Source organism: Vigna umbellata, chromosome 5, assembly GCF_029865625.1.
Source record: "Vigna umbellata cultivar VRB3 chromosome 5, Vumbellata_1.0, whole genome shotgun sequence".
Lineage (NCBI taxonomy): Eukaryota > Viridiplantae > Streptophyta > Magnoliopsida > Fabales > Fabaceae > Vigna > Vigna umbellata.
The window spans coordinates 64,517,640-64,629,570 of record NC_142169.1 but is presented as its reverse complement, the minus strand read 5'-3'; the positions used below and the strand labels follow the sequence as shown (position 1 = coordinate 64,629,570).

The 111,931-nt window shown below is 30.0% G+C and overlaps 12 protein-coding genes and 1 pseudogene across 12 annotated transcripts; 5 read left to right on the top strand and 8 right to left on the bottom strand.

Moving 5' to 3' along the window:
* Positions 1 to 18,631: 18,631 nt before the first annotated feature.
* LOC124832971 (serine/threonine/tyrosine-protein kinase HT1-like) lies at positions 18,632 to 23,701 on the top strand. The gene is made up of 3 exons (XM_047307324.2): positions 18,632 to 19,734; positions 20,509 to 20,964; positions 23,277 to 23,701. Exons 1-3 carry the CDS (start codon positions 19,246 to 19,248, stop codon positions 23,523 to 23,525), a joined length of 1,194 nt encoding a protein of 397 aa, XP_047163280.1. The 5' UTR covers positions 18,632 to 19,245; the 3' UTR covers positions 23,526 to 23,701.
* A 14,733-nt stretch (positions 23,702 to 38,434) lies between these two features.
* On the bottom strand, positions 38,435 to 39,514 carry LOC124832987 (uncharacterized). Its single transcript, XM_047307342.2, has one exon. It carries the CDS (start codon positions 39,368 to 39,370, stop codon positions 38,735 to 38,737), a length of 636 nt encoding a protein of 211 aa, XP_047163298.1. The 5' UTR covers positions 39,371 to 39,514; the 3' UTR covers positions 38,435 to 38,734.
* A 7,807-nt stretch (positions 39,515 to 47,321) lies between these two features.
* Positions 47,322 to 50,290, top strand: LOC124832988 (mitochondrial pyruvate carrier 4). The gene is made up of 5 exons (XM_047307343.2): positions 47,322 to 47,507; positions 48,350 to 48,448; positions 48,720 to 48,772; positions 49,666 to 49,739; positions 50,023 to 50,290. Exons 1-5 carry the CDS (start codon positions 47,333 to 47,335, stop codon positions 50,060 to 50,062), a joined length of 441 nt encoding a protein of 146 aa, XP_047163299.2. The 5' UTR covers positions 47,322 to 47,332; the 3' UTR covers positions 50,063 to 50,290.
* A 2,780-nt stretch (positions 50,291 to 53,070) lies between these two features.
* On the bottom strand, positions 53,071 to 56,962 carry LOC124832984 (golgin family A protein). Its single transcript, XM_047307339.2, has 3 exons — positions 56,420 to 56,962; positions 53,916 to 54,086; positions 53,071 to 53,522 (listed from the first exon to the last, which is right to left on the bottom strand). The coding sequence occupies exons 1-3, from the start codon at positions 56,744 to 56,746 to the stop codon at positions 53,385 to 53,387; spliced, it is 636 nt and encodes a 211-aa protein (XP_047163295.1). The 5' UTR covers positions 56,747 to 56,962; the 3' UTR covers positions 53,071 to 53,384.
* Positions 56,963 to 60,159: 3,197 nt separating this feature from the next.
* LOC124832985 (phosphoenolpyruvate carboxylase, putative (DUF506)) lies at positions 60,160 to 61,711 on the bottom strand. Its single transcript, XM_047307340.2, has 2 exons — positions 61,151 to 61,711; positions 60,160 to 60,986 (listed from the first exon to the last, which is right to left on the bottom strand). Exons 1-2 carry the CDS (start codon positions 61,569 to 61,571, stop codon positions 60,469 to 60,471), a joined length of 939 nt encoding a protein of 312 aa, XP_047163296.1. The 5' UTR covers positions 61,572 to 61,711; the 3' UTR covers positions 60,160 to 60,468.
* Positions 61,712 to 69,172: 7,461 nt separating this feature from the next.
* LOC124832975 (umecyanin-like) lies at positions 69,173 to 71,123 on the top strand. Its single transcript, XM_047307329.2, has 2 exons — positions 69,173 to 69,563; positions 70,568 to 71,123. The coding sequence occupies exons 1-2, from the start codon at positions 69,389 to 69,391 to the stop codon at positions 70,924 to 70,926; spliced, it is 534 nt and encodes a 177-aa protein (XP_047163285.1). The 5' UTR covers positions 69,173 to 69,388; the 3' UTR covers positions 70,927 to 71,123.
* Positions 71,124 to 71,390: 267 nt separating this feature from the next.
* LOC124832974 (transcription initiation factor IIF subunit alpha-like) lies at positions 71,391 to 77,896 on the bottom strand. Its single transcript, XM_047307328.2, has 9 exons — positions 77,524 to 77,896; positions 77,253 to 77,411; positions 76,568 to 76,713; positions 76,124 to 76,491; positions 74,792 to 74,907; positions 74,111 to 74,248; positions 73,195 to 73,407; positions 72,572 to 72,787; positions 71,391 to 71,840 (listed from the first exon to the last, which is right to left on the bottom strand). The coding sequence occupies exons 1-9, from the start codon at positions 77,692 to 77,694 to the stop codon at positions 71,748 to 71,750; spliced, it is 1,620 nt and encodes a 539-aa protein (XP_047163284.1). The 5' UTR covers positions 77,695 to 77,896; the 3' UTR covers positions 71,391 to 71,747.
* Positions 77,897 to 82,243: 4,347 nt separating this feature from the next.
* On the top strand, positions 82,244 to 89,576 carry LOC124832976 (fumarylacetoacetase). Its single transcript, XM_047307330.2, has 14 exons — positions 82,244 to 82,544; positions 83,121 to 83,199; positions 83,625 to 83,683; positions 83,771 to 83,895; positions 83,973 to 84,047; positions 84,399 to 84,474; positions 84,661 to 84,760; positions 84,838 to 84,897; positions 84,960 to 85,030; positions 85,145 to 85,207; positions 85,563 to 85,627; positions 85,961 to 86,057; positions 86,179 to 86,304; positions 89,336 to 89,576. The coding sequence occupies exons 1-14, from the start codon at positions 82,338 to 82,340 to the stop codon at positions 89,396 to 89,398; spliced, it is 1,266 nt and encodes a 421-aa protein (XP_047163286.1). The 5' UTR covers positions 82,244 to 82,337; the 3' UTR covers positions 89,399 to 89,576.
* Positions 89,577 to 90,696: 1,120 nt separating this feature from the next.
* BAG5 (BCL-2-associated athanogene 5) lies at positions 90,697 to 91,691 on the top strand. The gene has a single exon (XM_047307344.2). The coding sequence runs from the start codon at positions 90,810 to 90,812 to the stop codon at positions 91,401 to 91,403; it is 594 nt and encodes a 197-aa protein (XP_047163300.1). The 5' UTR covers positions 90,697 to 90,809; the 3' UTR covers positions 91,404 to 91,691.
* A 247-nt stretch (positions 91,692 to 91,938) lies between these two features.
* LOC124832991 (uncharacterized) lies at positions 91,939 to 92,792 on the bottom strand. Its single transcript, XM_047307345.2, has one exon. The coding sequence runs from the start codon at positions 92,544 to 92,546 to the stop codon at positions 92,241 to 92,243; it is 306 nt and encodes a 101-aa protein (XP_047163301.1). The 5' UTR covers positions 92,547 to 92,792; the 3' UTR covers positions 91,939 to 92,240.
* A 3,384-nt stretch (positions 92,793 to 96,176) lies between these two features.
* On the bottom strand, positions 96,177 to 97,440 carry LOC124832980 (acyl-CoA--sterol O-acyltransferase 1 pseudogene; annotated as a pseudogene).
* A 3,119-nt stretch (positions 97,441 to 100,559) lies between these two features.
* Positions 100,560 to 103,224, bottom strand: LOC124832996 (Immunoglobulin E-set superfamily protein). The gene is made up of 5 exons (XM_047307351.2): positions 102,541 to 103,224; positions 102,360 to 102,426; positions 101,699 to 101,917; positions 101,500 to 101,624; positions 100,560 to 100,911 (listed from the first exon to the last, which is right to left on the bottom strand). Exons 1-5 carry the CDS (start codon positions 102,802 to 102,804, stop codon positions 100,840 to 100,842), a joined length of 747 nt encoding a protein of 248 aa, XP_047163307.1. The 5' UTR covers positions 102,805 to 103,224; the 3' UTR covers positions 100,560 to 100,839.
* Positions 103,225 to 104,664: 1,440 nt separating this feature from the next.
* On the bottom strand, positions 104,665 to 105,939 carry LOC124832986 (uncharacterized). Its single transcript, XM_047307341.2, has 5 exons — positions 105,534 to 105,939; positions 105,270 to 105,381; positions 105,116 to 105,197; positions 104,961 to 105,012; positions 104,665 to 104,890 (listed from the first exon to the last, which is right to left on the bottom strand). The coding sequence occupies exons 1-5, from the start codon at positions 105,924 to 105,926 to the stop codon at positions 104,741 to 104,743; spliced, it is 789 nt and encodes a 262-aa protein (XP_047163297.1). The 5' UTR covers positions 105,927 to 105,939; the 3' UTR covers positions 104,665 to 104,740.
* Between the last annotated feature and the right edge of the window lie 5,992 nt (positions 105,940 to 111,931).

Sequence of the window (111,931 nt, the reverse complement as noted above, 5' to 3'; positions counted from 1 at the left end):
TTATAATATTTAATAATAATTTTTTTTTAACTAAGTATGAACACGCATCTCTTATCATCATGTGTTTTCAATGATATTAATTAAAGAGATTTATAGAAAGAATTAAATGTTGTTTTTAGATATACACTTGAAATCTCGATAGTCAACTTTGTGTGACTAGCAGAAAGCACATTTCTTAATCACTGTACCTATCCGTTAACGTTACTATTCCCATAAGGTGACTGTTCTACAATTAGAATCATCAAATTTTATTGGTTATGCCCGAACATTTTCTATTTTTATCAACTCGGTTTTTTATTTTACTTTTATAACTTTCATTTTATTTTCTCAGCTTCCAAAATCAGAAGTATTATTATTATTTTTAAGACGAATAAATAACATTTATTTTACATATACTTTGATTATTAGCATGATTTACTTACTATTTTATTGAATATTCAAATAACGAGTTAAATATCTTCTTTTTACTAATTATTATAAAACTTATATTTTAATTTTAAATTAAATTATAAAATATTTTGTTTTAATTGAAATTTATTCTTTTTCTTTAATTTTTATGTATCTTAATTCAAATTTTAAAAATAATTAATATAGTCATTTTTATTTAATAATTTTATTTTATCAAATAATGTTTTAATTTTACATTTAAAAGTTAAAACGTATCAAAATAATGAAAGCAACTTAAACTTTAATCTAAACACATTTGATACATAAAAAAATATGCAATTGGATTATAAATGCTATTTATTTATTTTTAATGTTTTGATATCAAAATTTAAGATATAAACGAGTTTTAATTTTATTTTAAAATTTATTAATTACAAATCTATTTAATTCTTTATAATTTGATTTAAAATTAAAAATGGATATTTGGAAAAAAATATTCTTTAAAAAAACAAATAGCAATCGTAAAACCACATAAACTAATAAAAATCTCTAATATAAAAATGAAACAAATTCTGTTATAAAAAGACCAAGTTAAAAACTTATTAGGTAAAAAGCATATGTAATTGTAGATATTATGATTAAGAAGAGGTGAATTTGAATTTGTTTCAAAGAGATTTTGGTGTCATTTTCTGTGACATAAAGAAGTAGGACATGAAAAATGAGTAATAGTGGGTAGGGTCCTACTAGATGGATTCTCCGTGGGAGAGGATTTTGTGGCCTTGTGTCTATCATATAAACATATGAATGTGGATTCAACGGCAAGATGTAACTTGCTTAGGCCCATCACCGTCAAAAAATAATGATGCTATTAATTTGAAGGTGTGGGACTAATCACACATACGCAGTGGCAATAGAAGCAGTAGATCCACCATCCTTATCATGTGCCCACATGTGGAAGCTCCCTCCTTCCTTCTTCTCTTATCTGCACCATGCCTAACTCCATTAATGGACCCCTCCTCCCAAATTCAATGGTCCCCACTCTTTTATTATAAAATCACATGAATTTTTCTAATCTAATCATATATATATATATATATTTCTTCTAATTCTCAACTAATCACTCTCCAAGATCTTCGGGAATATTTTCTTTTTCCTTTTAAGATTAAGCTTCTCTTATTAAAATATTATTTCGAATTCTATCACTCAAAATTTATCACACTCGCATTTCGTCTATATATACATTTTGAAAATAAAATAAGACTCTAATAAAAATAATTACTTAAATATTTGCTAGAGATTTATTATAATAACAGTGAACTATATTCATTTATTTGTAAGAACTAATTAAGTTGTTGTAACTTATTAGTATTGAATTTGTAAGTATAAATTATATATTTACAATTGTTTCGGATGTGTAGGGCTTTGTCGTCCAATATCTCCACGTCCTCCTCTACTCGTATTTGGTTCGTCCGGTCTTCCGTACTCACTCCTCAATTTCTTCTCCAGTCCGTGGGTGGGAGACCTGCGAAAGATTTGCGTTTTTCTATTGAATAGTAATAAATGTGCAGTAAATACAACCTATCTACCCCTCATCCTGGATCTGTATTTATAGTTTTCGCTATGGGCTTGAGATTAGTGAAAAGTTAATCACGGCCCAAATTCAGCCCAATAGCTTTTAACCCCCCACTTACCTCAAACCAGACTAATTAGCAGTATGGCCGCCCGGCCTCCTAAGTTCGGCTCTCGGATCGGCTGACCATATGGGCGTCATGTGTAACAAACGACATGTCCGGCCGACCTTCATAGTGTATCCGACTGATAAGATAAAATCACGGCCGGCCCTTATGGGCGTCATGTGTAACACATGGCATGTCCGGCCGGCCTTTGCAGTGTAGCCGGATGATGAGGTAAAATCGCGTGATCTCGATCGTTTGGGTGTCCAGTTTGTTGCATCGATTCTTGGATGACGAACCAGAATAGCGCGTTTGGTCTAATGTAGACGTCCGACCTATCTGACGTCCGGTCCCTACCGGTACAACAATAATTTTTTATATATAAAAAAAAAACTGTCTGTAATAACTATGGTAACGTTATTACAGGACGAAGAGGGATTGGCGCAAAAATAATAAAGATTATTAGTGACAGTTATTAGTTAGTGCGATTCCCGCTAACCAAATGAGGCATGCGAAGGTTAATATAGTAAATTCGCATACTCATCGTAGTCGGTGCGCGGATATATGCTGGTCCAAGGTTCTGAAATGACTAAAATACCCTTTACTATTAAAAGATGCTCATTGCTAAGTTTCCTATATTGCTAGTACTATTTTTACGAGTGTAATAAAAGACGCCTAATAGTAAAATAATCTGATAACTATTATTCGTGTATTTTTCTTACTTTTATATATATATATATATATATATATATATAGTATTAACTTAACTAAAATATGATGTCATTTATATCATAAGAACAACTGTTTTATTTTTCACAAAAAGAGAACTATAAAAGTAAGATATTGTTTTCACGATTTTAAGAAACTGTGTGTATTACGAGTAAAATTTAAACATGTGGTGAAATTATTCAAAACATGTTTTCCAAAAGTTAAACCTAATTGTCCATATACCGAATTACACTTCAAATTTTAAGAGTGAAGGTATGTTGACATTATTAAAGAAAAAAAATTATATTACAATTCAAGATAATAATATTTTAATTTTTTAATTTAAATTTCAAATATTTATTATATTATTAAAGGAGATTGTCGATTAGTTGTTTCTATAGAGGAAAGCTCGCAACCACCTAGTAAAACCAAGTTTTAATTCAAATAAAAGATTTGGGTTGAATCATAAATTAAGCATTTGTTTTTATTCATTATAGACACATAAATGATTTTGACTCCAATTCCAATTAATGCATTAGGTTAGCTAACAAGTTAAAACATTTTAATGCATTAATATGCTATTAGTACATTTAATTAAATATAGCACATGTCATGAAGAAAGATACCGATATACTTTTCTACGTTTAAAACAACTATTTTAATCGAAACACACCGTAAACATAAGATTTATATACTTCAAAATAATCATGGGTTATTTCACGATTAATTGCTATTATTTTTCGTGATAAGTACTTTGAAAATATAAGGTTATTTTGTATACTAAAAACATACCAAAATTAAATTAAAAGGTTAATAACACTAAATATGAAAAAGTTGTAGTATAATTAGTAGTGTTTACAATAATAAAAATTGATACAACTTCCACAACAATGAATGATAGTAATAGCAAATAAAGTGTAAGTTTTTTTTTTACCCTATACAGATATGATTAAATTAATAAACCAACATTGAATTAAAAATATAATTTAAAAAAAATGAGTTTTTCAATCGCAAAATTGGAGGTTGCTAAAACAATACACTAATAAGTACTGTAGGCATCACACGGCTATTTTTTCGGTAGTGAAATATAATATATAGATAAACAAAAATAATTAATTTCAATACGTGATTATATATAGGGTTAAATATGTTTTTAGTCCCTAAACATTGTTCGTTTCTGGTTTTCGTCCCTCTTCCAAACTAAGGTACAATTTGGTCCTCATTCTTTAGAAAAACGTTCGTTTTAGTCCTCAAAATTTTGTTTTTAGTCCTCAAAACGTTCGTTTTTTCGACTAAAACGAACGTTTTTTAAAGATTGAGGACCAAATTGTACCTTAGTTTGGAAGAGGGACGAAAACCAGAAACGGTCAATAGTTTAGGGACTAAAAACATATTTAATCCTTATATATATATATATATATATATATATATATATATATATATATATATATATATATATATATATATCATCTTTTAGTCTTTTTTTTACTTGAATGAATTTGGGAGAGCATTGAATGGATTTGAGAGGATTTGAAAGTAAATTTTTGTTGTTTATTTGAGTGGATTTTGGAGTTAAGTGAGAGTGGGTTTGGAAGTAAATTTTTTTAATGTGTCATATCAATCAAATTCTACATTAATTTTCACAAACTTTATTTCTAAATTCACTCTCACTTGCCTCCAAAATCCACTCAAATAAACGAAAAATTTATCCTGAAATCTTCTCAAATTTATTCAATCACTCTCCCTCAAATCCATTCAAGTGAACAAAGCCTTAGAGAATAATTGAGCTGAAAATTTTCGTCATCACAAAAATTATTATATATAATAATTTGTAACTGAATTACGGTATGAAAATGTTTCTTAAACTACTCAAATTTAATTACTTTATTTATATATTTAGTACTATATTAATTTAATTAATCCGTATTACTCAAATGTTTAATTATATCGAGCAGAACAAAAAAACTTGCAATTATCTTTTGTCTGCAGCGCATGTGTCACTAGCAATATCTACTACCTAAATTTGTCTTTGTATGTATTTAAATTAAAGAGGGGACATCAGAAAGTGGAAAAAAGAAGAAATATAAAAGAAGAGAAAGTGAACACTAATATTATTTGGATTGAGAAAAAAAAAAGACTTAGATGAAAGTTTATAATAAATTTAATTGATGTGATTGAACAAATTTAGTTAAATATTAATATATTCAAAAAATAATTTATAAAAATTATATTTCAAAATAAAAGTATCAAAATCTAAATAGATTGATTTAATTTAATTATTATTTATATCTATGTATTTTAATCATTTATTATATTATAATAAAGAAATACGTATTTTATTTAATTTTAACTAACTTTTTTTATTATAAAATTATTTTCATTGTAAATTGTTATAAAATTTACAAATGCAGATTTTCTTCGAATTTTCTCATATTTTTTTTATTGAATGCATCGTTTTTTTTTCTTTTTTTATTTACACCTTTTACAGAGAAGATTAAGATTTTGATTTAAAGCAATATTTTGGAAAGAAAAAATAAATTTGTGCAAAATAATTAATAAAAGAAAGAAAGTGTGACATATTAGGCTAGTTGAGTTTGTGTGTAGGAGATGTTGGATTGAAATAAGGAAACAGCTGCGACTTTAGTTTGTGATTAGTGAGTTGGAGAGAAAAAGATATTTGTAAAGTTGCCATTTGAAAAAGCTTTTGAATATTTAAACGAATAAGGAAGGTAGCTCATCTTTTGCTTTCTTAAGCTAAATCACACGTACTCCCAATCTTAGCTTCTGCATAAACTATTCTAAAACCACTTTTATTACTTGAGAAGAAACCATGCTTGCAAAATGAAAGAAGAAGAAGAAGAAGAAGATTTAACCTCATACATATTTTTTTTGGCCATACTTGTAGATTCAAACTTCGTTTTCAAATGATTGAAATTGAAGTTACTTTATGCGAAGATCAATAATGCATGAACTTGGTTGACCCTATATTGGTCCATCCTTTGCATGCCATCAAAATCTTTCATCATAATTTCCATTTTTTTTAATTTCTCTTTAATTACAAAGATCTTCTTGTTTCCCATCTGTCACTACCAATCTTCGCAAATTGACTCTTCCTTTCTATGCCAAACTTACTAAAAATAATAACAATAATGCAACTAACCAATAATATTATTGTTTCTTAACCACTTATTGCTAAAAGTAACTATTTTAATTCTACTCTCATCAATCAATGTTTTCATTTACTTAAATTTATTACTTTTATAATAATTGTTTCAAACTTTATATTAATCATAAATTTTAATTTATAACGTAATTACTTCACATTATAAAGATAATGACAATAGTTGGATTCAAATATGAATAATGTCTATTTGCAACCTGACTCACTAATGAAAACTCAACCTGTAATTTATTCGTTATTTATGTGAATATTCATTTTTAAAAAAATTCATAAATAATTTAAATGTCACATATATCCGTGAATATCCACAAATGTTAAAAAATATATATTTTATACATTTTTAAAATAAATTAAAAATATATATGATATAACAAAAATTAAAATAAATGTAAATTAAATTTAAGCTAATAATTTAATTAAATTTAAGCTAATAAAATTAAAATTTAATTTTAATTAAATTTAAACTAATAAAATATAAACTAATTTTATTTTAAAGTTAATTTAATTTAATAAAATATAAATTAATTTTTTATTTTTAATTTTTGTGGATTATATTATATATATATTCTACTCGTTTATAAATAAATATTAAAATATACGGTGCAAATAATAAATATTCATATATTAATTATTTTTAATGAATTTTACAAGCGGACCCGGTTTTTTTTTCAACTGATGTCACATTTCAATTGAAAATTTCGGAAGCATTTGTTTCTTCTTTATATTTTTAGGAATATGAAAATGAGAATGTTTATTCATATATGTTTATTAGAACTAGGGATGGATTAGTTAGATTCCTATGGGAACAAGGATGGTTTTTCTTTTTCTAAGTTATATTTTAACAGCCATTATTCAAATTAATTTATAATTAAAGATATTCCCATGAATATGAAAAGTTAACGAAACATGTTTTAAAATATGCTTACGAATAACTTTTCAATCGTAATATTCCTGTGAATTGCATTCTTGGAATATAAAACCAGAACTTAAACTGGACAAGTTATAAGTAAACTACTCGTTGAAACGCCCCTACACATCGTTAGGGAATTGTAAATTTTGCCATCCTATGAAATAATATTACGCAATAATGCTAGCTTTCACAAAACAGTTCCATGAAAAATATACAGAAAACTTTATTTAATAAAGAATTGAGTTTATCTCGTTTTGAAGTGGTGTAAGGTGATGACTTAGATGCTGCAAGGGATTGGACCCAAATGTTTAAGCATCAAACATAGTTAGGCTTTCTAATTTATTTCTTTTTTAAATTAAATAATTCAAAATTTACTTCTTTCTAATTATATATTTCGAAAATTATTTTAATTTTCAAATTTAAAAATAAAAATAATTTTGATATTATACAATAAAAAGAATAAAATAATTTTTTTATATAGAGTACAGTAAGATAATCACGGAGGCCCGGCAAGAAGCTGTCTCAATTCCTTTCCTGTAGCCTGTTACGAGCTTTACAGCATAACAATTAAAGTTGCGTTGGGCTTCTGTTGCTTTCTAGGAATTGGGCCCATGGTTCATGGCTTTGCATTTAACATTTAGGGAGTTACTTCCTCCATCACCACACACGACTTCCTGCATCTTCTCATTTCTTTTTTGTCCTTCATTTTAAATGGATGACTGATGTGAATATGTGTTTGTTTCTTAAACTCCATACACAGATATAAATATGCGTTTGTTTCTTAAACCGTAATTGAATACAAGAGTTTTACTCTTTTGTTGTGTAAGACCTTTTCTCCCATATAGATAAATCTACACTCAGTTGAGATGAGAGTTTCATGATGCAGTCAACTCAATCAAGCTATTCAAACCTTTTTTATTTATGGATTTTGTGATTAAGAGCTTCGGGAGTCTGACAACTTCTCAATTTTCATTATCTTTTCTAATTATTTGATAACATTTTCTAGACCATTTTATGGCTAATAGCAAATTTGTAAGTTTTGACTAGGAAATAAAGTATTTGGCTAACTGAAAAATCTTGTGAATTGATGATTTCTTCGACAGGGTGGGAACTGTTGTGTTACTAGTGCAGTTCTCTTTGCAAATATGTTGTTTGATGTTCTTCAGCGTGTGGTTCTGTAGAGTTTCCATATGAATGCTCCATCAATACGGAGAAAGAAAGAGAGAAATTGTCGAAGAAAAATGGAAGTACTCCATAAATGTCTATGCACGTTGCAATAAGATAGTGGGGGAAGTGTAGGATATTTTTGGAATAAAAAAATAAAAAGAAAGTGTAGGGAGCATTTGGAGTGGTGGAGGAAACAACAAATTAAAAACATTTATCATTGTCATATCAAAAGTTTATTACAGTAAGAAAAGAATTGTATAGTTATTTATTTAGAACATCTTCATTAAAAAGATTATACACAAAGTAAAAAGATTAAAATATGAAGAAAAATTATTAAAAAATGTTTATATAACCTAAAACTTAAGTCTCAAGTAAGATTATAAATCATAAAAAAGAAAAAATATTTTGTTATCTTAAAAACATATTCTTCTATCAATATATATTTAAAAATATATATACAGTAAAACTTGAAAAAATTTAAATTACAATATTATAAGGTGATCAAATGGTTTCTGTTAAATAAAGTCACTTAAAATTACAAGATAATTATTGTAGTGGAAATTCATAATTAAAAGTATTAAGTTTCCAAACAAACTAAATAATTCATAGTTTTTGTCATGACATATTTAAAATATAAGATATTTTTTTCACATATAAAATAAATCCAATAACCAAATTATCACAATATTAATGCTTTTCTCATACCCAAATTCCTGCCAAAACTAAGCTATGCAGAATCAGCTAATATTGGCTACAAAATCAGGAGGGTTACTCCTACACCACCTGCTCCCTACACCACCCCCCGCTTACTTCTTACACCACCATATTTTTTAAAAATTTCAAAACTAATTTATATTTTTTTTAAAAATTTACATCCCATTTTTTTCTTCAACGGATGTTAACATCGGTTGAAGAAAATATTCTTCAACAGATATGCCACATCTGTTAAGGGATGTATCTACATCTGTTTAAGCTTTATGTTTTTTTTAGTTTTTAGTTTATTAATTTATTTTATTAATAATAATTATTTGATTAATTAAAATAAAATTAATTTATGTAATATATTATAATAATCTATAAATTAATTAAAATATAATATTTAAATAAACTAAAAATTAAAAAAAAAAAAAACTTAAACGGATGTGACCACATCCATTGATTATAATTAATTAAAAAAATTATAATTTAATTAAATAAAATAAATTAATTTATTACATAATTATATATAAATTAATTTTATTTAATAAAATAATTATTATTAATTTAATTTATATATTATTATTTAATTAATTATTTAAATATTTTTTTATATAATTACTTAAACGGATGTGCCACATCCATTGAGATTTTTCTTATTTTTTTTAGTTTTTAGTTTATTGTATTTTAAATTAATATATAAATATTATTTAATTTTTTTTAAAATTTATTACGTAATTATTTATAAATTAATTTTATTTTATTTAATAAAATAATTATTATTAATTTAATTTATGTATTATTATTTAATTAATTATTTAAATATTTTTTATATAATTACTTAAACGGACGTGTCACATCCGTTCATTAAGGTTTCTTTTTTTCTTTTTAGTTTATTAATTTAATATATTTTAAATTAATATATAAATATTATTTAACTTTTTTTTGTATTTTAAATTAATTTATAAAATATTTAATTTTTTTATTTTTTATAATATATTATGTAAATAAAAATATTATTAAAATAAAATCTAAAATAAAAACAATAAACTAAAATATAAAAAAAAAAGTTAAAATATGTAAACGGATGCGTTGAAAGTGAAACGGATATTGACATCCATTTTATAGTGAAACGGATATTGACATCCATTTTATAGTAAGGGTAAATTGGGTATGAGTGGTAGAGGAAGTATTTTGGTGGTGATGGAGGGAGGAACACTCCAAAATCAGTATATTAATTAAAAAACCAGGAAAGATGCTCCCTCCACCACCACTACCTTCTTCCAGCACCTCCTCAATTTACTTTTTTTCCAAAATTATCCTTAAGTTAATTTTTCTTTTTACTTTTAAATTAACTTTTTATATTTTTAATTAAAAATCCTAATTCTATACCCTCATTCCAGCACACACCACCTCCCCCCTCTCTTCTCTTTCTCTTTTCCATTTCCGTCACCCACCACCCCCCCTCCCCTCTTCTCCTTCTCTTTTCCATTTTCATCACCCACCCTCACACCCATGCCCCCCTCCCTCTTCTCCTTTTCTTTTCCATTTTCCTCACTCACCTTCACACCCACCACCTCCCATTTCTTCTCTTTCTCATTTCCGTCACCCACCTTCACACCCACCACCCTCCCCCTTCTTCTTCTCTTTCCCTTATATATACATATAATGTGTGTGCTGGTATGTGAAAAAAAATGAAAAAGATTCATTAACTACTAAAACCTTATTAAGAAAAAGTTGTGTGTTTTACTGCATAAAAAACAAAAAAAATTGGCTATGGAGGTCTAAACGGATATTCATATCCGTTTGGTTGTGCCTACGGATGTTGATCTTTCATTTCCGTTTTCTTTAACGTTTTAATTACGGTAATTTAATTTTCAGGGTAATTGTGGAATGGGGTGGTGCAGGAAGATATTTGTGTTGGTGTAGGGAGGAACACCCAAAAACCAGACTACAATTGGCCCAACTTCCCTTACTGCTTCGGCCCATGCTTCCTGCACTCCCTTGTTTTCTCATAGCATCTCCATATGAAATTATCATTTTATCTTTATTTTTTTCTTCCTCTTCTTTTTCCTTCTTCGTCGACAGCTATTTCTGGATCAACATCCAGTTCAGTGATTACGATATAATCTAAAATATAAATATAATATTTTAAATTATATAATTCAAAATATATTTTAAATTTTATACGTATAATCTGAAATACATATAAATAAAGCACTTTTGTGTTTCAAATTGTACAATTTCACAAATATCCGAATTGACGTACTTCTTGTGTTTCAATGAAACTAAAATGGTAAAACGTTGAACATAAACCTCTGCCGTTTCTTAATCAACCAAAAATCCTCATTCTATTCCATAAACCATCTAGCCATGAGTTTATTTCTCCAAAGCTTTTTACAACAAACAAACCCGATTATTCAATATAAATTAACTACAATATGAATAGAATGGTTTGTCCTGCTGCATCGAAAATTACAAATATAATTTCTCTATTATCACATATAAATTAACAATCTAATAAGCTTTGTCTTTCGGTAAGATTTTACGGGACCGAGAGACGAACCTTTGCTGACGTGTCTTCTTTCCTTCTGAAGGCTGGAATCGCCTGATCTGCTTGCCTTTATTCTGTCGGAGTCGTTCGGTTACACCGATCTTGGCCGATCGGTTGCCTTCGTGCTCCAGGAGGGGGGAGGCACCTGCAAAAGATACTCCGACGCTCAAATTAGGAGTGTGGTTTGAAGAGCCTCGGCTCTTGGTTGAATATTTAGTGAATGATTATCACTATTGAGTATTTAGAAGTGTGAGTTGAAGCAGCTGTTTGTGAAGAACATGAACATTGAAGAGGCAATTGTTTTGGGTTCTGAACACTGTCCACGCTCCTACACTTGGAGTGTTACTCCCACCACCACACACTACTCCATACACTTCCCTATTCCTATTTTTTCCTTGTAAAATATTTAATTTGTGGTGGTTAAAACGTATTTACCTTCACCAACATCTACCCATTGTATCAATGCACCCCCATACCCAAGCACTCCCACAGAAATCATATTTCTCTTGCTTCTTCTCCCCTCTAACTATGCTATTGTGGTGGTCGAAGGTAGTCCAATAGTGGTGCAAAACAGAAGGTTTTCAGGTGTGAATACAGAGTTCAGTACCCTTAAACGGATATGGGAATCCGTCGACGGATATCGACATCCATTGAAGGGAAAACAGATGTCAATATCCGTGAAAGGATTTCGAGATCCGTTTACGTGTTTTACGGATATCCCATATTCGTTGTCGCCTTCTGCGTTTCTCTTCTTCTTCATTTAACACGGAACAGAGGCACATAGTAGCACCCAACACACACACAACACATGTTCACAAAGAACCTTGACGAAAATGGGAAATTGGGAAAAGAAGAAGATGAGAAATTGGGGGAAAGAAGAAGATGAGAAATTGGGAAAAGAGGAAGAGAGAAAGTAAGAGTGTCGGGATGACGGTATGGTGTACGACTGAGTGAATAAGAGAGTAAAAAATTAGGATTTTAAGAAAAAATTAAAAAAGGTAAAAGGTGTGGGGTGGAGGTGTGGTGTGCTGCTGAGTGAATAAGAGAGTAAAACTTAGGGTTTTAAAAAAAAGTTAAAAAAGATAAAGGGGTGGAGATGATGTGTAGTGTGTGACTGAGTGAATAAAAAAATAAAAAATAAAGATTTTAAGAAAAAATTAAAAAAGGTAAAGAGCAAAAGTAAAAATGATATTTTTGGAATGAAAAAAAAAATTAAAGAGTGTAGGGATCAGTGTGGTGGTGGATAGAATAATTCTCCTACACTTGTGTTTGGTTGCTTGGGCCTATATGATTCCTCTTATTTTGGCTCATGTTGCATTTCTTGCTCTAACTTTGTAAAATGCAATTAAGTATCTGAATAAAGAAATATTCAGGTGTTTGTAAGTTTTATCGTTAGAAATAGTTTTATTTTGATAATTTGGTGACAAGCATTTATATTAAATGCTATTAAATGTCGTTATAGGTTGTTATCTTGGAGTGGGTTCCATCTCACATAAGATTTGACATGAGAATGAAGAAGATAGACATAAGTTTAATTTTCAATCGTTGTGTTTACAAAAGGGTTACACAAACTTAAACAATATTAACACAAGTTTAATTTAAGGGTATCCACTCAAACTCACCCTTAAAAAAAATCGATGTAAACCGAGTTTGAATAGGAGTTAATGTAAATATTATCCTATTTGTTTTAAAATTGGAAATCAATGCATTCTCACATTAATTACTACATATATACACATGATATATATATATATATATATATATATATATATATATATATATATATATATATATATATATATATATATATATATATATATATATATATATATATATATATATATATATATATATATATATATATATATATATATATATATATATATATATATATATGGGTTTGCTAACATTTTAGCAATGTGTACCGGATTTTAGTAGACAAAAATACCTTTATATATCATGGATTCTAAGTTTTAAGGTTAAGGGTATTTTAATAATTTTCATTCTCAAAACTTAAAAAAAAAAAAAAAAAACCCCCCAAACCCTTACTGACCTCTCTCATTCCTCTCAATCCTTTCTCTTTCATCTCTCTCACTCCAATCTCTCTCACTCCAACCTTTTCTCTGTCATCCCTACTGTAGCCCCAATTGAAAAAATCAGAAACACTTGCCTTCAAACAATTTGTCTTTCTAAAGAGTTGAGTCATTGACATATTCATCTTGAGGCAAAGGTTCATTCAAGATCTCTTCAATTTCACCATCTTCACTAATTTCTCTAATTTCATCATCTGCATATGTTGAATCATCATCTCTAAAAAAACCCTCCAGGCCAATTACCAATTCTTTCGGATGTCATTATGCTTGTGAAAATTAGATAAGACAAAAATTATAAAATAAAAACTCATTATAAAGTCATTTTTTATAAGAAATTGTTTAACAACAAGTATTTCTGATTTTTTCCAGGTCAATTACTAATTCCTTTATGCTTGTGAAAATTGGATAAAATTAGATAAGACAAAAATTATAAGATCAAAACTCATTATAAAATCATTTTTTTGTAAGATTGTTTAAATTGGGGCTACAGTAGGGTGTTTGTGATTTTTTTCAATTGGGGCTAGATGACAGAGAAAAGATTGGAGTGAGAAAGATGAAAGAGAAAGGGTTTACAGGAATGAGAGAGGTGAGTAAGGGTTTGGGGTTTCTTTTTTTTTTTTAGTTTTGAGAATGAAAATTATTTATTAAAATACCCTTAACCTTAGAACTTAGAATCCATGGTATATAAGGATATTTTTGTCTACTAAAACCCGGTACACATTGCTAAAATGTACCAACTGAAAAACAGGCGTACGCGCGTTAGCAAACCCCATATATATATATATATATATATATATATATATATATATATATATATATATATATATATATATATATATATGAATTTACTATTATGTTTTTGTAATATTTAAAATTAAATAATATTTTTCCAAACAGTATAAATTAACTATAGGTTATGGTAACAATTTAAAATCATCACAATGATTTATAACAAACTTAAATTTAGATATTAACTAAGAATATGATTTAATTCTTAGATTTTTATTTATTATTTATTTAATTGACTTTTTTAATTTTGTTATAAATTATTTAGATGAAAAATATAAAAAGCAATAAAACAATCAGATATCGATTTAATAATTCTTTTTAAGAAAAAATGACTATAACTTTAGTCAATTTTTATGTATGTTAAATGACTAACTTTAATTTTAAAAAATATATAAAAGAAACTAATAAAAAATTTAAGTAAAATTAATTAAAGATACGTGACTTTTTAAAAAAAGAGTCACTGGATATGTTCTCAAAACAATCCAAACTATCTCATTGTCAGTTCAAGATTAGGTTTATGACTACCACATATGAAAATGAAATTTCGTTCAATTCAGGTAAAGTTATTGAATATGGAAAACTTATGAAAAAGTCATTTCACATTTCAAATTTTTTAATTTGATTATATATTTTTAAATATATCCTAAGTTAATTTATCAATTATTTTTTAATTTATGTAATACGTAAGAATTAATAAGTTACAAGAATTTAAAATATTAGTTAACTTATTATTTAATTATTGTAATTTAAATTAATTAAATATTAAAATAATTATGATTTTTAAAGATAAATTTGTTTTTATTTCTTAAAATATAGCTGTATTTTACTTTTTCTTAATAAACATATTTTGCTTGACTTTTGGTCTTCTTATCTTTTGTCAATGTTTGTTATTTTACTCTAGTCCTTATAATATATCTATGTATTGTTGTATTTTTTAAATTATTAATTAGTTAATATCTTAAAATAATATTTAAGAGTAACTAAAAGCACTTCTTTAAGCCGGTCACCAATATGAATCATAGGAAAGACACAATACGAATGACATATGAGTCTAACCAATAAGAGATCGACATCACTCTTTATTCAAAACCTTAATATAATGTATTAATAGGTATTTTACTTTTATATAGTGTATTACTTTCTCATTTCTATCCAATATGAGACTTGAACTCACTTGCAATCCCAACATTTTTTTTCATAGAAATCAAAAGTTAAGAAAAATACTTTTAGATACATAAATAAATAAATAAATACAACTACAGACCAAATTTGCTTCTAATTATTAAAATTGTTCACAAATATTTGGAACGATTGTAGTGAAAATGGAAATCAAAATAATATTGATCAAATTTTCATAGTTTATACGAGAAAGAGGTTTCAAATTTAATTTATTCCAACACAACTTATTTATAAGATAAAAATGATCTTCGTTTGATTTTATTTTCAGTTGATGTAAAATCTTTAATCCACTCTATTTAAATTTTTCTAAGATAAATTCTAATATTTAAAACTCACAAAATATCATATTCAAATACAACAAAAAGAAATATACATAATAATAATACTATTTTGAATATTATTATTCATCGACATAATATTATAACATTAGTTAGAGATTATATACATAAATTAATTACAACATACTAACTAAATTATAATACAATTTATTTTAACTAAAAACACAATTAATGCAGAACTTAAGTAATTTACAATAAGATTTATTTTAACTATAAATAATACTGAACAAGGTTTAAGATCGTTCTCTACTTTGTGTGTACTATTTTTCCCTAAAAATCTCTTTATATATTAAAAGATGCGTCATCACTCGAGAAACATAATACAATCTCAATAATCTCATCTCGTTTACAGATCTAATTCTCTCACACACCATGCATTCTATGTATGGAGTTAGTGATATTTCTGCACCAATATAAATGGAAGTAGATATCTACCTCACACTTAGAAATTGAGAAGAAGATCTTATAATATTTAACGTTAAACCTTGAATTACAGTACTGTGATGATGTAAAGATTTAACGTTTGAGGTGTATAATTTATGTTTTATAGGGAAAGGAGGGACAAAGGAGCAACAGAAGATCTGAGTGTATATGGTTGTTAGCGGTAGATGAGGGCATTATGACAGAGTGAACTTCCCCACTCTACTCCATGACCAGTCGATGAAGGAACGATCTAGAACCTTACACCAGTTGGAGATGAAGCGTCCAAGCTCGGACCCACCTCCAACTTTAATCAGAAAACAAAACCAAAAGAAATAAATTGTATAGAGTTTTGTCCTCATATGAAACCCTCTTCGAAACAGTACAATGCACCTAACTAGCTTCGCATGGGAATTCATTTCAAAAACAATAACTGAGGTGTCTCCTTTTGTGGTTACACGGAAAAGAAAAGCAACGAAAATAAAAGGGTAAGCACCCCTGGCGGAGGAACACGGTACCTGAGCAGCAGGTGATGAAGACCCAACATGGTCATTGCATACATGCAAAGTCTCATCACAATTTCGCCAAAGAAAGACAGTGAACAAGGTGCCTTCTCTTACAACGTGAGGACAGTGCATTCGACTTAGCGCCAGGATGTCTGCAATAACACCATTTACGTCGAACTTTAGACACGTGTTGTTGTGGACAACTCTCTAAACTATACGCACCCAGAGTCATAACCTCTCACTAGTACCTACCATGACGTGTTCTTGAAAACTACTATTGAGTATCCATGTTTTCACCACTCTTTATTATTATTGTTCGCCTTTTCAATATAATATTCTTCACCTTTCTCAGATCTTATTTCTTCCTCTGTTGCATATAATTTTTTATCACTATTTCGTCCACACCTAAGATGGTAAATTTTTCACATCACTTGTTTACTTTCTTCTGACTTCACAATGAAAAAAAATAAACATCGATTCCTCCCTACCACCCTTTCAAGATTTTTTTTTTCTTCCTCTAAACGTAATCCTCAATTATTTTAACATATTCTCTTTTATTTTTCCGTATCTTTATTATATACAATACTTTTTCAAGTGCAATCCCAGTGGTTACGCATGACTCCACGATACAAGAAAAAAAGGTTAAATATGTTTTAAGTTATTAGAAATAGAATTAATAATTATTTTTGCTTCAAACTTTAAAAATAAATATGTGTAATCCTCTTAACTTAACTCAAATTATTTTCTTTTACCTATAAACAACATTTCAAACTTTAAACTGTTTATATTATTAACATGTTTCAACTCAAATATTGATTTATAATAAATTGTTGGATTAACATATCCATTCATTCATCAAATATATTAAAATTTAACGCAAAAAGAATTAGAATTTTACATCAAACTCTAGAAATTAAAAACATATTTAAAAAAAAGTGAAACAGCAAGATCTTCCTACAATGCACATAAGAGTGCATGACTGGGGCAACTCGTTCGACAGTTTATGCATTAATATTTTATGTTTATATCGTTTTTTTATTGAAATGTTTGTTTATCACATTTTATATTTTTATTTCACCTATATCTTAAATGTAAACCTATTATTTTTCATTTTTCTAATTAAGGGGAGAGGGTATACTAAATGGCAAAAGAAGAGAATGGTAATATAGATGAATGAGAAAAAAAAAAGAGAGAAAAATTATGATAGTACTTGATACGGAATGTCGAAATTTGTTTTTTGGGCCCTGAGCTAGATCCCCTACATGTTCCTTGTGATAAGCCCATGCCACAAAAACCACACTACGGCGGATACCTAACAATTTGCGGTCCATATCATGTGACCTGGAACCGAATATTGAATGGCTTAGATAGTTTTGGGACGAAACTCTTATGTCTCCTTAACTTTTCTTTCTACCTTTTAATTTCTCCCTCAGACCATTTCTTTCTTTTTTCACAATCTAATTTTATAAACATTTAGATATGCATTTTTCTCCCTACATCTTTCAATTAATCATCTCAGTTTCTTCCATCCGAGTTTACTTATGGTCAAATCGGTAGTCATCAAATGTAATAAATTACAAAACATACATTGGATTGGATCATCTTTAAATTATTATTAATAAATAGAATCGTATACGTATCTTGTAATAAACAGTTGAATAAACACAATCTGTGCAGAGATTGTATATGAACCTAAAAATATTTTTCCATCACCAACTTAAATGCCTTTTTTGGGTTGAACCTTGCTTGATTTTTATTGGTTGTGTTGTGATGAACTTGAATTTCATTGGTAGCAGCAACCCAACACAAAGACGCACTTAGGAGTCAGAGAGTGGCATAGCATATATGTATTGGAATGAGGCAATGTTTTTGACAGCTGAAGGAAAAACAGTAATACGTAGAAATCAGTCACATGTTTGGTATAAACCGAGAGAGGTCTATCTCTTGCAGTTGGCACTTGTCTATTGTTTCTTCTTTTGTTATGGTAGATGCCACTTGTACTCTCAAACTTTTCATGGCCCCAACAAGGATGGGGATATATCCAAAGTCTGAGAAGACTGCAAAGGCAAACACCAATAGTTGGATGTACCAATCGCCAAGCTCAAGTCACCTCGCTCTGCATTGTGTCCACTTACCATTGCATTCATTCATCATAATCCCATCACCAACGAACCTCAATTATAAATTCTTCCAAAAACTCTATCTCTCGCTCTCTATAACAAGCTACTCCACTTTTTACCCAACCACTCACCAGACACCCTTCAAACTTTTCTTCCTCTCAATTCCTCCTCATGCTGCAAAACAACCTAATCTTACTATGAAAAACCCTGAAAACACCTTCTCTTTTTCTTCTTCCTCTCACTAGCATTTGGCTGCAACCATTGAAATCCCCACTTCCTCCTTTTTTTCTACTCGACTCTTGAATGCTGTGAGATAGTTCCTACCCTTCACAATTCTTACACACCAAGTATTAATATTCATACTCAAATAAACCGTGGTCTTGCTGCTTACGTGGATTGATTATCAAAGGTGCAGTTGCTATATACAGCAAGCTCATCAAAATGGTTTTAAAAAACTTATACTCGTTCTTCATTCTTCGTTGGAGCTCGTGTTTGGAATTCAACACTCGGGAGGAAGATTTGTCATGACTGTATGCTCTGACACTCTTCATATCATTGCTGTAAAATACACTTGTTTTCTAGGTTCAATGGCGGGGTCATGTTTCCACGGACTTAGGCTAAGGATGTCTAAGAGTAAACCTTTACCAGAGCCTTCGTCTTCCTCCAAGTTAAGGTTGGAGAGTGAGACGGAGAACATGGAAAGGAAGAGATTTAATAGCACGGAATCGTGGTCCATGATATTGGACTCGATGGATACATGGGAGGCTTCAAAGGAGGACCAGGAGGGGGAGCAAGGGGAATGGACTGCAGACCTATCACAGCTTTTTATTGGTAACAGGTTTGCTTCTGGAGCTCACAGTCGAATTTACCGTGGAGTCTACAAGCAGAGAGCTGTTGCTGTGAAAATGGTGAAGATGCCATCCCAGGATGAGGAGAAAAAAGAATTACTAGAGGAGCAATTTAACTCTGAAGTGGCTTTGCTTTCACGTCTCTTCCATTTTAACATTGTGCAGGTACGTTGTTTTAATGAACGGATATCTCTTCAACCTTGTTTCGACACTCAATCTTCTTGTCTGCATGGTAGTTTTTTTGTTTATGTATCCATTACGATCGTTTTGTCTGTGAGGATCTGAAACTCAGAGGGTGTAAGCAAGAGAGGAGCTAATAGATAAGTTTTGGTTGTTCCCACTAAGAGACACTGTCACTTGCCACTTCCGGAAAGTCTTAGCTTTTCTAGGTAAAACTGTTTCAGAAACCACAAAAAGGGAAACAGGGACCATTTAATAAGTATATTGGCTGAACTCGGTAGCATATACAATACACCTATCGCTGCCAACTATTGACTTTTCTATTTTGTTCTAGTTTTTGCCTTTTTTAGATGAGTAATGCAGTGATTAATCTTCTTTCTTTCTAGTCCATGGGGTTTTGGAAAGACCATGAAGAATCCTAGCATTTAGTGAGTTAGATTATTTGATTTGGCTCTACTTTTGAATGTCGACAACCACCAAATAGTTTTTATATTGGGGCAATCTAAAGAGACAGTTTTAATTAAAGTTGAGTTACATTAAATTCTGAATTTTGTTGAGTCAATTGGTTGATCAATTATTGAGTTATTCTGAACTACTTGCAAATTGGGGTTCTAAAACCCAAATTCTAAGAAAATTTTAACGTTCATTCATATGTGATGATTGATACTGTAAATGTAACCTTTAGCTGCAGAAGTGTTTGTAATCCCTTCTAGTAACGACTGCATAAACTCCGATAATAAAATGACTCTTATTTTACAGTTCATTGCAGCATGTAAAAAACCGCCGGTGTACTGTATCATAACAGAATACATGTCACAAGGGAATCTAAGGATGTATCTGAACAAGAAAGAGCCATACTCACTCTCGATAGAAACAATACTAAGGATGGCTCTAGATATATCAAGGGGCATGGAGTACCTTCATTCACAAGGTGTTATTCACAGAGACTTGAAGTCAAGTAATTTGCTCCTCGACGATGATTTGAGGGTTAAGGTGGCGGATTTTGGCACATCTTGTCTTGAAACAAGATGCCGAAAAAGCAAAGGGAACTCGGGAACATATCGTTGGATGGCACCAGAGATGGTTAAGGAAAAACCTTATACTCGAAAAGTTGATGTCTACAGTTTTGGTATTGTGCTTTGGGAGCTCACTACTTCTCTACTTCCTTTCCAAGTAATGACCCCGGTGCAAGCTGCTTTTGCTGTGGCCGAGAAGGTAATGGCTATATTTCTAAAGGAAAATGATACTTGAACAACCATTTTTGACAACATTTAGACACGCGCACACGTGTCTAAATTTGAGTGGTCCAGTTGGAAAAATTAAATGAAAATGGACCACTCAAATTTAGACACGTGTGCGCGTGTCTAAATGTTGTCAAAAATGGTTGTTCAAGTGTCATTTTCCATTTCTAAACTCTAAATATCTTCTGTGTTATGTTAATTGCTTTTTGTTTTAGCTCATCCTGCTACACCAGTTTTAATTGCTCTTAGAGAGACAATTGCATCACTTCTCTGCTTACCAATTCTGATAGCTTTATTGATAGAATCTTTCTCTTAATCCCTTCTTGACTTTTTCTAGTCTGACCAAATTCCTTCTTTGTACTCCAACTTCTTGGTCGTGTCTAATGGTGGACGAATAATTCTTGTCTAATTTGACAAATGGCATATTTTTGGATTCTTCGGGTCTCCATGGTTTGGTTTCACAGAACTAAATGTGAGCTGGACTTCGAAATAAACCATTTATCTTTCTCAACGTGTTTAATCAAAGTAGCTTTAACTTGTTTTAAATCGACTGATGAATAAAATATGATTTGGTTTAAAAGGGATTTCTAATTTAAAATCTGTTCTAGAACTGGTTTCTGAACCAAAATTTATTCTGAAATGAATAAAAATTGGTCTGGAAATGATTTTTTTTTTATACATAAAAAGAAGAATTCAGAACTGAAAACAGTTGTTGCATTGTCAAGATGATTGATTGGACAAGTTATTGTAATAAGAATGATTGGTTGGACAAGTTCTCTGTGATAAGAAATATACTCAATAATATGGGAATCTCTGCCTTGGAACAGTTTGATTGCTATAAAGCATGAAGGAAGTTGTCTTTCACACTGTTTGTTCCCTAAATGGGACTGAAGAAATCTGATATCTACCACACTTCAATTTTATAGAAAAAGTTCCAAACATACTAACTAGAGACTTTTGCCCTTTTAGTAACAGTGTAGAAACAACCGTAGCTATGTCACTCAAGTATCTAAAATACCCAAACGGGAAGCTTGGTTTTGATCTCTCCCAATATCCAATCTTTTAAAACCTTATACCACATGCAACAACAACAGTATTTCTAAAACTTTTATCTACCTTCTAATAGTTACTTCGTAGAAAATCTTCTCTAAGGCATAGTTACTCAGAGAATCCTTATCGTGTGGCTGTTATCCATAAGTGCATTCACTATTCTCACGGCTCATGACTTGTGAACATTTTTTTACTATTTACTCATTCACTGTTCTAAATGGCAATGTGTTTCCTTTCCTTCAATGGGATGGGTCAATCAATATATACTTTCACTTTTCAATTTAGTTTAAGTGCCACAAACACCTTTATGCAGAGTTTCAGGGATTCTGCATTTCAGAGATTCTAACCTTCTACTCTCTCTTCTCTTAGCCAGTCTGACAAGATGTAAGTGTTCCTCAAAGAATAAGAGGTGAAGACAAAAATATTGTAACCTCTAATAGTTTTATGCAAGATAATTTCGTTGTCACCACATGGTTTACTTAGTCATAGCACTTTCTTCAGAAAAAGCAAACTACATACCACAGACTACATATAACAAAAAATGTGTCCCTAATTTTCATTTTCATACATAGATAGTTTACCAGTAGTGACTAGTCAGAGTAATTAAAGTACACTAATAACAAATGACTCTGCTTGTTCGTGTTGCTTCTATAGTCAAGCCTCGGGTTAATACCTGACAGAATGCCAGCAATGATCATGGATTATTTTAACTAGAGAGTGCTTTAACAGAGTGAGCTTTTTTATGAAAAGTATAACATTCTAGTCCTAATAATGGGAAACACTGATGCATGGGCCTTGGACATGTTCCCTCCCTAGTCCCAACACGCATCCTTGATATCGCTAAACCTGATAAAAAAATTTGAGGCTAACACAAAAACAGTTGTTACATTTTGGTGTATACATTTTGTCAAAAGTAGTCCTCGAACTTTGCACAAAAGGCTAGCCGCAATATTGTTGTCTCCATTAGTGCCTTCCCATGAGGCACACTCATCCCTTGGACCCCACAAAAAGGCACAGATAAATAGCCATTTGAGTCTAAAATTGTGGAAAACAAATAATAATCAACCTCTAAAATCATAGTACATTAGAAGGTGAGTGATGATTCTAAAGAATGCATTTTGTGCTTGGTTAATTCCTTATAATAGTTTTTGAAGTGTTAAGAATGTATGGTGAAAAGGGTTGATCCTGTGGGAAGTGAAAAGTTTTGATTTGAAAAGTGATTTTGTGTTTGATCAGAATGAAAGGCCTCCTCTGCCAGCAAGTTGTGAACCAGGACTAGCACATCTGATAAAGCGTTGTTGGTCAGCAAACCCGTCGAAACGGCCAGATTTCACTGACATTGTGTGTACGTTGGAGAAGTACGATGAGTGTATGAAGGAAGGCGTACCAATGAGCCATCATTCAGGGCTACTCAGCAGAAATGTAATTGTCGAACGCCTCAAAGGCTGTGTATCAATGACCTCCTCCATACCTGTCTATGCATGATTCTCCCTAAGAACATATGCAATAGATGTTACACCAAATCCATCAAAACAATAATCCATATCAATTTCGTAAAATAAAACCCCCATTAAATTTACTCTTTTTCTAAATTAAATTGTTTTAGGAACGAAATGGAAAAATTATATTGAATTCCGATACAAATATTTCACATGTTTTAACATATCTCAAGATAATTTCTCATATAATCATTTATATATAGTTTAGGTGATGCTTCACTTTAAACTCTTCCAAGAGCTTTCATTAACTTTATATCATCAGTAAAAAATTTAAATACCTCTTAAATATATTTTATAATTCAATAATTATATTATACCTGAAAAACTCTCTCACTAACTTCCTCTCACACAATTCATATTTATAATTACTTTGTAAAGTATTTATATATCAAATCAATAAGTCTTGTCTCGTTCGAAAAAACCAAATATTATTTTTAAACATAAAAAAAATTTCACTAAGCCACATAAGTAATTGAAGTTAAATAAATTATTATAAATGTAAAACAGAAAAGATACTTATGATTATACAACATTTAAACTATTTAAATAAAAATTAAACATGTTATATAAAAAAAATATCGACTAGGTGATATTTTTTAGTAATTTTTCATTTTTTTTTAGTAATGACCTTATTTGAGAAAAGAGTTTTAAATAATATTTTTTTCAGATCAATTTATTACTTCAACGATATATATACATATTTCATCATATATAAAAAACTTCGAAAATATCAACTTATTAAATCACAATTCAACATTTAACCTTATATTGTAATTAACTCTCAAAATGTAAAATCAATATGATCACCAAATAGTTATCACTATTTATCAAATATAAAAACAAAATAACAATGCATGACTATGATTATACAAAGAAACGTTATATAATTCTTGATATTACAAGTTTCACACCCAATTTATTAATTAATTGTTCAAACATTCTCGCAAGCAAAGTTATCAAGATAACATAAAATCAACATTTTCCCTACCTTAATCTTCCCTCTACTCCAAAGAAACTACAACTAGGAAGAAAAGATGAGTTGGAAAAACCAAATGTACCCCTTGATTATATATGTTAATCCAATTAACCAACCCAAAAATAATCTAAACTCTAAAAATTTTCATACATTTATAAAAAAAACAATATATGCATAATTCTCTTCTGAAAAGGAGTAAGAAAAAAAAAAGGAAGCCTACTAGCTTGCACGCGTAGATCATCACAAGAATGGAGTAAAACTAGAGAGAATGAAGAAAAATAAAGAAAAGTGAAAAATAAATAAATGAAGATGAATATGGTTTGGTGTAATTATAAAGGAGTTTTTTTTTCATCTAATTACTAAATGCACCCCCTTCATCTGCCAAGTTTATCACTCCCTTTTTATTTCCAAAATCAAAGACTCATGCTAGTTCACCATCCATAATATCCCAAAATTCTATTCTCACCCTGTTCCTTTAACACGTTATTCTTCCCAAATAAAATTATTAATTAACTCACAATTATCAAATAAATCCATAAACACGATTAATTAACTGAGGTATTAAGCATACAGTAAACTAAATAATCGCTTTTAAATTTATTTACCAACAATTATTTAATTACATATAAAATATCCTTACAATATCGATATCATTGTTGCCGATCCAACATTTATCATCTCTAAAATTACAAAACTATTTAGTTATTTCACAAAAAAAAATTCACTTTGAAATTTCAAGTCATTATTAAAAATTCAAATCCCATTAAAGTATCAATAGAATATAAAAATAGTATATAAAAGGATAGTTTTTGCTTTATAAATGATTTTAGGCTTAAATGCTTACTTCGTCTCCATGTTAAGAGATGAATTTTTGTTTAGTACCCGGTTTTAAGAATGAAGACATTGGGTCCCTATGTTATGAAAATTATTGTGAATAACGTCTACAAAGAAAGAACAAGTTCAACAAATCATTAAAGAAAAAGCTGAACAAAAGAGAGAAAAAGCTGGACAGCAAAAGAGAGAAGAGAAAAAGTACAGTCATATCAACATGGACTTAACATTGTTGTTGTCAACTTAACGGACAACACCTTATTCATACACTTTTCATAACATAGGAACCCAATATCTTCATTTTTAAAACCGAGTACTAAACAGAAATTCACCTCTTAATATGAGGATCGAGTAAGCATTTAAGCCATGATTTTATAACTTGATTTTATAACTTGATTTTATAGGATTAAGTTATACTCAAACTCAAATTATATGGAGATATTATCTATCATATTTATCTAAGTTTTATTCAAACGCAATTTAAGAAAAGCTAAGTATGATATTGACTAAAATAATATCTAATTAAAAGACATCTTGTACATTTATTTTGAATAATTAAATTAGACATGCCTAGGTATTGTAATAACTTTGTATGTATAACAACACAGCATAAATGAATCTGAAGCAGCTGACCAACTACCAACTACCAACAACCACAGGATAATCGAACTCAGCAACAACATCCACCAAACAAGCTGAGAGCAAAGTATGATCAGCAACTACTACTATATTCCACCTAACACCAACATTCACATCACTCTTATTACTACACTTTGTTCCAACCTTATACTCCCTATCATGTCATATTCAAACCCTCTTCTTCTTCATTTTAACTGTCTCCTCCCTATAAGTGTAAGCAATTGCCATTATTAACTTCAAATTCCTTTTCTGGCAGTTACACTGCTCAAGGATTAAATCAAAGAGTTTTTAGATTAAGTCCAGATCAATAAATACATATAATGAAACTGTATATCTACTAAAAGAAAAGTTGTTAATACACCTTCATGAGATGAAACTATAAACCTTTATTAACTTAATCAAAAGTTTCAATTACATTAACTTTGTTGTTATTAAATAATAATTTCCATTATTCAAAACTTTTTAATTTATATCTGCACTTATTATAAACCTAAATCCTATTAAGGCATGGTACTTTAAGTAAAATAAATACCAAACATACAATTGAAAACTTAATTTGCGAATGTAACGTTGAAAAATATAATGTACAAAATTCAAATTAATGTTGTTAGACAATATTTCTTATTTGAGTTGAAAAATATTAAACTTGATTTAGAAATAAATTTGTGACACATTTTTTGTTATTTAATTAACATAATGTGTGTGTATTTTAATTTATTTATACTATAAATCATTTAATTTGTATGCAACTAGTATATTGCATCATTACTATTTTCGATCAATAGAATGCATCACAATAAAATATAAATATTAGTAAACGTTTTAAAGAAATAATATGTTATATAGATTTAGTTTTTCAGTCTTTTTAAAATATAATAAATCATTTTCTCCGTCAACTTTAAGAAAGGACTTTTGAGTTAGACGAATGATATTATGAAAAAAGTATTACCTATAGGTACTTAAATAAAATTATAAATAAGTATGAATATATTTTTTAATAAATAAAATTTTAAGATTGAAAATTTATTTACATATTAGTTAGGTTTGTCGTTCCTTGTAAATTTGGGTATTTTCAACTTAATCTTTATTAAAAATTTATGATTTATTGTTTACATAAAAAAAATTATATTTTTTAATTAAATCATTGTAATATAATTTTTCGTAATTGAATAACGTAACTGTTAGTTTTATTTATCATTTGATTTATTTGTCCACGTGTTAATAAATGTGTTATGTTATGGTTAATCTAAAACATGATAAAGGATGTACTATGTTATAATTAATATTTATGTTAAGAAATATTTGTCATTTTATATTAACATGATAAGTAATGTGACACATTTCTTATGAGACAAATAAGTAATATTATGCAATACATCACTCAATTAACTAAAAAATTAAATTATATAAATTCAATTAAAAAACATAAATTTTTTGAGTAATTGGTCAGAAAAAAATTAATAGATATTTAAATTGAAAATACTAAAAACTTAAAACTTAATTAAGTCTACATTTTATATCAAATTTAACATAATATGTAATTTTTAAATATTAACATATAATTGATTTAATTATTTTAATATTTAATTTAATTTTAATAATTTAAATTTTATCCGTGTTAATTTAATTAATTTAGTTTTTCATTCAACGAAAAGACGAGTTACAGAAGAACTCTTATAACATATTTGGAAAACTATCTGACTCTGACTTTTGAAAGAAAAAAAAACATAGATAGATATTATGTTCGACGTAATGTATGTTGAAGCATCCTATCGTATAGAGTTTCCATAAGTTATGGCTACCAACAAACATCCAATGTACTTGTAATCTAAGTAATCTTATCCCATTCAAACAAATTAGACCTTCGGTATTGTATTTCTTTTATTTAACAAAGATGCTTAAATTCAATAAACCATATTTTTTATTGCTTCAAAAAGAATACAAACCTTTGGTCATAAAGGAAGATACACAGATTAGAGACTTTATCACCCCAAATTGGTTTTAAATTGACTACCATCATTAATGAAAACGCAGAAAATTTTTGACCATTTCTTTTTAAATATACGATCAAGATACGATAACTTAAATTAACATGCATAATACTCTTGTAAAAGACTTTTTAAGTTTACTTTTTCTATAATGTTTTATTTCATCATCCCGCATTTATTGAGTTTAACTATTAATTATGTAACAAACCATAATCACGTGAGGTCAATGTAACTAAATTATATATATCCACTCATAATAAACTAGACTACTTTTTTTCTCTCAAGCCATTAATAGACCATGTTCCCTAACATGTGTACAGGATAAAGTAGAACACTGTTAAATCTATCTTCTAACTTATGTTGTTTTTGGCTAACATTATTCAAGAGAATTTCAATAAATAAATAAATAAGTTCAATATTTTGTTGCAATTCTGTACTAAATATGCAATAAATTATTTATTTTAATTAAAGTTTGTCCTTTTAAACTTTTAGAACGTTTCCTTCCTATTATTTATTATTTTTTTATTAAAAAATAATCAACTTAAAAATGAGAAAATACTAAAAAATTTATAACCTCCATAGGAATTTTAAATCTACAGTAACTGAACGATATTTCTCGTTAGGTTGAGAAAATTCTTTGTTTTTTCATTCGTTGAGTGAAGAGTTTCCTCACTCGATAAGAGATAATTTTTGTTGGGTGTCAGGACCCAGGTGTTAGATGTCTTGTTTTAGGTCATGAATGAATTTTTCTTTCAATCTTGTTAACTTGGAGCTGCCTAAATATTTTATTGCTTGTTTTGTATAATTTATTAATTTGTATTTTGGGTATTAATATGCATAGGTTTTTGCTTGATTTGATAGTGCAAATTGTTATGTGTTGATTTTGAAATTATATCTATTTTGTAATATTAGCTTACTCTTCTATTTTTGTTTGTTTTCTTTTTTGCAATGATCATCTGATTGGTGTGAATAAAAGACGATATTACAATAAAATAAGTTTTGGATGTGAGAATGTAGAAGTGTAAATAATTAAGCTAGATCGATTATCTTTGTCCTTTTGAAAAAGTCATTGTCTAGATATACATGTTGTTGATCTTAAATTTTTATATATAAAGTTTGAGTTATAGTTATATTTTAAATAATAGGAAAGATAATTTATATGTTTCTTTTTATGTTAATTTTATTATTTTATTAAATGTGTGATATTTTTTTAAATATTTAAAATTATTAAAACTGAATATCACAATTGACGTAAATAATATATATACTTATTATCTTTAGATAAAACAAAATTTCACATTCATTAAAAAATAAAAATAAAGCAAATTTTTAATTAAAAAGTCATAAAGAACGCTTAAAATCTACACACTCCTCACCCTCTTTTCATCTCTCTCTAGTGAAAATCTTGAAATACTCTCCAAATCTTTCTTACTCCTCCCCTTACTTTCTCATTTAAGGTCAATTAAAAAAATTGAAAAAAAAAAACTATTTTGACTTCTATTTGCCTATTTCTATTAACCGCACCACTATCATAAATCATATTTTCTCATAATTACAAAAAATAATGTGGCAAATATACAATTAAAAATTACATTACATATACAATCATTCACACATAAAATCTAGAGCTTTTAAAAAGCTTAATTCCGTACCTCACACGCTATCTTCAACTAACAGAACTATGTTCTTTACATCTCATAACTTAATTTTTTAGAATGTCATTAATTGTGTATTTATTTGGGACGAAGAACAAATAGAAATCCCGTATCAATTTAGAAAACGAGGAAATCAAATATTAAAATTGTGGAAAGTAAAAGTCGTTATGAGAAATATACTTTTATATGAATCGTTTCATTAAAAAGAAGAAGAAGAAGTCTTTATTAATATAATTATAATTATGTTTTTATTATAATAAAATAAAAGTTATTATTCTAAGAGATAAGAGTTGAAGGGGCTTTTGAATGAATGGTTTTAAAAGTTGTGCATTAGAGAGGAATAGAATCAAATAATGATTTTGTGCCATGTGGTTTTCCCAATAATCAAAGACACATTTTACTTATTGTGGCTTTACGAATCACCACACACAATGATGTAAGAGAAGACACTAAATCAGCAATGCAGGCCAAAACATATACCTAACTCCACTACTTCCAGTTTTTCTTTTTTTTCATCACCCACAAATTCCTCCGATAAAAAATGCTCTAATATCATCTTAATTCATTTAATTCAAATATCTATTTTTACAATTTCTTATTTGTGTTAAAAATACATTAGATGAGTTGAGTTCATTTTATATTGATTTATTTTGTCATTCTTATTTAAAATAAGTTCAATAACTTAAAAATCAACTCTGAGAAAAAAGAATTACATCAAGTGCAGGTCTTTATTTGTTCACATTCAAAATTAAATATCTGCTTTCAAATATTACTCTTCACGTCGCTTTATGCTGGTCCTAGATAATTATGTTAATTTTCTTTGCATTGAATTGGTAAGAGGGTTTTATAATATTTTAAAATACGAGTGGCTTTAGGGTTGGAAATTAAGATAAGGAAGTTGCTGATGGAAGTGTCAAGTACTTAATGAATCTAAATGGAGAAGAAATTTGACCTAAGAATACATGAATGACCTTTTAATTTAGAGGATTTTGAGAAAATAAAATACATAAAACTGAGTCAAAGTTTCTTCCAGTGCCTTTCGAACAGTCAACTCAAACTTAACTACCGAGTAATGCTTTCCTTCCTCATTAATTACTCACTCTTTCTTGTTTCTAAATTATTTATCCGTTCAATTAAAAGAAAGTATAAATTATTATTCAAATATTAATATTGAAAAAAAGTCTAATATTTAAAAAAGGTTACACTTTAATCTATTGATAATTCTTCATTTGTAATATTAAAGTAATATATGTTGATAAAAACAATTAAAAGAGGACTGAAATATTAATATTAAAGAAATATATTGAAAACTAGTATGCCAGTCCTGCTAGTCGTGATTTGGTATGTTAGTTTGTCAAAATTTGACAGGTTAAATTAAAGTTTTTGAATTATTTGCTCGGTTTAATCCATATTTGCTAAAGAAAAATAATATAGAGTGAATTGGTTTGCTAACCCGTTTTTTAAATTAAAAAATAACTTAAAAATTATGTATTATATTACTTAAATTATACAAATATATAATAATATTTTAATGTAAATCATTTTAAATTATTTATTACGTAAAATTCTAATTATTATTTACAAACATCACATAATCTAAGGGCACTGCAGCCTGGCCCAAGAAGTTAAGGGCACTAGGACCTCCGAAGAGGTTTCATTTTTCCAGTTTCCCTTTCTCTCTCTAAACTCATCTCCATTTTCTCCTTCTTGCTCTGCCTTCTCTCTACCCTTGCACTCATTTAAATCGTTGAAATTTCAAATAGGTGGTGTTCTTTCGCTCACGGACTTGAGAGATTCCCTTCTATCCGATTAGATTTCTATTTGGACGGGTAAGTCAGTTTCTCCACTTTTTCTTGAACTTAGGGCATGCAACTTTACTGGTTGCATGGTGTTCCTTTTGATTCTCTGTCTATTCTAGCTCTAAGAGCTATGTCCATCACCATTTAGGTGGTTGTAGGACATTGTTTGGGTTGTCTCTGTGAAGGCACGGTTAGGGCACTCTAGTTGACTATATTGCTCAACTTCAAGGTAAGGAGAGCTAATTATTTTTGTATGAATTTATTTTATAAAAATATATGCATATGAATGTTGAACTGGTGTGCTCTTGTGAAACTATTTTATGACTTTTATTGTATTGGGTGTTATAACTGAAACTGTGAAATTGTGCATGTTGTGATGTGATGAATTTAATCTGTTTTGAATGAGTTTGTTGGCTGAAATTGATCTTGTTGGAAGGTCTGGAGTAGGGGTTTTGTAATAGCATGTATATGGGTATTAAATAGATGTACAGGTACTGTTTCAGGTTGCTGTGAGAGAAAGTGAAAATATTAAAATTAGGCATTTCAGATTTAGAGCATAAGAGAACAGGGTAGATAATTTAAATAAATTAATTGTTAATTATTGAGAGCCTTTCTTTGTTGGTAGGATAGAGGAACTTTAAAAACCTAAATTGGCACATCCTGATCATAGAGCAGCCCTGGCTTGGTCCAGTCAGTTGTGATTAGTCATATGTGCTGGCGTCGAAGGTGAGTTTGATGGGTTCAGACATCTGGGTCCTCTCCGGTGACCAATTGGGGTAAAGAAAGATCTCTACTAGGATGAAAATAAAATAAAACAAGTTGATTGTAGATGCATAAAGTTATCATGTGTTAATTTTTAGTCAATTATAATTTTAGGAAATCAGTCACTCTGTGTTTGGAATTTAAAGTAAAGATCCATATATAAATATATATATTTATAAGATAAAATACATAATATATATATATATATATATATATATATATATATATATATATATTAGTTTAATGGTACTTTGGTATTTCCAAACAATAACTCCAATATCCATTTTGCACTCTATGATTTATAGGGTGGGCAGTTAGTTATGATTAATTTAGAATCCAGAGTAACCTTGATTGCAGCAAAACAAGTGCCTGAAAAGAGAGTTTGATGTGCTTCTTATATTAAAACGTGAGTGTTAATTAATAATTATATTACTTGTTAGTATGTATAAATTGATGCATTTTATGAGCTGTTATGGGTTAGTTGGAGTTGTTTGGTTCTTGGTATTGATTAACTTAGATTCAATTGTAGAGATGTTATTTTTATAATTTGTGAGTGGTGAGTAATGTATATTGTTGAGATTGTGTATATGTTGATTGTGGCAGAAAGTATATGATTACAAAGTGATGAAAGTATGATCCAAGTTGTAAATCAAGTTCCATCTGTGTAGGATCTCTTGGTGAGATCCTTAGTGTAGAATGATTGCATGGTAGCTCAATCTTGGGGGTTTTCCTGACGCTCCAATGGTCTTTCATTCTCAAGTAGAGAGGATTGATCCATGTGGTGAGGAGTAGCAGGAGGTCCTAGTCTTGGAGGCTTCCAGTATGCTCCAGGGCGCTGAACAGATTAACTTCGTGAGTGTGGTAGGGTGGAACCCATTGGCAATGACTTTGCAAAGCAGTAGAGGCCACCACGAGTGCATAACCCGCCATAGCTCGGCAATCATTCTGGTCCGGACGAGTCGGTCTATAAAACAATGAGTCTTATGATGTCAATGTATCATGTTTGAGTGGCTTTTACATGTTGTGTGGGATTGAATAACATGATTTTTATATCTAGCTCACCCTTACTTATTTGTATTGCTTGTGTATGTTTATTCTTGCGATGATCATCCATTGGATGGGAGCAGATGGCGAGGAGGTTCCATTGGAGACGGCTTTGGATGTTGAGGACAATGCTGTTGCCTAGTCTTCGGTGATGTTATTAGTTATTCCTGAAATTTGGGATACCGTTTTTCCTTCCAGCTTATATTTAGATCTCTTTGGAGTTTAACTTTAAATTCTGAAGCTATTTTGAGGATGACTGTAATCCTATTTGTTCTCAATTGCTTTCCTATATTATGCATGATAACGTCCTTATTATATATTAGAATCTCACATAATCAAACTTCTTCCCCGCATTAGAGAGTTATTTACACGTATATGGTTGACATAAAATGATAGCCTTAAAAAGTCAATCTTGATGTATCTACATGAAGAAGAGGACAGTAAGATTTAAGAGTAATATTTATTATTCATCTATTTTTATTAATTATTTATTTATTTTTAAAGAACATATGTGAATAAGAATAAAAATTATTTTTTAAATTTATATATTAATTGTATTACATGTAATACTTTTTGAAACAGATAAAATCACAATGAATAAAATTTCAAAAAACCAATAATCCAAAATATAAGTTGATTGATCTAATAATAATTTAAAGGGTTAAATATGTTTTTGGTCTCTTAACTTTTAGTAAAAATTGGAATTAGTCCCTCTTCAAAACTTTGGTCTAATTTAGTCCCCAAACATTAAAATTGTGTGAATTTAGTCCTTTTAACTAAATTTTGTTTGGTTTATTTGATGTTTCAAGTGCGTTTCATGATAGCATTTGAGTTGTTTATACCGTTTGACACATTTTTGCTTCAATGTTAACTGAGAAATGTGTTTGAAACATAAAATAAAATTAACAAAATTTGGTTAAAAGGACTAAATTCACACATTTCTAAAGTTTGAGGACTAAATTAGTCCAAAATTTTGAAGAGGAACTAATTCTAATTTTCACTGAAAGTTATAGGATCAAAATATATTTAACCCTAATCGAAACATGTATCTATTAGAAAATATTCTAATTAATACTATTTTGTAATTTTCTTGCACATTAATTTTGTCGTGCTGTCTCGTGTCATACTAGAGATATATTGTGTTTTTGTTTTGGGGAGCATTAATTTGAAAGAAGAGTGTGAAAAATAAAAAAATGAAAAAGGTGTGGAGAAGGAGACCAATATTTGGAGTGAAGTGTCCATTTTCATTAAATCAAAGCCTCTCTCTACTTTTGCCGACCTCGTTCTTCGCTACGTCTAGTAAACTACCCTCTTCTCATGTCTATCCTATGTTACCATCAATGATAAGCAACTGAGTTAAAAAAAATCTCGTAAAATATGTTCATCTTTAAATTCTAAAAATATATTTATTTATCTTTTATATTGTGTTAGACTACGAATGCTAGTTGACAAGTAAAATAACAACTGAATTTATTGGTAGCAAAAATATAAAAATCTAAATTATGAGAGTAGGTTTATTATTTATTTTAAAAATAATCTAGACAATTAAAATTGTTTTTCAAGAGGGAACAAAACTACAATTAATGCGAGGGAAATGAAAATTTTGCTTAAATAACAATTTGATCTAAAAAACTTAGTGCATGCATGAAAAAATATTATATTTTTATGATTATTTTATAAATGACATTTTTTTTTCCAAATGAAAGAATAAAACGGAAAAATGTATGATCCCACAATTTTTTTATTTATTTTTAGAAATTACTCGAAATATAGAAATGAATGAATGTAAGGAAATCATAGAGTAAGAAATTTACATAAACATTAATTCATGTAAAAGAAATAGGAATGCTCCTTTTGTGTACTAAATTGATTTTTCCTTAAAATAAACAGTATAACTCCGAACCGATGGCGTATTAGCCTCATAATTTGTTAGGAGATTTTTTTTTTTTACAAAACTTAGTCTCGTTCATAAAGTATTATTATTTTTTACGTTTAAACTAGTTAAATGTGTTAAATTTAGATTATATTAAAAATGTTTATTTTAACTTTAAAACAAAATTAAGAATATTTCTGTATTTTTTATTATTGTTTTCTCGATATGTTATGCTTTTATGTTGTGTCTGCCTACATATAACTATTTTGGTAAAAAAGTATTAGTTAGTTGATAAATTTTAGATATTTTTGAGTAAAAATACGAAAAAGGGGACATAGATTTTGTTTTTTAGAAGGTAAAGAATCCCGTTTTTAGTCGTTCTCCAAAAGCAAAGTTCTTGCAATACACAAATGAAAAAGCGATTTTAAATAATGATGACTAAGAACTCTTTTTTATCATTTTTTTATGGACATAAATTATGGAAATATCTGTTGAGAAGATTATTGCAATAATTAAATGGATTTTTTTCGAAAAGGTTACTAGTGACCTATATTTTTCATAAAACATTTATTGTTAAAAGTATTCAAAGTAGAAAAAATCCAAAATATTTATTGATAATATTTTAGCAATACATTCAAAGATTATTGATAACAATCTACTAACCTAACAAAAATTAGATTCACAGTGTTTATAAATAACTACCGCTATCCTTGTTCAGAAATTATTTGAATTGACAAACTGTGAAAAAAAAAGTAAAAAAAGGAATATTATGTCTCATAAGTTTTTACATTTTAGCAAATATTAATTATGACAAAAAAATTTAACAGTGAAATATATTAAACTAGTTATGCAATTGAAAAGTTATTTTTAACATGTTTTTATCTCCTGTTAAATAAACTGAATTATAATAAAATTTAATTAAAATATTTTATTAAAGTACAAAAATCAATTAAGAATTCAATATTAAAAACTAAACAAAGATACAAATATGAACTTATCAGTAGGACATCCATTTTAAATTAGAAACAAGTTCCTGAAGTGTTCTTAAGGTCTAGGACATCATATGAATCATTTGAATAGGTATGGAGTCATCCAAAACTAGAAAAGAAGGGTTGGAAGTGATCATGTGTGGTGCTCAGTTCTTAGTGGGACCTGAGCGCGAGTTTTGCGAGAGGTTTGGCGTTGAGTTGCAGGGAAGTGACACTCAAGCACTAGGGATGCGAGAAGAATGACGCTCAGCGGCACGAGGGTGCCGCTTAACGCTACTCTACAAAGTGTTTTTCCTTTGTTTTCCAATATTGTGTTTTTTGTGGTTACTTTTGATTATTGAGGTGTATCTTGTGACATGTTTAATATGTTTTTTGATTTGTTATGAGTAGTATGAACATGTTTGATGTGTGTTACAAAATGTGATGGATTAAGAATTTTTAAGGAGAAATTCTAAGTGTCGTTTCAAAGTGTTGTTAATATAAATGTAGGGAGCTCTTAGTCTAGGTGCTTTTAGTAAAGCCTAAAATGCGATAGAGACAAACCTTATGAGTGTGGTAGGGTGAAACCTATTGACAATAGCTCTACAAAATAGTATAGGGCCACCACCACAAGTGCATGACTCGTCATAGCTCAACATTCATACTATAATAGTCCAGTCTAGATTTTTTGCATGATTAACATGTTTGATTATGTATGCGTAAATTATTATTATATTATGTTTAGTTTTGTATCACTAGCTTACTCTGTTTTGTGTATTTTTTGTTTAGCTATTGGTATATTTTGTATAATGATGATCCTCTCATGAATGTGAACAAAAGTGATAATATGATGGTAAAACAATTAGTGTAATAACTTTAATGTTTTATGTTTATTAGTTATGTTTTAACTTTAATGGTTTGGAATAATTATTATTGTGTATAGTTTTAATCTTAATATTTTTATATATAAAGTTTGTTTTATAGTAACTATAAATTAATTTTATATTCTTGTTTATAATTTTTTAATTAAATTTAATGTATGATATTTTATATTCTTGTTTATAATTTTTAATTAAATTTAATGTATGATATTAATATTTGTGTGGTTTATCTTTTTCAGTATTAATTAAAAAATAAGTCAAATACATAAAAAGTTAACATAATTAAATTAAATACTTATAATAATTTATTTTTTAAATTTAAACATTAAAATAGATCAAAATTTAAAACAAATTTCAATTTAATATCAATCTTACCGATCTAAAATATAATTAACCTTTATTAAATATACCATAGTTATGAATGCTTATTTATAGTCACCAAGAAGGCTATTATTGCAAATTTTATTTTTTAATAACCAAATATCAGATATCATCGAAATTTTCAATTTAATAATCAAACCACGATTTGTTTGAGAAATGGCACACCTAGATATTCCGACTAAATAGACTGTACATATAAGTTATTAAGGCTGGGATGAAATTAAATAAAGTCCATGCCAATGTTTTTTTATGTAATTTTTTATCATCTAAACACGAGTTGGAATTATGTACATAACTAAATTAACTAAATGAAGCCCCAATAACCAAAAGGCAAAATATACCTTAAAAAACCGAAAGGGGACCATTAAATAACATTTTGATAAAGTTTTATCCTTCACCAAAAAAACAGCACTACATGTCTGCGACTCTGCTCTCATTCCAGCTTCAGAAGCAACTATACGTTGCCCCAGAAAATGCAGGTTTTCTCAGACAGCAGAATCCTTTACCAAAAAACCAATATATATAAAAGAACATTATGTTTATTTTCAGTATAAAATACTTTTGTATTAATCAAGAAGAAATCTGTTTTACCCAGAAGACAATACATCCAACAAAGTTTCAAAAGTTTAAGAAATGAAATTGTTTTTTTACTTCTTTGGGTTTTTTAAAATAATTAATATACAAAGGATTGATTTTCCATGACATTGTCTAGTATTCACTGGTAAGTTTCACGAGGAAAAAGAGATAAAGATAAAGACCACAAAAAGAAGAAAACTTCTTGGAAGACACGAATTGGTCAAATTCAAATTCTACACATTAATTAAGAAAAAGAAAAATCTAAAAAAAAAATAGTCATTTTTGACTTACGAATGTACCAATTTGCAGCCTGTAGAAACAAACAGGGCATCATCATCACTGAGTTGAACGCCGAAATTGATCAATGAATAATACACTGGAAGGAGAAACAGCTTTTTCCTATATTTAATTTTCAGCTCAACTAAAACGAATTCAGAACCAAAACTTGTATTCAAAATAACATCTTAAGAGAAGGCACTAATCAGTTCCCCAGAAAATGGAAACAACAGAAAGAGATACAAATGAAAAAAAGAAAAAAATTGGATTGATAATTTTGATATATATGATTTGATTGAGAGATTATATATAACAAAACTCTAAACCCTGAATCACAGAAGAACATTCATTTCGTGTTAAAACATTGCAGGGCAGTGGTGATTGATTAATGTACAAAAGCAAAAATAAAAAGGAACAAGATAAAGTAAGGGAGGTGGTGTAAATATTAAAATCTAGACCTACCTTTCCTCTTCTTTTCTCTTCCTTTCTTCATTATCTAATTTTCTTCTTCATTATTATCTCTTCCAAATTCATACATTCATTCACTCACTGTCCCCACCCGCCCCAAATCCTTTCACCGATGAAACTCACAAACCTTCTCACCGATCCTTTCTCCTCAACCGCAACCCCTTCACAACCTTCATCACCGCCACCGTTACCTTCCACCACCGCTTCCAACTCGGCCGAGTCGTGAGTCGCCAGACTCGCCAGACTCACCAACTCGGACCGCTTCAACTCGCTCGAATGCGCATGCTTACTACTGCTGCTACTGCTGCTCCCCGCTTTCCTCTGGTTCCTCTTCTCCTTCTTCCCCTTCCCGTTCTTCTTACCCTTGTTTCCAATTTGAGCCAACGAATCCTCGTACGCGTCGATGATCTCGTGTATGAGCTGGCGATTCGGCGACTCGTCCCACCTGACCCAGTAGCTCGTGTAGCAGCCGAAGCAGCTGCAGTTGAAGGCAGGTGAATGGGCGGTTTCCGCGGCGCTTTTACGGCGGGGGTTGGCGGAGAAGGTGGAGGAGGCGGCGGCGGATGAGCAGGAGATGAGATAAGAGAGAACCTCCCGGTCGTCAGGAGAAAGGGCGGTTGCCAGAGTGAGTATGGCGGCGGGGAGGAAAGCGAGGTGGTCGGAGATGATCGGCGGTGACGGGTGAACCGTCCCTTTATGGTAGAGCTTCTTCATGAGGAGGGAGAAAATGGCGATTGCGTTGGTTAGTCTTTGTTGTTGTTTTTCTTATCTAACGCTGAACAGAAAGAGAGAGAAAATGGGAGAGGGGTTTGGACTTTGAAGGGTTGGGAGGGTTCTTAATCAGGGTTTTCTTTTTCTGCCTTTTTCCCTTTCTTTTTAAATAAATAAATGAATTAGGAGCAGAGAGAGAGAGAGAGAGAGAGATAACTAGGTATTGGTATTGGAGGAGTTGGTGACGTAGATTCTGGGTTAGGGAAATGTTCCCCTGCGACGCGGCACTGCCCTATCTTATCACTCACTGTGTGTAGACTTGGTATTAGGGCACTCTTGTCCTGGGACCACGTCCCTCTTTTGTCTCTTCCTTCTCAATTTGCTCGCTTGTAGGGTTCTCTTTGTGATCATTACACTGTTCTTACTCTCAATTAACCCTACTCTCACCATCGCTTTAGCTTTTTTAATTAAGCTCCACTTTCCCTCAAATCACATCATCATTTGTGTCTCAGACTTACTTTTTCTTTTCCTAATACAATTTTCATAATACATTTCCTTATCAATTTATGTTCATCTTTCACAAATATATTTAATTATTTTTTCCCAACTACTAAATCAAACATCACTATACTTTTAAACTTCCTTTATTTTTGTATTAGTCTGTGGTTGAAAATTACACTTCCATTACCTATATAATGATTTATCAATCAAATACTTTATTTATTTAGACAAAAAATTAGCATGCTTATCGTATATATTTTATCACTTTTTCTCTACAATATTCGTGATAAAACTGAACTTATTCAATTCAAAAATTCAAATCAATTAAAAGTATACACTTCAATGATTTTTTAAGGAAAATAATGGAGGATTGATTAAAAAAACATTGGGTTACTTTCTTCTTTCGCTTACATCAATTTTATTCAATTCATAAACACTGATATTTTCTCCTAGAAATATGCTCGTCTCTAAAATATCTTAAGTTTCTATCTGTCTATTTGTTTCTGCAAACTGATTTGCAGTGATATAATGTAACAGACGAGGAAAATAAATACTGAAGGCGAAAAATAACACTCATCTTCATTTTAATGCAATTATAATTATATTTTCTGTTTTAATTAAATAAATAATTAAAATAAAATAAAATATTAAAATGATATTTATTCATTTTATAATTTCATCTATTAAAATTATATTTTTATCATTCCCATTCTTCAAATCATTCATAATTTTTTATCCCTGTTCTACTTTTCTTAATCTAAACCGTCTCAGTGCTTTCATCTAAGCACAAAGTAAAGTGATGGTCTCTGAAAAAGATAGATGTAAGAAAATTAAATTAGTCTTACTAATAGGGTCTCTTTCCTGCTTATTTAAGAAAAGTTTTTAGTTTCGTGGAATGATTTTTATTTATGTATCTCACATAAAAAAAGTAAGAGTATAGATTATAGAAATTTGAAGATACTTTATAAAAAATGCATTATTTAGATAAGTAAATTTAAAAGAATTAAAAATAAATAAATTTTGTGAGAGAAAATTGACGTGCTTCTCTCTTATAGATATAATCTGCCATTCTAAGTTATGTTATGATAACAATGGCAGCAACTTCCGGAAGTACGTGAAATGATGAATTAGGGTTTTGTTTGGTGGGATTGGTTTGGCCTATATAAAATCTATGACGGCCTTTTTACTCCCTCACATGAACTTGTCACCTCAATTATTATTATATGGATTATAAATCGTTATCGGCGTAATGCTTTATCACGAGCACGGATTATTTATCTTCTCACGTGTTTCCATGAAACCAAAATTTATATTTATCTTATTTCAGCTGGTAACAAGTAATGCAGAAAACCTATATAAGTATGTGGAAATATTTTTAAAAGTAGTGAATTATATATTATATATGTTTGAGTTTTAATTTAATTTCGTATTCAAAGTTAGGGGTGAAAAATAATAACTTTTAGTGGGGGTTGTATTAAAGGAATTTGGACTAGTACAACAAGTTGTAATGAAAGAAAAATAGAACAAGGAGATAAATTTAACAAACAAAAGCGTTGTCGATAGAAATTGCAGAAATTACTTTAGGTAATTTGAAACATCTTTTTCAACTCTTTTCTCTCTCCTTCAACTAATTATAATTTCATTTTTCATACAGTGAGTATTCGTTATAGAAGCTAGTTAAAAGAGATTTTAAAATATCAATTTTAAGTTTTATTTTCTTCAAATTTCATCTTAGAAAATGCATGTATGTCTTGGGTTTAGGCTGATCTTAAAATGTTACGGGGTTTTAACAGAGTTTTGCAATTTGAGCTAAAAGTTTGGATGATTGTTGAGTTCAGTTAGGATCTTTTAAGTATTCAAGGAATTTTATTGAGATTTTTGCTTCATTCTCGTCTTCGACACTCACATAATTTATTGTACCAAAAATTAAAGTAATAACATCTAACTTTATCGTAAATGTTAAGTAAAATTAATGATGGTGATGATTTATAACTTATGCGAGGTACCAAGTGGGTGAATTAGAGAAAATGTAAAATAAAATTATATATGAGTGTTTTTTTTTTTAGAATTTTGATTCGATTTTTTTATATAATATTATTAAATAAATTAAATTTAGTTAACATAATTTATTATTGAAAATATGTTTTTCGATTTATTTTAAAGTGTTAGAGTATTTATGTAGTTACTGTTAGAATTAATTTAATAAATAATTTGCTTATATTATGAATTAAAGTCTTACAAATCTTTAAATAATTGGATTTTTTTTATATGGGCTTCAATAACAATTTATATTTTTTTTTCTTGTTGTATTTTTGTTACTTTTTCAACAGATGAAGATGATGGATGAAAAAAAATGAAAAAGGAAGAATTTGCATAAATATAAACTCCATGAAAATAAACTACTAACGGTAGAATAAAATAGATAAGCTTTATTAATAGTATAAAACTTATAAATTAATATATCAAGTAATAAAAAGTCAATGAACGTATCAATAGTTACTCTTACATTAGTCGAAAAATGAAATAAACAAGTATATATATATATATATATATATAGGGGTTTGCTAACGCGCAGTACGCCTGTTTTTCAGTTGGTACATTTTAGCAATGTGTACCGGATTTTCATCTCTCTCATTCCTCTCAATCATTTCTCTTTCATCTCTCTCACTCTAACCTTTTCTCTGTCATCCTACTGTAGCCCCAATTGAAAAAATCAGAAACACTTGTCTTTAAACAATTTGTCTTTCTAAAGAGTTGAGTCATTGACATATTCACCTTGAGGCAAAGGTTCATTCAAGATTTCCTCAATTTCACCATCTTCACTAATTTCACTAATTTCTCTAATTTCATCATTTGCATATGTTGAATCATCATCTCTAAAAAAACCCTCCAGGCCAATTACCAATTCTTTCGGATGTCATTATGCTTGTGAAAATTAGATAAAATTAGATAAGACAAAAATTATAAAATAAAAACTCATTATAAAGTCATTTTTTGTAAGAAATTGTTTAACAACAAGTATTTCTGATTTTTTCCAGGTCAATTACCAATTCCTTTATGCTTGTGAAAATTGGATAAAATTAGATAAGACAAAAATTATAAGATCAAAACTCATTATAAAATCATTTTTTTGTAAGATTGTTTAACTTTCAATTGGGGCTACAGTAGGGTGTTTCTGATTTTTTCAATTGGGGCTACAGTAGGGATGACAGAGAAAAGATTGGAGTGAGAAAGATGAAAGAGAAAGGGTTTAGAGGAATGAGAGAGGTGAATAAGGGTTTGGGGGTTTCTTTTTTTTTTTACCAACTGAAAAACAGGCGTACGCGCGTTAGCAAACCCCATATATATATATATATATATATATATAATACTATAATGATATTATTTTAATATAGAAAAAATGGTAGTATGGGTATTGAATTAAAGACCTATAAATATGTGTTCCATCAAAGTGTAATGAAAATACGGTATTATTAACTTTTCGATGGTTACACACGATTTTATAAGTACACACAGATGTGTGTCTTTTAAGTATACACATGTGTGTCTTTTATTTAATAATAGTTCTTACAATACAAAAGTTTAAATTATATAATGACAACCTCATTAATAAATAATCTTACTTAGCAAATCTTAAGTTCAAAACAATAAAAGTTTACTTTTTATTTTGAGAAATGCCTCTCATCACATCAATTGTCAAGGCAACCATGACTTGTAGTTATAAAAAAACCAACATAATTATCACACCACGAAGATTATCGTTTTTATGTTGGAAATACTTTATGTAGGATGAATTATCTTTTTCAATTATTTGTCAACATAATATTTTTGTTCGGCAATAGTGTGTGTGATAAAATGAACATGTACTAACGATAACAAGATAAATAATTATTCAAAATCTTTATAACTTATTTAAGTTATAAAAATGCAAAATAACGATAATCATAATTAAAAAATAAATTATTAAAAATATTATATATATGTACTTTTTTCTTCATCAATATTTTTAAAATTATATTAATCATTGAATTTGACGAAGTATTTATTTTAAATTAAATATTAAACCAGACTCTTTTTAATATTAATAAAGTACTATACAACAACTATAAAAATAATAAAATGTTCCAACATATCAATGTGAATATAAAATAACTAAAAAGTAAAGAAAAAAAATGTATTACATATGAATATTTCTTAACCTATTATCAATATGTGTGAGAAAAAATGATTGAAAGAAACAGAAGTTACTTCAGTATCTTCACTAAGAAGTAAACAGTTTGCAACGAAAAAGTAATAGGTAAGATTTTGCCTCCAATAATAAATATAAATGCAAAAAACATGGGAAATCAATATTCTTACCTATGGTCAAACACTCAGACTGTGGTCGTTTGCACGTTTTTACTATTACAGGAAGGAATTCTTGGTGATTAACATGTTTTTATCTCAGAATTTGCGGGTGAAGATACGTGGAATTGGTAGAATATACATTTTTTCTACATGAAAAGGATTTGAGTGAAGTCTGTCCATAGTAGATTTTTTTTATGAAAATATCTATATAGAGTTTCATATTCTAGAGACTACTTTTTACTGTGTATTGAAATAATTAATTTTATAAGTTGAGAGAATCGATTCTATAGTTTGGAGAATGGATTCCATGACTGGTTTTGGGATGGACTGAGACCGATTCTATTACTTGGAAAACCGATCCTCTCATATAACTGTTTTTTGAAGGCTGAATGAAATAGTGGCAATTTAGCAGTACTTACACCTTTTATAACAGTTTTATGAAGTACCTCAATTCAAACAAAATTTTACTTGTAACAATATTATGTCATCTTCTAGCTTTTCTATATTAATATTAAAATTTGCTTGTAACAGTTATTTGTGCTTTTTCATTACATTCGCTAAAATTAAAGAATAGCGTGTGTGCCATGCATTTTTTAACCTAATTTAAACAATCAAATCTATATTATATATATATATATATATATATATATATATATATATATATATATATATAATATTAATTTTAATTATAGAAATAAAATAATAATATTATATCTATATTTATTTATTTTTAATTTATAAAATAAATTAAATTAATCACGAACTTTACTTTTAAATTCATTTATTTTCTTTTAAATTGTTGAAAAGAATGTAAATTTTATTCTCAAATTTATTTAAATTCATTAACTCACTTTGTCTCAATTCAATATTCACGTATAAATACATCCTTATTAATAAATCTTAATACCCAATAATATAAATAAACTTTTGACCACAAATTTTATTGCATAATACTGCCAAAAAAACGCAACATTACAATAAAAAGGTTACTCTGTATTAATTTTAAGGGATTAAGACATTTAGTTCATTTTATTTTAATTTTATTCAATGTAATTGTATCAATAATTACAAATTGCAATTTTTTATATTTCAATGTAATGTAATTTTTATAAATTGCAATAAAAAATTATGCAAAGAGGCCACGTTTTATTTACGACGCAATTTGGTTGATGAACTAGCATTATGCGTTATACATATTTATTTTATATTTTTGAAAGTCATAATAAACATTTATATGTAAAAAATATTTTTTTAATTCACAAATAAAAAACAAAGTGTATATATATATATATATGTGTGTATATATATATATATATATGTATATATATTTATTTATTTAAAGAGAATATGGATGATTTTTTTTTTCAATTGCAAATAAGTGTATAGGAAATTCAAAATTTTACTGTTCCTCAAGAAATGTTGCAATTCATTGCTAATTAGTTTACTGTGTCTCAAAACGAGGATTTAATTTATTAAAAAGTATTTATGGGTGAGGTTATCCATAACTTAATTTGAAAAAAATTCAACTTAATTACATTGATTTACTTTTATTTATAGGTGTATTAAACTTTTCATATCAAGAATAATTCATTCTTATATAAATAGTATAGATCGAGTGAGGAATTTATTATAAATGATGCAAAACTCAAATTAAGAATCACTTTTGTATTATGAATAGAATGTTTTGAATTTTTCTTTTTAGGTTTAATTAAGTTTCAAGTTTTTATTAAATTTGTGTATTTAAATTGAATATTTATTAATTTTTGTTTCTTACGTGCTTAAAATTTATATATTTCTCAATTAAATATTTACTGTTTAATTTTTTGGTTAGTTTGATGATTTGGATTTTACTATTATCTTTATCTTGTCATATTTCCTGTGAGAAATATAAAGTTTTGTTATTGATGTAAAATAATATTGAAACAATCATTTCACATATTAACTACAATATTCTCTTAATATTGATCACAAAACATCATATACTTTAACATGTAAAAGCAAAAAATATAATGAAATAAAATAATAATCACGTAATCTAAATGAAATAACAAAATTAAAATATATAAATTTTTTGAATACCTAACAAATTAAAAAAATTAACAAAGACTCAATTAAAAAAACACAAATTTATAAGAGATTTAAATTTTAATCCAGCTTTCTTTTTATATTTTGAATTAGTTTAAATAAACTTATTTTAGCACGATTTATTGAATTATTTAAACACTTTAACTAATTTTTGTGATACTTGGAAATGTTAGTATTTAACATTTTTATCTTCAAAATATTAACCAAATTATTCGACCTAATAAAATCAACACTTATTATAGGCTCAAAGCTCTTTTCTTTTACAATTTAAAATTATTTAAGAAATCATTGATTACCAAAAACATGAAATATAAATTAAAGAAGTCAATAATTAGATTACTTCTGAAAACTTATCTTACAGACATGTGAAAGTAAAAAATGTCATGTATGAAAGTATATTTTGTCATCGAGATAATCCTAACATGTAACTTGTAAAACCTTACTTAACCTTATTGTTTTCTTCTCCATTTCTTTATTCTTTCTTTCTTTTTCTGCATTCTTCCTTCCTTCTCTCTCGCTGCTTCATCTTTCTCTCTTCAATCATAATTTCAACTCTCGCATATTTTGTTTGAATTACTAGTTTAACTTATTTATACCTTTTTTTAATCTTATCATTTAAGTTTGAATTAAAAAACTTCAAACTAATTTTTGTTTAATTTAATTTGTAAATGATTGGTTATGATGTATTTCAATAAATATACATTATCTAATAATCTTAGCTCTTGAAAAATGATAATATTTTTTGTTTCAAAAGGGGTATAGCACATTCACCTAGAGTATACTAGTGATTAATAAATAATAAAATTTTAATATAGGTTAAGAGAATATTAATATACATTAATATGAGTAGATATTGTTTTGACTTATTTATAAATTTTTTTAAAATTCTTTATAAACTATTTATTTATTTTAAAATTTTGGTTTACTCTTGCAAACCAACATAGGTCAACAAAAGAAAAATGTTGACCGAGTCTAAGCCACGCGTCACATTGTGATTGGCTCCAGTTGCGTAGTGGATCTCCAACGTCGTAGATGATTACGGTAAATAATAATACTGTTTTGTGTATAAACATTTTGTTCTCTCTCTTTGTCACAGTGATAGAAGCTCAACCGTTTCGCTTTCAATCAAAGGGAAGAACAAAGATTCAATTCATGGCGGCTGCAAAGCTTCAAGCTTTATGGAATCATCCGGCTGGGCCAAAAACCAGTGCGTTTTTTTGCATTTCGTTTTGTGGGATCCTTTTATGTTTTGTTCTGTATATGTTGTTCTCTGGTGGTTCCGATGTTCATTGTTCTGCGGTTGATTTTTTTAATTAATCAGCGATAGGGTTGGCTTAGATTACGAATTTTGATTCAGTGATTTGATTAAAGGTGACGTGCATTGTTTGGTTTATAACCTTATATTATATATTTTTTTAAAATAACCTAATTTGCTCTGGGTTGCGTCTTGAAAAAAAGGGATTTTTGGGGTGTGAAGGATTACACAAACGTTTGCAAGATGTTTGGATTGTTGGGAAGTTGGAATTCGTCTAATAATTATATCTCTGAACACTAGGGGAGTGTTGGGTAGATAAACTTGATATGAATGGATTGCAAAACTTGATTGCTCTTATTTTGTCATCTGAGAAAAGTAGATATCAGCAATCAAACTTGTGCATGAAAATGAGATGTTGTTTTGAAGGATAAAGTCATCTCCAAATATCAACATTTTGTGAGCATAATTTTTGCTGGATTCTTTCAGTTAGCTAGAAATGTGATGCTTTTGTTACCTTATGATATGAACCTAAGGAATACAGTGGAACCTAAATTGATCATCTAAATGAAGGTAATTAGCTTTGGAGTTGCATTTGAAAAGATGAAAATTGTTGAGTGCAGTCCTGTCAATTATATGTATAGATTTCCTTGTGTTACATACAACCTTCCGTCATTATTTTCCCCTAATTCAAATTGTTGTCACTTTTTATGTCTCGTGACCATGTTATTATTAAGCATTAGCATTGTCATTGTCAACCTAAGTAAATGCATGAATTAACCACTTACTTTGTGCAGTTCACTTCTGGGCACCTACCTTTAAGTGGGGCATCAGCATAGCTAACATTGCTGATTTCTCTAAACCACCTGAGAAACTTTCTTATCCTCAGCAGATAGGTAAGCATGTACATAAACAACTGCATTTACTTCATAGCCCTCTGACTCTGACTGTTCCTCTCCTTCTCACACACACACACAACACTCGCACTCCCCCGTGCTTTTGTTTTTGGCTTGTATTTGATTCTTATGTACATACGCAAATGTGCATGTTTGGGTTCCTCAAAAGGTGCGGATAACACTTTGTATTCAAGTTGCTAGCAGTTTAAACCTCGTGCATTGAGTTTCATTTACATCTATACTTTACTAAATGGTTTTTGGTCTTATGCAGCGGTCACAGCTACCGGAATTATCTGGTCTCGTTACAGCACAGTTATCACTCCAGTAAGTTTGGTTTTTCTAGAGACGGATTCTTTTGACTAATGCAGTAAATGATGATGTGGTTGCACAATTATCTTTTAAAGTATTGCAAAAGTATGACACCAATGAGGCTATAACATGCAATTTGGATTCTTGCCTTAAATTATCGGCTTCGTGGTGAAATTGAATCATTAGATGATTATGTAGCTTGTTTAGACATTTTTTTTCTTCATAAACTTTTGCGTCTCTTGGTCTTTTAACCTTACTTTTGTTCTGAAAATTTTCTGTATATAGAGCAGCTCTTCTCTCTCTCCCCCCACCCCCACCCCCTCATGCGCTTGTGGTGCACGCAAACCATTTCTAGCTTAAAAAAGATTTTATTTATCAGGCTTTGTGTAAAACCTGGAGCAGACAAGAATTCTATTGTAGATGATGGAGCGGAATGGAAAGATATCATCCGTCATTGTTTGAATTGTTTAAAGAGTACATTTGCATGGAGCCTGATGAAATATGTTTCATTCCGTTCCATACATCTATTTTCACCCCTCAATCTGATGAAATATGTTTCATTGCATTGCAATGCTATGGAATCAATATATTGTTCACTAGCTTTTAAAATATCTAGTAAAAGAATGATAATTTTGTTATATTTCGTTCCCTCAATTTCCATCTCATTCCACCTATCATAGATATCCATCTAGTCATTTATACTCAAGTTAATTCTGTGACATGTAGGCACTATTTTTATTGCATGGCTGTTACTTTATGAACTTTTGTTTACTGATACTAATCTGCTGAAGAGAACAGTGAAAAAATGGAAAATACTTAAATAGTGTTTGTTTTTGGTGCTGGGAAGGGGGTGTACAGTGCAGTTTTTGCATACTCCAGAAAACTTATCAGAATTATTTGTGTTGCAGAAAAATTGGAACCTGTTTAGTGTAAACATTGCAATGGCAGGGACAGGCTTATACCAACTCTCACGAAAATTGCGGTACGGGGTATTTTTTTTGTTTTAGTTTTGGATGATTTTTCCTCCCCAAGACCTAGAGTCAGAGGGAGGAAAAGTTGCATACACAAAACTTGCCCCGTTCAGTTGGAACCTCATACACCAAGCCATTAATTTGATCAACAATAATAAAGTGTAGTATTGGGTATGATTTATCGAAAAACAAAAGGCAATAGGGAGGGAAGAGACTCAATTACATTTTCAAATGAAACTCTGTTTTGTGATAATCTCTATGACACATCATATATTAACTTATGCTACTTTCCAGGCATGATTATCCCTCTGAGGCGGCTGTGACGAAAGAATGATGCTAAATATTTCATCTTTTTGTGTACTTGGAAGCTGATGCCCGGGCTGTAATTTCAGTTGTTCCACATATAATTGTATTTATACTTTTGGACGTGCAGTTCATTTTTAGTTTTAAAAGTTTCAAACTGTTGAAAAGTATTCTCACTTGTGTGCTACTGTATTTGACTGTGGTAAAATAAGGGAATCAAGATTAGCGGGCAACTGAATACAATTTGTTGTTATAATTATCCATAGGCCTTTTACCGATCACCCTTGCAGTCAATCTGTCACTTGAACACGCTACAACGAATTTGCTTTTGAGAATGGCTGCAAGGGTCAAATTTCTGCTCTGGTTATTTCTATAAATTCTGCTCTGGTTAACAAGGCTCTGATTTATAGATCACTATGTAATTTTCTTATATATTTTTTGCTGTGTCCTCGAGTTTTTAAAACACAGTTTCAAAAACTTTCATGTTATTAGTACTAATATATATTTTGAAGGTAGTTTGTCATATGTGTGTGTGTGTGTGTGTGTATATATATATATATATATATATATATTGCTGTGTCATGAAGTGCTAACGTAATTAGCGTAAGATGATATACCGTGTAACGCTGTATAAAAATTATGCGTACATCTTATTTTCAAGATTTCATGTTATTAGTACTGATGTTATATAATTTTTATTTTCCTAATTTCCTTTATATTAAATAAAAGTAAATATTACAGAGAATTATTTGCATAAACAAACAACATAGTGATCTTTGTAGGGTTGAAAACGTATTTTATGATTTGAATTCGATATTAGTAAGATATTCATGATTCACATCACTGGTGACGGGTCAAACATGATCAGTTGGAAAACTTCAATTTGAAATAGGTTTATAGATCACGTTGAACAATTAAAAATATTAGCACGAGTTAAAAAATGAACAAAGTTAGCATGTTCGGTTTACAATAAAGTAATATATAATGAATTTTCTATCACCTTTGCATAGTCTGACATACTTTGCATTCTTATCACCTTCCAAATTCAAAGGGTTTATTTAGCCTTGTGACCTTATATAAATAAAGCGTGTGTTTGTTTTTCACTTTTAATTTGTCGGAAGTGTTACATCGACTAAAAATAAAATCAATTTATAGTATATAAGTGTGTGAAAACTTCATTTTATAAATCGGTTTTGTGGGGTTGAGTTAGACTTAAAGTTTACTTCTCAATATTGATATTAGAGTCATGATTAGAGTCTATCATAACTATATTTATTGTTTGTTAGACATATTATCTTGCATGTTATTGGATTATCTAATGTTTAGTATACTTCGATGTGAGAAGGTGTGCTGTGTGAAATTTTAGATAAATTTGATATTTTGGTAGTTTAAATGAAAGAAAGTAAGTGGATAATTTTCAAAGCCAGAAGTTTGCATAAGCTAATCAATATTGGGTGTGTGAGAATATTAAGTATGCCAAGACTAACAGGTTATTATTTTATTACGTGATATAATCCATAAGCTGCCTGGACAGTTAACGACAAGGACCTAAAATTTCGGACCAACATAACATGTTCGATATAACATAAATGTTTTTATGAAATGAAAAGTGAGAACATGATGGCGATAAAATGATATTTAATGCTAGTAGTAATAGAATCCTGTGTTGGCATGAAGTGATTTGACTGGCAATGCCAATAAAATAGAATCAGTGAAATGAAAATGATAGAGAATTACCAAAAGAGACTAAAGAAGAGTACTTGAGCATATAATTATTCTCTATTTTACATATTCACTGTCAAACAAATAAATAAAGAGTATGTTTTAAACTCTTTAGACAAAAGTGCCAACTTTTTTCAAAAGCGTTTGTTATGGATGTTTAGTTATGAGTGGATGGAATTAAAAGTCTTTTTATTCTTAAAAGGACAACAAATTCTCTTTCCTTTTACAATGAAGAATGCACATTACAGAGCATAATCTGTTATGGATCTAAATATGATTACTAATTTACTTTGCATAAAAAATACATAATTAATTATATGATCTAAAATTAGAAACCAATTTGTTTATTTTTTTTAGAATATAATACTCTAAATCAATACGCATTTAATTGGTAGCTATGATATGATAGGATGTGATAACTATCATATTATTTTCTAATCAATAGTTTGGTGTAGTGATAGGATACAGTTTTCTTAACCTGTTGTCTATTATATCTTCTGAATAGTATTAATTATTTATCTTCATGGAAAGGAGTTAGGTTAGAAGATAATAATAGGATAGGATAATTGACTTTCTTCTTAATCTTTTATCACTCACCTCTAATATAATCATTATCATTACCATTAGTACCATTGTTAGGCTCATCTTCTATCACCGTAATTGCTATTTCTCCTATATTATTGTTATACACAGTCTCATTACCTTATATACATGGTCTTAACTATCATTATCATCATTATTATACTAACTACCATTCTAACAACTAACACTACCCCGTCATTTATATTTATTAATAACATTACCACTTATATTTTCTATTATTGTATTCATCATTATTATGCTTATCATCACTAATATATTTCTTTTATCACTTTTAGTGTTATTGTTATTTTGGTTAATGTTTTTCATATTCTTATTCACAATGCTCCCACTTTTATCTTATATGAAATGAAAAAGATTCATAAATTTAGGGATAAGAAAAAAAAATTATTTATTTGATCTTTTTTAAACCAAATAACTTTAACTTATTCAAGCCGATTGATTTCTATTCTTCACATATTTTCAGTCTTACAAATGGCATATGCTTTTAAATTTGGTGGATCAAAATAATACTCTACTGTATTCGAGCACAAAAAATCAATTAATCTAGTAAGAAAAAAGATAAAATAAACTCAAACCTTATCTAGGAAGCCTAAGTAATATTATTTCAATTCAAAAGACAAAACTATTCAATTCCAGACAGCAGGACCACAGAAACAGATTGTTTTTTTATGAGGAATCTTAATTTCTAAAAAAATCCAATGTAGCTCCACACGATTGTAGGTTCAAAGTCCAGAATATCCTATTTGAATAAATATCTGAACAAAAATATGTCCAATGATTGAGAAAATGGGTACAATATCCGTTCCTCCAATACAAATTACGGTCAGCGCAGCAAGGACAGAGTAAAAAAAATCCACATTAAAGCCATATGCCGTTACAATAATCCAACCTACAATAACCATTGGTTGAACATAAAGCCAGGGGTCAATTCCATTCCATCAGACGAATGTATAGACTGAACCTTTTACGTTCTTACCAACCGGAGAATCATGAGACCCCTGTTCATGTTTCATTACCACTCACGTTAACTAGCGTTGCTGGCCATCTCTTGTTTGATTAGGTTTTGAATCAGAATCATGTTCATCTTCGTGTGATGTCAAGCCCAAACTTAAATCCAACGTGCTTTCGTTCAGATCTTGGCGCACCACCTGATTTTTGTACTGAGACTGAAAAAGACGAGACCAAAGTCACTAGTTTTACATATCATTATTAAAACGAAATGGCATCAAGTCCATCAGTTGTGAACTTTAAATTTAGTAACAGAAAACATATTTGAGACATGCAGACCACTGAATTGCATGATAGTAATGCCCGATCCTTAATTTTTCAAATTGCCTAATGCTTGTTTGAAGCATAAAAAATGTCCAAAATTTAAAAAGACAGATGAGAACCATCAATCGTCATTGTCAAATTTTAACTGCATAAATAATTCCCATTCATCAATTTATGTGGTGTAGAATGCTTGTGGGCTGCAATTATTACTTTGTAGCCAATACTTTATAGAAATGGACGAAATGTGGAGAAGCATTACATAAACAAAGAAACACGCAATGGTTTACCTGACTTTCTTCCATTGGAACATCATTTATGTCAGGTTTTTCATCCAAAGTTTCACTCTTGCGAGCTGACTCTGCTGCACCCGAATCAGTATCAGTTGGTTTAGACTCATCAAGCTTCTCAGCACCCTCATTTTCAGCAGCCTCATTTCTCTGCTCCTCTAGTAAAGCAACCTGTACCATCAGACCACCCAGGTTATCACCCCTTGTCAACTTCAGTGCCATTGGACAGAATAGTATCAATTCATTATCAACACTAAATGCATGAAAATTTGAACAATTCATCAATAGTGCCAAGTGTGACTACAAGTACACCATTGAAGAAAAGCTCTGGCTAGTACAGCATAGTTATTTTATAATGTCGAGCATGATTAGTTCTGTGATAATTATACACAACTCAAAAAGACAATATTGATTTCAAAGCAAAATCACTGGTGGGTCTTGTTCTGCTAATGCATTCATAGGAAACAAGAATCATGTTGCACACACCATTTCCAACATTAGAGTAAACTGTAAAACGCCCCATGCAACATTATAATAAACCTACGGCAATACACCACAGAATCATGTCCGAGAATACTTAATGAGAAGAAACAGCTAACTCTTTGGACAAAATGTAGCTAAACTGCATCAAGACCACCAATTTGAAATCATACCATTAATGCATCGCAAAACACATACTTTAGATTTAACAAACTACAAATGCATCTAGATAATTAAAAGAGTGAACCTCCATTTTAGCCCTCATGCCTTTTGGAACATCAAGTTGGCTATTGAAAGATTATTAAATCAATTTGGTTTTGACATCAAATCTATTCCATAAGTAACTGTTTATGAGAACCAGAAAAATTTATGCCATTGCAAAATTGATTTGATAATATTTTGAGGAAAATATTGGGGCTTTATGATTAATAATATTGTTATGTTATGCTGGTTGTCTGGCCATTGTAATGCAATACTAAAATAGAAAAAAAAACAATTATAAATAAATGATCAACTAAAAATCCTACAAATGTTAATCAAGAAATGATATTATATTACAATTGTTCAGAAAATAAGGGCAACTATCCACCTGTAGGTGTATGCATGTTTGCTTCAGTTAACTCCTCACAAATAATCACTTACTTTTTTCAATTTTCTGAGAAAATTCTTTGAAAGAAAAAGATTTCTCAGAAAAATGTTGTTTCCAATCACATGCAAGTTCAGCTAAAAACCATCTTCCAACAAGGGAGGTTGATACCCCTGTCCCAAACAAGAATATAGAAACAAATTATTGAAAACCAATTTGGCCGTGTGCATAGTCCTCACAAAATGGATCCCCTTTTCCATTAAACTCTATCTAGGGCTACAGATAACTATGAAAATATATCCTTCCTTTCGTTCACCATAAAATCATTCCTGCTGTCCAACACTTTGGTTCTCACTCCCCTTTTTCTTATTCATAGAACTAAAGTTCAGATATTTGAGTGATTGAGAAACGTTATCTTGTGCACTAGTGTTGTTATTTTCATCTATCATATAAATTGCACACTTGCAGTTATCATTTATTTCTAAATCCCTGCCTTGGACAAAACAAACCCTCTTTTCTGAGTTTTCTCATTGATTACCTTCATTGTATCATTTCTAATCACCTCCAGTTTAAAGGTAAATTCCCATCTTCAATTACCATACTTAACACTCCATCTTTGGCACATTAAAAAAATAGTGAAATTCACTTCTAAAACAAAGAACTTGGACACTTGGGATGGTAGTAGAAAGGTGGGGTGGGGGATAAAAAATCATTATTCTTATCCTTGGTTCTAGTTTCCTCAGTTTTTACCAACTGATAGTTCATGCAGTATTGCATAGCGGTCAGTTTCATTTGACAACATTTTGGAATAGAATGATGGCCAGCTAATTTAACCTCCCTCCCCAAGAAATTATTTTTGTAAGAGTTAGAAAACTAACTTGTTATATCTAATATTTTTCTCATACAAAAAACCAACATAATAAAAATGCATCTTCTTGATCGGCTGATTGGTAATCCCACTTAAAACTTTACCATGAAAATTCAAATCCTCAGATACACGTACATTTATACGGAGCAACCACATTCGGCTCAATCTCAATTTAAATTAAATCCCACCAATTTGATTGAGTTTCTCAACATCCCAACAGGCGAAACTTAACCCGTAAAAAAAGAAGAAGAAGAAAAAGCTACTTTTAGAATCAGTTGTTTGTTAATCTCATTGTTCCCGCATTTCCTATCATTCACAACCTTTATAAATAAAATTAATTAAAAAAATTAATATCAGGAAACAAGTTTCAACCCTGCTCCATGAAGAGGGGACAATAAGGAAACAAGATAATCCGAATAAGACACAAATTATCAGGACATTGTAGTCACTACTGCAAGCAATCCATTCTGTCCAATGTAAAAACACACTTTGCCAACATATCAGTGATGTATGCATTAAACCCTAAAGCAAAATAATTAAAAAGCTAGGGGAACAGTGTAATTTGAATACCGGAACATATTTGAACTTTCTCCGAGGCGGTTCTTCAAGTTGTTCCGGCTGTGCATCCTTGGTGTTACCATTGGCGGTGGCGGTGTTGGAGTTGTTGGTGGTGGTGTTGTGGCTTTGGGTGATAGGGGTCCACTTGTAGAGGAGAAGATGAGAGGCGTTGGAAGAATGAGTGTGGTTGTGATTGTGATTGGTGTTAGAATTAGAGGAAGCAGAAGAGGGTGATACATGGACCCATTTCTTCTTCCACTTCCGCACCGGTCCAGTGAACACCGTGGCCGGTCCATATCGGGTCGAGGACCGCCCTAATCGGGCCCCAACTCCCTCCATCTATACCAGATCTGTCTCCGATACGCCTCCACGCCTCCACCAAAACAAACACCCGCCTTTTTTCAGTTTCTTTTTTCTTCAGATAAATATTTTGATTTTTGTTCTAATTTTTCTTCCCTACAAAACCCTCTTCTTCTTTCTCTTTCTCTCTCTACATAAATACAAAACACTGTCTTTTCCTTACCGTCTGGGTCAGAGATCACCTCTCCTGGTTTATGCTGTGGCCAATCAGGGCCGTCCGTAGTGCCTATTGATGATACTGCAGCGGGTCGGGTTAGGTTTATCCACCTTTCCTAATTCTTCTGTTCTCGTATAATTTTTAAAATTTAATTATATTTTAATATATTCAGCAGTTTTAACATTATTATTATTATTATTTTAAAACTTCAAACTGACATACGAACTCAGCAAGAATGATAATTTTAACCGTTTTATATAAATATTTTATTCTAAAACTAACAACTTTGAATCTTAAAGCAAACATATATGAAGTATTTATCTAATGAACTATCTAATAATAGTTAAAAAATATTGTTGATAGAAAGAAAAGCATGCACACACAAAATCTGATACTCCTTTTGAGGTATGCTAGTACAAAGATATAAATCATAGAAAAGAAATAAGAAAGAAAAGACATATGATTGTTTGGTTGATTTGTCTTACCCACTGAAAAATATACCATTTTTGGGTTTTCATCCATATTTTACTAGAAAATATTAGCGAAAAAGAATCATCTGCACATAATTCTTTACACTTGTCTCTCTAAACAATTCTAATGTTTTTTATATAAATATTGTCAAGCTTTATTCATTTACTAATATTTTGCAAAATAATTAAAGACTGTCATTTTGTTTTAAAAAATATATAGTATATAAATAATTTCAAAAATAAAATCTTTAATATTTGTGGTTAGAGTTAATTTTTTTTCAACCAACAATAATAATATATATTAATAAGATGACATAAGGGATGTGAAAAACAACTTACAGAACATTTAGTTATGTTATGTTTAGAATATAAACCTACCTAGAAATAAAGCAATCAAAGAGGCTAAAAAAGTTGGAAAATTATTCTTTGATCCAACTTTTACTTTTACATTTATTTTACACAACAATTTTAGGATAAAATATTATATTAATAAATATTATAATAAATAACAATTTATAAGAAGTAAAAGCTCTCGTGTTTATTTATGAATTTCAAGTACTCTCCTTTTAAATAATCTCAATTTAATATTTAATTTAAAAAATATGATACAATTTAGTATTTTCTGTTAATACCATATTAATTTGATATTGCATGTTAGTCTTTTATTATTCATTTTTATATTTTTTTTATATTTTTATTTATATTTTAAAAAACTTTTGTGTCATATGTCAATGACCATCATACCGCCTAACAGAAATAGTGTAACATTGCAGTGTGACAGTAACATGTCATATTAAGAAAATATTCAATTTAGCATTTTATATGAATTTGATTTCACTTTAGTTTTTTTTAATTTAAAAATTTTAATCCATCTTCATATTAACATCAAATTTAACTTTTATATACATGTAAAATAATATTTTTATTACAATTAATATTTTTATTAAATATTTTTAATAAAATTATACGATAGACTCAGCAAGTTGATTAATTTTTTTAAAATGATAAAAACTAAAAACTATATTACGTATTCAATTATACATTTGTGTTTTTTTGTATTTATTATATTTACGTATACATTTGTGTTTTTTTGAATTTATTATATATATATATATATATATATATATATATACTTTATTCAATATTTTTTAAATATGAAATTTTACGGACGAATAAATTATATAAATAAACAAATGTATGTATTAAACTGTCCATTCATAAAATATTTCAAAACTAAATCACATATATTTTGTAGCATAAAATATGTAAAAACTCCTATGATTTTCCAAATTTAATTAGTTTTATTTTTTTATCATGATTTTATATATATATATATATATATTTATAGAGAGTGCCCTTTAGATTATATATAACTCTGCTTAGTTTGTTAATTCCGTGTTTAGATGGCCTTCCAAATTAAGTTGTGGTCTTTAAAATCGATGTCAACAAATTTGGACATTTGAGAGTGATATTCGTAAACTAAATATTTATAATTTACAGTATTCAATCTATATTTCTTAGACGGGTTTTTCTTTTGTTTGGACACGTTTTCTTTTTAACATTGTTTTTTAGCTCAGGTAGTTTTATAAATGATATATGTTACCCTTTTAACATTTATATTTATACTTTAAATACGATATTTGGTATTTATTTCAATAAACATTTTTCAGATTTTACGGTAAAATATTATAATCACAACGATATGTATTTTTTTTTTCGAAAACTAAACGCTTTTAAGGTTAGAAATCAGATGATATAAAAAGTATCCTGCTGCCATTTTATTCTTTCACCTATCTGCATGTTCAATGACAACTAGAATGGTAAAACTAATATAAAAACCATTGATGAATAGTTTTCGTTAAATATATATGAATGGATTATTTAGTAAATTTCCCTCTTTCAACCCTATTCTGTCGTGGTTCTAAAATCTTTAGAGAATTTGATCCAATATCACTTAAATAAACAAATATGCCATGTTAATAGACTTTTTATTTTTATAATATATAATAGTGATTTGTATGTATATTGTACGGAGGTTTGATACACCAGTGAGATATTGTCTGTTTTAGATTAAGTTTTCACGAATTTATTTTTTTTATCATGTCTATTTTTTGTTTTATTTATTTATACTTAACGTAAATTTCATACACGAGCTTTTATTCATTTAAGAAAAGGCTTTAGAAATAAACTGATCACAATGTTGAGAAAAGAAAAACAAAAGGTTATTTTTTTCAAAAAATAGTCTTTTTGCCTTTGGTTCTTGTGAAATTTGAGTCGATTTTGGTTAACTTGTTATGAGATTATTTAGCTTTTAACTAGTATTTTGTCGTTCGAATTTTAAATTGTCTACATTAACAACTTCACTGTATTTTCTAGTTGAAGACACGTATCAACTTCAATTTTTATATAATAAAAACAATGTTCACCATAGTGTTTTAGTGGTAAAAGATTTCATCAATAATTGGCGTCATTAGCTGGAGACTGTAATTGAAAAGTGGTACACACTGTATATGGTTCACTCAAACAGTTGCTTCGAGTGAGACTTTTTAACTTATTTACTGTAATTGGTAAAATGAATATGAAGAGAATTGAATAAATTGTAATATACCTTGTGAATATTTTATCCACATTGTCAGATGATGTGCTACTGAGTTATTGAATTCATTTTGGTGGACCACTAGGCATAGGGAATTGGAGGCAAACCAATAAATGTCTCTGAAAATAATGTGCTAAATGAAAATTGAATTCGGAGGCTGCACAGAAAATTGATAATTTGCCATTTGCCAAGAAATTGATTCTTTACATTTACTGCATAATGTGTTTTTAACATTATCTTCTCGAATACATAGAAGAAATGCTAGAACACAGCAATGATAAACTTTGGCAGAGCCGTGCTAGTTGCCACATCTATGATACCTAAAAGACAAAAAAATGGCAGAGCCGTGCACCAGAGAAATTGTTCTCAAGCACTTTTCTGGTTAAAGACACTTCACATAATCATTCATCAGCTCTCAAGTTCATCCACCAATAAAAGAACAACTTCTATACAACGAATACTATGAATGTGACTTCAATCACAAACCAAGGTTATCGGAATTAAAGACGGCTGTCAAATGGCTGATTCTGAAACCAGCATTAGTGGCATAATCACCATCCCTGCAATTCAGCGTTTTCAGAGGTAGCACTTCAAATCCAATAGACCTATTAAGAAACAAGGACTCAGAAGACAAAGGTGGCGATGCCCTTTTAGTCGCAACTGCATTAGTTGTTCGCTTATAAGCACTGAACCACTTGGCTTGCATGTACACGTTTCTCCTCCATGGTGGTATGTGCAGCTTCATTCTTTTCATGGAGTCCTTAATAGCAGTGCACATCAGTCTCACAACCTGTTTAAGCTCATCCACTTTACCCACAAATATCAACGGGAAAACATCTAGCAAGGCAGAATATTGATCTGTGGGACGAGCTATTTCGAATTCCAAACCAAGGCAAATTTCAACCACATAGCGTTTTCCCTTCAAATTCACATCAATGTACTCATAATTACCGGCTGTTAATCTTCCATTTTTCTCCCACTTCGATTTGCAGAGCCCTGCAATTAATTCATCAAACCAAGTTCCTTACCACTAACTTCATACAATTAAAACCATAAAAATAAAATTCTTAATTCAAATTTGACGATAACATCACAAAAATTTTGGGTGGATGCTATAACCTAATAATTTAAGGACCAAAACTGTTTGCTATAATACTAACCAGCATCGAAACCTTTTTCCCTCAACCGAGACATCAAATGGCGTTTGGAATTGTTACCAACAACTCCACATGCAACTTCAACCTCTCTCCTAATTCTTTCTTTTGCGTCCCTTTCATCCTCGTCGTCCTCTTCGTTTCCAGAAAACAAACTCCGCAACATTTCCATCTTCTCCGAATGAGAGCACTCGGTTTCCTCAAGCTGTTCCTCGCCGCGATCTTCCTCAAAGTGAATAACGCCAGCCAGTTCTTCTTTCTCTCCCGTTGTCTCGTTCTTCTCCATGAAAGACTTGACGAGATCAGACAAATCGGTTAAACTCTCCGGCGAGTGCTCGCTCCCGCTGCTCTCGCAGAGCCTCACACGTGCCACGTCAGCATCAAACGCGGCTGCCACTCTCTGAAACCTCACGGGAATCCTTGCCATGTCTGAGAAAATATGATGCACCCCTTTCTCTGGTCTTCACAAGGAGCATATAAAGATAGGAAAAAGAAAGCAATGGTGGGGGTTACACTGTGTTATTGTTACATGTGACGTTGAAATGTCGATATTGTGTCCACATGAAAGAAGAGGGAAATGGCATCATTATTTATACATAAATGCTCAGCTGAAACAATGGAGTTTTTTTTTTTAAAAAAAAAAATAAAACTAATGAATGTAGGCCAATTATTGAACTGGTTTGGTGAACATGATCTTAAAAAGCGTCCCGGTTCAGTGGTAACTGTTTTAAAGGAATGAACATTGGCACACCGCTTCTTATCAAAGAAGATTAAGCAGAGTCAAAACTCAGTTTATTTGCATAATTACATGAAAAAAATACACAATCTAGAACTTGAATACCTTACTTATAACATTTTAATTTAAAAATTGATGTTGAAAAATCTATTTTTGAATTAAGTACAAGAAGCTGCTAAATTTTGATTGAAAGTTTTTATTAATTAGTTTATGCAGAATTACTTCGGAACAATATTAAATCGAACATTAATAAAATATAGTTCGGTCAATATAAGCAAATAATTAAATGTTATATATCTTGCGTGTAAGATTTATCCGTTATTCATTTTCATTTTTTAATTGCGGGAACTTATTATTCTTTATCGTCCAAAAAAAGTTTTAATTTCGGGGCAATAGCTATATTTCAGTAAGTTTTATTTTTTTATATCATAAATTTGTTTATAAAGTTAATTTTAATAAGACTGGTGCCAACAATGCAAAATAAATATTCATAAATCTGTACAAATACACTGTAAGGGTTTGATTCTACAAATAAAAAATAATGAATATCAAAAACCATTTTAACTCAATTCATTGTGATGGTTCAGGTTAGTTGAACGTAAAGTTTTGTTCGGTCTACTTTCACATCCTTACCCAAGTTAAAAAAAAAGGATAACCATGATAAAAAAATGAACTAACCATTATATTTATGTTATAAAAAATATTTCATAGGAAAATAGATAATTTACTAAATTATAAACTATATGGTATAAAAATATTCTAAAATAGTTCTACACTATATATAGCACATTTATTAATGTTACAATAATTACTTCAAAAACATCATATTTATGGGGATTTTTATTTAGTAAATGTGTAAAATTATGTTTTACTATCGTTGTATTACCATTAAAATATTGTTCATATGACTAATAATTTTTTATTACTTTTATAATCGATATTATTTATATTAGTAACATTTGATAGGCTATTCAGTATACTCTGTAAGACTTTTCGTGTACCCAAACAAATGTACTAATTCCAAGTTCTTTAAAATATATAGTATTTCTATGATCCATCAAGACATTAAATATATTATTGGAGCTTCGCCACTTTATCAGGATTTTGTCTTTTTTGAGGATCTGTATTAAATCCGATTGAGTAGAATTTTTATTGCAAACTAGTCTCAACTTTTTATTTTTGAATATTCTAGGAAAATATTCTAAGAATATACCGACGAAGTAAATATTTTTAATTATGTTTTCTTATTTATTTATAAGAGATTCAAATATAATCTTAACAATATTTTTCTAGTTAATGTTTTAATAGAGTATACATATTAAACTATTGAATACTAATTTACCGTGTTCATTTCTTATTATATCATCTTATACTAAAATATTTAATACTTTTAAGATATTCAATTTTGACTATATCATTTTATATTAAAATATTTTAAAGTATTTTATAATTTTACATCATATTTAACCAATATAAGTATAAAATTATTTCAATAAAAAATTAAAATATGACACTTTTACATTTTTTATATTTTCCTTAACTTGATTCAAATTAAAATATTGATTTTTTTCAAAACAAAGTATATATCTTTTCAACTCTAAAATTTTGTATGATGGATAATTTAGTTTTTCATTTAAGAAAATCACCATTCCATTTAGATCTCTTTCAATGCAAAAAAAAAAGTATTTTAAAATAAGATACTCACAGATGCATCTCCACCAACAAAGCCTATTAAAATGAACAAAATAAGAAAAAAAAATGGCAGAAGAATTAAAAAATGCATTATGAAAATAGAAAAATAATAAAGTGGACAAAATAATTAATAAAAGAGAATATATGAGAAATGCAAACATAAATAACAGAGTATATAATAATAACAATGATAATGATAGCCCATATAAATTTATCTTTAATCACATAATACTAATTATTTGATATTCTTTCATTACAATTGTTAGCTTTAAAAAGTAAGTATATAAGTGTATTTTTTTTAGTAAAAAATGTATCATTAATTAATAAATATAAACAAAAGAAACCACGTAGATGAATTCTGACCCTTAGCGGTTCGGATGGACGGGCCTTCGAAGTGAGGAAAAAAAGGTGGGCCCATTATCTACACTCAGCAATAATATTTTGCAATCGTTTTATTCTTGTTTTCTGTTTTATACGTCTCTGGGTCTGAATTAAGCTGCGACGTGGAAATTTGGCGCCGTTATGCATGCAGGTGCCTCTTTGATTTTGTTTTTTTTTTTTCTTTCCTTTTATTTTGATGTAAGTGAGAGTGTTGTTTTAGAGCATGAAAATGTTATGTGTTGTGTTGAAATGAGACCAGGTTCACTGAACCTCAACTAAACGTCCATATTCATTGAATGAGACCATTTTAATGTTATATTGTATTAGACATGATGAAGATAAATTAGGATATGTCCAACAGAGTCATATTACTGAAAATTTGATGATTTAAGTTTAGTTAATTTATATTCAGTTAAATTTAATTAAAAGTTTGATTTTGGTTCATTAAAATTCATCAAGCTTTATCATTTAATTAAATCTATTTCTATGAAAAATGTTAAACTTTTTTTCAATTTAAGCAATACAGTATTTAATAAAATTATTAAGTTTTAATAGTTTTGAAAAAATTATAAATATATGTCATTGGGGCTTCCTTCCGGAACCCACTTTTTCTTTCTGCATCCCAAATTTTCATTTTGATGTTCATTATAATCCTATGGATTTCAAATTTCAGTTTCGCAAATTTTTGGATTTTTTTTAAATATACTTCTGGATTTTTTTTTTCAGAAAATCCATTTTTGAGTTTTTTTCGGATTATGAAATTTGGTTCTAAATTTATAGATTTTGAAATCCGATTACAGATTTTTCGATTTCAAAATCTGATTCTGGATTTTTTTTAATTTTGAAATCTAGTTTTTGATTTTCTTAAACTTTGAAATTCTGTTTTGAAATTTCTTAGATTTGAAATCTTTTATTGGATTTTGATAAACCAGATGTCAAAATCCGGTCCTGGACTTTCACACTCCAAAATTTGGTTTTGAAATTTATCATATTTTAAAATTCGATTATGGATTTTATTTTGATTTTGAAATTAGGTTCAAAATTTCCCCCAATTTTGAATTTAGTTATGGATTTTCACAGATTTTGAAATTTAATTATGAATTTTTCTTAATTGAAATTTGGTTATAGATTTTCCCGAAGTTTTAAATCGAGTTATGAATTTTCTTTGATTTTGAAATCCAGTTTTAAATTTTCAAAATCAAGATTTTAAAATCCAATTTTGGATTTCGAAATCAAGTTTTATATTTTCATAAATCGTATTTTGAAATTTTTCATCGAATTTTGAAATATAACGATGTCTCAACTTTTTTGTTTACAAAATTTCGAAATTTATGTATTAGATTTTTTGGTTTATTGAATTTCAAAATTTAAATTTTATGAGTACAAATGGGACACAGAGCATACGAAGAATGAGGTGCAATGGGATGTTGAAGTAGCACTCAAGGGTCTCAAATAGGGTTTTAAACCCTAGTCAAAGTCAAAGCCTAAAACTCTACGGTTAATTTAGAATATGGCAAAGTTTGGGGGTGTAGGAAGAAATTTGTAGGGTGCATAAAGAAGTCCCCATGTCATTGTCATTACTTTATTCTGGACTTAGCTGCATAACAATTCTGGTATTTCCAACATGTTTTCTTTCTCTACAGTTGAAGTTCTTGGATGGAGATTTTAATGTGAAAAACTTGCAGATTCTGGTGTAGCAAATCCTGAAAAGTCAAATAGATGGTGGGTTGATATAAGAATAAAACTGAAGCTCTGCAACATTTATTGGTAATGTATTTCAAGGATTCAGGTTAGTAGCTGCAGCATCTTACCGGTAAGTGTTTGTGTTCTTTTCTTACGTTAATTATAACTCAATGACATATTCAATACATTAGCATTATGGTTGATCCATGATTTGGTTAACTATTCATAATTAACTAATCTTAATTCATTAACTTTAGTCATGGTTAGTTAATCATAATTAAATAACTATAATTAATTAATCATAGTTAACTACGATTAACTAATTATTTAACAAATATATCATTTAAAAATGTCAATAAAATGATAAATAAAATTATGAAAACCAAAATGAAATGTAAAAATTTATTAACCGCCAAAGATTAATAATAAAACCTGAAATTAAAATTCAATTAAGAACTACAACAGGAAAAAAAAATATTAATGATTATATACAATACTAAAACGAGGACTAAAGTTAGTTCTTATGAGCCTAATTATATTATAAATGTAGGAAAAATAATTTTACATTAACGGAAGCACATCACAGATCACCAGTAGTTAACAAAACAAAAAAGTTATTTATAATTTTGATTACTAGTAAACAAAATACAAATTGTATATATTATTAAAATATAATTATTAGAGTTTAAAAATAATTCTAAAAATATTAACTAATAAAAATATTAATATATAACATTTATATAAAAATTAATTTTAATCTTAACTTAAAAATGGATAAAATTTTTTAAAAAGAAAAATTGAGATTGAATTAAACAAAAATAATAAATATAAGAATTAAATTAAAAAATTAAAAAAATTAAAACTTAAAAAAAATCGTAAACTAGTATATTACATACATCATTAAGGTGCTATTAACTATTTAAAAATAATGATAAAAAAGACTTAATTAAACAAAATTAATAAAAATTACGACTTAATTAAATAAAAAATAAATTCACATTAAAAGAATTTGGACGACAGGATCAAACCTTTATTATAAGAATACATTATTGTTTTCTCTTCCTTTATTTTTTTCAGTTCTCATTCCCTTTTTTATTAATCTGACAAAACTTTAGAATGAAAACAATAAGCCTTCTTTCGTTTCTTTATAGATATTTCTACATTATTTCGTTTTATCTTTTTCTTTTGTATACTTTCTCTCCTTATTATCTTGCATGCAAGGAATGTTGAGGTTTCAGGAGAAAAGATCTCGGGATAAATTTAATCTTAGATAAAGGAAGTTACTTGGATTGTGTAGTTCCATTTTTATAAATACAATAATGTAATTTGAAACACAATTTTTTTATATTTTTTATTTTTGTGTTTATTTTATTTAAAAGTAATCAATGTAGTATTTTGTATAAAATTAATATTGATATTGTTTGAAACATGACTAAGTGTTAGGGTTTTTGGAGTACCATGGAAGTGCGATGAGTAAAAAGAAATTAAAGAAACCTAAATTAAAAGTGATTATTTTTCGAACGAGTTAAATTCGTTAATTTCTTTTAACTAAAAAAGAAGCTGAATTAAAAAATAAATGAAACTCGTATTAAATAAATCCTTTCAATATATAAACAAAAATTGAAGATTAAATAAGTCCATTCAATATATCAACTCTTAATATTTGTTGAACTGTAAACTTTGAAGATTAAATTTGAATTTTATGATAACTAGTTTGAACGAAAAAACCCACCAATACAATAATTAATTTGAATTTAACACCACGCTGGCCAACGTGGTGACCTTCATGGCCACACACGTGCACATCAATTACCGGTTTGTTTTCTAAATAATGCATTTTATAAAGATTAATTTTTTTCTGACTGATCATTCATCTCATTTTTATTTTTGTAATCTTAATCTTTAATTATTTTACTGTCTGATATTATCTTTTAGATTATAGTCTAGTAAGGAATATTTGTATTTGATTGGATTCTAAAACAACCATTTATTTATCATAGATGATTTGTTATCTGATATTATTTTACTATCTGATATAGCAAAAGATATACTTATATATCATAGATGATTTGTTATCTTATTTTTTTTATTGTTCAACCAATTATTATGTTTGAAGTTCACTGAGAATGAAAAAAATAATATTTGATCATTATTGTGAATATGATGTCAAAATAGTATCGATGTATTGTGTTATAAAACATTTAAATATTTTTTACATAATCCGCTCATTAAATCCTAAAATCGTCCAACAATTTTGAGGCAATATTTTAATTAATCAAGCTTTCACTAAATTTGAATAATGATTTCGTGTTCAAAATTCGTCATAAGCTCCAATATTCTCATCGTAATATTTTCTTAAATCAAACAACTGTACCGAAGCTCTTTATAAATAATTATCTTAAAAAAAAAGGTATTCATCAAATTATAAAGTCATTTGGGATACATGTTATCTTTAGGATAATTATTTCTCAAGATTGAAAAAATGTTTTTATCCTAAATTACAAATTCTCGGAACCCCTCAGTTTTTAGTACGGTAATGCACCCAATAGGCCATTAGTTATATTCCCCCTTCCTTGTTACCTTGTTGCTTGCATAATACTTCATTTTATCACCTTTTATTGTACACATAAAGGTTAAATTTCAATACCGTGGGGTCTGGGAAATACATTTTAAATTAATTTGATTTTGCATTAGTTACACATTTTAGTTTTTAACATTTCAATTTCAAAATTTTTTAAACTAATTTGCATGGAATTGTAGTGTTCAGAAAGAAAGATTTCAATAAATTTATACTAGCAGTAGCATCAACTTATGTTTTTTTTTTCTGATCTAATGATTTAAGAATTAAATTTTGGAAAGATTACTTTCGATATAAAATAAAGTACAGTGTATTTTCGGTAATGCAGTGTCGATATTATATTTGTAAAAAAAAAATCCAAAGACATTTATCCTGTATATCTTTAAATAATAGAATTGTACGAAGTGAGATATTATGGGAATTGACAATTTAGAGTCTGATATAAACTTTAATAATATTTTCTTTTACCTTGATATCCTAAGATATTACTATTTGTTTATCGATTGAATTATCTAATTTATCAGATTAAATAAAGCAATTAAATTAGTAAATAAGAATAAACGTAGCTTTTTTCTGAAAATTATTCTTAGTTATTGCTATTTAGACTAAAAGCAGTTAATATACAAACATTATAAATTGAATTTCATAAAAAAACATTAGTTTCAATTAAGTATTATAAATAGAAATGAAAACAATGGTATTTTTGAAAAACATATTCACATAAATGTATTATTAATTACTAAAAAATTTCTTACAAGACAAAAAAAAGAATAAAAAAGGCAAAAATGAATGTGAGAAAGAGAGTACAATGGTCCATCAAAGGTGAAAATTTATGGAAGTGTTTCACTTTATTTATTATTTTATTACCAAAGAGGCCTTTCACTTTATTGTGGTGAAGAGATAAAAAGAAGGATAAATGAGTATATAAAGCGGTAGATTATTACATATACAAAACACACACACACACACTGAGCAATTGACAATTGGTTGCAGAGAGTGCGGGAGGAGAGTCACAACTACCAGTCCTTGCTCTGCGTCCTGTGAATTTGGAAGAGTAAGGAAGCTACCTGGAAACTCATTCCTTACCCTGCAAAACACATTTCTTTATAACCACAAACCACTTTCTATTTTCGCCACCGTCGATCCATCACTCTCTTCCGACTAATTTTGGAAAATGAAAATGGGTAAAGGGATCATTTTTACCGTTGCAATGGTGGTCATTTGCCTTGGTGGAAAAGGGGTGGCAGGACACGAGCATCATGTGGTCGGAGCAGACCGTGGCTGGGATCCAACCTCAGACCTTGTTTCCTGGTCTTCTGGCAGGATCTTCAGGGTTGGAGACCAAATTTGTAAGTCTCGGATTCTCTCTCTTTTTCTTTACCAAATAGGTAAATCCATTATTTTGTCATGTTTTTTTTCTTCTTTATATTGTATGTTCCCTACCCATTTAGTTTCAGTGCTTTCTTGGTTGTCATGAACATGAAGAATGATGAAACGTGCCCTGTTTTTATTTTGTTTTTTACTTTTCATTACACGATCTGGATCTTGGAGTTGATTGTGATGACATTTATGTTATAGAAAAATAAGGAAAAATAAAAGAAGAGAATTGCACGTCAGCTTTCAAAGATTGCGTTTCCGTCTGTTCTGTGCGTTCGTTTAACAGGAGGAGCTGAGTGACGGCAGTTCATTCATTGCGTATCTTTTAGGTTTATTTTTAATACTGGTAGGGTCAGTAAGTGGGAGTATAGACTTAGCTCAGTGGTGTGTTTCAGCATTTTTTTTTTTGTGAAGTAAAACCTAATGGTTCTTGAAGAGATAATAAATTAAAGATAGAGATTAAGTTAAAATTGCATATATTATTATTCATGTGATTAGTTTAGTAGCATGTAAACCTTTAAGTTGAGTCTTGGGAATAGTTGGTATAGAATTTGTGGATCAATTTGTTGCTTTTATTATATATACTACATATAAAGTAGGTAGCATTTTTTCTTTTTTTAATTTAACGCGATACCTTGTTCTATTAAAAATTTATATATTAGTGATTAGTAGCATGCAAGGATGAAACGATTAATCGCACGGTGACTTCAAAGGTTAAGTGTATTATGAAAAGAAATAATAATTTTCTTTTCATCTTATCATGTAATTTTCTCTTATCTTTTATTTGTCTATTTTAGAGGAAGAAAAATGCTAACAAGAAGTTTGTATGTATTGTATTGTAGCATGCCTTGTAAAAAGAAATGTTGTTAGGTATGAGGAGACATTGAATTTGTTGTCATTATGCCGTGTTTGTCTATTTTAATATGAGTATGAAAAGGAATAACGATGTGGGGATGTGGACGTGTAAAACGAGCAGGGCTGGCATACTCAGTGGCACAGGGACTGGTGGCTGAGCTGAAAAGCAAAGAGGAATATGAGGCGTGTGATGTGAGAAATCCCATCAAAATGTACAGAGAGGGTCTGCATGCTATCCCACTTGAGAGTGAAGGAATGAGGTACTTTGTGAGCACCCAACCTCAGAACTGCAAAAATGGTCTGAAGCTCCACATTGAGGTTCTGCCACAGGGCCAAGGCATCACAGATAATAAGTATTCCACCCTATCTGATTTTCAGGCTGCTGCGCCCACTACTCCTTCTGCTTCAACCCGTTATGGTCAGAGCACTATGTTGTTGCTCACTGTTTTATTTTTCCTCATCATATACCTTGCTTATTGACTGACATCTGTCACTAGCCTATATGTAAGAACCACTGGTTTTATGTATTATTTAGATACTGTTTTGGGACTTGGGACCCTCGGATGTTATATTTCTTTTAATGCCAGTATATGTCTAGCAATCTAGTTTAAGAAAGATATTTGTTTTCTAGTCTTGTTTCATGAATTTATGTTATATGGAATCTTCTTCAAATGCGATTTTTTAGTGTCCATATTGATGAAATTGTTCTGTGTATTTTGCAATTCACGAAATGTAAAGTAATCATCAAATTTACTCAAAGATTACTATTTCTAAACAGTTCTTAAAATAATGAATTATATGAATGATATTTTCATCATTTTAGTCCCTGCAACGCAGCGATGCACTTGACTAATTTGAGATTAATTTAAAAGTATTTTCAGTACATTCGACTGTACTCAATAATTACTAATGCTTGTGAAAGTATTTAAAAAGCTACAAAAAAGGATAAAATTGACAGTTTATATAAAATAATTTGCACGTACACGAAAAATACAGATAAACGTACATAAGATTTATAAGTTGTACCATTTGCTTCTTTCTATAATGTTAATAAGAGGTAGATCCTGTTTATTCAATGCGCCAGGGTAATCTCCATATACCCTGTACTCGCATTTGTAACCCGATGAGGCGACTTTCACGATTTCAAAAACAAAAAAAAAGTCTCTTATACTCGATGGGCATTAACTTAGCAATATAATCTCGACGACGGTGCCCAAAATGTGAAGAATATACATGGAATATCATCGTATTCTCATTTTTTATGCAGCATCTTTTCCGAACCAATCATTGGGGTCTACACGTCACTTATCTCTCAGGATAACATAACTGGATCCATTTGCAGTCTTCTGTATTTTAGAGATTCTCTTCAGGATCTCAGCAAATGCTTGCTTATCCTGCATGTACCAAAGAAGCACAAGATTCAGTTTCAACCAAAGATTTAAAAATTGAACCAATGATGCTGCATGTCAAACTTAGACTAGTTTAGCCATCGATCCAAATGGATCACACGAAAATTGCAACTAAATAAAGTATACGAAAAGGTACAAATTAGTATCAGATAAGCATTCTTATCCTCACGCATTACATACTTCAGACCTCCGATCACCGCCTAGAACAAAGTTATGAATAAATCATTTTTATCATTATTTTTTTTTTTTAATTTTGAGACATTTTTTAAAGATGCTTAAAGCAATTAATACTAAAAAGAAAAATTTTAGGCCTTTTTTTTGGAGGCCCAAAACAATTAATATTAAAAAAAATTGAGACATTTTTTTCTTGAAAATCTAAAGCAATTAATACTAAAAAAAAATTGATGCCTTTTTTTCTTGGAGACATAAAAAGTGTTTTACCTGCTTGGATCCTAAATCACAATTCATTATGAAGATTATTAAAATGGCAGCTCCACAAAAATTAGATGCATTACATATTATCCAAAGTCCCGGAGCCAATTTGTAAGCATTTATTAAGAATTAGCCAGCGGCTTGGGCGAGCATGGAGAAGTGAAAAACACACTTTAATTATAAAACATGAAACGTACTGTGCACATGGCATACACAATTTGATTAAAGAACAATAAAGCAAACATGTCAAGTTCAATCGAGGATAGAGCAAATTTATCACTTACCTCTGAAGATCTCAATCTTGCCTTAAATTTAGCTACAAGATCCTGAGTGGTCACTGGAGTCTTTTGCCTTAAAACAGCCCTAATTTCTTCCTCACTCACAGGTCCAGTAGCTGTTCCGGAAGACCCAGGCTTTGATGATGACGGAGGTGTACCTTTGGGAGGTGCATTGCTTTTAGATGCAGACCCATTTACATCTTTGGTAGACGATTTTGGTTCCTAATTTAATAAAACAACAAATAATTTCAATGGTAGTTAAAGGGAAACTGTTGGATTAGCATTTAAAAATAAGTTATTTTGTAACAGAACAAAATTTACTTGATAAAAGATTCTTCTAAAATCTCATCCTATATACAAATCTACAAAAGCCATATGGTGTTTGAATCCGTCATTGAAAAATTGCTTCTAGGATAAATTAAGAGCACTTTTGTCCAAATCTTCGAAAGAAAAGTTTCCCAACAAAGCAGTATCAGCTTTTGCAAAAAAATTGGCCCTCTAAAGTAAGTCAAACACCACAGTAATTGATCGATGTTGAACTTGTAGAAGTTATCCAAGCACCTAACACTTCTATGAAAAGGTAAAGCAATAAGTGTAATCCAGTAATCTCACGAAAATCAGTGACTTACATTTTCCTGTTTCACCTTCTTTGGTGTTGCAGTATTTGCTGGTTTTACTTCTTCATTTGATTTTCTCTTTCCCTTTGAAGACTTAGAAGATGGTGTTCCACGAGCAGGTCCTGTTGCTGCTGGCTTTGAAGGGCTAATGTCAACAGGTTCTTCCTTAGGGGCATCCTTCTGCTTCGTAGCAATCACAGGAGGATTGCCAACCTCGTCATCCATCTAGGCGAAGAAATGTGACTCGTTAATCCATGAAAATGAAAGTTATCCAGGATTCCAGTGAAGTACATTGAACGAGAGAGAAATAGAAGTAAAAGATGCTGAAAACTGTGTATGGACTACACAACATTTTATGTAGGTTGATTGCAATAAATACAAATAATTCTACGAGATTTTAATCCTACATACATGATATGATATGCCTATAGATAGTATTCAAATATATATGATTCCGAAAAGATATCCCCGTAACGATAAATATTGTAATTAAACAAGAAAACAAGTCAAAATATAAAAGAAGAATACATGTTTTAAGAGTTCATTTAATATGCTCTAAAATATTCAATGATAATATTATCAAATATTTCTAACATTATAAAATGGGTTTAAGTCTAACTTAAATTCATAAAAATCAACTTGTAAAATAAGGTTTGCAGCCAATTATATACCATACTTTGACTATATTTCTAGTTAATGTGAGATTTCCTACAAAATATGAAGCAAATTACTCACTTGCCCTTGTAGAGAAGTAAAGGGTGTAAATGCTATATTTAGGCCACCACAAAAGAAATTGCAGTTTGTATCAAGTTATGTTAATCCTTTGCATCTTATTAGTGTGACAAACGGAACAATTGGCAATTAAAGAACTTCTATAAAAAGTTAAAGAAAATGGCAAACTGAAAAGATAAAAGAACAAAAGTCATACATCGTCATCGTCATCATCTTCATCCTCTGCATCAGATTCATTCAGACCACTAGCTTTCCCAAGCAGCTTCTTCAGCTCTTTCCCAGATTTACTCAGACCTCCCCCTTCTTCATTATCTTCATCCTCCTCCTCCTCATCCTGCAATTGCAATTGTAGCTATGATTTAGGAATGCCACAGTAACATAGAAACCAAATATGAAATTGTCTTTATCAACTCCAATTTATTCCATGTGTAGAACATAATATAATACATCAAGCATCCCTGTAACCAAAATGACAATACCAGAAAATGTCTGAAAGCATAGCATACTTCCATGTGAAAAGGAAACCAAGGCACTCATGCAAATGAGCAATGAGCAAGGTAAATCCATTAATAAATGCATTTTAATAAAGTATTAAGGTCTTCATCCTGGAATCACAAAACAGGTGATTCTGTGAGGGTTACTTCAGAAATTTTTTTCTTAAAAACTTATCTTTACGTAACCACTAATTCCACTACCTGGTTTTGAGCTATTCTTCCTCTCATAACAAAGATTAATTAAATATATTGAAAATATAGCATCTAAAGTGACATGAGAAAAGGGGCAGTTAACAATATCTGTTTTCTCACAATAATTTTGACCTCCATAAATACATCCATACCAAATACATCAACTATCAAATATTTGAGTTCAAACTAACCTGTTTTATTTCAGGAGGAGCAGGAACTTCAGGAGCTAACTCCTCCCTTTCCTCAGGGTCATTTCCAACAGCTTCATCGTCATCAGTGAAAATTTCTTCATGCTCCCAGTCATCACCTGTAAAAAATGTACGAGTCAAAAGCAAGAACTAGCATCTATATTCGTTGAAGTGTCCTGTGAGTTTTCAACAAAAAACAAGCTGGTTAGTCTATGCATGCATAACAAGGAAACCATCTACCGATGCTTTCAAGTTTCAGTTCATGCCAGTTTAAGATTAAATAATCAGATTGTAATCACTTGAAATGATTGAGACAACATTCAAGTAAATAGATCAATCGACTCAATAGTCAAACTAATTAATCATGCAGTAACATCAGTGCAGTGTTACTGACCTTAGAAAACAACTCATGGGTTACCCAAAGCAGTTCAGCCCGTCAATTCAATATTTGGTTTTTAAGATCAAAAATTGGGAAAAATTCGTGCACAAACATATAATTCATGAGTTCACATTTACAGTTTAGTGTGCATGCTTGACTGATCATCTTAGAAGTTTTATATGGGAAAAGTTGCAGAGCTTCTGCAACATGGAAATTGACGTTTTCTCAACAGGAGACAGACAAGTCTTGCGTGTCTACTAGTCTATTACTGGTTTTGCGCTCTGTCAAGTCCATCAACATTCAAACAAGATGTTCTCATGAACTAATATTCATAATCTTTTTTTCTGACAGCATTTTCTAATAGACTGCTAGAAAAGTCATAACGCTATAACATAAATAAACTCCACTAAACACACTGAATGCACCTGCCCTATAACATATTTTGGGATTCAAAACTCTCAATAAATCATGCACATACAGCAAATTTAGGGTAACGAGTATTGAAAAGATATATGAATTCTATAATCCTAGTTATATCCAAGGCCAAAATAAATACTTAGAAAACTTATTTATATGAAGCCTATATTTGATTCATGGAAGCATTCGGTTTCGTTTTTTACTATCTAAGCAATATGCTCCATCGTGTAAGAAGATGAACGAAGTCACAACAATGAAGCAATCAAGGTAGATACTAGAAAAGATGGACATTATATAAGAACTCCAATAAAACTGAACCAGATTTAACAGAGACATAACAGTTTCCTCACATCTCCAACATTTAATGATGCACACCCCTCTCAGCTGTTGCCTATGCAATGTCTATTCTGATTAATTATGGCATGCAATTGCATACCAGATAGGTCATCACTTCATAAAACTAATCAGAAATAAAACGACAATATACGCCACCTTTTTCATCAAAAAACATAATGAACAAAGAATGCAGAGATACTGACCCTTCTCAACGTCGTCATCATCTAGATCATGGTCCCCTCCCCTTGGACCTTCTTCATCATCATCACCAGCTCTTTTATTAAGTCCAAGTCTGCTCTTCCTGTCGGATTCCTCGTCTTCATCCTCCTCTCCCTTATCAGAAACATGACCTTCATCATCCTCACCAGTTTTTTTACGGCTTCTCCCTCCACCTGTGTTGCTTTCCTTGTCCTCAAATTTTCCATGTTCACCAAATGCAGCTGGGCCATTATTTGCTGCTTTCATCATCCATCTCTGATATCCATCTGCAGTTTTCTTTCTATTCTTCATCTTCTCTTCTGCTTCCTCCAATGTCAATTGCTTATATTGAGCAACCTTGTTAAAGTTGTACCTAAAAGAACATACAACAAATTGCATAAGAGCATTCTTCTGGCCATCAAACAGAACCCTTAACACAACAAGCGTACCAAGAACCAGCAGGAATGGCAACAAATTCCTTCCTTTCTTTCATTAGCAGGTAATATGTAGCCGATTGTGAACCTTCTAGATGACCATGGTACTGGGACTGACCTGTTTCGTCCTCCAAGAGCCAAGGCTTATTCTTGTACTTCTCCTATGTAATGCAACAAGAAAGATTTCATTTAAAAAAAAAGAACGTGATCTATTACAATTCCCAAGTAATTATTCACTTCCTTCCTTTTTGACTATTATAGATATAGGTATAGATTCGTAGAACCCTTCTCCCCGACAACCATCTATTTAGCAATTCAAGCCTTGGAACCCAAATCCATATTTTCTCCTGTATCGAATATAAACAAAAATAATTGATTCACACTACTTAAATAAAATTTTCAAGTAGCCTATAATCGTAATGATTTCATTTAAAAATAACACTTTCACAGAATACCCTCTTTTGAAACTTGATATCAGGAATGAAAGATAGTAATGGAATAAAACCTCAATTGATTGAAGAAATTTTGGAGACAATCGCATACGGTCAACTGGTTGAGATTTGCTTGCATTCGAAACTGAAGAGCTTCTAATTTTTCAGCGACCATTTATTTTTGAGAAATGAGATGCTTTAAATCACTCCTTGAACTAAATACCATGAAAGGAAGAAAATAACTATGAAGTAATGGTAGATTTCAATACCCGCAAAGAATCAGTAATTTGGCGACCGTGCAGTCCTTCCTTCTGCAGAGCCCACTTGTTCTCAGCACTTTTCTTCTTCGAAAAATCTGGTAAACCGGTCATGAACCTTCCAATAAAGTAGTTCTTGTCATTGGTAGAACTTGCACGAACATTGTATTCCTATCACAAAGAACCAGGTGAAATATTTCACCACGTCATGATCAAATGCACCGAGTAAAGTAAGGTCAGAATACGCGAATTCTATAACAGCGAAAGGGAGAACAACACGCACTCGAATCAGGCGAGTAAGGGTGACACCACAATCGACGCATTTGGAGCGATTCTCGGCCATGGTTTTGCCGCAACTCAAGCACAGAGTCATGTGCTTGCAATTGCTTCCGTAGAGATCCGTCGTTGATCCGCATCCGCTACAACTCGATTTCAATTGCAGGTCCGTCGACATTCTCCGCGCCTCAATAACAAACTCCAGTGGAAACGTTCACCGATTCCAAGAAACGCACAAATCCTAGGGTTCTTCTCCTAGGGTTCTATACTTAGGATTTCTGTTCAAAATTTCTGTCTCAGCTTCAAATGGCAGAATTCCATCGTAATTCACTCGCGCAGTATAAATCGAACGTTCGATTTTGTTTATGTTTTACTTTTTCTTTTCTTTTCCCTTTTAACCCACGGATATATATATATATATATTCCTCAAAATTTTAATATAATTTAATCCTCAAAATTTAAAACGAATAAATATCCAAATATAAATATGTGACACAACCAATGAAATTCCAACATAATCATGACTATCATAATAGTAACTTCTAATCATTTTAACACATGCAATTAATTCAAACATGTAAAAAAACATAACAACGTTTATTCTTTGAGCAAAATTAATATACAAATTATCTTAATTGCTCTTTGGTTTATTTTTGTTTGGCGAATTCGAAATCATTAAGTGAATTATCACAATCCGTTATGTGATCATGAATTAGTTAGGTGAATTAAATCTACAGATCTTCAATTTGTTTCAGTTGAAAATTTTTGAATTCATTGAGTTGCTTTTCTTTTTTGAGTTTCACTTGGCAAATCGCATATGGGAGAAATGTTGACTCTCAAATTCATATATTCATCAAGTGAATAACAATCTACTGAACAAATTAATAATTTTACAATTTTTTTCATAATTAGTTACAAATACAACTTAATATACATCAACATAAGTTTAACAAGTATAAACTAACACATATAACACACGCAATTAATGCAATGACTAATATTATTATGATTGATATTTACAACCTAAATTCAATTAAATCCAATAATTTGGTATAAAATACAATTCAACCAAAGCAAAATCCATTTAAATAACAAATTCTAACTCTTGTAGTTATTTTTAAACTTCAACATTAACATGTTATTAAAAAAAATTGGGTATGAGTTTAATTCAAAAAGGGACTATTCAACACTTAAATGTCTTTTTCAAAACCTAATTTTCAAAGTTTCTAAAATAATATGGATATACTTAATTATATAATTATAACATGTTATAAGTTTTTATAATTATAACTCTAAAACCACTTAATCATCTTAAAGTTTGTAAGACTACCAAAAACTAAGGCTATGTTTGCATGAAGGGATTTACTTGTCAAGAAGAAAGGCAAACGTATATTCAAGGATCAAATATGTTCGTTTTAATAGATAAGCGAAGAATGAATTGAGCTGATATACGAAATCCATAATTTTTTCATCACTCGTGAAACTGCTCAGATTTGGAATGATTGTGTTTAAAAAGTCACATTTGCCCTTGACACACTTTTACATTCATTTGACACAATATATAAGGGTAGAATGGTCTAAAAAGTATAAAGTTTTGTATTTTTTCAAGAAAGAAGAGAGTAAAAAGTAAGTAATGATAATGTCAAATAAATGTTAAAAATTTAGATGTATCAAAAAATCATTTTCCTTTATCTTTTGGCAAAGTTTTTCTTGTTTTAGAGCTTGTAAGGATGTTCGTTGGAGATGAAGACCAAGAATGAGACTGATCTATGGTTCGTCGAGGTTGATGGCCATATTAAAGATGAAGATGAACAACAGAGTGCTTGAAAATGAAGAGGAGTGGTTAAAGATAAAAAAAACACAACTCGAAGGAATTGAGTTTTTCATATGTGTATTCGATTTCCACATGAACCATATTCGGTTTCAACACTACGAACAAATATAAAAGAACTTGTATTCGATTCTTCTGTGTTGTATTCGGTTCCTCATGAGTGAAACCATGTTATATCCAATTCCATTATTGTGTATTCGGTTCCTTAGAATATTCACTCACATTTGAGTTGCAAGTTTGGAATATTGACTCACATTTAGCTTTTACCTCCTTTAATTTTTTTTGTCACTTCATATGAAACATACAGACCCTTTCTCCCTTCTTTACTTATCAAAAACTGCTAATTTTAACTTCAATTTTTAAGATTTTTTACACTGAGCCATTACTGTCAAAGCAAGGGAAAAAATTATTGCTGTAATATGTCAACCAGACTTCTCTCCTTCTCTCTAATACCCTTTACCTACCTACATAGTCTTTTTAGTTTGCTAGCTTTTTGGCTAATTTACTTTTCCTGAAATACATATACAAGCAGAAAATGATAATTTCTCCAAAGTTTTGAGTCGCCAAAAGTATAGATGTATAGTTATATTATTCATCATTTTACGTAAATCTATTTTATTTTTTTATTTGATTACGTCATATATTTTATTAATTTATATCTTTTTATTATAAGTATTATAAATTTACAATTTCTTTTAATAATCTTGATTTGAACTCTTAAATGAGCATTGAGTTTCACGAATCAGAATATCACAAGTTTATGACCAGTGGGGGATTTCACGGTTAAACAAATTAAATAATATTTTGTATCATGAATAAGAGATTTTTTTTTCAAATATCAGCATTTTCTTTCTTGCTTGTCTCAGTTTCTACTATTTTTAAAAGAAATGTGGTTAATTCTTTTCATAGGTGATTAAGTAAAAGTGAACTTCATGACTCAGAATATTATATTCACTTTAATAATAAAAAAATCATACTACTTGCTAAGAAATTATATTAAAAATTATTATATTTTAAAAATAATTATTTCACTTAGTTACTATTTTGTTACATTTTAAAAATTATTTTTTTTATAAACATTTTTACAATTATATATAACATTAATAATTATCATTTTATATTACTTTTATAATTAAAGATATTTTTGGTAATCTTAAATTTCTAATAATTAAATAAATTTTTTATATAAACATTAATTTTTATAAACTTTACTTTTAAATTCATTGTGACTCATTTTCAAATTCTATTAAAATAACAATAATTATCTAATTTTTAAAATTTTTCAAATCTATCCACTCACCCTCTACAAATCAATATTTTAAAGTCAATACAATCTAAAACACAATTAAAAAGATTACTTAATATTTGCATGGTGAGAGAACCAAAATTCTAAAATTAAAAAAACAATGAAACAATTACATACATAGATTTCAAAATTGTTTTTACCTCCACTTCATGTTATCTTTTGCTTTATTTTATTTATTTATATATATATATATATATATATATATATATATATATATATATATATTTACAAAGATAAAAAAGAAAGAGAGTGAGAATTTTTTTTAAAGACAAGAGTACAAATGATTTATTTTAGAACTCAACCTAACTACCCTCATTTGATTGTGAGAGAGAAGAAAGTCGGTTAATTAAGAAAATACAAGGAATAGCTGTAAAAGAAAATAATTGCAAACTGTTGCATGTTTTACGAAAAAAAAAGAAATATTAAAGTTCGGAGACCTAAATCTTACACTCGAGGCTTATTCAATTAAGTGGATACAGTCTCACTCTCTCGTCCAAACAGACTAAAAAAATATTCCCTTCTAATAAATAAGAAAACGAATGAGATTAAATTTCAGAAAAACAAAATGCATGATCAAATGCGGGTAGTAATACAATAATTTAATATTGTTATTAAATTTGTAAATAAACAAAAATTGGAACCAAAAATATTATAACAGTTTTCACCTCCATAAATGCGTTTCATTTCAATTTCTATTATTTCATTTTCATTTCTCTGAAGTTAAAAGCTATTACTTTTAATATTTGTAAATTTTCTATTTTTTAATTTCATTTCGTTGAAGTTAAAATTTATTATTTTTAATATTTATAAAATTATGAATTTTTATTTTAGTTTCTACAAAATAAGCTTATTTATTTTCTATACATTCAAATCTAATAATCACTTAAAAAACATATATTTTTAATGTCTGAAATTTTTAAAATAGCATGATTTGTTAATATTATATTACATAATATTAGAAATCACCATAAAAAAAAGGTTATTTTTCGTTTATTATTATAAAAATATCACGTAATACTAAAATAAAATAAATAAAATTTAATTTTAAAAGAACTATAAGAAAAAAAAAACATATTAAAATACTATTGTTTTAGAGAAATTAGAAATATAATGTATGCAAGGTGCGGAAAATCGGAGTTGGAGGTAGTTGGAGGACTCTGCACGGATCTAACCCCTCCTTTTCCAACAACCACCCCAAATCATCGTCCAATAAACAAGTCCATTAGGTCAAAAAGTTAAGTGAACCAAATAATTAAATCTCTAAAACAAACTAGACAAAAAAGAATTAATTGTTTTAAATAGTTATTAGACTAAATCAAAATTTTAAAAGGAAAATTACTCAATAACCTACCATAAATATTAAATCTCTCGTATTTTTATATTTTTGTAACTACATAATTAATAGCTCATAATATATATATAAACCAATTCAATCCTAAAACTTCATAAAAATCCCTAAATGAATTTATAAAATATCAAGCAAAATAAATAAAAATATTTTTACGATTATAATGGAAGTAGGTGTTCTTGTAAATTAATAATTATTACTGTGACATCTCCATCTCTCCACCTATAAAAGAAAACACGCTCTTGTTCCCCGTGGAGCGTCTATTTGAAGGTGTTGTATATTGACATAAGCTGGAGCAGTGCAGTGGCGTAGCATCATCATCACCACTTCCGTACAATGGCTGAGCTAAAATCTTTCGTTGAGGTTCATCCAGATTCTCACTTCCCAATACAGAACCTTCCTTACGGAGTCTTCAAGCCCCAACCCTCTTCGTCTCCTCGCCCCGGCGTCGCCATCGGCGACTACGTCCTCGACCTCTCTGAAATCGCTTCCGCCGGCCTCTTCGACGGTCCTCTCCTCCGAAACTCCGATTCCTTCCTCCAGGTAGCTTTCTCAACTTCAATCTGCCTTTCACTTGTTCCACCGACATGTTTAGATTAAAGTTTAGGAAGTGTTTTTCTTTGAATTTAAATGCAGTTTAATGAATTATGGTATACCGGGTAAAAAAAGAGGAAAAACAGTTGCTTCCATGAACTTTAATCCAAACATGAAGTGATTGCTATGCAAGTTGGGAACCCCTTTCGGATGCATATTTCTGCATTTATATAGTGTAGTTTGGCCATGTGGTATCTCCAACAACACGAAAGAAAAAATTGCTGTTTTAGTAGTAAAGTTGCTTTGGAAGAGTGTACCTTAATTTCAGCCTATGATGTCGTAGTTTATAGACTTGTCACAATCTTTTTGTTTCCCTGTGAAACCAAAAGAACGGGAAAAATGTACCTTAATATTTGGATGAACGTTTTTACTCTCTCTCTCTCTCTCTTACATCTTTTTGTGAAACATGCAACATTGCATTTATTTATATTAATATAAGATTTTACGATATCGTATCGTGGGTATGATTTATGAGAATTGGTTGGGAAATGAGAACCTTTGGTCTAACTGATTATTTGTGGACAGCCCAATCTAAATAAGTTTGTATCCCTTGGAAGGCCGGCCTGGAAGGAAGCTCGTGCCACTCTTCAAAAGCTTTTATCAGGTACATGCAACCCCGCTTTTTCCTGTCTAATTGTTTAAGGGCTTTTTTGACACTTCTTGCTCTTTTGTTTTGAAAACTGTTTCCAAATCAAGGATTTTAAAAACTGAAAGGCTAAAAAACAGAAGAAACTGGAGATTTTTTTGTCATTCTCTAGCTCAAGTGGGTTCTATTCAAGTGCTCGAAGGAGAAATTTTTGGAAAACATAAACGTGTTCATGAGACGAACACTTTCAAATGTCTTGAAGGGACAAACAATATTATAGAAAACATTGTTAAAACTGTAAACAAACAAGGCCTAGTTGTTCGCTGTTCTTTGCTTCTTTTTTTCTTTACACTGCACTGCTTATTAATGTGTACATGCATGCTAAAGTTTGTATGAGCTGCAAAGGTTGGTTCTTATGCGAAGTGGGTTGTTTTTTAATGCAGCAACGGAGCCAACCTTGAGGGACAACAAGGAATTGAGGCAGAAGGCACTTGTGCCTTTGGTACTGTTCATTGGCGTTCATGATTTATTTTAAAATGGTTGTTTGAGTTTGTCTTTTCTTTAATACTTGTAGCGTCTGGATTTTCAGAGTAGCGCGGAGTTGCTTCTCCCTGTTGTTGTTGGGGACTATACTGATTTCTTTACATCTCTGCATCACACTAAAAACTGTGGGCTCATATTTCGTGGGCCGCAGACTCCTGTTCTAGATAATTGGTGTGTTGATTTAAAATGATTTACAAATGCACTTAAGTATTTAATCCTGTAAATAAAAAGTTAAACACGTTTCACAGGTACCGACTGCCTATTGCATACCATGGACGGGCATCTTCTGTTGTTATTTCCGGAACAGATATTGTTCGACCAAGGTGATAAGTTTTGACACTAATAGCACATTGTTTAGGAGTTTGCGTGCTTGCTTAAGTAGCTTTTTGAATCTTTTGGTTTTCGCAAGTCTTGGGTTACGAACATGAGAAGAAATATGGCACCAATGTTTATTGCTTAACATGAGAGCCTTTGTAATGCATAGCTATGGCTCTAGCATATACAGTCAACTGTGGAAGGGATATGGTTTCTATTGTCAATCTTCATGTGCCGTGTATTCATGAAAACAGAAATATTTTATGACAGCACTGGGCTTTAGCTCCTTTTGTATATATTATGTATGTATTTAGCTCTGCATTCTATCTGACAATGTCATGCTGCTTTGTGCTTTCCAGAGGTCAAGCTCATCCATCTGGTGGTTCTACACCCTACTTTGGCCCTTCGTTAAAGCTAGACTTTGAGTTGGAAATGGTTAGCTTATTGCTTACACATATTTTTGTGGCTATTTGCCAACTAAAATGCAATTTAAAGTTCTATTTTCAAACTATACAACTCAAGATGAAAACATAGTTCCATTTTCTTCTTTGTATATAGTTTTTCTAAATGGGTTACCATGGTACTGCATTATTTTACGTTTTAGATTAATCTTTTTTTCAGGCTACTATTGTTGGACCTGGAAATGAATTGGGAAAACCAGTGGATATTAACAACGCTGAAGATCACATCTTTGGACTTGTTCTAATGAATGACTGGAGTGGTAGTTTTCCAATTCAATATTTTTGTGTTACCATGCCCTGCCCAATTATTGATGCTTTAATGAACTATATTTGGCAGCTCGAGATATTCAGGCATGGGAATATATTCCTCTTGGTCCTTTTCTTGGAAAGAGTTTTGGTAAGATGTTACAAATAATTACTTAATATCCTTCCTTTATGGTTCTAACTAAAATTATACAGGTACCACAATATCTCCTTGGATTGTGACCCTGGAGGCATTAGAACCTTTTGCTTCCCAAGCCCCTAAACAGGTAACTAGTTTTTTTCTTTTAAGATTGACACTGTAGGAACTTTATAATTTGGTTGTTCATGTCTGATGTTCAAATTGACCATGACATGCTATTTAATCTATCCATTAAATGCAGGATCCTCCTCCACTTCCATATTTGACAGAAAAAGCGTCCAAAAGCTATGATATTTCCCTAGAGGTATTTCAAAGCTCCGATATTATATGCATGCGTGTACTTAGTATTACACCCTCTTGTTCTCTGATTAATTGTATTTCTTCATGGTCCTTGTGTTTTACTGTAGTTGAAGTAGGAACTATTTGTCTTTATGGTTCTTTTTCCAAGACCATACCCGAAAAGAACTTTAGGACAAACCATTCCCAAACTAGCAAAAAAGCTAGCAGCTGTAGTTGGAGAGTCCAAAACCTTATCAACCCCATACTAGAATCCATACTTGCAATGTGGGACTCAAATTTCACCGTGCAGTTGAATCTAACAACATTCAGTTATTTTTTTGGATTATTACGCTAATCATACAATTGTTTTTTGCTTCAAGGCTCACATAAAACCTGCTGGACATGAAGATTCAGGTGTGGTGACACGAACTAATCTAAATCACTTGTGAGGAATTTCTCTTCAACTAATATTGATAATTCAGTTATTTAATTATTTCTCTCTCTCTCTCTCTCTCTCTCTCTCTCTATTTACACACGCACACACCATAGCTAGGAAGGGAATTGCAATAGAACTGTTGATTTAAAAGGTGGTGAATTACATGGAATATGCAGAACTTTACGTATGTTTAGTGATATATCTCCTTGGTACACTGCACAAATAAACTCGCACATCTTCTCATTTCGTCTGATAGTTGCTTGCCTCTTGCTTATTAGAAAAAGTTATACTTTTTGAAACTGTTATACACAATACATATTCACATATTGTATCGCTTTGTAGATATTGGACATTGACCCAGCAACTTGCTCACCATACAATCAATGGTTGCAACCTTAGGCCAGGCGATCTCCTTGGAACTGGGACAGTTAGTGGTCCTGTAAGATTCTATACTTCACACAGTTTAACTTTTTTGTTCCAGTTTTTTCTTTCTCTTTGAGAGAATTGTTCCTTTTCAACTGATCAACTAATTCAGTTAAAATATATGCTTTTCACTGTAGGAGCCGGAGTCCCGTGGATGCTTGTTAGAGTTAACCTGGAATGGACAAAATGCAGTGTCTGTAAATGGGTTAAACCGGAAATTTCTTGAAGATGGAGATGAAGTCATCATAACCGGATATTGCAAGGTTACAATCAATCATGATTTTGAGCACCTGTTTTGCGGAATGCTATTATCTTTTCAATTTTTAATGACAAAATTTCTTAGTCTTCAATTCCTTAACTGTTCAAATTAGATACAAACAAGGTTTAATACAGTTGGTTGATAGTTTGAATTCTTTAAGCATGGTAACAGTGGCTCAATTCCCTGACTTTGTGTGTGGAGAAGACTTTGTGAGGTAAAAGGCACTTTAGTGATCTCTGCACTTGGGGGACAAGTCTCATGACTTCTGGCTGTGGAAATACCTTAGGCAAAAAACAAAAATAATTTCCAACCTAGGACTATGCTGGTTTTGTTAGTTTCTGTCAGTATTTGTTAGTTGTTAATATTAGTGAGGGTATTATTTAGTTGGTTGTTGATATCTGTTAGTGTTTTGGGTGGGGATAGAGAAAAGAATCAGGGCAGATTGCATATAAATTTGAGGGTAGGTTCAGATATAGGTCATCTTGTCATTTATAGGAAGAATTGAGACCTTTAGGCATTGGGAGGTGCAGTCCCTTGAAGAAGTTCTACAGTGCTGTAGTTAGGCAAGACTTTCCTTTCACCAGATTTTTATGAACTGGTATGTTAGAGTTGTGGGTATCCAATCTTGATGTTTCCAGAATTAGGTGGAGAGCTGGCGTATTGTACATGATGGTCAATCCAGGTTGAGCAATATTTTGAAGCCATCGAACCTGTTCCCGAATAAGCTAGTAAGATTTTGTCCCAGGAGAAGTTATTCGCCTGGAAATCTGAGAACTGACGCTTTAATTGGTTGCTAACTAGGAAATGACGCCCACCCAAATGCTGCATGGTGAACCTTTTTGAAGGCTCTGCTCAAACGATTAGAAGGAGTATGATTTTGATCAACTATTTTTGGTACGGAAAGAGGAACCAGAACTATGGGAGCCAGAAATAGACATGAAGATGAAGATACTGTGGGAAAAAAAGATGAATCACGGGGTAGAAGAAGTAAACCTTCGTACCAGAACCAGAAAAAACTTCAGAGATGAACTAGAATCAAGTTGACGGAGAAAGAAGAAATAGTGATGAAGCAAAAGAACATCCACTTTGGGCTAAGCCCTTACAGATTAGCTTTTGGTACCGCTCCAAAAGGCCTCTTACAAAGGGATGTATCTTATGTGTATATAAATCCATGTGTATTTCATATTTTATCCGATGTGGGACTTTGTTTGTACCCAACAGACAAAATATGGGTTGTGACAACAGTTGTTTGGTTGCAAGATGGAGAAGCAAATAGAATTTATCCTGGTAAGAAAATGGATGTGAGAATTGAGAAAAAACCATCCCTGTGGAACAATGGTGGAGCAGATAGGGGAAGAACACAAAACTGAGATGGTTTAGGTAAGCAAGATCGTCAAGCCACCACCAGTACTGCTGAAACCACCCAACGCAATTTCTCCCAAAGAGTCAGATGGGCCATTAGTTGTGATTTAGTTTTGTATCCCAAGCATGTCAGATGGGCCATTAGTTGTGATTTAGTTTTGTATCCCAAGCATTACAGACCATTAAGCTGTAACGGATTAGTAGAATTACAGAGATTTCAAGGTAAAGAAATGCCCTACGAAACAGGGCATTAGAGAAAAATGTAGGCATTCCCCTGTTTTATTGCAATAAGCTGGAACCTTGGTGAGCCTCTTCTAGGAATAGCGAGACTAATAGTAATATCTGTTGGTTGGGATATTATCTAGTGAGAGTTAGTTGTTTATGCCAGATTGTATCTTAAAACCAATTGTTATAAGCAAAGTTGTACTCCAAGACTTGAGAAAGACTATGTGGGACTTCCTAATACTCTCCCAATTAGCTGTACTTCAATACTTGAGACATTGAGACAGACAACGTGAGACTTTCTAACACTTCCCTCCACATCTGTCTGCCAAATCAGCCGTGCTCTGATATCATGTCAATATCTGTTACTTTATTGATCTGAGATAGAAAATACTTAAGGCAGATTACCTGTATATAAACTTGATGAGGAGGGAGGGAAGTGAGAGAGAGGGATGGAGGGAGAGGTGGAGCACACACACACACAGTTTTTCAGTGCTACAGTTGGGGAAGAATTGCCCTAATTTATTAATAAGATGTCTGGTGGAACAATAAGGAAAAGTTACAAGAAAATCCCTGCAAATTTACATGAGCAAATATTTGATAACTTGCGCTGCTAGACCTGAATTACCGCAGCATTGCTGTGAATTTAATTAGTTGTTTGGCATATATTTGAAATTTTTAGTCTACGAAAGCAAAAGAGAGTCCTATATTGCCTAGATCATACACTCTTAAGAATTTTACACGTTAAGACACTCCTTACACATAAGTGGGTAGCAAAGAGGTGCTCTTAAGTGGATAAATTTTTTGGTCTCATTTGGAAATGCATATTCTGGTTTGCACAATCTTGAATAGTTGTAATTTCTTTTACAACTTGGAATGAAAATGACAGGCGTGGAAACTTTTAAAAAATGCTCTATCCAATTCAAAGCTACATAATTGCTTCTACTGGAATCAAATTTGGCTCTTTTTCTCATTTGCAGTATTTCCCGAACATTTTTGTAAATATGTTGAAAATTGCTTCAATTCTTGTTTGAGCTTTCCAAATGGGTGGTTGGGTGTTGCAAATGCAGCCCCCAAAAAAATAGACATATTAGGATTGCAAGTCAGAAATATGGATACATGAAAAAGTGAATCGGGCTCTACAGGGATGAACGATTGTTTTTGAGGTCAAAATCCTGTGGAGTGTAGGGGATTTTTTTTTTTTAATTGCTGACGGAGGGAGTGCAGCATACCTCTAAATTAGACTGCTGAGATTGTTTAAAACAGTGTGCCGTACTTATTTTGTTTATGACTGAGTAATGTTAGTCACTTTTATGATTTATCAAAATGAAAGTTTTATATTCATGAAGCAGTTCTTGATCATTTTTATTTTAAGCATTTATAGTAAGATAGCATATTTATTAGCAGTAAAACTTGAATGTTTATGTGAAGATCTAAAATTCTTTGTGCAGGGAAGTGATTACACTATTGGGTTTGGTAACTGCTCAGGCAAGATTGTTCCCGCAGCTCCCTGAGGGAATTATCATTCCACAACAGTCTAATCTTTTCAAGTTGTGGAAGTTGTTGTATAATCAATCTGCAACAGGGTTGCTTTCTACCGATGTTATTTTTCCTATGTTTGTAATGTACTCGGCACATTATGAGAGTATGTTTGCCTGAATCTTTTTTATATGCGGACAACTTTACACCTCATATTTGCACACATTGACTAAAAATGAACAATGAGAATAAATTGTGGGAAATGAGAATGGGCAATAATGTCAGTTTTGTTAGAGAAATTAAGAAATGTAATAATTTTGTTTTAATTAAATTAAAAGTATTTACAACTTTTTTTTTTCGTTTTTCATTTTTTAAATTAGAGATTAAGTGAAGAGGAAGGGTGCGCAAGATAAATAATAATTAATAATGTTTTGCTATTGAAAATTACAGTTAAATAGGGAAAAAATTAACATTGATTTGAAATCTGAAAATATAGTCAATTAGAAATTTAAAAAAAAATGATAAAAATGCGACAAATATAATAATGGAATAACTGATTATTATGATTTGTTGCCTATTCCACCAGTATTTATTATTTTAAAAATTATAATGAATTGCTTTTGAAGTTTTCAGTATTTCTTTTAAGAATAAGATGATGGCATGTGATCAATACTATGTAAAGATCTTCATCAATTGCTATATTTTGATATTTTAATCTTCAATTTTTCACAAGTCAATAACTTCTCATATATCCTCTTGTCCTAATTGTGAGTTGTATATATAAAAGATACATTAAGTTAATCAAGTGCATTAAACTATAGTAAATGTTATAATAATAATGAATATAATTAATGTATATTATAAAATATGTTATTTATATTACTATTTATATATTTTTATGTAGATGGATCTGAATCATAAGACTTAATTACTTGTTAATCTTATTTTAACTATTTACTCCTAATTTAATCATAATTTAAAATATTAATTGTCTAACTAGTGTAATTCCTTCCTAAGTAGGACCGAATATATGTTGATCTAAATGACTGAGATGCTATCAAACAGATATAGTACAAATTCTCAAATCCTGGGATGAGCGAGCTATTGGTTAGACGTGTATGGTAAAAAATGCAAATAATCAATATTTTCTATTTAATGATAAAATTTAAGTATAGCCTTCAGTGAATCTTATTTACTCAGAAAATGATGATACAAAGGAATGCAGGAAGACTAATGACAGGGTTTAAATTTAAACCAGAATGAAAAGAAAGAGGAGAAGATGGGAGAAAAGGAGGTGGGGTCATGCATTAACAAAAGGTTATCATACATTTCATTTAACACAAAAGGTAAGCGCCAACACCAGTGAACTTCATTTAATTTTTCCTTATTTTCCATTCTTTTTCTTGCTCACTGCCCAATGCACTACTCTGAAATCCCTCTTTTCCCATGAAACCCTCTTCCAAATCAGGTTCCTTCTCCTCCTACTCAACTTCCACCACGCTCACCTACACCTACCACTATGACCACACTCCACCCCCACGCGCCAATTCCACTCCTCAACCATCCCCCTCCCCCTCCGCCGCCGCAGCCACCATCCAATCTGCCTACCGCGCCCACCGCATTCGGGCCCTCTACCGGAAAATAGCTGCGGTCGACTCCGAAGCCGACCGGCTGCAGCGCCTGATCCAGCGACAGGACACGGTGGACGCCGTGCGCACCGACCATCTGGAGAAGCTCAGAATGAACGAGGCGCTCATGGCCCTGCTGCTGAAGCTGGACTCTGTGCCCGGCATTGATCCGACGGTCAGGGATGCGCGAAGGAAAGTCACCCATCGGATCGTGGGCCTCCAGGAGATACTGGACTCTGTATCGGAGAGCCAGATTGATGAGTCCGGCTGGTGGTCCATGAAGAATTGGGACGAAGTATTGGCCGACATGGAAGAAAGTATTTGTCGCGAAAGAGGCGGTGATGAAATGGAACGGTTTTGCGCTCAAAATCTCGGCTTTCGCTGCCTACAGAGGTTTCTTCGTGAACCTTGATTCGCACCTTTCGTAATCTATGCATGCTCACATACGCATTCTCTTATGTATTGTGATTGTATAATATAATTGTAATTTTTTTTATAGCATAATGTAACATAATTTCCATGTTTACCCAATACCTACCTCAAAAACTTTGTACTTTTGGTGGCTATAGAATATAGGAAATACAGGGGCTGAAATTAATATGGTCTGAAGGAATTAATATAATGCCAAGTTGCTTTGGTGTAAATGGTAACAATCTGTTTCATATCTCATGAGAAATCAAATTCTATTGCTGATGTGAGACCTCTTGTAAATATCTTTACATGCACTCACCGGGTTGTAATTATTTGTTGATTCCAGTGAGTTTAGACTCAATTTACATGAACTCTTTCTGAATTGAGAAAACAAAACGAACTATGATAATTAAACTTGTGTCTGCGAATTCTTGTGACGGAGTTACCAAAGAATATTGGTAGATGGAATCCAAATGTAGCTTTTGAGGTAAAATTATTTTTGGATGTTAGGAACTTATCTCCAAACATACACTAAATTAGTTGAATTCCACAATCGTGAGGATCATATAAATAGATAATAATATTTGTAGAAGAACAGTAAAGTTTGTTATTATAGTGAACTCTAATGAGAACCAAGACCCTATTTTCTCCAGACTTTTTAAGGAAATTAAAGAAGTTGGGTTTCAACTTACTAGAATGAACTGATGATGACAAATTCAGAACAAGTGCAGGATACATGGATTATTAGACTAACTTACACAATAAAAAACACAGTTAAGGAGCCAAAACCAGTAACTGAGATGACTGATAATGTGATAATTTGAGTGGGGAAGGTGTGCTAGTTGGCACAGCTGCACTTGCACTTGGACATGCATCTCTTGCAATCTGAGAGTGTTGGGTAAGCGGTGTTGATGTTGCATTTGGTGATGCAATTGGGCCTTGAAGTGCCATCCCACAAGCAGCGAGCCATGCAGTGTAGGATTGGCGTGCAGGATGGACAGGCGTTTTTCATCTGGTTTACAAGGCAGTCTTTGCAACTCTTTCCATCTGTGGGTGGGCAACTCATGATAGGTGAAGCCACCATCGCCATGATCAGCAACAGCACTTGGACCTGGACTGTTACTCTGAGCTTCTTCGTCTCCATGTGAACCTAAACCAGATGTTTTTACAGTCACAAGATGTGTTATATGGAAGCTAGCTATGCCAATTCCACCTTATATAAAAACTGGACAGACGTAGGTGGGAAAAGCAGAATTCTAAGATCCGCGGAAGGCCTCGGTAGTGTGGAAGCATTAAATTGCATGGCTGACTTTGCAATTAAACACCGCATTTACTCATAGGAATCTGGCAGCTCATGGTTCTCTCGGTTTGCACAATCATCCTTCTCATCACTATACTCTGTTTAAGTGAACACGGGGAATAAATATTTGAGTATGCTATTCATTTTCTTATGCATGTTTAAGAACTGTTTATGTATGGAAATATTTCCTGTAAAAAAACAATACAGCAAATGAGTCAGAAATAATAATCATGTCAATACAAGAAAAATAGGAAAAGAGCAAAATTCCACTTATATTTTTTTAATTGAGATCTTACATTGACGAGAGAGATAATAATATGATAAATTTATAATATATAAATAAATTAATGGTTAAATATACTTTTGGTTTATTAACTTTAAGTAAAAATTGAAATGAATCAATCTTCAAAAATTTTAGTCTAATTAAATTTATTTGACATTTTAAAAATATATTTCAATTAACACTGAAACATAAATGTGTAAGTTCTTAATTCAACTAACATTGAAGTATACATGTGTTAAATTGTGTAGATAATTCAAATATAATCATTGAAGTATACATGTGTTAAATTGTGTAGATAATTCAAATATAATCATAAAACATATTTGAAACATTAAATAAACTCAACAAAATTTAGTTAAATAGACTAAATTCATATAATTTTAAATATAAAAAACTAAATTGGTTTAAAGTTTTAAAAAAACATTAATTACAATTTTCATTAAAAGGATAAAAAACAAAATTAATCCTAAACTAATTAATAGAGTTAAGTTAAACTTAAATTATTCATTTTTATATTTCTTACAATGACATTTGCACTTCTAAATGTATTTTTTTATTAAAGTGCGAGTTCCTTTTAGTTTATATAGACATTTAAGAATTTTAATAAATGGAATTAATTTATTTTTTATAAAATAATACTATTTTTCCTTTTTTAAGTAACATTACAAAAAATAAAAAATAAAACGTTTAAAATAAAAAACTTTTAACTAAAAGTTGAATGATGTAATAATTGAATTCAATATTTCTTAATGTTTCCTTGAATAATATTCATCTATTACGATGACTATTACGAGGAATAGGTGTTCAATATTAATTTAACATCGATATTAAAATAATTGTATATGATTTTAGTCTTTAAATTTTAATCTGAAATTGAAATTAGTTTATAAAATAAAAAAATATAATTATTTTAATTTAATTATATTAAATTTTGTTGTGTCGAATGTATTTTAATATATTTAAAAAATTATATTTGAATTGATTAGACTATTTTAACATGTTACCGCTTAAATAATTTTTTTAATATGTTAAACGTATTGTAGTTTATATATATAATTTAACCAACCTTAAAAAATTAACGTCATTATGTTAAAATATTATATCTATTTTGTTTTAAATATTAAAGACTAAAATATATTAAAATTTAAAATAAAAACAAGTTATAATCTCGTGCTCAAATTTAAAAAATAAAAATATATTTAAGATAAGTTTTTTTAAATGTTAACTTTTGAAGGTGATGTTGTTCTTCACCAGTATTAAAATATATTCTTTTAGTCACACTACTTTCATGATTGAATTTCAACAACACAGTCTAAACCATTTTTTATCAACTAGTTGCAAATGTAGATATTAAGAATTTTGTAGAAAAACAACATACAAAAGAAAAATAATAATAATGGAGGAATGTTTGTCATTTTATCTATTTTTTATTTTAAAAGTTAAAAAATCATAAAAATAAAAAAACTCATTAAATTATTTTTCTAAAGTTACTAACAACGGGGTGAAAGGATTGAAATGCTATAATATGGATGTCGAAAATTTTTGTTAGATATTTGTGTTATAATAATACCTTGATATTTCTTATAAATCCACAAATGGCTTTTTGTTTTCATTTTTTATGGTTAAAGAAACGAGTGAAATTTTTTGAATCTAATAGATATTTTGAGGAAATTCATTAAAATGTCATTCATTGTAGAGATAATAAGATATGAAAATATTTTTAATCCAAAATCTTAACTTTTATATATTGAAATAAATATACAAATGTCTTCTTTATATATTATTAAACTTATTCATTTTTACGGTTTATGTTTACAATTTAATTTTTAATATACTACTCATCCATCTTACACGGAAAAAAAAAGCACAAATAAAAAATGAATTATATTTTTTTAATTACTTGTGGATTTTTTTTTTCAAACTTTTTCACAAAAAGGGAGATCTCTACCACAAATACTACGTTAACTTCTTAGAAACCTCCAAGTTTTACTAATATTAACCTTATAACAAATAATATTCACAATCACTTCTAACAAAATACTCAAATATTCCTTTTACTAATTTTCCAAAGTATAGCACTAGCCTTCTCACACTTTTACACCCTCCTAGTTTAAATGAAAAGGACAATACAAACAAAGATGATTGACTAAGCTATTTTTTCTCAAGAAATCACTTAAAAGAGAGAATAATATAATACTATATTTAATCAATGCCTTATTTTTGGCTTCGCATTACCAATTGAAGTGTATCTAGAATATAAGGTTTTACTCAATATTTTTATACTTAGAACACACTTTTCTATGTTCTTTAATAACATATAGCAATTAACTTTTTTTATCATAAATATGAAAAACACATCAAAATAGTATTAAATATACTAGAAAAATATATATTAAACTATTGATAAAGTAGTAACGATCTTTTAATTTCACAAACTATTGAAAAAAATGATAGTTAGTTTTTCACAAACTATTGATAAAGTGTTTACAGGTCATCATTTTGAATGAAAATAAGTGATCAAACTCGTTAAATATGTGTTTCTTTCTTGCATATGACTGTGATTTTCTTATTTATTTTTGTCATTTTTCTACTAATTTTTAAATTAATTTTCTCATATATAGTAAATACTCATAAAAAGATTTATGCAAGTATATAGAATTTTCGATGACTCATCTTATTAGAGACTAAGATACTTATTCAAACAAAAAATTATAATTTTGACAGTTATTGTATCGCATTGTTTTCCACAAACAAAAATAAATAAATAGTGTAAACAATTTTAATTTTGGAAAATCGCCAAGCATTTGATGTATTAGGTGGTCTAATTGCACGTGGTCGTGTACGCTGAGCATATGTGTAGACAGACACCTACCTATGAGTTGAATGAAGAGGGAATTTTAGTCAACCTATTTGGGCATTCCATTCAACAGTAATGTCTCTTTTAACTTATAAAAGAGAGGAAGAGCGTAGGAATTGAAATTGTAAAATTTCCAAACATGTGAAAACAAGCAACTGTATAAAACCAACAGAACAGCACAGCCGTTTTTTTCTAAAATTAAAATTAATAGCAGGGGCTTACGTAACCATGCGAGAATCTAGAAACAATGGGAGAGATTTTTGTCTTTTGATACAGGTAAACTTGGACTATAAACACGGGGATGATGCAAAATATTCCAATTTGGACATTGATATGCACCGCACGAATGAGCTTTGTTTATTTAATTTATTTATATGTCAAGTTTCCAAACAGTATAATTGGTTTCATGTGTTGGTGGTGACGTTAGCGAAACGGTAGAGTCTAGAAACACTGTACACATCCTTCACAAACTGGGTCAACGCGGTCAACTCTCTGGTTGCTTTCTCGTAAACATGACACCGCACCAGCGCGGGTAGAAACAGCAGAATGGCTGTGTAAAGCACAAACAGCAACGACAGCAGCCCGGACAGCAACGACACCACCCTCGGGAACTGCCACTTCTTCCCTTTGAGGCCCTTTTTCAGTGCAACCTCCGCAGCCACGCACAGTCCATGAACGAGAAAGAAGCACGTGGCGTCCCACGAGGGCTCCCAGGCCTCCCACGTGCGCGTCTCGCGCTTGATGTAGTAAAAGACCAGCTCGTGCATGAGACCGGACACGGCGAAAGTAGCGACAATGGCCGGGAGTGGGGCCCACCTTCTGCCAGTGAGAGGGCTGGCGAGAGTGACGAGGGGATCGTATACGGTAGGTTGCAGGACACGGTTGACCATGATGTTCCAGCGGTTTCCCCAGAAGTCTTGCAGCGAAGTGCAGAGGTAGGGCTTGTCGAACTGCGGTTCCAGGTGAACGCCGAGGAGTTTCCGAGTGGTGGTGGAGATGGTGCCGAAAATGAACTCCAAGCCGATGTACATGTGGAGGCCGTACAAGAAGAGAATGAACTTGGGATGAAGATACTCTTTGTTGGCGTAGAGCGGAATCAGGAGGGCGAATAGGAGGAGCATGGATGATGAAGCGTAGTTGAAGGGCAGTTTGGGGATTTGGGTTTTTGAAGGGGTGGTGGTCTGTTGGAATTTGATGGGGAGGCATGCGATGGAGACGAAGTGACGGAGAGAGAGGGGAGGGTTGGAGGACAAGGGGCCCTTGCCAAAGGCAAAAAGAAGGAGCTTGAAGGTGGAAAGCCAACCTAGGAAGAAAGCAGATGGTCCTCCAAAGTGAATGGAGATGAGTCTGAGAGGGAGCAGAAGAAGAAGCAGTATGGCAGGGATAATGGCTATAAGTCTTGATGCACCTTCGGGGATAAGCCTTCCAATTCTGTGGCAGTAACACATTGTTGCTGCGGCTATGCTCCATACCATCATCAAATTGTTAAGCTCTCCCTCCATCTCTGTTCCTCAATCCCTCCTCCACACACACACACACACAAACACCAGACAGCTCACCCTTTCACTGACACCATTTTAACCAAGAACAACGTTGTATGAGTTTCGGCTTTTATAACCTGGTTGGTTAGTCCAGCCATCGATTTTGAAATCTTTCGTTTTTTGTTTTTGGAATTAATATTTTAAAATTAAAATTAATATTATTGTATTTTGAAATATGTAGTGTGGAGAATTTTTAAATGTTACGTTGAATCTAACCCATGTGTGGCTGGCTAAAGACTATTGGGAAAGAAGCAAAAGAGCGTGAATGGTGACAAAGAGCGTGAATGGGTAGTAAATGCGAAAGTAAGTAAGTGTTAAATAAATGTAAATATGTGTGTTCTTATCATTATTAATTTGGAAACAATATATCTACCTCTAAAATAAATATATATTTCGCAATAAAATAAAATATAGCAAAAATGAGGAATTAAATAAGTGGAAAAGTTAGATCTCGCGTATCACGTGGAGGATGAATATTCTATTAGCATGCTTCCCTTCATCACCGTCGTCTTATTCTCTTATCTTCCCTTTGGTGGATGGCAAATACGATAGAGTATATATATAAATATGTGAAAAGTGAAAATAAAAATAAAAATGAGTGTGTTTAATAAAAAGGCAATCACAAAAGGAAAAGATAGACAGAAAAGCTATTCAATTAACTATTCTTATTTATTTATTTAATCTATTTATCTCTCTTCTTATTCTTTCTTCACATTTTATTAAAATAACACTTTACTTTTACTTTAATTCATACTTATTTTAATTTTTTTTTATTTTCGACTTGTTTCTTTCTTTCCCACCGACTTAGTCCTATGAAAAAGTTACATTATTTATTCTCGTTTATTACACGAGTAGATCGTTGTCTAACCTCGACCACACGTTTTGACCAACTTTTTCATAATCTTCTTGAATTAAAAACTTATTGGTGAAATAAATTACTTTATTCATAAATTAAAAATAAAAACTTAAAAAAATTAATTATTATTTTAAAAAAATATCTCAACTCTAGGTAATGAATTTTATTTGTATAATAAAATTAAAACTCAAATTGAATAAAAGAAAGAAATGGAATTTCTTAAGTGTGTGAAATGTTCATTGTTTTTTAATTTGGCTCCAATCCAAGCCAATTTCATCAAATTAATTGAGTTTTCCTAAAGACTCCATATTTTGTGTTATTAATTTGTACCCTATTACTATCAAACTGATGTATTTTTATCAATTAAAATGTTATTCTGAGATTATTTGATTGTTTTTAATGATATTCAATATGATAATCTATTTTCTATCCATAAATTCTTAATGAGCTGCTGAGTAACGATGGCATTATCTTTAATTGTCTCAAAGAGTTAATTGTTAAGCTAGTGGTAGTGAAATTGAAGAAACAATATAATATTCAACTCCCAAATGACCAATTATAAAAAATGGTATTAATAAAATTAAAACAATGAAATAAAAGTAAAAGAGTTAATCTCATCATAAAAATAAATTATTTAACATCAAGTCATCCAGAAATATCAACTAGTGGAAACTAAAATGAATGTTAATGTTATAAAATCATTACAAATAAATAAAAATCATAAAAGAAAATAACTAAATCGTAAAAAGATCTAAAATAATCAAATTCAAGGAATAATTATGAGATCAATCTTTTCTCATCTATACTTTTCAAAATACTTAATTAATTTTTATAATTTCTTTCTATCTCATTTGATGTTAAATGGGTTTTAAATTGTTTATATTTTAATTTTTTAACTCAGGTCAAATTGAATGTCTTTCCTACGAACTTTCAATTAAAAAATTAAGAAACAAATGTCATATTTATATTTAATTTTTGAATACATGAACAAAGAGATATAAATATTTCAAAAAAAAAAAGTAATAAACACATATAACTGAAAATTTAAAACGAATAGAGATAATACGAATTTAAAACATTACATATTTCATTTTACAATTTAATTTTATAAAATCAAATTAAGTTTAAAATTTACCTTTTAAAATAATATAAAAATTTATAATAATGATATTGTTATTTATTGAGTTTATCATTCTTATACAAAAATAGTGTTTATAAATACCACATTTATCTCCAAAGTATGATTTTCTTCTCTAAAATTTAAATTCTTTAATGAAGTTTCTTTTACAAATAACCATCACGAATGCTTCAGCTCAATCTTAGGTGTTAAGCAAATTTACATCGTACAAATTTAACTTAAGTATTTTAATTTGTCCCTTTTTAAACAATTTTTCTTTTAAAATATCTTTAACCTATATATATATATATATATATATATATATATATATATATATATATATATATATATATATATATATATAAACAACTTTTTGTTTAAATTTTTATTTAAATAATTACTAAAATTGTAAATAATACTATTCTACTAATTATACAATAAACTTTCAAGAATATTTGAAAATACTTATTCATTAAAAAAAAATCAACCTTTTGACAATATTAACTTAGTTTACGTTTATGTTGATTTAGACAGTTTTTTTCTCAAGACATTTTTTCTTTAAAATATTTTTTTCAGCCTACAGATAAATAAATTTATGTGGAGAAACTATTTCTTCTTTTTCTAATAAAAGTATTTATGAAATTATCTAAAAATAATTACAAGTAATGTTTAAGTATCTTCAAAAGTCTCACATTACATGCTATATATTTAGATTTATGTCAAAATCAATTTATTATAAGACTTAATTTTCACCAACAAAAGGATAGTGTGGTTGTGTGCACATAATGTACACGGAGACTATAAAATCAAAATGTTACCCTAACAAAGAAAAATAAATTCCATATTAAAAATGAGATTCGCTAATCACTATCTTTTAAATGAGCTTTAGACTAATCCCAACTTACAAGCTTCTAAAAACCATTAAAAGATAAACAGAAACATTACATAAAAAATGTCAACAGCTTATGGAAAGAGATAAATGCAAGCATCTGAAACAAGACAACAGCAAAGTATTTTTCACAAGGTTAAAAAAAAGTTAAAAATGATAAAAAAAATTATTTATTTGAAAAATGCATAATAAACTCCCATATCACATAGAATAGTCTGTGATTTATTATTCTTAAAGAAGCATATGATAAGAATATTTACTTTTGAAATAGTTGATCCCTGGACAGTTCCCACAAGTTGAGAGTGGATATCAAATTAGAATTCAAAACCATATGTATGTATTTATTACTTACATTGCAACCCTGGGAAGAAACAAGGAGCATAGTTACTTACTAATTTTATTGACAAAACTATCTATCAAATGAATACCAATTTCATCTCCCAAATCCTCTCATCATTGTTCAAATTACCAGCCTCAGACAGGATTAGAAATAATTAACTGTTAATAAGAAGCAGGTAACACCGAAAGAGATTTCAGCACAAATAACAATGATTTAGGATTCAACATGTCACTCAAGGACAACTCCTTTGACTCCTACTGCCAATCCTTTCGGATATCAAAAGTGTAGTTAATCTCTAAGTAGCACTTGTTGTCATCATCAACAAACTGAAAAAACCATAAACATAGTATGAAATCAATTAGTTCACATTATTAGACTTCATCACAACACAAGTTTCTGCAAGAATTAAATGAGCGGCTCTCAAATTTGAAATTAAGTGAGTGGTTGAAAGTAAGCACATGAAGTCTGGCATCAAATTTATTAGAACATTAATTGGTAGGCTGATATATCAAAACTAAGCATTAATTCAGCTACCCTTTATGTCCAAAACAATGTCATAATAGCAATAAAGAAGAAGTAAGACTGTATCTCACTTACTCTTCTTTTTAACCCATATACAGTAAAGCAGTAACTTCTAGCGAAAACTGTGAAAGTAGCTTGACCATTCGGGGTAAAGTAGCTTGAAAAATGCATGGGAATAGTAAATGCACAAAAGCTACCGGTGATTTTAATTTTGCCTTGGGTCATTGTAAAATGAGGATTGTTAATCATACTCATTAGCAGACACTTAAAATCGATTAACCACTATAAAAACAAGCCAAGGACTTGCTAAATAAGAGATAACAGTAGTAGAAAATATATGAAAAGGGTGTCAGAAAATGTCAAGGAAGCACATAATGATACATTAACATTACCTTACTTCTTGCTGTGTATGCTCCTCTAGCAAACATCCCAGATGGTGTTGTCTCTTCGGGCATCTCATGTGTGTAAGGCTCTGCTTGAGGGCTGAAGGTTCCAATCATTTCTTTTGTGCTGTCAACTGCACAAGGCTTTAACAATGAGACGAGCTTAAGGACAAAATTTGACTGGGAGTTAGTCTTGCATAATACTTACCTTTCATACCAGTTTTCCACACGGTGTTGGTGTATTTGAGACCTGAAACGATGTTATTCTCGACCAGGAAAGTGAACATCAGGCTGTAACGACTACCCTCTTTCAAAGTAAACCACATACCCTTGGGATTTCCTCCTTCTGGTATTGCAAGAACAATGTCAGGTCTATCAGCAGCCTTGATTGCAAGGCTAAGGATCTTCACACTTGGCTCCAGAGTTTCTGAATTATTCACAGTACATATGACAAGTTAAGCGTTGAAAAGCTCCACCCACCGGGAAATGAGTTCACGAGGACACATAACAAGGTAGGGAAGAATTGAACCATATACCGATTCAATTGTTTGTTGGATTTCATAAAATGAAATCATGTTTCAAATTTTATCACTTATATGTATGCATAAAACCCATTAAAATAACACATTTGCATTACCAAATAATTACAGAGCAATGATACACATTCTCCTTTTTAAAATCATCAACTATCAAAGTTAACAACTGAAACGAAGAAATCAGATCCAAAGAGGACACGGATTTTTTTTATTGCTTTTTCTTCTCTAAAATTGAGAAGAATGACACATTTCTTGGGTTTTACTACTACCATTCAATATGTGGACGAACAGAGAAAAAATTGAAAAAATGAAAGCCAATTCTACACCAATTACCTCCAACAGAATTTATGTCCACACTTCCAAGAAGCTGTTCCTTCCACCTCCTCAAGCTCTCGTCATCCTATACCATCTCAAACGGAAAGCAACACACACACAAATGAGACAGTGGTTGAGAAATTCATAGATTTTACAGAAGAGTAAATAAATAAAAGAAGAGAAAGAAAACAAAGACAACCTTGTCCTTCTCGAGTTGTTCCTTCAAAGTGCACTGAGGACCCAATTCAATCTTTCTCTCTTCATCATCATCTTCGTCTTCGGTAGCAGCAACGGAACTCTCACTCCTGTATCTGCCGAGGGTCCCTCCTCCTTCATCCGCACTTTCTTCATGATCAGTACCGGCTTTTCCCTCGTGCACCCGAGAGGCATCATCATTGCCTGCACCCTCATTGTCTTTCACTTTGTCATCAAAACCCATGTCTTTCGCAATGGCCAGAGACATCAACAACCCATCAACGCAGAGAAAAATACAAACACGCACGCACACTCAAATAGAATGGCCTGAAAACACCCACTTGGTGGAATCTTCCACACAACGAGAATGGCAAAAGAAAAAGGCCACCTTGGGCTCAGAAAACGAAAGAGAAAAAGAGTCTAGGAGGAAAGAAAGAAGTGGGTCAAAGAATGCCAACAAAGGTAAAAACGCTCTGGTAGCAAGAAAAGACGCCAAGAAGGTAAATGAGATAGAAAGAGAGCGTTTTTTTAAATTTTTTTATTTGGGAAAATAACAGAGAAGGAAACGGTCATGTGGTGATCCGAAAGAGAGGAACTTTCAACGAGAAAATATGGTATGAAAGAGAGTGAAAAGGTTGGGAGTAGCACTTGCCTCCAGGACGACCATTATTCAAGGAAACCTTCTCTTTGTCTTTAACGTGTTACAACAATGTAACGTAGACTACAATTTGCAGGGCTAGGAAATTAAAAAAAAATGAATAAAACGTTAATTACGATGCGCATATGGTATATGTCAAAATAGTGAACAATTTAGAATTCTCAAAATGGGTGAATGAATTGTGGGGTGAGCTAACTTCCTTATAGATTGAAAGGTTGCCACTAAACTCGTTTGATAAAAATTTTAGGGTTTGGAATTTAAATTTTAAACCCATAGCAAACTTGGTTTCTCTGACCCTTTTTAGTCTGACTCCATGAAGATTCTATGTAGACTAACAATTTGGCTTTTATGGCGTTTGATCTTTACTTAGAAAAACAAATTTAAATTGAAAAATAAAAGCATAAAACATTTATTTCTTTGCAATTCTAAATGCGTATGTTAACTCATTTATAATTTTTTTTATAAACTTTTAATTAAATTCGACTTAATTATAATTTAATTCACTTTAAATCTGATTATTACCTATTTGTGTTAATTGGGATTTTTTTCATGTCGGAACAGTCTATCATGTTATTACCATCGATATAATATGTTAAGACTTTTTTTTGGTATTTTGAATGTGAAGCGCTTATTAAATAATTCCTTTTTTATTTTTAGTATTATATTTTTCATATTATTTTATAATGTTTAATTAGTATTTGATGGGTTGGGATATTTAATATGGGGTTGGTGGATCGCATGTCCAATGTATAATCCACACAACGTGTGTATATATATATATATATAGATAAGCCACTTAGGATGTAGAATTTTTAGTGTAGTTCGTTTAATCTTTAGTTACAACGTGGGTTAGAAGTAAGTTAAATTAGTTTGTATCCTGTCACACAAGTTAAGCTAAAAATAAATTAATTCATTTTATGACATGCAATAAAATCCATTTATTTTACGAGTCCAAATGAAGAAGCTAAACGAGTGTATTTTTTATTTTTAAAATTAACCATACTTTTTTTATACATACATCTAATCAAAACCGATTATGCTGCTGTAACGTCATATTAATAAGTAAGATGTAAAAAAAAGTAATATAAGAAAATATTAACAAGTAATTAAGATTATGTCGTAAGGGGAGTTTGTCTTAAATTACTGTCAAAATTTTTAAACAACTAATTTCATGTTTATATACATTAAATTAAAAAAAACTTAATTTCACATTGATATACGTTAAAGTTTTTTTAAAAATTCATACACTATTTTATGATTTTTTCGTTATAATAACTTAATATGTTGATTGGTAGGTCGGCTTCAGTTCTTCTTTTGTATTCTCCTTGTTATAAAATAACTGTAATCTTAATCTTTTTTTGACAGAACTATAATTTTAATCTTAAAAATTAAGTATCATTTTTCTTTTTAAAAAAAAAGTATGAATGGTTAAAAATAATTATGTAAGATGGAAAAAGGAATGTAAGAGATCCTAATCTTGCCCAGAAGGTTTCCTTGCTAAAGGCAAACTGTATTTTTTGTACTAAATTGAGCATGACACGGTTTTCTATGAAGCTAGTTTCATGAAGAATAAGAAAGCAGCTAGGGACAACACAGCCAGCAGCAGGAACAAAATTCGTTTAGCCTTATTCCTTGATCCTGACACCATAAATGACCCCATCTTCTCCATCAATTCTCCAACACCTACTTTCGTTTTCTGCATAGGGAAACCAAAAGGGTAAGACTATTTGCACCAATATGCAGTAAAAAAACTTTATCTTCCTTACCAATCCGAAAGGTTTCAAGTGGCGTAGTGGTTCCATAAATATCTCAATATTCCTGAATTAAACATAAACTATGTCATCGAGTTGAAAAATTTTAGTTAGTAAAATCAGTATCTTGTTCTTCCCAATCCGAGTACATGGTCTAAGATTAAACAAACCTTATTACTGCCTTGCCGTGGTAAGAATGGTTTATGTGTAAGCTGAAACCCTTCCAAAGGGGAAGGTGTATCTTGTCCCAGTCTGCAATTTAGAAATTTTAATAACAGTTTCTTACACAAGTGATTCATGGAGAGATCAAGCATTCTTAATTACCGAATCTCCATTGGAGACCAACATTGATGCCGTCATTCGGAGTCGGTTTCAATATAATTTGAATGTTGTTTCCAAACACATTCGTCAGATAAGAAAAAAATTCCAACACTTGCTGCAACACAAAAAGGGTCAATTACGAATTACATATTTAACACGGTTAAGCATTATTTTACAATGAACATTTTAATGCATGAGCCTCATGATGCGTATTACATTGGTTGGATCAAAAGTTAACGTGTATAGTAATCAGTTTGTTAAAGATACCGTTCTTCCTTGGAAGGCTTCGAAGAATGAGAGGAAATTGGTGACACGTTGGCGTTCATCTGCAGATAATTCGTGTGTTGTTTTGTTCTTGAAGGCAGAGTACAACTTCATTACTTTTTCCAGGGTGTGGTTATCTTCTTCCCCTTCTGATTCTGAGTTTTCAGCATGAAAGGCAATGAGGGACAGGCCTCTCTGCTTTTGAGAAAACAAAGTTCCATGGCACGAGGATTGGTATGGAAATGAAGAATGAAAATTGGCATGTGCAAGAAGTTTTGTTGTTAGCTTTGTAGAAATGGAAACATTACAAGTAGCATAGGTAGTAGAAAAGGACAGTTGGGAAAACGAGGTAATTGTTTTGCATTTTATGGGGCCAGTGATGGAGAAGGATGCCATAGAAGATGGAACAATCTTCAATTCCGCATCTTTCTGACCAAAAGAGAGAGAAAATATGTTGTATGTATGGAAAAATGCTTGAAACCAAAGGCAAGGTTTAAGAACATTTGATGATACGAAGAGGGGTCACGTAACTCGTCCATGCTTCCACCTCAAGGCTAGGTATCTCCACACAGTCCTGTATTCTATTTCTATTTTATGTTTTTACTTTTTAATTTTTCTCATAGTCTAAACATTTTATAGTGACTAAACTCACTCTAGGAAATTAAAGAATCAAAATGGAAATTTAGTCCATTTTTTTTAAAGAAATTAAATCATCATTTTTAAATATTTTTTGAAATTAGAAATATATTTTGACATTATTAAGATTTGATTCCACTCAACCTTAGTTAAGGCCTCCTCAACCCAACTGACAGGTTTTTCTTTGGCGAACCAAATATATGAGGAAGGATAAGCTGAATTGCCCAAATTCAGTTGTATGATATGTTTTGAGCAACTTCTTCCTACACCGCCTTATCTTTTATTTGCAGTTCCATAACCTTATGTATTTTTAATCGTGTAAATCAAAATGTAAATTTTTTATTTTAGAATTATAATTCAATATGAATTTTTTATTTTATATTTTAAAACATATAATTTCAAATACAAATTTTATATTCTAAAAAATATAATTTGAAAGGTACAGATTTGTATTTTAGAATTATAATCCTATATGAATTTTTTATTTTTTATTTTAAAATGTAAAATCCAAAATATACAAAATTGTATTCAAAATTACGCATTCTAAAATATAAAAGTTTATGGAGTGCAAGTTGAAATTGTGGAAGTGTTAGAAATGACTGATGTTTCATCGTTTCAAAATTCAGTTACAGAGAAAAATCTAAGGCTCCATGCATTTTGGTGAACCATTCTATTATCTACAGGTTAACATATAATTATGTATTGGAAGTTCTACGTAGATATAAGATCAATTAATAGTATATAAGTAAATGTATAAGTGGATGCAAACCTTACTTTAAAAGTCAATTTTGTGAGATTAAGTTAGACTTAAAACTCACTTCTTAATACATCGGTTTAACAAAAAAAAAGTGTGGGTAGTATTTAGTCTTTTAATGATTATTTGTGGTTAAAATAAGGACATGATAAACTGTAATTATTAAGTTTATCGTACATCAATGTTTTCTTTTCTCTCTTTTAAACATTACAAAAATGTCCAAAAATTGTTAACTTACCCGAAAGTCCTCAGTTATTTTTACTTCCAAATTAGGATTTCATTTATAAATGGATGTTGAAAGTTAAAGCATATGGCAGCAAACACTAACAAGTGGATGTTGACATCAACACAACGGGTGGAACCAACTACCAAATGAGGTAACTTGGGTGGATTGAGCAGTGAAATACGGAGTTAAATGAAATTTCTAAACTTTTCTCATAATATGTAGTTGTTGTGTGTATGGAAAAGTAGAAATAAAATTATTCAAAATGTCGAAAATCGACGTCGACTTCAGAATTAGCATACATGTGTTCTTCAAAATTAATTGAAAGATAAGTTTTAAAAAGCCTTAATGCATAATATTTTATAATGTCATTCAAGAAATTTCATATGACATGTTAAATATAGTGAAAAATTATATTGGGATTAATCTCCCTTGTGTTAAACACACATAGGGTTCTCTATCTATAATAGAAGAAATATGGACTAAGTCCAAAATACAAATAAGAAATAATAACAAACTAACTGGAAGATAAAAGATAAAGATAAAATATATAATATTTCTAACACTCCCCCTCAAGCTGGAGCATACAAATTGTATGAACCAAGCTTGAAATAATTGAACTTGGTTTTGAACTAGATGATTTGTCTTCAAGAGTGTGAGGCAAACAGAGATGGGTTATCACATGTCAATGAACAAACAGTAGCTTGTGAAACTTCAACTTCAAAAGTGGATGAAGGAGAGCAGCGGAGAAGGAGGAAATAAACACTTCAACTTCAAAAGTGGATGAAGGAGAGCAGCGGAGAAAGAGGCAATAAACACTTAAACTTCAGAAGTGGATGAAGGAGAGCAGCAGAGAAGTTTGATGTAATTTGATTTTGAATTAAAGTTGTCATCTCTTCTTATGACTTTCTTATGACTTTAGTGTAATTTGGTTTTAAACTGAAGTTATCACATCTCCTCTCACACTTTAATATAATATGGTTTCAAACTAAAGTCTTAGCATCATCCCGTGACTTTAGTAGTGCAATTAAAACGATTCTTCTTATTTATAATTAAAATCAAATAATTAATTATTTTTAAACTATTTATGATCTCTTATGCTATTTTTTATATGTTAATTTATTTTAAATAAAAATAATAATTAATTTCTATTATATATATTATTAGAAAAATATCTATAACTTGCAAATTATCTATTACTTGCATATTTTTTTCCAAATTTTCTTAAAAAATAATTTACAAAAAATACTTATAATTTTTATTGTAAAATATTTTCATAGAAGTATCTATAAAAGAATTTTAGAATTTTTTTTCAAAAGATATTTACAAACATTTTTTAAAAAGATATAAGTAAAAAATCAATATTAATAGTTACATATTTTACAATATTAATAATAATATTATATATTCTATTATCGAATTTAATAAAAATTAAATTATATTAAAGTGTTAGAAAAAATAACAACTCCAACTCAAAATCTATTGTACTAAACTTGTTACAGGAATATAAATTCAATTAAAAAATAATTAATACTGAAACTATCATGTACGACGACTTCAGTTCAAAATAATTTATATTGAAATTGTTAGATGTGAGTACGACTTGAGATAAAATATGATGTTGTTAATGACTTGAATGAATTTTCTTATGCAAAAGTTTTAAGTGAAATCGTTATTGTTTAGTAAGATATTCTTTTTTCATTAATTAATGTTTAATTTAATTATGTTTTTAATTAAATTATATAGAAGGAGACTTACTTGATCTTGTTGAGAAGTTGTTATTCATTTTTTCAAAACAATGTTGTCATTAAAGACTTCTCATTTGTTTTTTTTTAAAACAAGAAGTAATTTTCAAAATAAATTAACCCCTTTAAAAAAATCGATTTTATTAGCATATGTCCCAATTGGACATGGGTCAAAACGAGTCCATGTTGACTGTTTTTAAGAATATTTTCTGCTGAAAAAACACACTTATAAAATAAACACTAAAAGCTCACACAAACATATAGGTATTTGCTATTAAATGTGAAAACCACATTGGTTGAGAAAATACATTCTAAAAAACGATTAATCCAAATTTACGAATTTTTAAGAAATTAACAAATTTTCACTGGTAATCATTGAGCATGTTTAGTGTTACCCAATGTTGAGCATCGTGGTGAAGCAGGATTGGGGTAAGTTGGTCGTTGAGTACTTCATGCAATGCACAGTACAAAGGACAACAACATTATATACTGAAATTGTTGCTGTTGGAACTTTAGCATCCACACCGTTACTCAGATAATATTGATCATGTTGCCATCAATATTTTGAACCTTAATCGTGGTGTTTCATATATTCATCATATTAATATAGGATGTCCCTAAAAACAATGATGTATAGTGGTCTTTCAGTCTCTTATTCCTGATAAACTAACTCATATTTGTTGTCTGTTTTTTTCTCATTGTTTGTATAGATTGGAATAATATGGGGTAGGAGCTGGCAGTGCAATGGTGCTAAAAGAAAAAAACGTAATAGTACGTGGTTGGGAAGGAACGTGTGATCTAGATTGTTGAGGATTCAACCAACTTTAAGTGGTTAAGGGTTGGGGTGTTAAGAGTCACAGAATCATTGCATTGAAGTCCAATCTATTAGAAATCTAGATAGAAAAACCATTACAATCATTCACGACAGTTAAAAGTTATTAGAACATCACACTATCCCTGTCCCAACTTTCACTAAGGGACCTGGTATGTTGCTAATTTGGGACACAAAACGATGAAGCCAAAATACATTATCGATAAATAATAAAAGAAAGTTCCAAAAAGAAAGATCAGAGTGAAGACGATGGTGGCCAAGTGGTCGTTTTCCAAAATGAATCGTGTCTCCCAAAAGCAACTTCTACAATGAATCCTCGATTTGCCTTTCACACTTCATTTTCACGGTATTGTACAATCATAATTTTACAATTTATTTCACCATTTAAAATCTTAACACTATATCACCACAGTCTTCTATTTTTAGGAATCCAACTTTGATTAGGACTAAACTATAACGTAGTATAAATGAACTACAAATCTAAACTCAGTTTGCAAGATGATGTTGGCCATTCTAACATTTAACCAATTTTTTTCATTTTCCATTTTTCTATGAAAATAATGGAGTTCGTGCAATCTTGACAAACAACAGCAACCATACATGATCAAGAAATAAAATTATTTTCTTTAAACTTTGTTTGTTTAATGACATAAAGATAAAGTTTAATATTTAAGAGTAACAATAATGGATTTGAAACATGCCAATAGTACATAATAGTATACTTATGATTCAAACACTATATAGTAACTCTAAACTTATAAGACATGTAGAAGTTCTATACTGGTAGGAATAATGCTAAGCAAAGTCAAGTATAGTGTGTTATTTTGTCATTCGAAAGGAACATTTCTTGTAGAATGTAAAGAAGACACCAGCATACAATAATTGTTCTTTTACTGCATATTATTTACATTATTTACATTATTTTCACATTTTACAAATACTATTAGTTTAAATACTGAATTAAAAATAGTGTATTTAGATTTAGATTTTTCAGTCTTTTTTTACATTATAAAATTTGCATTAAAATGTTATCTAAACTACGATTATTTTATATATAGATATAGATAATATAATTTTTATGTGTCTATAATATAATATAACCTCGGCTTATTGATATTAAGAATGGTGTTATAGAATTTTTATAAAATATGGAGACGGAAGACAAAATTTATTTTTTTTAAATAATTTTAAAAGAATATTTAAACTTATTTTTTTATAACATCTTACTATATTTATTATGAGAAGGAACTTTAATATATTTTTCTCGCATTGGAAATGTCTTAAGTTCCAAATAAATACAACAAAGTACTTTTAAAAGGCTTTGGTTGCACTAAAATACATTTAAGCCCCAACCAAATATGGGAAATTGTTGTTTAATAGAACAACCCATAATTAGGTTTTGAATAGTCTCCGTAGGCATAAGAAATTCAATCTAATTAGTTGCTAATTAAAAAAAAGAGTGGAGACTCCCATGAACATATGTTATCTGTATCGTATGTACAAACTATTAATAATTTAAAATTAAATTCATTCATTTAAGTTATTAGTACATAATATTTTCATTAAGATATAAATTACATTTAAAATTTGAAGCTAAGATTTATTATATATATTATTTATAAATTTACATAAAATATATTAATTTGAAATTAATAATAAAAGAAAAAGAGTGGGGTCGATTGTAATATTCATTTTACAAACCTTTTAGAGTTGTTGAAGTAATAAAAAATTAATTGAACTACTTAAAGACATGATATATAATTATAAAAAAGTAAAAGTTATAAAATATTAATTGTAGTAATTCAATTATGCATATTTGTATTTCAAGGAATTAATATCACGCACATATAAATTATGAATTTACTTCGTCCAGTCGAAGATGTAAAACTTCCAATATTCTAAGAGCATGTTTTTGTGAAAAAAATTGTTAAAAATCATTGTTTTCTAAGAATTTTATATTTTAAAATAAAATTAATGTGAAAAACATAATTTCTTATATTAGACTATCAAGAAAAAAAATTGTATAATTTAGTAGATCTCATAGTAAAATTACAAGTAGTTTATACAACTCAAATGAATTCTTTGTTGCTGCTTTGCTTATAATTATAAGTGAAGTAGCGATAACAAATAATCAATTAGTAAAGGAATAACGAATTTAAATAGATTTATTGGAAAAGTTAATATATATATATATATATATATATATATATA

Bases quoted from the DNA above. Each gene is read 5' to 3' on its own strand.
- LOC124832975 (XM_047307329.2), top strand. From the start codon at position 69,389: ATGAAAATGGGTAAAGGGATCATTTTTACCGTTGCAATGGTGGTCATT. The intron at 69,564-70,567 runs GTAAGTCTCGGA...TAAAACGAGCAG, and splicing joins CAGGGTTGGAGACCAAATTT to GGCTGGCATACTCAGTGGCA.
- BAG5 (XM_047307344.2), top strand. From the start codon at position 90,810: ATGAAACCCTCTTCCAAATCAGGTTCCTTCTCCTCCTACTCAACTTCC.
- LOC124832996 (XM_047307351.2), bottom strand. From the start codon at position 102,804: ATGTCTCTGGCCATTGCGAAAGACATGGGTTTTGATGACAAAGTGAAA. The intron at 102,427-102,540 runs GTTGTCTTTGTT...GAGATGGTATAG, and splicing joins AACAACTCGAGAAGGACAAG to GATGACGAGAGCTTGAGGAG. The intron at 101,625-101,698 runs GTAAGTATTATG...AGCCTTGTGCAG, and splicing joins GTGGAAAACTGGTATGAAAG to TTGACAGCACAAAAGAAATG.
- LOC124832971 (XM_047307324.2), top strand. From the start codon at position 19,246: ATGACTGTATGCTCTGACACTCTTCATATCATTGCTGTAAAATACACT. The intron at 19,735-20,508 runs GTACGTTGTTTT...CTTATTTTACAG, and splicing joins TCCATTTTAACATTGTGCAG to TTCATTGCAGCATGTAAAAA. The intron at 20,965-23,276 runs GTAATGGCTATA...GTGTTTGATCAG, and splicing joins CTTTTGCTGTGGCCGAGAAG to AATGAAAGGCCTCCTCTGCC.
- LOC124832986 (XM_047307341.2), bottom strand. From the start codon at position 105,926: ATGGCATCCTTCTCCATCACTGGCCCCATAAAATGCAAAACAATTACC. The intron at 105,198-105,269 runs GTAATTAAGAAT...TCTAAATTGCAG, and splicing joins TGGTCTCCAATGGAGATTCG to ACTGGGACAAGATACACCTT. The intron at 104,891-104,960 runs GTAAGGAAGATA...TTCCCTATGCAG, and splicing joins ACTTGAAACCTTTCGGATTG to AAAACGAAAGTAGGTGTTGG.
- LOC124832988 (XM_047307343.2), top strand. From the start codon at position 47,333: ATGATTACGGTAAATAATAATACTGTTTTGTGTATAAACATTTTGTTC. The intron at 47,508-48,349 runs GTGCGTTTTTTT...TACTTTGTGCAG, and splicing joins TCCGGCTGGGCCAAAAACCA to TTCACTTCTGGGCACCTACC. The intron at 48,449-48,719 runs GTAAGCATGTAC...GGTCTTATGCAG, and splicing joins TTCTTATCCTCAGCAGATAG to CGGTCACAGCTACCGGAATT.
- LOC124832991 (XM_047307345.2), bottom strand. From the start codon at position 92,546: ATGGAGACGAAGAAGCTCAGAGTAACAGTCCAGGTCCAAGTGCTGTTG.
- LOC124832987 (XM_047307342.2), bottom strand. From the start codon at position 39,370: ATGAAGAAGCTCTACCATAAAGGGACGGTTCACCCGTCACCGCCGATC.
- LOC124832976 (XM_047307330.2), top strand. From the start codon at position 82,338: ATGGCTGAGCTAAAATCTTTCGTTGAGGTTCATCCAGATTCTCACTTC. The intron at 84,898-84,959 runs GTAAGATGTTAC...AAAATTATACAG, and splicing joins TTTTCTTGGAAAGAGTTTTG to GTACCACAATATCTCCTTGG. The intron at 86,305-89,335 runs GTTACAATCAAT...TTCTTTGTGCAG, and splicing joins TCATAACCGGATATTGCAAG to GGAAGTGATTACACTATTGG.
- LOC124832985 (XM_047307340.2), bottom strand. From the start codon at position 61,571: ATGGCAAGGATTCCCGTGAGGTTTCAGAGAGTGGCAGCCGCGTTTGAT. The intron at 60,987-61,150 runs GTTAGTATTATA...AATTAATTGCAG, and splicing joins GGAAAAAGGTTTCGATGCTG to GGCTCTGCAAATCGAAGTGG.
- LOC124832984 (XM_047307339.2), bottom strand. From the start codon at position 56,746: ATGGAGGGAGTTGGGGCCCGATTAGGGCGGTCCTCGACCCGATATGGA. The intron at 54,087-56,419 runs GTATTCAAATTA...CTGATGGTACAG, and splicing joins GAAAGTTCAAATATGTTCCG to GTTGCTTTACTAGAGGAGCA. The intron at 53,523-53,915 runs GTAAACCATTGC...CGTCTTTTTCAG, and splicing joins TTCCAATGGAAGAAAGTCAG to TCTCAGTACAAAAATCAGGT.
- LOC124832974 (XM_047307328.2), bottom strand. From the start codon at position 77,694: ATGTCGACGGACCTGCAATTGAAATCGAGTTGTAGCGGATGCGGATCA. The intron at 76,492-76,567 runs GTACGCTTGTTG...ATGTTCTTTTAG, and splicing joins GCCATTCCTGCTGGTTCTTG to GTACAACTTTAACAAGGTTG. The intron at 73,408-74,110 runs GTATGACTTTTG...TTCTTCGCCTAG, and splicing joins AAGATGATGACGATGACGAT to ATGGATGACGAGGTTGGCAA.